General features: G+C 41.8%; 1 protein-coding gene across 1 annotated transcript; it reads left to right on the forward strand.

Annotated features, from left to right (window-relative positions):
* Positions 1-25,597: 25,597 nt before the first annotated feature.
* Positions 25,598-107,512, forward strand: tnn (tenascin N). Its single transcript, XM_034183224.1, has 18 exons — positions 25,598-25,793; positions 27,112-27,315; positions 30,256-30,630; positions 46,919-47,052; positions 47,146-47,275; positions 48,057-48,239; positions 49,486-49,575; positions 72,800-73,063; positions 75,946-76,209; positions 80,768-81,031; positions 95,364-95,627; positions 99,535-99,665; positions 100,285-100,423; positions 101,524-101,675; positions 102,466-102,562; positions 102,673-102,837; positions 104,592-104,755; positions 105,856-107,512. Exons 1-18 carry the CDS (start codon positions 25,598-25,600, stop codon positions 106,000-106,002), a joined length of 3,363 nt encoding a protein of 1,120 aa, XP_034039115.1. The 3' UTR covers positions 106,003-107,512.
* The last annotated feature ends 9,899 nt before the right edge of the window (positions 107,513-117,411 follow it).

The following is a 117,411-nucleotide window of genomic DNA, read 5'->3' on the forward strand; positions in this document are numbered from 1 at the left end:
GGGCTACGTCTGTCTGTCTGTCTGTCTGTCTGTCTATGAAAACTCCCAAACTATAATATGTAGCCCTAAAAACTATATATATTCTGAATCCTCATGATATGGGAAACAAACTGGTAACATTTTTTTTTTTGAAGTTGAACTGAAAATTACCCCCAAAATAGCCATTTATGTAAGACCATACAGTGTTGTACCATGTGCTTTTCATGCTGCCACTTCTGTCTGTCTTTCTGTCTGTCCATGGATAAACTCCCAATCTATAATATGTAGCCCTAAAAATTATATATATATATATATATATATATATATATATATATATATATACATATATATATATATATATATATTCTGAATCCTCATGACATGGGGAACAAACTGGTACCATTTTAAAAAAATTTGAACTGAAAATTACCCCAAAAAATTACCCCGGCTGTGGGTATGACCAGGCAGATTCAAATTTCCAGCCCTGTATATGTGTTGGCCATCTCTGTTTATTTAATCCCTTCCTTCAGCTACTTTATGTTCTCAACTGTTAAGCCACGTTCACACCGCACGCGACGCGAGTGACGGCGGCGACAGGTTGCCATGTAATCCCTATGGAAGGACGCGTTGTGGCACCACAAAAGTTCAAGCGATGCAATGCAATGGACACGAATGAAGAGATTTTGAGCGATTGGCATGTTTGTGGCACGATATCGTGTCGCATCGCCCTCCTCCCCAAATTGAAAAATCTGAACGTTTTCATCTTGTCGCGCCACGATGACCAATCAGGGACTAGATATGTAGTGACGTGAAGATGTCAGTTTATACTGGATGTAGACATGTCCTGTGTCTGGCAGCCAGCCTGTGAGCAGGACATATGACAGAGTTTGAGGGGAAGGCAAGCAGCACCGCAGCAGCAGCAGCTAGTTTTTTTTCCAAATGTGCTCGCAAACGAATCGTCCATGAAGATCATTTTATTAACTACACAGCTGTATGATAAAACAAATGGTGACTGGTTTATAACACAATGACGAGAGTTTGAGGGGAGAGAGAGTGAGGAACTGCAGGGGCAGCCAGTTTTTTTTTCTTTGTTTGCATGTACGCGGCGCTGAAAGAATTGTCTGTGAAGATCGTTTTATTCACTACATAGATGTATGATAAAACAAATGGTGACTGGTTTATAACACAATGATGACAGAGTTTGAGAGCGAGGAACCGCAGCAGCAGCCAGTTTTTTTTTTCTTTGTTTGTATGTGCGCGTGCGAACGGGACAGGAGATCCTCAAACTAGGTCCTGGAGAGGCAGAAGTACTGCTGAAAGCGGCCGTCATCCAGATGCAGCTCCTGCAGCAAATGATGAAAGTCCCTGAATTGGGAACGTCTCATGAGGATATTGTGAACCCAGCAACAGCACCACTGGGACGTTTGTCAGCTTTCCACAACAAATACAGCACAGCAACTCGCTCCGTGTGATCAAGTTCCACCATGTTGACTTGATGGCGAGCGGAATGGAAGCTCCTCCTATTTGATGACACAGGCGAATTTTTGCAGCGAAAGTTTCCGCCCAAGCAGATGGACACACCGGGTGATGGTGGCGTGTCCATCGGCAGGCGAAGGAAACAAATTTGTGTCGTCGTGTCGCATGCGGTGTGAACGTGGCTTTAAGCATCTGACTGTCCTGTACAACCCAGTTTGCCTTCCTGTCTGAATACATTCATTTTATGTTTGTAAAATTGCAATATAAAAACAGTAAAATACCCCTCTACCTCAATTTTGATTCATTGATATTTACATTTACTGTTACCTACCTTTTGTGTGTAATTTTGTTATAAATTTGATTTCAAAACAAAGTCTACATGAAGGACTTCAAATGTGTTTGTCTTTTAACCAGTGGTGTCAAAAGTACACACATTTGTTACTTAAGTAGAAGTATAGATACTGCAGTTTAAAAACACTCTGGTAAAAGTTGAAGTATCAACTTGACCTCTTTACTCAAGTAAAAGTGAAAAAGTATGTGCTCCAAAACCTACTTAAAGTATAAAAGTATAAAGTAACCTTTAAAAAAAAAAAAAAAAAAGGTAGATGCCACTATATGAATTGAAAGCTTAATTTAAAAACTGATTCGTTCTACATGTGGCCCAAGACCCAAAACCCAAAATTACCCCCCAACACCACCTGCATGAAAATGTTTCAATTCTAGAAGCTCTGAAATGCAATCTGGGACTATTCCAGACAATAAACTGCAGTGAGTGCAGCATCCATTTAGTGAGAAAAAAAACCAACTTTCCTTATTCAGATTCATTCCAGTAGTATTCTGCTCTTACTAGGATGCAGCAGTTTTCTAGTTTGTCAGATAGTTCTGGAGGAAATCACTGAAGAAATTAACACATTGAAAATATGGTTTGACCGAAACAAACTGTCATTAAACTTAAATAAAACAGGGATGAAATGGAGGTGGAAGAGTCACTAGGTGTTCACAGGAAACATTTATTTATTTCTGTATGTATGTATGTTCACTGTTTGTTGCTTTTACATTTTATTTTCTGTTATGTTTCTATTCAGGTTCTTTTTGTCTCTTTCTCTGAAATTGTATATAATAATCATTAGATTATTAATATATAAACAAAAATTAATTTAAGAAATATTCCAATTTGAAAACAAATGCACCCGAACGTGAAGACAGCTGGAACTGCTTCATGCTTTTAACATTGAAAATGCCATAGACATGCTAACGCGTTAGCGTCGCTCCCGTTTTTAAGTTATAAAATCTATCAATCTATCAACTGTTTCAGAAGACCATAACAGGTCGGTTTAACATAGAAAAGGTAAATAATACTCACAGAAGTATGCTCTTTAGGGTTTTAGCGGGGGAAAATTAAGCGAAAGAAAGAAAGAATAAACTAAACAATAGGTCGAAGCATTGCTTCAATCTGCGAACCACTGCTTCGATCGGTTCAAAATCCATTCCTTTATCTTCATTGATCCATGTTTCTGATATAGCAATTATGTTAAAAAAAAATTTTAAATTGACTTAAATATTCTTTAATGTTGTTAAAGTTTGCATACAGACTTCTGCTGTTGAAATGGATTATTGATAATTTGTTATCCGTTTTAATGATACGATTAAACTGTTCATCTGTATAATAGCAACAACTGTCATTAATATTTGAGAAGAAATTATTGTCCGGGTCTATATCGTGCTCCAAGTCCAGTACATTGTGGTCTGTGTATTTAAATGTTCTCAGTTCTAGTTTTCCATGATCAGCAATCCTTTGAGTTATATCCTTCTTGTCTCCAGATGTAGATGATGTAGTAGATGAATAGGTTCCTCTGGTCTGTGTCATGGTGTTGTGATGTGTTTGTGTCCTCATACCTTATTGGTCGTATTTGTCCAGATCCTCGATGTTCCTGATTACCATAACCTTCGCTTGTTCTGGTGTTCCATTCAGTTTGATGAATGTTTTGCAGTTGGATGTCCATGTCTGTTGAATTTTTCCCTGCTTTTTTAAGAGACGAGCTTTCCTGGCGATGTCTGCGTTTCTTTTGGTCAGATGTTCATTGATGAATACGTTTGTTCCTTTGAGTTTCCGTCCCTGTTTTAACAGTGCCATTTTATGTTTTCTGTTGACAAACCTCATTATAACTGCTCGCTTGTCTCCATCCTCTCTCCTGGGCAGGGGGTGGCACGCTTCAATGTTATTACAGTCCATTTGAATACCTTTAGATTGCAGGAAGTCAGCCACCTGTTGTTCCACTGAGCTGGCCTCCTGCTCACTGGCCTCCCCTCTGCTGTCTTCTGACACCGCCCGTGCATAGGATCGAGGTTTAATATGAATTCCTGTAATAATAACGTCGTTCATCCTTGTGTACTGTTCCAACTCCGCAACACGGTTCTCCAGGTACACCAGACGCCGGTCTTTCTCGGCATTCTGGATCCGGAGAGCCTTCACTTCTTCCACCAGCTCCATAATGGATTTCTGCTGCATTTTAACAACAGAGATTTCCTCAGACAAAAAGTCCATGGACTTCTTGATATCATCTCCCTCCTCCGCCGTCAGTGCCTTCTTCGGACCCATGGTCAGATAACTCCGCGCTGGCACCTCGGTAAAGCCGTGCCAGTGGAACAGCGCTGGCGCCTCAGGCTTCAGGTGGAGCCGCGCCGGTGGATGTGCGCTGCGCTGCACTGCGCACATCCACCGGCGCTGAAGCCAAGAGTAACGAGGCTGTTTGTTTTAAAAATGTAAGGAATAGAAAGTACAGATACTTGTGTGAAAATGTAATAAGTAGAAGTCAGAAGTAGGCAGAAAAATAAGTAATGGAGTAAAGTATAGATACCTAAAAAGTGTACTTAAGTACAGTAACGAAGTATTTGTACTTCGTTACTTGACACCTCTGCTTTTAACCAAGTATTTCCACTTAGTTTGGGGAGTCCACCTCTTATAGTTCTGCTGGACAAACTTTAGTCCATTAACTATTATATTTATAAGACACCAGCATTACAAAAACAAATGTTGGGCAATTGTTTTGATTAAAATGATTGGCATTTGGCTTATGTCTAAAACAGGTTAGTCCGGGCAGCGCCGGGTACCCCAGCTAGTCTTAAATAAAGCTTATGATGCTATGAAGCCATTTTTACCCGAGGCCACAATATGGCCATCGGGTATTGCAAGGACTTTTGCGTCCGTCCGTCCATCTGTCTGTCTGTCTGTCTGTGTTCAGCATAACTCCATTCCTATTACTACCAGGGTCTTCAAATTCACAGGTAGCATTCTTGGTACACAGACCCGAGACAAGTTCAAAGATGGCTAACCTTGACCTATTCCAAGGGGTTAAAAGCTCACATTCTTTGTACACAGGCAGTATAACTCCATTCCTACTACTGCCAGGGTCTTCAAATTTCCAGGGCACATTCTTGGGACACAAACCTTAGACAAGTTCAAAGTTGGCTAACATTGACCTATGCTAAGGGGTCAAAAGCTCACATTCTTTCTACACACTCTTTCACTGATTACATGCTCATACAGCCGAGGGCATTTTAGCATTGTGTTAGTTTTTGTTGTACTGTTGTTTGTCTGTCAGCAGATAAATCATTCCCATTCAACTAAATGGAAAAGTGTGTCTAAACATTTGGTTGGTACTGTATATAAGTACCCGAAAATGTGACTGAAGAATATCTGTAATACAGTGAATCAGGGTTAATGAAACACTGAATGGAAGTTTGAGTTTTCCAAGTCCCTTAATTGAGTTTGAAATCCAAAAGATAAACACTGGCTTCTGTTTCAGTATAATATGTTAGATATCCGATACAGCTAATCTTTTTCAATCATAAAACACGGTTGAGTTTACCCTCTGCTTAATGAAGTCATTGAAGTCATACATCATCAGACTGACAGAAGCCTGATGAGTGCTTCACAGTTACAAAAAAGAAAAGGGAGAAAAAAAAAAACAATCAACATGATTAAAAGAATTCCATCTTAACCATATCCGTCTTTGCAGTCACTTTATTCCCTTTGCAATCCAGTTGAAAGTGTCCTTGTTGCACATTTGGGAATTAATAAGGTGGGTAAAATTAATGAATAAATATGGGCTCCTCTGCAGAGTCCTATTTGAAGATGAAAATTAAACATAGATGTTTGAAGTTTACATTTAAAAAAAATCCTGAGGAATTTAAAAAAAAAAAAGCTGTAATGACTGTCATTATGAAGCTTCTGGGGATTTATTTTTTTCAGCTCTGCATCTTCAATTTGCTGCTGTAAAGTGACACCCAGTCCTGTCTCGCTAATACATATACACCACTAAGTAATCAGGTGTTAATTCAACTTACACTGTGTTAAAGTTAACACTGTTCCTGAGTTATAATTTTTACTGGTTGAAGTTCCGACTTTGGTTGTAAAGAGATTAGAGGTGGATCTGCATGTTGATTTGGCACAAACTTTACACCGGGTGCCCTTCCTGACACAACTCAACATTGATCTCCTCCAGGCGGTTGGAGATGATGTTGTCCTGGCATTGCAAACAATTTTTGTTTAAATCTGCGAGATGGGTATCATCCCTACAGATTGGAAGAAAGGATTTCTGCTCCCAATCTGGAAAGGAAAGGGTGATTGTATGGATTGTAACAACTACAGGAGTATCACACTGCTGTCTGTGCCAGGGAAGGTACTTGCAAGGATCATTCTTAATAGGAATCAGTTTCAGCTACTTGCTGCTCAGTGACTGGAACATTCTGGCTTCACATCCAGTAAGTCAGCTATTAACTGCATCATTGCCCTGCGGGTACTCATACAACCCCAGCTCCAATTAAGTTGGGACATTGTGTGAAATGTAAATAAAAACAGAATACAATGACTTGCAAATCTTCTTCAACCTATATTCAATTGAATACACCACAAAGACAAGACATTTAATGTTCAAACTGATAAACTTTATTGTTTTTCTGCAAATGTTTGCTCATTTTTAAATGGATGCCTGCAACACGTTTCAAAAAAGCTGGGACAGTGGTATGTTTACCGCTGTGTTACATCGCCTTTCCTTCTAACAACACTCAATAACCATTTGGGAACTGAGTACACTAATTGTGAGTGTCATGATTGGGTATAAAAGGAATCTCCCCAAAAGGCTCAGCCATTCACAAGCAAAGATGGGGCGAGGTTCAAAACTTTGAGAACAACTGCATGAAAAAAATAGTCCAACAGTTTAAGAACAATGTTTCTCAATGTTCAGTTGCAAGGAATTTAGGGATTCCATCATCTACAGTCCATAATATAATCAAAAGATTCAGAGAATCTGGAGAACTTTCTACACGTAAGTGGCAAGGCCGAAAGCCAACACTGAATGCCCGTGACCTTCGATCCCTCAGACAGCATTGGATTAAAAACCGACATCATTGTGTAAAGGATCTTACTGCGTGGGCTCAGGAACACTTTAGAAAACCATTGTCAGTTAACATAGTTCATCGCTACATCTACAAGTGCAAGCAAAAAACATGCAAAGCGAAAGCCATACACTAACAACATCCAGAAATGCCGCTGCCTTCTCTGGGTCAGAGCTCATTTGAAATGGACAAATGCAAAGTGGAAAAGTGTGCTGTGTGCCTATTATTATCCAAAGCTTCTATTGCCTTCAAAAATATTGTTGTATTATCAACAACCTGAAATAGACTCTTTAACAAGCCTTTCACATTGGAACAGCCACGTGAAAATTGAGAAAAATGACGTGTTAAGGTATGTCAGTCAGTCTTAAGTGTAAATATCTACCTAATTTACCCGTAAATGTATTCAATGATATTCTATGCCATCAAAATTCTGCTGCATATAATTTGGGTTTTCATCAAAACCAACATATTAAAACCTGTTTCACATTGTTAGTATGTTTACCCAGGAGAGCCTGCATTTTACCTGGATTAGTGGACTAACACTCTAACCACTGAGCTATCCTGACTTCTACTGACAAACTGTCTTACTGACATTCAAAGGTGATGATGTGTCAAAGACTGGAGTATGCAATCTTATGAACCAATAAAGTTGGCAACCATCTTTAATTCTCATGTTACCTCTGGATCCTTTGGGAAAAGTGCTTGGATCCTGCAAAATCTGAAATCAGCATACTTCAAAGATTCGGTATGCAAATTTACATACTTTCTGCCGGATGTGAACATCTCTGGCAATTTTTGCTAAATATCAGCTCCACTAACTGCAGATAGATTGTTATTTATAGATGTGGGTATGGACCAGTTGTCTGCCTGGGAGGTTGTGATCTAGGACCCAAGACGGTTCTGTGGTGTTGTGGATGCAGCAAAGTGCAGTACCACCACATGTCCGGGATGTGACATGATGTGACTTAATGCTTTGATTATTTATGAGAAACAACTCCAACACTGTGCCACATCCAAAATCAAAACTTTTTGTGCACATTTTTATTTATTTATTTTATTTCAAGAACTTAGTAAGGTGGACAGAAAATCCATTTCTCAGCATTAATAATAAGCGCAGTAAAAACATGCACTTTCATTTGAACTATTCAAATGTTTCTGTTCCTTGTAAGAAGTGCCGCCTCAAATATGGGTGATTCTTTAACTACGGGCACTATTGGCCTTGTAAATGTAATTTCCACCACACCATTGCCTTACAATATAAAGCACCTTGGGGCAACTGTTTGTTGTGATTTGGCACTATATGCATGTGCTCTGATGTCACTGTTTATCTCCATAGAAACTACCCAAACAATCTTTCATACAAACTGTTTAGGGACATTACAGTGTTGTGGTGGAAATTATGGCAATAGTGTGGGACAACTACATTTTGTTTAAAAAAAAAATCACAACAGTTGCATGACACTGAATACCCCAATTATGTTCTGATATTTTATTCAGAGATATTTTAAAACATTAGAAAAAACGTTTCTTTACCATTCATTTTTATCATTGAAGATCAAAAGTCTGGGTGTGGGACAAGCACAAAACGGCAATATTTGCATATAATGATGCTGACAAAAGGTGAAAAAGTCATCATAGACTACTAGAACAAATTTCTTAACACACTTTCGTTGCAAAGATAACTATAAAAGTGTGAAATTTCCCCTTTTTTCTGTTTTTCATACAGTATGATCAAAGGACATAATAAGTGCCCATAGTCTAAGAATCACCCATATATACTTTTTTGATGAACATATTTGACTTTCCATAATTTGGACTTGTGTGGTATTCACTTGGTTAACACCACACTGACACAGGTTGTTCTCTCTTTTCTCTCTTTTTTTTATCTGACAAGAGACATTCTTGTTCCCAGTGGTTTTTCTGCCATCTTGAAACAGTTGTCTTGTTGTGGTCACATCTGCTTTTTGAGATTATCACGTAAAAGTTAAATTAAATCAAGACATTCTGGGTTTTTGTTGCTGCCAATCATTCAACCAACAATAAATAATCAAGAGCAATGATATGACTTTCATCATTACATTCAGAAGTCTTACACTGTACCCCATAAGGTTTTAATCAACAAAGTGTTCCTGTTCATGACTCCAGATTAGTATTTTTTAATGTCCTCCAAGAAGGCTGTGTTGCATTACCTTTAAAAAAAATAGTTATCATTGGGCAGCATGGTGGTTTAGTGGTTAGCACTGTTGCCTCACAGCAAGACAGTCATGGGATCGATTCCCAAAAGTGGCTTTCTGTGTGGAGTTTGCATGTTCTCCCTGTGTTTGAGTTCCCTTCGGGTGCTCCAGCTTCCTCCCACATCAGAAAATATGCAGGTTACATGAACTGGAAACGTTAAATTGTCCATAGGTGTGCGTGTGGATGTGAATGTGTTTGTTTGTCTGTCTATATGTGGCCCTGCAACAGACTGGCGTACTGTCCAAAGTGTACCTCACACCCTATGAGTGCTGGGATAGCCTCCAACACCCCCCGTGACCCTTAATTGGAGTAAGAGGGTATAGAAATTGGATAGACTTGTTTGTTTGCAAGCAACTTCTCCATAAAAACCACAATAATTTATTGATGATAAATAATGTTATTAAACACTTGTGTCAAGTTATTTATCTTGACAAAAGTGTTGGATCTGGCTGTGCTACCATACGTTTTTATTCATGAACACAACATAGCAAAAGCATTTGTCCTGTGCATCTGGAAAGTATTCACAGCACTTCACTTTTTCCACATTTTGTTATGTTGCAGCCTTTTTCCAACATGAATGAAATTAATTTTTCCCCTCAAAATTCTATTCACAGCACCCAATTATGACAACATGAAAAAAGTTTTTTGTTTTGCTAATTTACTAAAGGTAAAAAACTAAGAAATTACATGTATATAAGTATTCACACCCTTTGCACAATACTTCATTGATGCACCTTTGGCAGAAATTACAGCCTCAAGTCTTCTTGAATATGATGCCACAAGTTTGGTGCACCTATCTTTGGGCAGTTTTGCCCATTCCTCTGCAGCATCTCTTAAGCTCCATCAGGTTGGATGTGGAGCATCGGTGTACAGCTGTTTTCAGATCTCCAGAGATGTTCAATCAGATTCAGGTCTGAGCTCTGGCTGGGCCACTCATGGACATTCACAGAGTTGTCCTGAAGCCACTCCTTTGATATCTTGGCTGTGTGCTTAGGGTCATTGTCCTGCTGGAAGATGAATTGTCACCCCAGTCTGAAGTCAAAAGTGCTCTGGAGCAGGTTTTCATCCAGGTTGTTTCCATCAGAGATGCTTGTCCTTCTGAAAGGTTCTCCTCTCTCCACAGAGGAACGCTCGATCTCTGACAGAGTGACCATTGGGTTATCCGTCACCTCCCTGACTAAGGCCCTTCTCCCCCTATCGCTCAGTTTGGACGGGTTACCAGGTCTATGAAGAGTCCTGGTGGAACTGAACTTCTTCCATTTATGGATGGTGGAGGCCACTGTGCTTGTTGGGACCTTCAAAGCAGCAGAAATGTTTCTGTACCCTTCCTCAGCTTTGTGCCTCCAGATAATCCTGTCTCAGAGGTCTACAGACAATTCTTTTGACTTCATGCTTGGTTTGTGCTCTGACATGCACTGTCAACTGTGGGACCTTATATGTAGACAGGTGTGTGCTTTTCCAAATCATGTCCAATCAACACCGCAGGTAGACTCCAATTAAGTTGAAGGAACATCTCAAGGATGATCAGTGGAAACAGGATGCACCTGAGCTGTGAATACTTACATACAATTAATTTCTTAGTTTGTTATTTTTAATAAATTTGCAAAAATCTCTAAAGAACTTTTTTCACGTTATCATTATGAGATATTGTGTGGAGAATTTTGAGGAAAACAATTAATTTCATCCATTTTAAGAATTAGGTTATAACATAACAAAATGTGGAAAAAGTGAAGCGCTGTGAATACTTTCTGGATGCACCGTACCGTTGAGATGTCTTTTGGCCCTAGAATGGCATGCTGGGAAACTTGGTGTCCCTGCATGTCATGATGTCCTGCCTGCATTTTAATCCACTTGGGTCAAAATCTTGCATTCTTTCCAGAAAATTGGAATTTTAAGTACACTGGCAATAAAGTAATGAGAAACTTTTATGACTTAAAATGCTATTAAAAGCAACCACAGTGACAAAACCTTTAAATGGGAGGCAAGAATCTTTAAAAGTTGTTTTTTTTTCAATGCTTTTTTGTTACTTAACAATGTGGATGGTGTAGTTTTTGTTCTTGACAGATGAATGAAAGTTGAGCAATATCCTTCCTTCCTATTCATTCATAGGAGGTTTCCTCTAAGAGGTCATGTGTTAACACATGAAGTTTTGATTTTTTTTTTTGATTTTTTTTTTTTTTGAGTCAAAATTATTGCTGCAGTTTTTCTATCTGTTCTCACCTGGCTGCAGGTTTTTCTTGGCGTAGGTCTCACATAGCCCCTTTAAATCCACTCTGTATTCAGTTACTGTGAATTCTGCTTTAGAAATTAATTCCCACATTACTGCTGAGATAACTGAACATTTACGTAAAGGAATACAATGCTATCAAAAAAAATTTAAAAGGTGAAACAGGAAGAAAGGTGAGGTTGAGAAAGGGAAAAAAGTATATATGTGGATGAAGAAAAGAAAGAAAAAACATGCTCATTACCACTCTTTTTTGTCTTTGTACTTTGCTGTCGAATCACTTGAGGAAAGGAGATGAAACTAACTGCAGAGAGAGAGAGAGAGAGAGAGAGAGAGAGAGAGAGAGAGGGGGCGGTGTGGTGTGTCAACAGGTGGAAGGAGAGAGTGACATTCAGTCCTTCAGAGGAATGACTGAAAGTAAGAAGAGGAATTCAGAGACATCCTTCAAAGGTAACGTAACTTTTTAAAAGTTAGAAAAATTTTTGATAAAATGTCTGACATTAATTTAATAGTAGGTGATGAGATAATCAGAAATTCTTCAAACATTTGGAAATGTATATATTTTAGGCTTCATTGATACTTTGTTTGTTTTGTAATTGAGGGTGATTTTTTTAAATATATAATTTCTTTGTGGCTCCCATTCCTTTGGATATATCCAAGGGAATGGGAGCCAAAAAATAGAAGAAATAGAAGTAGTTGAGAAAGAATCAAAAGTATACTTTTGATTCTTTCTCAACTACTTCTGTTTTTTTTCCACCCATCAAACTCACAACCATCAGTTACGCCTTACTTAACTTTTTATTAATTACTTTTTTCTATCTCTCCGGTACTCTAAATGTGACTGTCAGTACTGTGACAGTTTAATAATTGGACACCTGGAGTTCAGTGTGTGTTCCAGACTCGAAAAGCTGTCATTATTTAATTTGTTTTTCCGGGCTAACCTTTAAAAAAAGAAAGTGATCTTTGTGATGTCAAATCTGTAAGAATAGTGAATTAGTCAAGAGGTTTGATCCAATAAATTAAGCTGGTTTAGCTATGGCATGTTATTCTTAATTTTTTGTATGATCCTGTTATACATTGGTCTTTATTAATTAGAGATGAATGACAGTTTTATTTTCATAAAACTAAAGCAGGCACAGTATGCTCTGATACTTCAAAACAGAAGAACTGTCTACATCTTTAAAGAATCTTTTTTATTTTTTTCTGTACAATCATGAAATTTAGCAATGTGTCTGATTTTCATGATCCCCCCCCCCCCCCCCCCCCTTTTTTCATAGAATTTCTGTAATTAGTTTACACATCCTTAACACTAACTTTCACTATGGTTAGCATATGCTGTCATGCAGACAGCATACTGAGTGATAACCACATAGACCTGTCATTAGTCTATGGATTGATTGATATAATAATGCCTTGGAAAAAAAAAATTGATTTACCTGAAACTGAGGAACCTGGCTATGTACGGTGCATCCGGAAAGTATTCACAGCACATCAGCAAAGTATTGAGCAAAGGGTGTGAATATTTATGTATGTGTGATGTCATATTTTTTATTTTTAATAAATTTGCAAAAATTTCAAGAAGAAAACTTTTTTCATAACAAAATGTGGAAAATGTGAAGCACTGTGAATACTTTCTGGATGCACTGTATTGGATATAAACAACTTCCCTGCTGCGCAATAAAGCATAAGTTGTTTATAGTGTTTTGTTGTAATAGACTAAAAAAAAAAAAACTTTTAAAAGTGTTTTTCTAGTTAAAAATAATTAGTGTGCAGCTGCCTAATTTTTAAGTTCAGTGAGCTTGAAAAGATAAGTTAAGGTAACTTACTCAACTAAAAGGACAGTTACTACCATAAAAAATTGATGCGAAAAAGCAAAATTTCCAGTCTGAGAAACTCACTCAAGTAAAATTAATAAAAGTACCTTGTACCTATCTACTGGGGTATGGAATGGTCACCTAAGATGATGGTGCGGAGGAAGATGCTCCCCGCCCCCCTTTATTGCCACCTGTGACTAAAGTGTGTCCCACCATGATGAATTGAGCAAAAGGATTAGTTACGTATTTAAATATTTTGTCTGTTGGCAAATTTGTTTGTCTGCCATGGATTTGGGCCTCTGATGGACAGGTAACATCACATTTCCACGGACAGACAGACAGTTGCATTTAGCAGTTTGATTTTCCCAGCTTAAAGACATATAGGCACACTGTTGGAAGCTGGATTTGTGCGAGGTTTGCTGTGAGCTGAAAACATGACATCATATTTCCTCACCATCACCACTGTCCTCACAGCGAGGACATCAAACAACTCTGTGGTGCTTCCTGGTCAAGAGAATCTACCTGGCACTCTGAGGATCAAATGTCTTTTTCTACAGTCTGACCTGGGACAGCTGCGTTGGGTCCTCTCTCTCCACTCATGCAGAATTCACACCCCATGCTGGAGCTTTTGCCGATCAGAAGCCCAGAATGATCCATCGGACAGCCACAGGATATAATCTCATGAGTATCGTAAAAGCTACACTGCATTACACTTCTTGGACTAGAGGTCACAATATCTTTGTTTGTAAAGCAGATAACTGACAGTCTAAATGCAACTCTACAACAATAAAAGTTGGTGCCAGCAGTCATTTTCCTGTAAGTCCATACAATGCATTTAAATTTAAATACTTTAAATATCCTCTACTACATATTCACTGCAGGCACTCGATCCAGTAGATTTACCTTTAGTGCTACTGTGCTGGCTCGGGGAAAACACAGCAGGCCTTTGGAAATGAAGTACAGATGTAGGCACTCAGCCATCCAAAATGATAGAAATTGGGTGATAGAAACTCCCAAGCCTGAGTGGGTGGCTTATAAAAAGTCTTCAGATTACATTATGTGTCTGCCTCATGAAAAACTCCATCTGTGAAGTTTTTCTTTTTTTCCTTTTTTCGTTTACTGAATGAGACACATGACACCAAGTCAAAGCACATATTTATTATTTTTAATAAAAAACTGCTGACTCAAAATGAGGCACTTTTATAAATGTAAGGGTGCGATCATTTTATTTCATTTTAACGGCCTTCATATGACAGAGTGGCTGAGGGTAAGGGATCCACGGCAGCTCTGGTGAAGCAGGTATTTTCGAGGCATGCACGGCAGTAGAAGGCAGACAGATTAAGGAAACGACTATACGACCTTTGCTAAAAGTAAAAGTACAAAAGTATAAAAGTACAACATGCACGCTAAAATGCCTCGATCTACCCCCTGCTTGTTTTTTTTGGCGGCGTCGGCGGTGCATTTATGTTGAGCTGCAATCTGGTGAAACAGTTGGCTTTTTGTTTTGACACTTAACGGCTCTCTGGACAGGCGACTCAGACAAATTCTGAATCTTGAACCTCTACGTCTTTTAGTTCTAGACCTCTTCATCCCTCACAATATTTAGCACAGTCACACATTTCTCTTCCAGCCTGCCGTGAAGTCTCCGGAGAAAAGCGTGCCGACTGTGTCGTCTCTTGGCAATTAAATTGTTGTTATTACCTCAAGAGGCATCCGGCCCCTGTTGCTCTTGTAGGCAGTAAATGATGAGTCCGGCTCATACCGTATGAATACAAGCTCGCTCATGGCGTCGTAAAAGAGTGAATGCATATCACAGGCAGGCACCAAATGTTTGATACGTCTGTGGACGAAGCACTGCTTTGATATAAAAAAGTTATTCTGTTTCATAGACATGTTGAATTTTACTTGAGACTGTGTGTAAGCCAGCATAAAATACTGTCTGAACACTCCATGTGCAGGGAGATGGAGTCAACTGGATGGACGTTGCCGTTTCTTGATTTAAGGAACCGTCTCTTGCACATTCAGCTACAATTACAAATAATCTAAAGCCTTATTGAGTGTGGAATGTGATGCTAAACCAACGGTTCAGCATCAGTTGATCTCCTATGTGTTTATTATACTAAAACCTGTAAAAACAGATATATGTATACCATAATGTTACTGCCGTACACCAGGGTGATATTTGAACTTCGTAAGTTTGTCTGTCTGTACAGAGCCAGGTGTCAGCAAATACTCAATGCATTTGCTTTCACATTTACTGTACACTAAAAAAACTGGTGCATTGGATGAACTCAATTCAATTATGAGCAGGATTTCCATCTAATAAATATATGTAGCCCCAACTCAAACGAAGCACATCCATGCAAGATAATTTAATTTCATTTAGTTGGGACTACATATATTTATTAGATGGAATTCCTGCCCATAATTGAATTGAGTTCATCCAATGAGTCATTTGTTTGTGTGATATACTCAAAAAACTGACTCATTGGATTGGATTTCCATCTAATAAATATATGTAGTCTCAACTAAATTAAATTACATTATCTTGCATGAATGTGCTTTATTTGAGTTGAGGCTACATTTATTTTTTAGATGGAAATCCTGCACATAATTGAATTGAGTTCATCCAATGACCCATTTTTTGACTGTAAAATGGTAAAAGGACTGCTCAAAGTGCTTACAATGATGCCTCCTATTAACCCATACACACACACGGCTCTCGACTGCACAAAAATCAGTCAATTTTCTAGTCCTTCTCATCACCCGTTCAGTAGATTTCCTTTATAATTGGTATGGTGGTAGCATATATTGCTGCTGTTGTGTGCATTATAGTATGTATTTGTTAAAAGTGTGCACACTGTTGGTTTATAGATGAAATTCTTCACATTTTACACTTTAACTTTGGATGTTGACATTTACCAGCCTCTAGCGACTGCATGACAGCCATTAGATTTAACGGCCCTCACTGCTTGTTTCAGGCTCTCAGCAAGGATATTTATTACATTTAAAACCTCCAATAAGCACAGACTTTTTTAAATAAAAAACTTTGCTAAGGTATTTGGTATTTGTTTGTCTGTTGGCAGTTTTTACTTATAATTGGCCTCATGCAAGAACCATTTACGGTGCATCCAGAAAGTATTCACAGCGCTTCACTTTTTCCACAGTTTGTTATGTTACAACCTTATTCCAAAATGAAGTAAATTCATTTTTTCATCAAAATTCTACACACAATACCCCATAATGACAATGTGAAAAAACATTTTTTGAGATTTTTGCCAGTTTATTAAAAATAAAAAAAAAAACAACTAAGAAATCACATGCACATAGTAACTATTCACAGTCTTTGCCATGAAGCAGAATTGAGCTCTGGTGCATCCTGTTTCCACTGATCATCCTTGAGAAGTTTCTGCAGCTTAACTGGAGTCCACCTGGGGCAAATTCAGTTGATTGGACATGATTTGGAAAGGCACACACCTGTCTACATATAAGGTCCCACAGTTGACAGTGCATGTCAGCACACAAACCAACCATGATGTCAAAGGAACTGTTTGTAGACCTCAGAGAGAGGATTGTCTTGAGGCACAAATCTGGGGAAGGGTACAGAAACATTTCTGCTGCTTTCACGGCCCAATGAGCAAAGTGGCCTCCTTCATCCATAAATGGAAGAAGTACAGATCCACCAGGACTCTTCCTAGAGCTAGCTGCCCATTTAAACTGAGCAACTAAGGCCCTTCTCCCCAAAGGGCCTTAGTCAGGGAGATGACCAAGAATCTGTTGGTCACTGTTAGAGCTCCAGCATTCCTCTGTGCAGAGAGAAGAACCTTCCAGAAGGACAATAATCTCTGCATCAATCTACCAATCAGGCCTGTATGGTAGAGGGACAAGATGGAAGACACTTCTTAGTAGAAGGCACATGGCAATTCCCCTGGAGTTTGCCAAAAGGCACCTGAAGGACTCTCAGACCATGAGAAACAAAATTCTCTGGTCTGATGAGACAAAAATTTAACTCTGGCATGAATGCCAGGTGTCATGTTTGGAGAAATCCAGGCGCCATCCCTACAGTGAAGCATGGTGGTGGCAGCATGCTTTAGAGATGGTTTTCAATGGCAGGAAATGGGAGACTAGTTGGGACTGAGGGAAAGATGAATGCAGCAATGTATAGAGACATCCAAGATGAAAATCCACGCCAGAGCACTCTTGACAGTTCTGACAATTCTGTCAAAGAAAGTATTGAGCAAAGGGTGTGAATACTTACGTGCATGTGATTTTTTCATTTTTTATTTTTAATAAATTTGCAAATATTTCAAAAACTTTCTTCACATTGTCACTATGGGGTATTGTGTGTAGAATTTTGAGGAAAAATTAATTTATTCATTAAATTAAATTAATTATTAATTAAATTATTCCATTTGGAATAAGGCTGTAACATAACAAAATGTGAAGTGCTATGAATACTTTCTGGATGTACTGTATACCAATAAACCCATTCATAAACAGTGCAAGAGTGATTTAAGACAACCTCCCACATTCACTAATTTTCTCAGATTTTGAATTGATGAAAAGTTAGCAGGCTCCCATTCAAATCTGTGTTAAATTATCCAACATTAGAGCAGAAATAAACACATTTACAGCGTGGTATAACAACCGGTTATAGTCTTTCTAGTTTCCTTCTCCATCATAACTGTACAGGGGGTGTATTTTTTCGTACTTTTTAGTTTAAGACATTTTTATGTTATAAAGTTATGCATAATTAGGGATGTGATTGCACTGAGTGACAACTGCTGAGTCGAGCGCCTCAAACTTTCATAGCATCAGTAGCTCAGATCTATTGCAGGGCTCCAAATAGTTCAGCCCCTTTGTATTTCACGCATTTTAATTTGTTTATGCCATTTCAAGTAGAAAAAGTAAATCAGGCTTCTCAATATAAAAGTTTCTAAAATTATCTTCCATAGACTCAAACTGAAAGTAAATCTATACAACTTGATATAAATTAATTAAAAATATAAAAGCCAAGATGATGGGTTGCATAAGTAACCAGCCCCTTTGGGTTCTTTCACCAAAACATTAAATCTGGGCTTGCATCTCAGATGTACCTTCTGGCAAATTGTAGCTGAACTTTCAGGTCTTCTTTTTAATAAAACCCTCTTCTACTCCACTTAATCAGGAAGCTGGATAATTAAAAGTTAAAAAATAAAGATAAATTTAAAGTTCAAGACAGATTCAGTGACTTGGAAATATTCATGTATCCCTCCCTGACTTGTCTGAAGAAAACTGCCAATTAAACTGATTGTTTCCAGGTATTATACTAAAGGGGCTGATTACTTGTGCAACCCATCATCTTGGCTTTTATATTTTTAATTAATTTATATCAAGTTGTAGAGATTTACTTTCAGTTTGAGTTTAAGGAAGATAATTTTAGGAATTGTTATATTGAGAAGACAGATTTACATTTTGTATTTGAAATGCCATAAACAAATTAAAATGTGTGAAATACAAATGGGACCAATAAATAAATTTTGCAAGCTACTGTAAACAAATTCACACCTACAGCCTACTTTAGAGTCACCAATTCACATAACCTGCATGTCTTTGGAAGTGGGAGGAAGGCAGAGCACACGAAGGGAACTCGTATGAGAACACGGGGAGAACATCCAATGTCCACACAGAAAGGATAAGATGGGAAGCGATGCCATGACCTTCTTGCTGTGAGAGAGCAGTGCTACCCGCTAAGCCACCCTGCCGTCTTTGCACAAGCTGACTGGGATGAATTAACCCCCTCACCCACATATCTGCAGTGTTTCCCTGTTACCACCACAGGGAATATCCACTTTCAACATTCAATTAGTCATTTTGCTGAATCTCAAACTACTGCAGACATGCCAAAAAAACAAACAAACAAACAAAAAAACAGAAAAGCTGCTCTTTTTGTATGTGTTCCATGAAATTATTAACTTTGATTGAAACATAAGTGAAAATCTCACTTTGACGTCTATTCATTCATCCATAGCTCGTTTCCTTTCTGCACAAATCCCCCAGTCTGTGTCTTTCCCACAAATGGGTATTCTTTGCAGTTGGTAGCGACTTTCTGCTGTGCTTAGAAGGTCAAAGTGATATGTCTTCTCAATGAAATCCTGCCCCCTTCCCAAAAAAGAGAAAAAAAGTTGAGCTGAAAATGACAAGCATTAAATAAAACCTTTGCAAGAGCTATAAACATACTTGTTAACCATCTCTGTGCTCCGCCACATTGCCGTCATCTTTGCTCACTCATTCACCCACTCCCACTATTTGATTTCTCGCCATGTTTCATCTCCATCCAGCTGCCTCACTTTACTCATCAATTTGACTTCGTCTCTGGTTTGCCCTAACCTTGGCCTTCGACAAAACACCTCAAGTCCAAGGTTCGTCCACCACATGGGGCCAAAATGATGTCACTGCCCATAATTCTGAAGCAGACGCCACTCTCCGACCTCAAAGCAGACAGCAAAAATAAGCAAAATAAGATGACATATTGAGTTTGGGTCAACTCTATAATCCTCTCCCAAAACAAATGAATGAGATGCTTTTGTGAATTGCTGAGCTGCCTGAGTTCAGTTCTGCAAAAACCATCACAGGGAAACTTCGTAAGGCGACGTTTATTTTACAAGCAACAACTAGCTTTCTGTGTTAGTAATTCACACATATATTAGGCCAGGTGTTCTCACTTAATGATCCCTGCTGAGAAACCCTGCTAATCTGATCATGGTGTCATTATACTGACTGGGGGATTGGCAGGATTTTAAACCCACTTCACACTTTAGCTTTCTGGTTGATGCTCACACTCAGTCCACAGGGAGTTTTTCAAATCTGATTTTCTTGAGATTTTTTTTGTTGTCCATCTGTTTTAGCGTTTAATGCTCAAAAACAAAAGTTTTGTTTCCAGCTTTTTCTAACTAATTCATTTCACTGCTAAAATATAGTATGCAGTTACAGACAACCCATATTTGGCCATATCTAGATGATCTATAGCACATGTTATAAAGTACATAATCCACATGAATTTAGGGGCATGTCCAACTGCACTTTGCTATGGCACAAACTGGTTGGCTTTAATCTGTGACTTAATTGAAATTAATCCTTGGTTAATTTTGATCTTGCCATTGGGACGCTTTAAGTTGTATTTTGTATTTTGGTAATGAATAAATTTATTGAAATTGAATAGATTTTTGGGCATAGCATAAATTACATCAATCAGATTATCATTCTGTTTAAGACTTATGTGTGCTTGAACCTGGTGCAGATGACAGATTCAATAGGTGACAGAAGTGAGAGGTTTTCTGTCAATGTATCACCATGCAAATTCTGAACATGAAAAATACAAATGCAAAAAAAAAAAGCAAGAAAAAGTAAAAAGTATAACCTCTGTTCTTTGTACAAAAGTAAGAATTGCATGAGGAAGAGTTCATCTTGCAATAACCTTCTGATCTATGTAAATCTGGAATTATTGCTGTCATTGCATTGTTTTACTGATCATTGATGTGTAGCATTGTAACAAGTCCAGCCAAGTCTGACAAGTTTTTTGTACTCCTGTCATGAAATGATTCAATATTTTGTGACTTTTTTTTTTTATCATTTCATTTCATTTATTTAAAAGGGACAACACAGACTGATGAACACATGAAATGTAAACATGTCAGATTATAGCCGTGGGCTAATTTCCATCTGTAGTCCCTCACAGACTGTAAAAATTAACAAACAGTTTACAGTAACAAACACACAAATGTTACAGGAGCTTACAACACAACAGCAGACTACATTACATAGAGGTCACTAACTACTACAACAACAACAAGACACAGACTGGACAAGAGACAGGAAACAAGAGGACACCAGCGTGATCTGAGCATGAACGGTTATGAACGGTTATCTTACACAAAATCATTCAAAGGAGGGCACAGAGTTAAAAAAAAAAACACTACAGAACTACTACATTTACAGTTCAATTGGAATAAGTTAATTCAAATTGCAAAAAAATTATTTACTATTATTATTATTATTACTAACCTTACCCTACCCCCAACCCTAACCTTAACCAAAACCTAACCCTACTCCTTCCCCTAAACCTAACTGTAACCCCCAGCAACTCCCCCCACATCACTTTTAATTTTATGCAGCCGTCATGGAATGTATTAGAATAAATTTATGCTGCCATTATAAAAATTGTACACTTTTCGTGACAATATCGTGAACCAATAGATTAATGTATATTTCGTGCTGCTGAGTCATGACATGTGACATGAGACTGGGTTGAACACGTCATGCTAAATAATTTTGCACCATTTTCAGTTAAATAAATAAATAAATAGTAATAATAAACTTGATTGTTTTTTACCTTTTAAAATATTTAGTATTTTCTTTACAGCAGAGGGAAGCTTCTTGCATTTTTTTAAATAAGAAAACTGGGTTGCATTTAATCAGGGTTTAATACTATTTTCCTATTTTGTTACTGTTTGATCACTGACAAATGTATTTGATGCTTGTGTTGACATACAGTAACAGTTCAAATGAAAGGGAAAGTATGTCCAAACATTTGACTGGTACTGTATTTCTTTAAAAAGTGGTGGCTAGTACCTACTCTTACTGAGAGCCCTCCCAAAAAAGTGTGTGTGTGTGTATATATATATATATATATATATATATATATATATATATATATATATATATATATATATATATATATATGATTAGATTAGAACATTTGATTTTTTTGATGACCCACTGATTAAAAAGAAAAATAATCATCAAATTGCACATTTTTAGTCAAATTTCTATTTGCCTAAAACCTTTGCACCACAGTGTATTTTCATTGTAGAAAAATTGCTGTGTAATTTTTCAGCTGTCGGACCATCACAGCAGGGGCCTCAAACAGTTTTTAGCCACTCCATTAGAGGTTTTGGCTTTTCGCAGACCACACAAGCTCAACAAACAGCAACCAAAAATTCTTTGTGCTTCTGTTCAAACTTTGATGCCAAAAAGTCAGACACTGTAAAATAGGCCTGCTGAAGGTTAAAAATAGGCTTAAGGTTTTGAAACCATGTAATCTTGAGGCCACAGTGTGGATTTTGGTTCACATGACATCACTGTTATTAGATGGAGTGACATCATCACTGAGAAGAAAGTTGTGTGCTCCTTGAAGTTCGGAAACAGCTGACTGAGCACAATTAAAGGTTTGGAACAAAAGCACCTCTGGGAAAGCGTTTGCTGCCTGCTTTCTGTGGAACGGGAGCATTTACATAAAACTAATCGTTCAGGCTTCCTCCTCAGAATAAATGGAGACTGTGAACCAAGTGCATTGCCCATACGCTATCTTCAGACTTACGCTATGCACAATATTGATTGGACTTTAAAAAAAAAATGCTCGTATCTGTTCTGACAACAACAGTGTTACCACAGTAACTTTGAAAAGTTACTTTATACAGTTACTTCATTAGCAGCTGCGGACAACTTGTCGGCAGCTGCTGAATGTAACTAATAATGCAACTCGTAATCTAACTTGGTTATCTTTAAGATTGAGTACTCAGAAAAGTAACTATTAGTTACTTTGCTGATTCTTAAGAGTAACCCAGTTAGATTAATAGTGAACTTATTAGTTACATTACTTATTAGTTACAAGTTGTCGAAGCTCCTAATAAACTAACTGCATAAAGCTATTAATGAAGTAACAAAAAAGTAACTAATAAAGGAACTTTTCAAAGTAACTGTGGCAACACTGGACACCAAACTGTCGCTGTTTTTATACCTTTTTAAATTCTGGTTCTATGCTGTATTTTATGCCCGGTCACACAGCACATGGCAAAAGCTGGACAAAGGATAAAAAGCCAAAAAGTCAAAGATCCTGCACTTTTCCCATCACTGAATGGCCTGCGAATCAAGCAAACTCAAACAGAACTTAAAACAAAAAGAAAAATGAAGCGAAAGTTGACTGTGGCACTTTAAATGAAATCAAAATGAAACATTCACAATGATGTGACTGCGAGCGGGTATAAAACCGCAGACACAGGCACACGCAGGCCATACACAACTGGTTGAAACGTGTAACTACTTAAAGTAGTTGATAAAATATTCTTAATGTTATTGTTTCTGTATGAAGACGTATGAAAATGTTGCTTTTTTGTTCCAAACGACTCATTGGCAATACAAGGGTGTTTCGTTCAGCTTGTTGAAGCTTTAGTTATTGATTCATTCAGATATCGTCAACCTTCGTTCAAGACGTCGGACGTGGGAGGTTGAACGAAGTTGGATGACAGTCACACGAAACGCTAACATTATGAAAACTAAGCAAACGATAAAGAAACCGTCAAGAACAAAAGCAAAACAAAATACAGAGGAAGTTGAGGCTGCCGTCGGTATTCGTTCAAAATTTTCAGCACTTTAAAAATTCTGATGAAGCGGCAGCTGCAGGAACAACGCTGAGCAACGGTTAAACGATACCTCCGAAAGTCAACGAAAGTCCAGATTTCTTGTTTCATTTGGGCTACGTTGCCCTTCATTTGTGCTGTGTGACCAGGGCTTTACACTCTCAATATAAAGTTTTGACTTTGGTTATTATTTTGGCCTTAAAATAAATAAATTTTTCACTGACGATGTGCAGTATTCAGTGTTCATAAAAACTAGTGTTACCCATTCCAAAAAGTAGTTGTTAATGTCTATTTCTTTCTTTGTAAAAGATTGAGCCATACAGTATTGTTCAGAATAATAGTAGTGCTATGTGACTAAAAAGATTAATCCAGGTTTTGAGTATATTTCTTATTGTTACATGGGAAACAAGGTACCAGTAGATTCAGTAGATTTTCACAAATCCAACAAGACCAAGCATTCATGATATGCACACTCTTAAGGCTATGAAATTGGGCTATTAGTAAAAAAAAGTAGAAAAGGGGGTGTTCACAATAATAGTAGCATCTGCTGTTGATGCTACAAACTCAAAACTATTATGTTCAAAGTGCTTTTTTTAGCAATCCTGTGAGTCACTAAACTAGTATTTAGTTGTATAACCACAGTTTTTCCATGATTTCTTCACATCTGCGAGGCATTAATTTTGCTGGTTTGGAACCAAGATTTTGCTCATTTACTAGTGTGCTTGGGGTCATTGTCTTGTTGAAACACCCATTTCAAGGGCATGTCCTCTTCAGCATAAGGCAACATGACCTCTTCAAGTATTTTGACATATCCAAACTGATCCATGATACCTGGTATGCGATATATAGACCCAACACCATAGTAGAAGAAACATTCCCATATCATGATGCTTGCACCACCATGCTTCACTGTTTTCACTGTAAACTGTGGCTTGAATTCAGAGTTTGGGGGTCATCTCACAAACTGTCTGCGGCCCTTTGACCCAAAAAGAGCAATTTTACTCTCATCAGTCCACAAAATATTCCTCCATTACTCTTTAGGCCAGTTGATGTGTTCTTTGGCAAATTATAACCTCTTCTGCACATGTCTTTTATTTAACAGAGGGACTTTGCGGGGGTTTCTTGCAAATAAATGAGCTTCACACAGGTGTCTTCTAACTGTCACAGCACTTACAGGTAACTCCAGACTGTCTTTGATCATCCTGGAGCTGATCAATGGGTCAGCCTGTGCCATTCTGGTTATTCTTCTATCCATTTTGATGGTTGTTTTCCGTTTTCTTCCACGCATCTCTGTTTTTTTTTGTTTTTGTTTTTTTTGTCCATTTTAAAGCACTGGAGATCATTGTAGATGAAAGCCTATAATTTTTTGCAACTACGCTGTTCTTCTGAACAATGTCTTGAACGTCCCATTTTCCTCAGGCTTTCAAAGAGAAAAGCATGTTCAACAGGTGCTGGCTTCATCCTTAAATAGGGGACACCTGATTCACACCAGTTTGTGCCACAAAATTGACGAACTCACTGACTGAATGCCACACTACTATTATTTTGAACACCCCCTTTTCTACTTTTTTTTTTTTTTTTACTAATAGCCCAATTTCATAGCCTTAAGAGTGTGCATATCATGAATGCTTGGTCTTGTTGGATTTGTGAGAATCTACTGAATCTACTGGTACCTTGTTTCCCATGTAACAATAAGAAATATACTCAAAACCTGGATTAATCTTTTTAGTCACATAGCACTACTATTATTCTGAACACTACTGTACCTGTGTGTTATCACAGTTTTAACAACATGCTCACAAACTGAAAACAATATTTCAGAATGAGTACAACTATAAATGGCTGAAAATACCGTGCCATACTCGGAAATGTCATTGAGATTATTGCTGGACAAGGGCTGACTCTACAACTACAATTATTTATTTGCTGTGCTGACCATGAGCAAAATTTAGTAAGTGCAGCCATATGAGCATTGACATCCCTACCTATGGCTTACCATCCATTAATGTCTGCTGTTCCATGAATTCTTATCAGAGACATGAACAATTAATCTATGCTTATCTCATTTTGTAGCCATGACTACTGAACTCTCATGGACGACTCTGCGTCTGCTGGTATTGCTCTTCGTTGCCGTATGCTTCAGTGCCACAGACAAACACCCAAACCCCTCGACCCAAGAGCAAGGAGTCACCTTCAGCCACGTCTATAAAATTGACATCAATGGAAGTTCTGGCTGTAATCAGGAACGCTTGACGAGCCAGGATGAATCAGGTCATAACAAAAATATTAAAGAGGGAGAATATAACACACACACACACACACACATATATATATATATATATATATATATATATATATATATATATATATATATATATATATATATATATATATATATATATATATATAAGAAATATTAAAAGCGCAATCAGGTAATTTTCAACCTGGAGTCAATTTTTAGATATTTTGGGGTTCATCTTTTCACCAAGTACAAAAACCATTTTAATTGACATAGCAATTATTTAGAGCACAAACACTGTCACAGGCTAACTGGCTATCTAATGTAATGGCATGGGGCAAGCTTTTTTGTTGTAATCACTGAAAAGGCAAAAATGTCATTAGAAGTATCTGGTAGTATTGAAAGGAGTCCTTTGGAGGTAAATGTACACATTTCCCTCAGTAAATTAAAAAAAAAAATGATTATGCAGTTAGCCACTTACCTTAGCCTTGCAGTTGTCTAGTGGCACCATTCGCCCCCAAGTCATTACAAGTCACTTGCTGATGAAGCACTCGGTCTTGTAGAATGAGCCTCTCATTTACCCTGATTAAATATTTAAGTCAAATTAAATCACTTTCAAGTGAAGTTCAGCACTTTCATCACATACAGATGCAGTTCTGATGGCTGAATTCAGGAAGTCATTAAAATATCTTGTTCTTGTGCTTGAACCAGGACAATCACAAATCCAGACACTCCAATTCCTCACTCGGCTTCTGAAGTGATGCAATCAGGGTATCCACCAATACTACAAAGATCACAGTCAAAGTCAGTACATTTTCTTCACCAACACAATCACTTAAGTCGCTGTTTTCCACAACCCTACGTCCGGCTGATCAACTGAATCAAAAAGTTTGTGAAAATCAACACAGCCTGTGAAGAAGCATTGTCAACATTAAAACTGCTCAAGTGAAAAGATGAACTCAAAAATATCTAAAAAATAGAGCCCAGATTGAAAAAACACTGGAGTTTTACATGAGAAAGTGCACAGCCGCCACTCTAAATACTGTGTATATGCACACAGGAAGCTACTTGGCCAGATTAAAAAAAAAAAAAAAAAACACACACTGGGGATGAATGGATGGTTTATTCTGAGAAACATTTGGCTCCATTCATTAATTTTATCCCATGTGTAGTATGTCAGCTGCATTCACAATTCATACCCGTTTCATTTAAGCACTGTTTTTCATACTCATTAATGCTTTTATTACTCCACCAGAAATTAACAACAGAAACTGCATCATTCTGGTGTTATTTGTATAACCCTTTATAGTGTATTTGGCAAAGAGAGAGATGAACTGTGATATTTTGCAGGTGTGCATGCAGGCAAACAGAGCAGTGCAAATGGGGAAAATGACATTGTCTTCAAACACAACATCAAACTGAAAATGCCTAAATGTGACTGTGAGGACTCTGAGAGCTTCAGGTCTCTCCTGTACAGAGTGAATGGTCTGGAAGAAGAGGTCACCTACCTGAAGATGCACTGTGCTCAGGGATGCTGTGGGCAAGGAGCTGCAGGTGGGCTGTGTTTAAGAAGTTATTATAATTGAGCACAAGAAAAATAATCTACACAGAAATAAAAACCTCACATTTCTTCTTATATACAATTGTGGTTGGAAAAGGCAGCCAAGGCAACAGGCTTTCAATAATACCTGATTTTTTTCTGTTTCTTGGTGCACAAGTTTAGAATTATATTGGATTTTCGAAATCAACACAGGAGCAAAATTATACATACAGGGTTCAAAATATACATTCAGTACATCTAATATTTGGTTGATTGGGATAGGCTCTGTGGCATCGGAGTTGGATGACCAATATATAGACTGCGTTTGATTCAGTGTGTGCACTTCAGGTTACCTGTGGACAAAACACTTCATCTGCATTGTCCCCCTTCACTGATCCTTGAATTGGTACCAGCTTTGGTTGGAGAATTAACCTGCAATGGAATGGTGTCCCAGACAGGAGGAGTCATAGACTCACATCTCCATCATGCTATGTAGTCCGAGGAGAAAGATTAGCCCAGTGGTCCTGCCAGGCCTTACTACTTCTTAGATCCCTAAGCAAATTTCACCATGACCAGACACTTGAGGTAGTCATCAACATGCCGTTTGGATATCTTATAATTAGGTCCGCCAAAGACGTAATAAAATCATCAGTGTTTATTTATTTATTTTTTTTGTCTGTCTGTCTGCCTGTTAGTAGGAAAACTAATCCGATCCAAATCCGGATCTAGATCTGGATTCTGGATCAAGTTTCCCTTCATATAGGCTTTGAAGGATTACATCAAAACTATTTCATAGATTTTTCACTAAATTTGCACCACATATATAGATATTAGGGCATGGAAGACTCCACTTAATTTTGGAAATGATCCGGATCTGGATCAAGATTTCACTTTAGGGATTACGTCAAAATTACTTCACAGATTCTCACCAAATTTGCACCACTGATATTATTATCAGGATATTAGGGCATGGAAGACTCCACTGACTTTTGGAGGTGAACTGGATCCAGATTTTTGGATGTCAGAAATCTCTGATTGCTCTTGTTTTTCTTGAGCTACAATGCATTATCTATCTATCTATCTATCTATCTATCTATCTATCTATCTATCTATCTATCTATCTATCTATCTATCTATCTATCTATCTATGAGGTCTGTCAATAAAGTATAGGTCCTTTTTATTTTTTTCAAAAACTATATGGATTTCATTCATATGTTTTTACGTCAGACATTCTTGAACCCTCGTGCGTATGCGTGAGTTTTTCCACGCCTGTCGGTGACGTCATTCGCCTGTGAGCACTCCTTGTGGGAGGAGTCGTCCAGCCCCTCGTCGGAATTCCTTTGTCTGAGAAGTTGCTGAGAGACTGGCGCTTTGTTTGATCAAAATTTTTTCTAAACCTGTGAGACACATTGAAGTGGACACGGTTCGAAAAATTAAGCTGGTTTTCGGTGAAAATTTTAACGGCTGATGAGAGATTTTGAGGTGATACTGTCGCTTTAAGGACTTCCCACGGAGCGAGACGTCGTGCAGCACTCCCAGGCGCCATCGTCAGCCTGTTTCAAGCTGAAAACCTCCACATTTCAGGCTCTATTGATCCAGGACGTCGTGAGAGAACAGAGAAGTTTCAGAAGAAGTCGGTTTCAGCATTTTATCCAGATATTCCACTGTTAAAGGAGATTTTTTTAATGAAAGACGTGCGGGCGGATTGCAGCGTTGGCTCGCAGCTGCCGCGATGCTCCGCCACAGGAAAAACACCTCCGTTGGAAGCCTTAAGGACAAGTTGGAACATGTCCAGCTGTTAAACAATTTCTCATATACTCACTCCACTGAAAGCCATCAAAAGCCAACTGGATTTTACAAATGGTTATCAACACGGAGGTGTTTTTCCTGTGCCACCGCACTGCGCCGGCTGCGTCTCTTTCTATGGTCAGGGCTTTTGGGAAGGCCAGTCCATAATGTTACAATTCTTTATCTTTTCCACAATCAGCTTTAATGTGTGTTTGGGATCATTACCGTCATTGCAGAACCCAGTTGTGTCCCAGTTTCAACCAGCGAGCTGATGATTTGAGGTATTGCTGAACAACATGGAAGTAGTCCTCCTTCATTATTTCACTGACTTTGTGCAATGCACCATTTCTTCTTCTGGCAGTAAAATGGCTCCAGAGCATGACCCTGACACCATCACATTTAACATTTTATGCAGTGTTCTTGGGGATGAACCTTTACTACTCCAACATACCGCTGATCATTGTACCCAAACAACTCAATGTTAGGTCTCCTCTAGCTATAAAACATTCCAACTAAAGTTTTCTTTTCTTTGTCCACTGTATGTGGTCAGCTGCAAACTTTATTCAAGCTTGAAGGTATCCCTTTCAGAGACAGGTTTTCTTCCTTGGAGCTCAGCATGTCAGTGCCACTGAACAAATAATCTGTTTGGGTGTATGCATAATTTTGGCCCTGTGCTGATTTCAGAAAACTCAAAATAAATTAAAACTTTTGCACCAAATTCTTTCTTGTTGTCTAGTGAAGATGTATCTTTGCACCACAAACAGAACAGCTCAAAGAAATCATTGGTAGCCCAATATTGCGATGACATTCATGTTTGCGATGAGTGTACGTAAACCTATGATCACAACTGTGAGCCTACAGTCTCCTGGTCTCACCCAGTGTTTTCTTAGCATAAGGATTAACCCATTCTTGAAATCTGTGGTCTTTATTTCTGAGATGCCTCTGTTTTACAACCTCAACACAAGTCCCAACTTATCTTAAGGGTAGCATAAGTCTAGGTTAAGGATAGCATGTGGTCGGGTCTATGTAGTATCTTCTATGATTCAATATCTAGTGTTGTGAGACCACTTTTGAGCTTCAACAGCTATGCTGAGGTGCAACTTCATAGAATCATGTACACTGTAATAACGCAAATTACAAAAGAAAATTCACTTTTATTCCCTAGGAATTGATACAAGCTGCAGTGGGCGAGGCACATACCAACACGAAATGTGCAGCTGCCTCTGTTACCCTGGATGGGAAGGGTCAGACTGCTCAGTGTCCATCTGTCCCGACGACTGCAATGACAATGGTCGTTGTGTTGATGGCAAGTGCGTGTGCCACCAGGGTTACACGGGACATAACTGCAGCCAGCAAATGTGTCCAGACAACTGCAATGACAAGGGACACTGCGTGGATGGAAAATGTATTTGTTTCCAGCACTTCACCGGTGAGACCTGCAGTGTCCAGAAGTGCCCCAGCGGCTGCTCTGGTAACGGCCGGTGTGTGGACGGACAATGCGTCTGCAATAAAGGATTTCACGGGCAAGACTGTTCACTGGGTAAGACATTCACAATGCTTTATAAACTAATATTTATGCTTAAGACCGTGTGATAGTAATGTGGATGGTAGATGCCAGACCAAGCACATAGATATATTTTGTAGAATAATTAACCCTGTTGTGTCTGATGATTTGCGGATGTTAATGCTGGATTTTACGGTCACAAATTGAGTTTCACCGGTGATGAGTTTTTCCATCATTTGCACGTTTATTTTTCTGTAAGTCATTCGGTAAAACGGATATTTGCGACCGTAAAATCCAGCATGAATGTCCACAAATCATCAGAGACAACAGAGTTATTCCCATTCTAAGACAATTCCATCATTTGCATGGTTTATTTTTCTGTCGGCGACTCGTTGTGAAAGGGTGTGGTCGGCTCATCAAAGCTTACCATCGTGACAGTGTCTTCATGCCAAACTGGAAATTCTGAGAGCAGACCCACAGATTTCTCCATCTCGTCAGCTGCACTGAGTTAAAATCTACGGAAAATCCATCAATCAATCCAGTTAAATCCACGCATTTTGGCATCGTCGTCGCTGCGCTAGTTTCTGTCGCTCTCGGGTGACAGCTTCATTGTTGACACCTGTGCAGCAATGCGGTTGGAGGGCGGAGTAACACATCAAATGTGAAACGGTTTTAATATTTTGCCACCGCCCACGCGATATTTTATGGTCTGAAATCTCACACAATTCACGAATCAAATTTCGTGGAAAAAATGTAATTGAATGATCATAAAAGTTCTCATTTTTCTGATTCTCTCATTGTGCATAGAAAACGTAGATTTAGCATAACTACACCAACACATTTAGTTCATCTGCTGTTAGGTAATAACTATGTAAAATGCATGCAATTACATGGTAAATAAATCAATCAAAAATAAGTCTTTAGGATGATCTGTGATTAAAAACTTATCACAATTTAATGCAATTCTCAGCAAGATATTTTTCATTCTATTTCACTCATACACTTTTTGTCATTTTTACCCACATCTCACAGTAACGCCTCCTAATTTGATTTATTCTCATACATTCAACAAAAATATAAACGCAACACTTTTGGTTTTGCTCCCATTTTGTATGAGATGAACTCATAGATCTAAAACTTTTTCCACATACACAATATCACCATTTCCCTCAAATATTGTTCACAAAGCAGTCTAAATCTGTGATAGTGAGCACTTCTCCTTTGCTAAGATAATCCATCCCACCTCACAGGTGTGCCATATCAAGATGCTGATTAGACACCATGATTAGTGCACAGGTGTGCCTTAGACTGCCCACAATAAAAGGCCACTCTGAAAGGTGCAGTTTTGTTTTATTGGGGGGGGGGGGGGGGGATACCAGTCAGTATCTGGTGTGACCACCATTTGCCTCATGCAGTGCAACACATCTCCTTCGCATAGAGTTGATCAAGTTGTCAATTGTGGCCTGTGGAATGTTGGTCCACTCCTCTTCAATGGCTGTGCGAAGTTGCGACGACGAACTGGAGTCAGGTCGAGACCCCAATGAGGACGACGAGCATGCAGATGAGCTTCCCTGAGACGGTTTCTGACAGTTTGTGCAGAAATTCTTTGGTTATGCAAACCGATTGTTCCAGCAGCTGTCCGAGTGGCTGGTCTCAGACGATCTTGGAGGTGAACATGCTGGATGTGGAGGTCCTGGGCTGGTGTGGTTACACGTGGTCTGCGGTTGTGAGGCTGGTTGGATGTACTGCCAAATTCTCTGAAACGCCTTTGGAGACGGCTTATGGTAGAGAAATGAACATTCAATACACGAGCAACAGCTCTGGTTGACATTCCTGCTGTCAGCATGCCAATTGCACGCTCCCTCAAATCTTGCGACATCTGTGGCATTGTGCTGTGTGATAAAACTGCACCTTTCAGAGTGGCCTTTTATTGTGGGCAGTCTAAGGCACACCTGTGCACTAATCATGGTGTCTAATCAGCATCTTGATATGGCACACCTGTGAGGTGGGATGGATTATCTCAGCAAAGGAGAAGTGCTCACTATCACAGATTTAGACTGGTTTGTGAACAATATTTGAGGGAAATGGTGATATTGTGTATGTGGAAAAAGTTTTAGATCTTTGAGTTCATCTCATACAAAATGGGAGCAAAACCAAAAGTGTTGCGTTTATATTTTTGTTGAGTATAGGTAGTTAGACATATTCTACTGTGATAAACATAGGCTTCTATGCATCTTAATAACTTTTTTAAACATGACTCAAATAAAGGCTGATCAATGTATCGTTTGAGACTTAAATTGACATATTTCATTTATTTTCATTTATTTAATTTTTAATTGTCACTTCTTTTAAGTGTGCTTTGATTGAGCAGGAGTTATTAACATTTTGGAACATACATATGCTTCAGTTGCTGTGGGACCATTTTAAATACAAGGATTCAAGGATTTAAAAGGAGTTTTGTTGTGAAAGTGTAGGAACACGGACCCACAACAGGGGGCGGAAATGAACGGACAATGGAGGAAGTCAAATAACAACGCTTTACTGTTGTGAATAAGCACAACAAACATGGCAGATCACAATAGTAAGCAATGAAGTCAATTCACAAAAATGTGTCACGTGGGCAGGCTCGAAGATAAGAGACGTCTGTCCAAAGCAGAACCGGAACCACACGATTTCCTCCGCCACCGAACCCCGGGAATACTGGATCCGCCAAGTCCCGAACTCCCAGGTGGCCACTGCCTCCGCTTGTCGGATCTGGTACTGCTGGCGAGGAACAAAAAACAGTTAGATGTGGATGCGTTTGCACCCAGCAACACGTATGGTGGGAAAACCACCTCCACCTCTCATCAGAAACTGGTAAGTGCAGGAGTGTGAGTACTTATCAAAGAGGTAGGGAAAAAGTCCAACACAGTCTCCAGCTGTAAATATTCACTGTCTGCTATTAAACACACAAAGGAACAAAGTATTATTGTTGGGAAGACAACACAATCGGCTGAGCACTTTACCTCATAGGTAGAGCGATATCTCGGCAACGAGGTGGAGATGTCATCTTGCTGATATACTACTGAAGATCAGATGATTGGTGACAGCTGTCACTTATCACCTATGACAGCTGTCACCCCGGCTGCTCCTGTGAGGCGGCAGCGCCCTCTTGTGCCTGGAGCCCGCACTCCAGGCAGGGTGTCCTCTGGTGGTGGTGGGCCAGCAGTACCTCCTCTTCAGCGGCCCACACAACAGAGTTTATTGTCATATGCACATAGGAACATGTTCCCTGCACAATGAAATGTGTTTACTGCATTTTTACCCATCCTAATTGCCAGTTAGGAGCAGAGGTCGCCTTTTTTGGCACCCAGGGACCCAGCTCCAGATGTATATCCCTGCCCTAGGTCACGAGCAGGGCTGAGCAAACCTTGACCGGTCTCATGACACATTTAACAAACAACACACACACATAAGCCGGTCTGGTACATGAACACATATAAAAGCACACACAAGGAAAGAATTGGGAAAAGAAAAACCTCCATTGCTGCTGTGTTGAACTCACGCAGCACCACTGGAGAGCAAAAAAAAAAAAAAACCCATAGCACAGAAAAACAGTCATAACAAAAAACAAATCACAACAGACGACAGCCGACAGCCGAGACTTGGATGTGTCCAGTGTCCAGACAGACAGCCCGGAAGGCCGCACGTGAGGCGCCATCGACAGGCCTCATCTGTCCATCCTGGGGGGGGGATCCCAGTCCTGAATCAGTCCACCAGAGTCTCAAGGTCCCACAGTCAACATCTCAGGACTAGGAAGGGAGGGAGGGAGGGAGGGAGGGGAAAGATGAAGAGGTGGGGGAGACGAGGAGCAAGGCTATCAGGAGTGTTCCTCGGGGGGAGGATTTTATCCCAGCAGCCTTGAAGGACAGCTGGTGTTTGGAAACCAAATAGATATCCAGATTAACAGACGCCTGGCAGATTCCACAGTCTGAAACTTCAGAGTGGCTCCCAAATACATCTGAATAGAGGAGATGCGGTCTTGCTGATCAAAGTGGTTTTCCAGTGCAGCCATTCTCCCCGAGATGGATTCCAATGTGAGGTTGACACCCGCCGACTGAGCTGACACTGCCCTTCCAATCGAATCAATCATGTGGGAGAGCCTGGACGGGCCAATTAATGCTACCTCCACCTTCTTAATTTTTTGGTAAACCAGTGCTATGGCTGCCCCACACAGCAGAAACCCGGTCAACACAGCTCCAAATAAGTAAACATCTTCAACGTCCTCCACAGACAATGTGTACAGGCACATGACTTGCCACCTCCGCCAGCTGTCCATCACGTAACCCACCACATGTGTCCCGGCAGGACAGGTCGGGTCCTCCGCTCCCGAGTGTCTTGTGGAAAAAATAGTATCAATTGTGTTCAGAGACCACTTGATCAGATCCATTTTGCCATTTTCCAGAGGAGCAGGGCTGGCAGCCTCACAGACAAAACACGCTACAGTAGCGGGAAAGTTGGGGAGGGAGGAGGAGAGAAAAATGCGACCGTCCCGACCGAGAGCAAGAAGGCAAAAGGCCCAAATATCTAATTTATCTCCCTACAAATCCTTTCTTCTCTTTTGGCTGCTCCCGTTAGGTGTCACCACAGCAAATCAATCTTTTCCATCTCACCCTGTCCTCTGTAGCTTCCTCAGTCACACCAACCACCTGCATGTCCTCCCTCACCACATCCATAAACCTCCTCTTTGGCCTCCCTCTTCTCCTTCTGCCTGGTGGCTTCATCCTCAGCATCCTTCTCCCTATATACCCTGGGTCCCTCCTCTGCACATGTCCAAACCATCTCAATCTCACCTCTCTGATTTTGTCTCCAAACCGTCCCACCTGAGCCATCCCTCTGATATGTTCATTCCTAATCTTGTCCATTCTTGTCACTCCCAAAGAGAATCTCAACATCTTCAGCTCTGCCACCTCCAGCTCTGCCTCCTGTCTTTTTGTTAGTGCCACCGTCTCTAAGCCGTACAACATAGCTGGTCTCACTACTGTCTTGTAAACTTTCCCCTTCACTCTTGCTGATATTCGTCGGTCACAAATCACTCCTGCCACCTTTCTCCACCCACTCCACCCTACCTGCACTCTCTTCTTCACCTCTCTACCACACTCTCTATTACTTTAAATATTTGGGGTCATCTGTTCAAACATCTACTTTCACTACTTCTACTCCTTGTAACCACACCATTCCACTGGGCTCCCTCTCATTCACACACATGTACTCAGTGTTACTTGTACTGACTTTCATTCCCCTTCTCTCCAGAGCATCTCTCTGCCTCTCCAGGCGAGACAATGTCATCTGAAAACACCATAGTCCATGGAGACTCCTGTCTGATCTAATCAGTCAAGAAAGGACTCAAAGCTGATCATTGGTGTAATCCCGCCTCCACCTTGAATGAGTCTGTCATTCAGACTGCACATCTCACTGTTGTCTCACTATCCTTGTACATGTCCTGCACTGCATTCACATACTTCTCTGCCACTCCAGACTTCCTCATACAATGCCACAACTTTTCTCTTGGCACCCTGTCATAACCTTTTTCTAAAGCCACACACACACACACACACACACACACACACACACACACACACACACACACACACACACACACACACACACACACACACACACACACACACACACACACACACACACACACACACACACACACACACAATGTAACTGCTTCTGGCCTTTTCTATACTTCTCCATCAGTATTCTCAGAGCAAACACTGCAACTGCACTGTTTTTTTTCTCGGCGTGAAACTTCATGTTATGGCTAATCAACTTTATGCCTCTGTAGTTACTGCAGCTCTGCACATCACCCTTGTTCTTAAAAATAGGAACCAGTACACTTCATCTCCAGTCCTCAGGCATCCTCTCACTTTCCAAGATTTTATTAAATAAAGTGGATAGAAACTCCACTGCCATCTGTCCTAGACATTTCCATGCCTCCAGTGGAATGTCATCTGGACCAGCTGCCTTTCCTCTTCATAACCACCCTCACTTCATCCTTAATAATCTCTTGCACTTCCAGATTTACTCTCTCCACATCATTCATCATCCACATCCTTCCACATTCCTATCCTTGATACCATATCTACCCATTACTTTCTCATCACCTCTGTTCCTTTCACCAACATGCCCAATGAAGTCCACTCCTATTCATTCACACTTGGGCACACTCTCCATCACCTCATCTAACTCACTCCAAAAATCTTTTTTCTCCTTCATCTCACAACCTACCTGTGGGGCATATGCACTGATGATATTCATCATCACCCCTTCAATTTATTACTTCACACTCATCACCCTGCCAGACACTCACTTAACCTCCAACACATTTTTAACATTCTCTTCCTTTAAAATGAGCCCTCCACCTTTAAAATCCTCCAACTTTATTATCATATTATAATTAAAACTTTTGGGATCACCTCCTTAAATTGCTATACTGCATTGTGTTCAACTTTATTTCACATAGAGACAGTCTTGACACCTTTTCATGGCCTCTGACAGCAACTGTATTGTTGCTTCATCAATTTATTAGGCTAGACATATCAGGTCGAATCATGTCTGGGAGCAATGCCTTAGGACCTGGATGATATCCACTCAGGCAGATAATTGAGCCATCCCCATATTCCAAATGCAGACATCCATCTGTTCCAGCCATATGATACATGGGCATCCCATTGGCTTTTTCCAGTTGGTGGGGTCCTCAACACTGAGGCACCTGGGCACTGGCTCATACACAGAGATGTGTACCCCATGGCTGAAATGTCTATGCTGCCTCATAAAATAAGTCTCCCTAAGTAACCTTTCATTTGACACAGCATTATTCCAACACAACCCAAGGATCCTTCAATGAATCCTAGTACCAAAGACATCCAGTTGTTGCAATAGGTAACTGACTAGCATCAAAGTCTCACAACTATGCAGCAACACAGGAAGCATCAGGAACATGCAATGGTATTGTCATCACTAAACACCTCTCTCAAGGAATTTCAAACAGATACACTCCTGAAGGCCAGGTCCATGAACTCATTGAAAGCCTGGATCTTAGTCTTAATCCAGGGCAATAAAAAAACCCAGACACTTTGAGTCATCAGTCAACTTCTCAGCTGCTGGAATCCACTGATTGTTCAAATATCACAGCATAATTTGTTTAGACATGGTTACCATACAAAGGCACCTAACCTGCAGGACTCATCAACCACACCCAACACCAAATCCTTTCAAGCATTTAATAGTGTAAGTGTCACGGCACATCTCTGACAAACAATAGAATTCACTGAGAAGAAATTAGACTCTGCACAGCACTTGCAATGTCTCTGTATAGGTATGACATTCGGCACTTCATCTGCATCTCTCACTGCTCCTGACAAGAACTGATGAAGAGCAAAACATCTTCATGAAGCTAAACAATTTCAATTGATGTGCCTCAACCTATATGGATACATAACCATGATGAGAATCTCCACAGATGTCAAGCACTTTATTTGGGATCCCACAAATGATCAGGAACAGCCCGTACCACCAGATCAAAAGCTTTGTGAAGCTTAATAGACGCTGCAAAGAAGCACTGATGATATTCACACTTGAGGTCAGTGACTACCCACAGAGCCTGAATGCAGTTAATGAATATCATCTTCGATGTGAAGCCAAATTATTGTGGTCACTGAGCGGCAAGTAACTGGAACTAAATCTTGTTAAGAATTACCTTTGCAAGTACCTTTCAAGTACCACAGAGAGCAGTGTAATACCCTGTAGTCTTGTAGTCCAACTCCAAGGGATCACTGTTTCCTTTCCAATGAGTTACAGCATGTCTTTTCTTTCCATCAGTAGGGATGATACATGTCTCCTAGTTTGAAACAAAGATTGACAACAATGCCAGGAAAACCGCATCTTCATTCACATAGAGCAGTTCAGTTCCAATACCACAAATCCCTGGACCTTTCTCCAACCTCAGCTCTTTCACTGCCTTTGTGACATCACTAATATTTGGTGGATCATACCTAACTGGCTGATCAGCCAACAGAACCTTTGTACTTTTATTAGTAGAGTCTGTAAGCAGGTTTTAATCAAAGCACAGTGTTCCTCCAAACCTACCCCTTGTCCATTGATACAGTCTTTGCAGAAGACTGTGCTGTAATATCCCCCTCGTCCGGTTACTTTGACCAGTTGTGTAAGGGCATTAGGTGGATGGGACAACAAAAATACACCAACCCCTCTCAGGATTTTTGTACTGTGTGTAACTTTAGCTTTGAGGAATAATCAGTATGTTTCCAGCTGAGTGTATTTCACTGCAATTGCCAGTTTTTCAGCCTCAGGTGATGCTAGAGTCATCTAATCAGGAAGCCCGGGTACAGAGTGGAGTACAGGATCCAAGGTATCACAGTCAGAAATAGGACAGTTAGTTAATTTAGTCAAAGATTAAATGCATGCTCCACTGCTTGATTCAGATCCTGTCTTTGATGCCTGATCTCAAATCAGGGCAGCAGGATCAAAAGGCAAATCTTGAACTTTGGGCTTGATGTGGACAGAATGGTGGCTTAGTGGTTAACACTGTTGCTTTACAGCAAGAAACTCCCAGGTTTGCATCCAACTTGATCCTTGCATGTTCTACCTGTGTTTGTGTGGGTTCCCCCCAGGTGCTCTGGCTTCCTCCCACTTCCAAAGACATGTAAGTTAGATGAATTGGTGTCTCTAAAATTGACCATAGGTGTGAATGTGTTTGCCTGTCTCTAGGTGTTGGCACTGCAATACAGTGGCAGTCTGTCCAGGCTGTACCCCACCTCTTGGCCAATGACTACTGGGATATGATCCAGTCACCCCAACCCTTAAATGGAATAATAGGGTTTTGAAAGTGGATGGATGGTCCTGATTTGTGATCTAATCAGCAATCTTTGTTGCAGGATCAAAGGAATCATGATCAAAGAGAGGATCAGCTTACCTCTCCACCAAACTTCATTGCAATGTGTCAGCACCATTATGAGATATCCTGGTGAAAAACAAACTAGCAGAAAACAATAATCACCTTGGCAGAACTCATTAAGTCCTCATTAAGTTCAGTGCAAAATTCATTAACCTTCATTAAAATTCCAAACACAACAGGTTAACAATGATGTGTTCTGGTTGGTGTATTGTCATATGGATAGTCTTTCATTTTCTTCTGCACTGTGTGACATGCTTCCAGAATCCATGCAAAAAAAAAAAAAAAACTGCATCAAATATGTGCATGTTTGATGGTTTGTCAAAAATAAATAGAGAAAGAGATCCAACTTTTCAAAGTTGTGATTTTAAGTGAAATCCTCAAAAAAGTCAGCATCTAAGTTTCATCTTTATATTCGGCTCTCTAAACCAATCCCATACTGTCATTTTCAAAAATTTCTTTATGTGGAGCTAGAATTTGTTTCCAGTCTCTAATTAAAGCATAAGAAACTCAAATATAGAGTAAAAACTTAAGATTTTAACCGATGAAGGTCAGATATAGTTCTTCTCACCGTGTTTACTTGGCAAAGGTGGCGAAAGGTTAGATACAGATCTACAGCTGTGTGTAGGTGGTGCTGAAAGAAATCCAACATCAACAGGAGCATCGTGTCAAGGGAGAACAGGAGAGTGGGAGGAAGGAAAACAAAAACACAATTTATTGATTTTAGGTGTCAGCCATAATAATAGTAATAAGCTCTGGGAGCTGAAGAGCACAAAAGCAACACCATCCAGATGATCTCTGTTTTATATGGCTAACCTCCATTTCCACATCTGGTTGATTGATGCCAGTCTACTTCCCAAGAGAAGAGAACATGATTCCAGAAGGGATACATTTAGACACATGGCAAAAGGCATCAGTGTCATGGCTTTAATTTCTTCTTTGACCGGCACATGGGAAAAAAATGCTGTGAAATCACCACAGGTGATTATATTTTCATAAGTGTGGCAGATAATGTTTGGTGTCAAGGCTGACCAGATGGCACTGGGAAGCGGTGATACAGTATCTCCACAGTAAAACCTACTAGATTTTAGTTGGTCCAGTTGAAGGGTGGCACGATGACTTAGTGGTTAGCACTGTTGCCTCACAGCAAGAAGGCTCTGAGATCGCTTCCCATCTGGTCCTTTCTGTACGGAGTTTACATGTTGTTCACGTTTGTGTGAGTTCATACAGGATGCTCCGGCTTCCTCCTATTCCCAAAGATTTGCAGGTTAGTTAAAATGGAAACATTAAATTGATCATAGGTGTGTGTGAATGTGTTTGTCTGGCTCTATGATGGACTAGTAGCCCATTTAGGGTGTACCCAGCCTCTTCCTCAGTGACTGCTAGGATGTGCTCCATTGGATTGGCATAGGTGGATATAGAAACTGAATGATAAGACTAATAAACACTGGGCGTATATTAATTATGATGCATCATCATGGCATTTTTACAGCCTCACAGGCAGTGTTGCCACAGTTACTTTAAAAAGTTACTTTATTAGTTACTTTGCAGCTTTATGCAGTTACTTTATTAGCAGTTGCAGACAACTTGTAACTAATAATTCTGCATTTAATCATTAGTGATTGATCTCTGCTCTCTTCCACAGCATGTCTTTTTCCTGATTCTCTCCCCTCAGCTCCAACCAGTCCCAGCAGAAGACTGCCCCTCCCTGAGCCTGGTTCTGCTGGAGGTTTCTTCCTGTTAAAAGGGAGTTTTCCTTCCGACTGTCGCCAAGTGCTTGCTCATAGGGGGTCGTTTTGACCGTTGGGGTTTTTCTGTAATTATTGTATGGCTTTGCCTTACAATATAAAGCGCCTTGGGGCAATTGTTTGTTGTGATTTGGCGCTATATAAATAAAATTGATTTGATTTGATTTAATAAGGTAACTAGTAATCTAACTTGGTTACTGTTAAGACTGAGTAATCAGCAAAATAACTAATAGTTACTTTTTTGAGTACTCAGTCTTGAAATTGACCAAGTTAGAGTACTAGTTACTTTATTAGTTATATTCAGCAGCTGCCAACAAGTTGTCCGCATCTGCGAATGAAGTAACCTTATCAAGTATTATTTCGACTGTGCATTATTATTTATTTTGTTGTGAGGAGAAAATTCCGTTCGATTCATCTCAAAGTTCTGTGCTTTGTTGCTTTTGATATGGAGTTTTGTGTGCTGAATAAATCATTCATTCATTCATTCATTCATTCATTCAAGTAACTATAAAATATACCTGTAAAAAGTAAATAATAAAGTAATTTTTTTAAGTAGCTGTGGCAGCACTACTCACAGGGGTATAGAGTGCTGATTTGTGATGTCATGCTGGTTCTACCTACCCTGTGTTTTCAATATGACCATTTTTCATTTTTGTTTTGGAGAACAATCTGAGTACAATGTGTGGACTTCTTTCATTGTCATGTACAGCAGTGATATAGTCATCAAATAAGGTGGGTTATTCAATCTTCAGTTTGGTGATGGAACAATAGAATTTCAACTTGGTTTGTGCCCAGAGTGCTAGCAAACTCTACTTTTTATTTCCTGCATTGGGTTTAGTCTGGCTTTATATTGGGGTTATGCTGGTTTTATGGCAGAGCTATGGCACGATTATGCCACTACATGGGAGTTCAAAACAGAGATGTATTACTTGTATTTACCACATATTCCCCTTCACATGTACCCCAGTGCTAACAACATGCCCCAAAGACCTAGACCTTCAAGTCCCCTAGCTACATAGAAAAAAATGGGCATCCTACTTGCAAAACTGAGGAGAAGAACATATAAGACAAGAACATTCAACACTATGTAGTCCTTTCATGTTCTCCCTGTGTTTATGTGGGTTCCCCCCAGGTGCTCTGGCTTCCTCCCACTTCCAAAGACATGTAAGTTAGATGAATTGGTGTCTCTAAAATTGACCATAGGTGTGAAAGTGTTTGCCTGTCTCTATGTGTTGGCCCTGCAATAGAGTGGCAGTCAGTCCAGGCTGTACCCCACCTCTTGGCCAATGACTACTGGGATATGATCCAGTCACCCCGGCCCTTAATTGGAATAATAGGGTTTTGAAAGTGGATGGATGGTCCTGATATGTGATCTAATCAGCAATCTTTATTGCAGGATCAAATGAATCGTGATCAAAGAGAGGATCAGCTTACCTCTCCACCAAACTTCATTGCAATGTGTCAGCACCATTATAACATATCCTGGTGAAAAATAAACTAGCAGAAAAGCATAATCACCTTGGCAGAGCTCATTAAGTCCTCATTAAGTCCAGTGCAAAATTCATTAAACTTCATTAAAATTCCAAACACAACAGGTTAACAATGATGTGTTCTGGTTGATGTATTGTCATATGGATAGTCTTTCATTTTCCTTTGCACTGTGTGACATGCTTCCAGAATCCATGCAAAAAAAAAAAAAAACTGCATCAAATATGGACATGTTTGATAGTTTGTCAAAAATAGAGAAAGAGATCCAACTTTTCAAAGTCATGATTTTAAGTGAAATACTCAAAAAAAGTCAGCATCTACAGTAGTGTTCAGAATAATAGTAGTGCTATGTGACTAAAAAGATTAATCCAAGTTTTGAGTATATTTCTTATTGTTATATGGGAAACAAGGTACCAGTAGATTCAGTAGATTCTCACAAATCCAACAAGACCAAGCATTCATGATATGCACACTCTTAAGGCCATGAAATTGGGCTATTAGTAAAAAAAAAAGTAGAAAAGGGGGTGTTCACAATAATAGTAGTGTGGCATTCAGTCAGTGATTTCGTCAATTTTGTGGAACAAACAGGTGTGAATCAGGTGTCCCCTATTTAAGGATGAAGCCAGCACCTGTTGAACATGCTTTTCTCTTTGAAAGCCTGAGGAAAATGGGACGTTCAAGACATTGTTCAGAAGAACAGCGTAGTTTGATTAAAAAAGTTGATTGGAGAGGGGAAAACCTATACGCAGGTGCAAAAAGTATAGGCTGTTCATCTGCAATGATCTCCAATGCTTTAAAATGGACAAAAAAAAAACAAAAAAAAAAACAGATGCGTGGAAAACGGAAAACAACCATCAAAATGGATAGAAGAATAACCAGAATGGCAAAGGCTCACCCATTGATCAGCTCCAGGATGATCAAAGACAGTCTGGAGTTACCTGTAAGTGCTGTGACAGTTAGAAGACGCCTGTGTGAAGCTAATTTATTTGCGAGAATCCCCCGCAAAGTCCCTCTGTTAAATAAAAGACGTGCAGAAGAGGTTACAATTTGCCAAAGAACACATCAACTGGCCTAAAGAGAAATGGAGGAATATTTTGTGGGCTGATGAGAGTAAAATTGTTCTTTTTGGGTCCAAGGGCCGCAGACAGTTTGTGAGACGACCCCCAAACTCTGAATTCAAGCCACAGTTCACAGTGAAGACAGTGAAGCATGGTGGTGTAAGCATCATGATATGGGCATGTTTCTCCTACTATGGTGTTGGGCCTATATATCGCATACCAGGTATCATGGATCACTTTGGATATGTCAAAATACTTGAAGAGATCATGTTGCCTTATGCTGAAGAGGACATGCCCTTGAAATGGGTGTTTCAACAAGACAATGACGCCAAGCACACTAGTAAACAAGTTAAATCTTGGTTCCAAACCAACAAAGTTAATGCCTCGCAGATGTGAAGAAATCATGAAAAACTGTGGTAATACAACTAAATGCTAGTTTAGTGATTTACAGAATTGTTAAAAAAGCAGTTTGAACATAATAGTTTTGAGTTTGTAGCATTAACAGCAGATGCTACTATTATTGTGAACACCCCCTTTTCTACTTTTTTTTACTAATAGCCCAATTTCATAGCCTTAAGAGTGTGCATATCATGAATGCTTGATCTTGTTGGATTTGTGAGAATCTACTGAATCTACTGGTACCTTGTTTCCCATGTAACAATAAGAAATATACTCAAAACCTAGATTAATCTTGTTAGTCACATAGCACTACTATTATTCTGAACACTATTGTATATAGGTATATCATTTCTAAGCTTTGGAAAAGCCTAGGTATGCATCTTCTACTGCATAAATACATGAATGAATGGACAAATGAATGAGTCCATCCCCTCCAGTTTAATTAGTATGATAACAAAAAAATAACAAATACAATTATATTTTCACCTTTTCACATCTGTTGGACTTCGATGCATCAGATAAATTGGAAATACAACTTTGTTTTGGTATCTAATATCCCATAGATGTGTCTGGCACCTTCTTGATAGCTATTGGATGCTGGATCGATGAAGGATGTGTTGCGGGTGTGCTCATCAGTCAGAGACAGACAGACCATTCCTGCACAGAAATGTACTACAGCAGCAGTAGTCTTGTTGACCATGTGACCTATAGGGTTTGGAACTGAAAGTAACTGACAATCAAGCTAATTTCAAAAAGAATGTCAGTTTAAAACCACACATATGTTGAGAGCAGAGGTGCCCAAATTCTTTCCTTTGAAGGGGTATAAATTAATCTGGATGAGGGGCCTGGGCCAAAAGAAATGTTGATATTGTGTGAATTACATACATTTCATGCAACTGTAATCTAACTGCAACAGTCAATGACTTCATTTGTCCAGAACTGGTACATTCACAAACGCCAGGTTTACCTTCTCATTAACAAGTTCAAACATTTCTTCATATTTGATTTCATTAATTTCAACCACTGATGACACAAATCTTATTTTCTATTAAATGTTTCCATCTTAATATGTTGATTTATTCCCCACAGCTGTTCTGACGTATTAATTGAGGCTAATGTATGATGAAAGTCATGCCTGGACAGGGATATTAAGTGCTATTTGAGGGGAAAAAGACCTGTTCATTTTAGAAAAAACAAGCTTTTTGATGTTGATTTTTGGGAACACAGTCTAAACCTAATGTAAATGGTGGTTATGTTGGAGGCCCATGCTACCTTTTTCAAATTTTCCCTTGCGTATGTTTCTCTTCATATATTACACTATGTGTCTTTATGTCTACCACCACATACACACGGAGATCACTTGTGTGTGGAAAGTCAGCAGTGCTGACTCATCTTCTGTCTTTTGGCTCTGGATTTGTACTGGTACTCCACAGTACCATCTGAGTCACACCCAATCATATGTCTTCCCATTTGAAGAACCTTGTCTTTTTCTTCACCATTGGAATGGCTGTTCTTTGACATGTGGATGTGGAGCCACTGAGCACTTTTGATTATTATTTATTCATTTATTTATTTGGTTTTATTTCAACTAAACTTTCTTTTTAATTCTTCAGTGTCTGGAATTTAGAATTCATTTTCTTTCTTTCTTTCTTTCTTTCTTTCTTTCTTTCTTTCTTTCTTTCTTTCTTTCTTTCAGTTTCATTTATTGATTTGGGCTACACACAAGTAAGATAGTGGTCAGAAAAAAAACTCCCTCAGGCATTTGAAATATAGGAAGAAATCTCAAGCAGACCAGACTCAGTGGGGTGATATCTGCTTTGACCATACTACCAATCAATTAAATGTATGTATATAGCACCAAATTGCAATATAAGTCACCCCAACGCGCTTCACAAGGGTAAGGCCTAACCTACAGTGACAACAGAAATAACACAAGTACAAAAACAAAATGAAGCAAGGAATTGTTAATTAAAAGCCCAAAATTACCATGACATTGATGCTCATGATGAGTGTATGTAAACGTTTCACCACAAGTGTATGTATGCCAGATATAAAAAGTAGACAGAATAACAGAGAGGTGTAACAAAACTGACCATAAAGAAACTGTTGGGGTTCGGTCTTGTGGCCTGCCTCGGTCCGTTTCTGTGTGTGTATGCCCCTCGTGTGCCCCTTCCGGGTCCTGTGGATGTGTGAGTTCAGCTTTTATGCTATATCCGTGTCACCTACCCTGGGTTCATGTATGTGTGTGTGGATGATGTGAGCATGTGAGTCTGCTTCCCTGTCTTGTGTAGATGAGTGTGTGTGTGTGTGTGTGTGTGTGTGTGTGTGTGTGTGTGTGTGTGTGTGTGTGTGTGTGTGTGTGTGTGTGTGTGTGTGTGTGTGTGTGTGTGTGTGTGTGTGTGTGTGTGTGTGTGTGTGTGTGTGTGAGAGAGAGTCTGGTCTCTGGGGGTGCACTCTGCACTTGCTGTGGGGACATGCCTCTCTTGGTCCTGTCTGTGTCAGCTTCAGCCTTTGTGTTTGTGTTCATGGTTGTCTCCCAGGGTGTGTGTGTATGGGTGCTTGTATGCATTCCCTTAGGGTGGTATGCAGGGGCTCTGTGAATATATATATATATATATATATATATATATGTTATATAACCTCTATTATGCTTTTGTGTCTGTCTGTCTCAGTGTTCAGCCCTCAGGGTCTGAATCTGGTCGAAGTAACTGACATCACTGCGCTGGTAGAATGGGAGTCAGTGCCTGGGGCAGAGTACTACATTTTGAAATATCACCCAAAATTGAACGCAAGTGCTCTGAAGCAGGTGAGTTTTCAATCTGAAAATAGCTCTCACGTAATGTCTGTGATGTAGCATAAAAGTAACCTTTGTCTCAATGTATTGTGTCCTAAAAACTAGGTGCAAATTCCCAACACAGATAACAACTACTTCATCACGGGACTGTCACCTGGGGTGACATATGTTGTTCAGGCCCATACTGTCATCAAAGAACTCCAGAGTGATGCAGAAACAATCGAAGCTGCGACAGGTAGAAGATTCAGCTACGGCATTCAATAAATTTGTTCCCCTGTTTCCATTTATGTATATTTCACATGATGTTGTCATGGATCATGATGTAGACCTGCATTCAGTTTTGTGTAAGTTAACTCCAAATATCTAATATTACAAATATCGTATTTTCTGTTAATATTGTTTTATTATTTTATCTAAAATACACAAAACAAAGAACCTGATATCAGATAGACAATCAGAGATATTGGCTGTCAGACACAATGAAGCTGAATTTGCTAAGATCCAGCTAGATCATCAAGTGCATTATCTACACCTCAATGAATTATGATAATAATAATAATTATTTTTTAAAGTTTGTATTTTCACATTATACCAGCTTTTGTAAAATGTGTCTTTAGTTTTGTACAGTGTGTGCACCTTGTTGTAAATTCTATGTATTCAACAACCTAATGAATTTAATGTTTGTGAATTTCAGTAAAACAATAATCTAAATCAAAAACCACTGAACAAGTGGAGTCAAATGTTTACTTTTTAAATTCTGTATTTGAAATCATAGTGGCATAATTTTTGAAACACACTGAAAGTTCTATAACTATATATTTTATTTTAATTTTTCTACATCCATCCCAGGTGTAAATATATGATTTTTAGCAATTTGTGAAACATTGCATTTTTTAAAACATTTACAAAATATATTTTAACCTGTAATTATTGACAGCAGTTTGAAGTCTGACTTCTATTCATATCAATTATCAATGATCTACTATTGTTTTAAACTACTGGAATTTTAATTTTAGATTTGTCAGCCGTCGGTGGTATTCGTGTTCTCGGCCAGACTGAAGTCTCTATCAAAGTGGACTGGATGAATCCAGCAGCAGTGGTGGAACACTTCAAGCTCACACACACTGACCCAGCAGGAGTGGAGGAGGAAGAGCAAGTAATGAGCAGCCAAGAGGCACGCACTAAACATACGATTGTCGGTAGGTTGTACAAGACATGAAATACTGCTGTACATTCTGGATATAAAAGTCAATGCCGACTTGGCGATCCTCCTGTCCTGTGCGACAATAGCATTTGTTGTATATTCGTCCGTGAATTGTTCTGTGAATTGTTCTGTAATTTATGTTTGTAGCATGGCCAAGCAGAAGGTCACCCCTTTGAGTCTGGTCTGCTTGAGGTTTCTTCCTCAGAGGGAGTTTTTCCTTACCACTGTTGCTCTGGGGCTTGGTATGGTTAGATCTTACCTGTGTGAAGCGCTTTGATGCAACTCTGTTGTGATTTGGCGCTATATAAATGAAAATAAATTGAAATTGAATGCCTCATCACGTCACCATATTGTGTTTCATTACACTGTATCCCTCTTTCAATTCAATTAAATTCAGTTCAGTTCAGTTTATTTATTTAAATAGTGCCAAATCACAACAAAGCTGCCTCAAGGTGCTTCACATGGGTAATGTTTAACCTTACCAATCTCCCTGAGTAAGCACATAGACACCCAGTGGTAAGTTAAAACACCCTCTGGTGTTTCTGAGGAAGAAACCTCAAGCAGACCAGACTCAGAGGAGTGACCCACTGCTTAGGCCATTCTACCAGATTACAGAATTGCAATAAAAAGTAAAAGTATGTAATAGTGCTAAGTCTATCTCAAAGCCAAGCCCACTGAGTCCAACATTTTGATTTGGCTGGGATGTTTCTGAAGTCATCACCAGATTTTCAGCATGTATCATCAGTCTCGCCGGTCTTGCATCCCTGCCTCCTTTAGCGGCACTTCTGGGTATTGCTGTGATTCTGTGTTGTTTTCGTTAGTTGTCATCCACGTGATGCAGATCACACTCCATTCATTTGCTCCACATGTGACTCTTGAACTCCCCAGTCTCAGCAGCAATACCTCAGAGAGTGAGAAAAGGAGCCAAATCAATCAGGCAGAACTAACAGCACCTAAGGCATTAGTTTTGATGGCAATAAATCAGTAGAAAAGCAGAGAGGGTAGAAATGTGCTCGCAGGCAGCTAGACCCTCCCTATGCATCAACTAACAGAACCAGAATTTAGATATAATGAGGCTGAGACCTGTTCCATTGTTAATAACACAATCCCTCTCGTATATTCTATATTCAAGTGAAATAACACATAATGGTGGTTTTATTCCACTCTATTCTATTGCATTTAATAAATTACATGCCATTTCAGGTTTTATAAAAATGTGTCTATTATGTTATGTTATGTAGGTCTAAATCCAGGGACAGAGTACCTGATCTCAGTACAGGCCATCCAGGGATCCACTGAGGGAAAAGCTTCCTCTGTCACTGGTGCTACAGGTCAGTCATGGCACATCATGGTTCCTAAGATGAAAAAACTTTGAGCTGCTATGAATTGGGTGCATTACCTCCTTCTTAGGACACATAATTATGACATGTTGGGGTTAAAAATAAATTGGGATGAGACCAAGTTTAAATGTGTAAAGTCACAGGAAGGAGGGCCGTGGTGTAATTATGACATTTACTGTTTTTCACTTTAACTTTAGAGTATGTTGCACTACTATTCAGGCAGGATGAGGATTCTGACAAGGGAAACTAACTACTGGAGTCAATAACAAGCAAGAAGGTTGAAGTCTGTCAAATTTTCATGTCTGACAGATTTAAGAATTGTTTTTAAGCATTCATGGTAAAGCCATGGTTGAGGGGTTTTGATTCCACTGTGTTGTCTCCAACAACTTGTAAACTGGTGTCGCCCATTGTTTCCCCTGCATTTAAGGAAGATTATTTGCACCTTTGGGTTAAAATATCATTGTTATTCAGATGATCTGCAGTTGTGGAATGTTGTTAGGAAATATGTCTTATATTGCTATTGTAGTAAGATTAAGGGCCTCTTCACACACAACACGAATGAAGCCGACTAGCACATTAAGGAGGAATTGCATGCCATTCGTGAAAAAAATCTGAGCTGCCTCAAACGCCTCGTACACCTGTCACCACAACAATTCACGCACACAAGTGGCCAAAAAATAGCAAAGGCCCTGCGTGTGTTCATTCGATCCCTCAGCAGGTGTCAGCCAAATTCCAGGTGTCACACACAAACATCTAACACTGCTCGCTGGTCAGAAAAGGCGGGGCTATTCACCCACCTGGTACAATATTAGAGAACAGGCGACCAGATTCGACCTGTCTGTGAAAAGTGTCTAAGTGCCACATGAAAGTGGCGTAACCTAGCAACACACATGGGTGTGACTGTGCCAACCCCCCCCCCCCCCCCCCACACACACACACAATGGCTTGTGGAGTGTATCGTCGTCGTCCCTGCCCCACCAACACACGCACATCATGAATCCAACATTGTCAGCTGTGGCTGAAGGTCCCGGAGTCCAGTGCTAGACCAGCTGACTGTTGTGTCCTGCCACTCAGCTGGAGAACACGCAGTGCACGTGTGTGCTGGCACTCACGCCCTCATGAGGATTGGCCAGCATCTGAGCACGTGGCACAGTGTGAAGCTGCCCAGTTGGCTGATGTCACTTCCACTACGTAAATTGCAGTTTACATGACAAACAAAAAGAGTGGAAATTAAATCAAATAAATAAGGGTGACGGCATGAAATCATTCTTGTGTGATCGCTTTGCTGTGGACACACAGCGCCTATCAGCTGACCGCAGACTGACTGACAGCCTGGACATAACTGTGCACGCAAGGTTCATTGCATTACATATCAGACAGATGCAGGACAACCACAGAATACATACTGTACATGAAATTAAAATCACAGCAACAGAAAGTGAGCCTTTTTTTTTTCTGTGAGGTCTGCCGAGGTCCCATGACAGAGGTGGGCGTGTTCCCCTGCGACCTGCAGCTGTTCAAATATCTGTGCTCGCAAGTCACAGCTCAGGAACACCTGTAGTGGCTTTTAGGATATGAAGTCGCATAACTACAGTGTGAAGCGCGGATGTCGGCATGCTGTCCTCACATAGAAATAAATTAAAACATATTGCTTCAGCTAACCGTCGCGTCAGCGCACCACAAAGCTGCTGAATATTGTGCCATGCAGGAAATCACCCCAGGGGACACCCCCGAGAGGCATGTGTCACTGCGGATTTTCCCACATTGTAAAAATTAAAACACATATCCCATTTCCAGCAAATCATATGATGTGTTCATGATGCCCGGCTGTTCTTGAGACGAGCGCATCAGGTAATTCATGTAAAACATGAAAGAGAGAACAGTATTCCACATCATTTCATTACTTTCTGGTGTACGTCTAGGCGGAGGCTAAATCTGGTCTTTACAACAGGAATTAAGTATTATAAATTGTGGTGTTTTTAATTTTTTTTTCCCTCCGCTGCTGTGTGTGCCACTTTCCACGTGCTTGCACTGTGTTCACGCAAACACGAGCATGCACAAAACTGTCACAGTGGTTTTGTGCACGCCTGTCCAACCGTGCGTTCCTCCCGACAGCAGGTGGAATGTTTCGTGGTTCGCCGCTTTGTTTTTGGTTGGCGGATTGTCTTACGGTTTCTGCGTCTTTCATGTTATGTGTGAAGGGGCCCTAAGCACTGACTGGTGTGTATCTGTAGTCTGTCTGTCTCTCTCTCTCTCTCTCTCTCTCTCTCTCTCTCTCTCTCTCTCTCTCTCTCTCTCTCTCTCTCCACATACTAGAAAGGTGATAAGGGGTGCACTTTTTCAAACACAAAACATTCCAAACACTAGATAATTTCTGTATGTGGGTAATGAGTCAGGTGTGGATTCCTGCTGCATAAACACATTAAAAGTCTGCAGATGATACAGAATGCTGCTTGTTGAATTTTGACTGGAGTACAAAAATTTTATCATACAATCCAAGTGTTGGCTTCTTTCTATTGGATGCCTGTTCAAATAAAAGAAGATTAAGTTTTGTGACTGAACTTCAAGACTTCACATGATTGTGCGTTGTCTTATATGGCCAAGTTAGTTCGGTCACATGTGGTGGTGCACACCCTGGCATCACAGAGGGCTGAGATTAGGCAGTCGAGTTATTACAACATTTTGAAAGCAAGATGAAAGACACATTTGTTCCTGGAAATTATTATTGCTGGTGTTTTTTTTCTATTTGTATACTTGTTGTTAATTTCATTAGCTATTGTCTGTTTTAAAATTGGTATTATTGGTTTTAAAGTGCAATATCAATAAAAGCATCAACTCTATTAACACCACCCATAATTCACTAGTGACCAGTAGTTAATATGAAAATATATTATGTCACAAATTTTGACATATTATATAATCCAAACTGATATTCGGTTTCATGCATATTCAATGAGAATAACAAAATTAGTATAGACAGGAAGGGGAATGATTCTGGCTTTGTAATGGAGGACTGGTCTTTGGACAGGTTATAATGACTGTGGTGAGTCTGATCATTGAGAGGTAACATGATCTAAACTGTGTAATCACTCTGAGATGCTTCCTTGTGGTTGACATCAGAGGATCCATCTGGTAATGTTATATTTTAGTGATGTGGTACAGAGTTCTCCTAATTGGGTCTGTGCTTTGGACCGGTTTGAGGACATGATGACAAATTTATTCAAGCTATGGTCTGGATACTCAATTGCTTTACAGTTATCATTCGGCAGACAGATGAACTGCACGCTGTCACTCATTATCAGCAGTTCTTCAGTATTCTGCTCATTTATTCTTTGTAACGCTTAAGCTGTCTGCTTCTCATTTGACTTCTTTTAGTTTTCTCCTCAGTGTCTACTTTAGTTCAAAGGTTGATGGGTTTTCCTTTTTGAGGAAGTCCATTTTATGGTTTTTACTCATCAGTGCAACATAGATACTTTCCAGACTCACCTCTGTTCTTTTAAAGTCAGTTGTCCTTTGCTGTACCCCCCTTACTGTATATGTCTGAGTTTGCTACTTATGATTACATGTGTGGGACTGACTGTTCTAATCTACACCATGCAGAAAGTTGCTTGTCTGCACTCCAGCAGCTATAATCCTTCATTTTAGGTGCTGCGTGGAAAGGCTTAGTGGACTGAGGGGCTCGTTGTCAGCGCCACTCGACTGAATTTGTTGGCGTTATAGTGACTGAGAAAACGCACCAGAGACCAGTTACCTGTTATCTCAGACAGCATGCTGCATCCCTTTGGGTCAGTGTTATAATATATGGTGAACATTAAGATGAACCTTTGCAAAAAATATAAAAAGCTGTGCAAAATGTGCAATTTGTAAAAGCAAAAAAAAAAAAAAGAAAAGGGGGGAGATATTATGTATAACAAGCACTCATCACTCACTCATCTTGAACCGCTTTTTTGGGGGCAACAGCTCCAGTAGGGGACTCCAGACTTCCCTTTCCCGTGCTACATTGACCACCTCTGACTGGCGGATCCCGAGCCGTTCCCAGGCCAGTGTGGAGATATAATCTCTCCACCTAGTCCTGGGTCTTCCTCAGGGTCTCCTCCCAGATGGACGTGCCTGGAACACCTCCCTTGGGAGGCGCCCAGGAGGCATCCTTACTAGATGCCCGAACCACCTCAGCTGGCTCCTTTCAACATGAAGGAGCAGCGACTCTACTCCGAGGTCCCCACAGATGACCGAATGTCCCACCCTGTCTCTAAGGGAGACACCAGCCACCCTCCTGAGGAAGCCCATTTCGGTCGCTTGTACCCACAATCTAGTTCTTTTGGTCATGACCCACCACTCATGACCATAGGTGAGAGTAGGAACAAAGATTGACCAGTAGATCGAGAGCATTGCCTTTTGGGTTAGCTCCCTTTTCGTCATAACAGTACAGTAGAGCAAATGCAATACCGCCCCTGCTGCACCGATTCTCCAGCCAATCTCACGCTCCATCATCCCCTCACTGGTGAACAAGGCACCGAGGTACTTGAACTCCTTCTCTTGTGGCAAGACCATATTCCCTAGCTGGAGTAGGCAATCCATGATGATAACAAGCAATGATGAAGCAGACAGTACAGCCACATTACACCCATTTTGGCATCCCTTCACTGGCTTCATGTCCCAGTGAGATCAGATTTTAAGGTTCTGCTACTAACCTATAAAATTATACATGGACTGGCACCTCCCTACCTAGCTGACCAAATTAAACCTTACGTACCGGCCCGGGCTTTACGTTCTCAGCGTGCAGGACTACTTTGTGTCCCTAAGGTGAATAAGAAGTCTGTGGGTCACAGAGCTTTCTCTTATCGTGCCCCTGTTCTGTGGAATGATCTCCCTGCGTCAATAAAACAGTCAGAGTCTGTGGAGATTTTCAAGTCCAGACTTAAGACGCACTTATTTTCCCTTTCATATGGCTAGCATACTGGTACAGTTTTGTTTTATGCTTTTTACTCTTTTAATTCATTTATTAGTATTTGGAGCGGGCTGCGGCCTCAACTTTACCTAAATTCTGGGTCTTTTATTGAAGTTTAGGGCTAGTGGCCGGTGATCACCTTAGTATTTCTCTGTTTTTCATGTTGTTTAATGCTGGCAAATTATACAGTGTTTTTTGTCTTTCTGATGCCTGATTCTGTTTTTTCTCTGTTTAAGGTGCAGCTCCATCCAGAGATGGGAGTTGTATTCGTGTTGGCAATCCGCCTGTCCTGTGCGGCAATAGCATTTCTTGTATATTCGTCCGTGAATTGTTCTGTAATTTATGTTTGTAGCATGGCCCAAGCAGAGGGTCACCCTTTGAGTCTGGTCTGCTTGAGATTTCTTCCTCAGAGGGGGTTTTTCCTTACCACTTTTGCTCTGGGGGTTGGTAAGGTTAGACCTTACCTGTGTGAAGCGCTTCGAGGCAACTCTGTTGTGATTTGGCGCTATATAAATTAAAATAAATTGAAATTGAAATTGAAAATGGTGAAAATGAGTGTGTGTGAGTGTGTGTGTGTGTGTGTGGGGGGGGGGGGGGGGGGGTGCCACCATAGTAACAAAGAAAAACAGATTTTTCTCCAAGGGGGAAAAAAATGTGAAATATCAAAGGAATGAATGAATGAGAATTGGTGGTACCATCAGTTAGGATAGGATTAAAATTAAGGACCATCATTTAGGGTGTGGTTAAAATTAGGGTTTGGGTTAACACTGTTTGTGTTGTGTTGGAGTTAGGGTTGGGTTCGGGCAAAGTAATGTTGCTCCTGCAGGGCACCTGCCCAACATGTTTTTCACTCTCCCTGCTCCACCCACAGCTAATTAAATCTGACACGTGTGTTCAGCCAATGAGGTGCTGGGAAATGCCAGATTTAAATAAACAGGTGTGCAGATAGACATGAAAACATGCCGTGCAAGTGCTCTCCGGGCTCAGATTTGGCCAGTCCTGAGTTAGGGTTGGTTTGGATTTGGGTTGGTTTAGTTGTAGGTTTGAGTTAGGGTTAGTGTTTAAATAGGATTAAATCCTGTTGTCCTCACCTTGGAAAAAATTAAAAGGCTTAGGGTCCATGTTGAACTAGGATAATCTTTCATTGTGGCTTGGTCCTGTTTTAAAAGTGGCAGAATTTTGAACATGTTGAAAAGTTAACTTTTCCATCATGTCCTTTGAAATGCTATTGTAATCTCTTGCATAATACAGTATACAGTAAAACTTGCCTAAACTGTCATCATATACACTGGTTATTTGCATTCACCAGACAAAAGCAAAAGTCCCATTGTTTTTGTATGGTTTTCCATGTAATAAACAATGTATATACCAGATTTTGTATAATGGATTTCCACTCACATCGATAAAAAGTGTCCTGCCCCATCGCAATGAATCCCACTAAAAACCCCTTGCATGTACCAGACAGAGCAGTCTGGGTGTGCCCAATCGCAGCAGAGGTACGAAATGAAGTTCAGGACTGACACTAGTTGATATGAGTAAAGTGGATATTGTATTTCCTTGATTAAAAGCTCGGGAATTTATTTTTTTCAAACTGTGCTCAGACCGACACCTAAATGAGGCAGGGCATAATTCAAGGCCAGCAATTACCAAAATGCTGCTTGCTGCCACACGTCCCTGGGTGCAGCGAAGCAAAGATAACCGTTTTAACTCAGAGCCCTCTGCATGGCTGAAAACCCTCCCTGTAGCCCAACATGTATCTGCTAAATGACGGAGACCGCAAGGGCTGAGATTGGTCACTTTTACATTTTCACTCTTTCCTCTTCCATCATATTTAAATAGTTTTTACAGTGTGCACGCTGATGCGTATTGTATTTCATCATCAAAGAGTTATGTTTGTTAGAAAAGTCCACAAATATGACTAACTTTACAACAGAGTCAAAAAAAAAAAAATATGCTCAAATGACCTGCAATTCATGGAGGAAAATTGCACGTACCATCCTGTTGGTTTGGAAGTTGATGATTGTATAAAGAAGTGGAGCTCATTGAGGGACAAATTAATCCAGAAAAAGCCACTGTTTCTACTGCAAATTGCATGAGGATGCAACGGAGAACTTTAGAAGGGTCATGCGCATGTCAACGTCATAGTGTGGCCACGGAGTTACGGAGCTGGAAAAGCATAAATCAGGGTTTGGGACTTTAACGTACCTCTCCACAATGGATTTAGCAAAAAAAAAAAAAAAACAGTGACTCGACTAAATGTAATCTTTTTAATGCACATAATGCCCGGCACTTATTTAAGGCAGGCAAACTTTTGACCCGACCATTAAATGAGCCAGGTCCCGATTCAAGGTCAGGTGTTTTAACTTATATGAACTAATACTGATTACTAAAATAAAGGTGCTTATTCAGCCATTTTACTCATGTAATTTTGATGCCAGGCAGCTGGAATGCTTTGAGGCTGTTAGCTGGACTTTGCAAATGGGAAATTCCAACCCCTCACCTCATCTTAAATGCAGCTGAATAGACTGTGACATAAGGACCACAATCTACATAAAGTTCAAATGCGTTACTGAGAAAGTTGATCGACTGGGATACTGTGTCATACCTGATATGCTGATCTCACTGGACAAATGGCAGCATGCTGACATATATCTGTTCTTGCCTCTTTCCACAGACATGTAGTGTGGCTGTACGTCTGTACAGTGAGGCTGTAAATGGTGAAATACTGCCTGTTACTGTGTTCTTTGCGGTCTCTGCTGAACATGACGCCCATAATGGGTAATCTGTTTTCCAAATGGCCAAAGCCACCATTTGTGTTCTGTAGCCCGGTAGGCGGTGTTGCTATGCAGCTAGTGGTTAGAACGTCTGGAGTAACACGATCTATCACACTCCACAGCAAATGAAGCGCACACTTTGAAAGGAAGATTTGGAACAAAGGGCTGAATAATATATAGAATATGTAAGGCAGCCAGTACAGCAACTATACATCCTAGAACTTTAAAACCCACTGCACCGGGAGGAAGCTAGTTTTCCAAAAGTAACCATGTTTGAACATTTACTCAGTATGTTGCCAATGTATTTATGATAATTTGTACTAAGTGGGGAAAAAGCAAATGTTCCATTTCAAACTGTCAGACATCCTGTTTAACTTCCCTGATTCTGTTGGACGGTTCAAGTGCTACAAACTGATTCAGAGCCTTTTCATTTGACTTGATCTCATTAAACTGACAACAGCTAATGCCAATTTGGGTTGTGTAAAACAAATAAAAAATTAAAACAAAGGATAAAAACATGATGATGTTCATCCTGTTCAGAAATAAATGCGCTGAAAAGTCAAAATAAAAAGGATTCAAGGGCTGTTCTCTTCCTCTCCACGATTCATAACACGACAGACAGCACTGATAAAAGTGCACATTTTCAGGAATGCCTGCGAGCACTGGTAGTACTGTAGTCCACAGGCTGACCTTTTCTCTCACAACTGAATACAGCAAAAATGGAGAGTTGGTAAGTTGTACCTTTGTAATAATCGACCGTCTTACCTCTGAACACTGCATGAGTGATTTATGGACCTGAACTAGTGCCTTCTGTGGCACCAGCTACCAATTCAGATCAGAGAGACAGACACCCTCTCTACTTTTAAGATTAGGCTTAAAACTTTCCTTTTTGCTAAAGCTTATAGTTAGGGCTGGATCAGGTGACCCTGAACCATCCCTTAGTTATGCTGCTATAGACTTAGACTGCTGGGGGGTTCCCATGATGCACTGAGTGTTTCTTTCTCTTTTTGCTCTGTATGCACCACTCTGCATTTAATCATTAGTGATTGATCTCTGCTCTCCTCCACAGCATGTCTTTTCCTGATTCTCTCCCCTCAGCCCCAACCAGTCCCAGCAGAAGACTGCCCCTCCTTGAGCCTGGTTCTGCTGGAGGTTTCTTCCTGTTAAAAGGGAGTTTTTCCTTCCCACTGTCGCCAAGTGCTTGTTCACAGGGGGTTGTTTTGACCGTTGGGGTTTTTCCGTAATTATTGTATGGCCTTGCCTTACAATATAAAGCGCCTTGGGGCAACTGTTTGTTGTGATTTGGCGCTATATAAATAAAACTGATTTGATTTGATTTGATTCTGTGAATTATGGTGGTCAAACAATAAGATTATTCAATGCTTGTATGGATTGAATGTTAGATAAGGTTATGGAATCCAGCAGCTTCCTTCGACAGTAAGGAAAGATTCACTGACATTGACTTTGCAGATGATCCTATAGGATCATTATGGGATCAATGATTGCAGCACTTCAAAAGCTAAGTGAGGTTTTTCGTGTTTCTGGGTTTGTGATTGTCCTGGACCAAGTCTAGGATGTACGTTTTCAGTGACTTCTTGAACTCAGCAATCAGAAGTATATCTGTACATAGTAAAAGTATCAGATTTACGTATCTTGACAGTGATATTCATGAGATATGTCTGGGAAGAGCTCACGGAGACATGAGGTTGCTGGACAGAAGTGTTGGGTGATGACAAGATCTTTGCAGGAAAACAAAGGTACACTCATAAGCTGGCTGAACACAATTACAGTCAGCTGGTCACTTTGTCGGATGGCACAAATATGTGGTGGATCGCCACAGCAGATCAATTGTTTCCATCTCACCCTGTCATCTGTACCTTTCTCTGTCAACCCAACCACCTGCATGTCCTCCTTCAACACATCCATAAACCTCCTCTTTGGCCTCCCTCTTCTCCTCCTGCCTAGTGGCTCCATCCTCAGCATCAGTCTCCCTATATATCCTGGGTCCCTCCTCTGCACATGTACAAACCATCTAAATCTCACTGCTGAATCTGATTTTCTGATATGTTCATTTCTAATCCTGTCCATTCCACTGTGAATGAGTCTGTCATTCCTACTGCTCATCTCACCACTGTCACACTACCCTTGTACATGTCCTGCACTACCCTCATATTTTTCTGCCATTCCAGACTTCCTCATACAATACCACAACTCTTCTCTTGGCATCCTGTCGTAAGCTTTCTTTATATCCACAAACACACAATGTAACTCCTTCTGGCCTTCTCTGTAGTTCTGCATTAGTGTTCTCAGAGCAAACAATGCATTTGTAGTAGGTATGTGAATCTCATCACTGACAACAATTCGATACGCATCTCAATATACTACCAACAATACAATACATATTGCAATGCATGACGATACAGACAATACGATGCAATACAATTCACCCCTGTCCCTGATTCAGTGCAATTTGATGTGTCTTTGATAGCGATTTAATTCCTCACAATGCGATATGATGTGATTTGGTGCGATTAATGATGGGTATTGCTAAGATTTTATCGATATTGATCCCATTATCGATTCCGCTTATCAATCCAATTCTTTATTGATTCCTTTATCAATACCTTTTGTGAATTTTCTGTGCACTAACAGTAGGCTTTACAGGTTTTCTATGTCAGCAACATTTTATTGAGTCTTAAAGTAAATGAATATGAAATTGCTCACTGGATCCTTAATATCTGGACATAAATAAAAATCAATAAAATCTGTACGTGGTCACTGGATCCTTGATGTACATGGTGGATCCTTAATCTCTGGACATAAATAGAAATAAAATCTGTAGTTCTTGTCAAACGCATTTCCTTTCAGATATTAATGGCACAAATGTAACTCCATAGCCTCAGAACTGAGCTCTTCAGCCGACTGCGCTGCACGTCAGGATGTAATTCATAAAAAACGCAGCACCTCATTGTGGGGTGGGGGGAACCCTGGTTTTGGTTGGTTCGGTTGTAGTTTATTGATTGTATTATAACATTTGAAAAGAAGTGTCATTTGATTTAAAATGGCGATTTGCTCTGAAGTTATTAATTCAGACCGAAATCTGCACGGCTCTTTGAAACTGCACACTTAGTCCCACAAAACAGAGGATATTGTTGTTGTTGTCATTATTATTAGTATTTACTTTAACGGATGGACAACTTCAGTTTACACACTGGCTGGTGCTTACGCCAGTGGACTTGCTGCTTCTGAAAACCAGCAAAGCAGAGAACCAGCAAAAAGCGGGTCGAAGCGCTGCTTCGTTGTTTCAAGCAGACCCGCTGCTGTCTGCAATCAACGTAGAGAAATAATAATTTTCTCGATAAACACCCTCAAAAACAACGGCTGCTAAAGTGTCAATGTGCCTCGAAAAAAGTTGATGCAGCAGGCAGCAAGTGATCTAACACGATTCAACCATCAATTGAATCGATGCACACTGACTGAATTGATGCACTCGCATTGCACACGTTTGCATCTAGATACCGATTTGCTTAATCTCCACATACCTAGTTTGTAGTGCTCTTTCTTCACATGAAACCATATTGCTGCTCACAGATCCTCACCTGTTTTCTCAGCATTGTTGTGTGGGCCGCCAGAAGAGGAGGTACTGCTGGCCCACCACCAAAGGGCGCCCTGCCTGAAGTGCGGGCTTCAGGCACGAGAGGGCGCTGCCGCCACGGACACAGCCAGGAGTGACAGCTGTCACTCATTCTTCATCATCGCACTCCATAAAACCCAGACGTCATCTCCACCTCATCGCCGAGATATCGTACTTCTTTGGAGGTAATATCCTCAGCCATTTGTTTTACAATATATCTGTATATTGTGAGTGTTTGCAGGAGTACCGGTCCTTCTTTCTGTGGAAGCTGAGTGAGTGCTGGATGGCACTCTTTTTCCCTGAGGAATCACTGCGGTACTCTGCTACATATTGAGTGAGAGGTGGAGGTGGCATTCCCACCGTTGTTGTTACTGGGTGTGCACACACCTACACTTGACTGTCTTTGTTCTCGCCAGCAGTACCAGATCCGACAGTCGGGGATGGTGATCACCTGGAAATTCGGGACTTGGCGGCTCCAGTATTCACCAGGTTCAGTGGCGGCGGAAATCGTGTGGTTCCGGCTCTTCTCAGGACAGACGTCTTCTATCCTCGAGCCTGCCCACACGTCACCTTTGTGATTTGACTGTAATTATATTCTGAGATTGTCTGTATTTCGTTGTGCACATTTCACAACATTAAATTGTTACTTTTTGGCTCATCTATTGACCGTTCATTTGCGCCCCCTGTTGTGGGTCCGTGTCACTACACTTTCACAACAGGATATCTCGGCCAGCGTCATGGACTCCGAGGGGCGTCACCCGGCTGTTGAACGACCAATGGGAGAGCAGGGAGCGCAGGCGTCTGCAGGAGGCGTGATTGGTGAGCTGCAACACATTCTCACCGCCTTTACGGCTCGGTTGGATCAAATGACCAAGCAAAACATCCTCCTGAACCGCAGGGTGGAGGCTCTCTCCGCGCAGATGGAGGCGAGCGCTCAGGGCGCTGCTGCAGCTCCTCCTCCTGCCAACCCTGTGCAGGATATGAACGTTCCAGTGGTGGTTCAACAACCCCTCCCACCATCCCCTGAAACATACATAAGCCCTCCTGAGCCATACGGAGGTTGTGTGGAGACGTGCGCGGACTTTCTCATGCAGTGTTCGCTCGTCTTCGCACAACGTCCCCTCATGTACGCGTCAGATGCTAGTAAAATAGCTTATGTGATTGCTCTGCTTCGGGGTAAGGCACGCGCCTGGGCTACGGCGCTCTGGGAACAGAACTCACGGTTGTTATCAGCATACACTGGGTTTGTGGGGGAGTTCAGAACAGTGTTTGATCACCCTAACAGAGGAGAGACCGCTTCAACAATGCTGCTGTCAATGCGACGGGCGACGGTGTGCAGCCGAATATGCAGTCGACTTCCGCATCGCGGCTGCGAGGTCCGGCTGGAATGACGTTGCGCTCCGCGCCGCCTTCATAAACGGACTGTCGTTAGTCCTGAAGGAGCATCTGGTAGCTAAGGAGGAACCGCGGGATTTAGATGGGCTTATCGATCTCGTTATACGGTTAGACAATTGGTTGGAGGAACGCCGTCGGGAGCGAGGCGAAGGACGTGGCCAGATACGCGCCGCCCCTCTCCCTTCCGGTTTCAAAAAGGGGCCGCCCTCCCCACGCTCCACAGCCGCAGCGCTCTGTGGGGCAACAGCTCCCCCTGCTGACATTGTTAGGGAAACGCACAGGGCCAAAATGAGGAGGCTGATCCGCGGGGAGTGTTTTCTCTGCAGCTCAAAAGAGCACACACAGAAAAACTGCCCCAAATGGCCACAACAACAACCGCCCTCAGAGACTGGGCTAAGGGGGGGTCATAACATTCACGTGAGACACACACAGATTGCCACACGACTCCCAGTTACAATCCTGAGCGGGGATTTAACCCTTCAAGCCCCAGCACTGGTGGACACGGGGTCAGAAGGGAATTTGCTAGACAGCAGATGGGCAAGGGAGGTAGGGCTCCCTCTGGTGGCGCTTCCTTCGCCATTGCAGGTTTGGGCACTAGATGGCACCCTCCTCCCTTTAATCACACACAAGACACAACCAGTAACTCTGGTGGTGTCTGGAAACCATCGGGAGGAGATTGAGTTTTTTGTAACTCCTTCTACCTCCCGTGTGATTTTGGGCTTCCCATGGATGTTGAAGCACAATCCCTGGATTGATTGGCCGTCTGGGGTGGTGGTTCAGTGGAGCGAAACCTGCCATCGGCTGTGTTTAGGATCCTCGGTTCCTCCCGGTTTACAGGCTAAGGAGAAGGTCAAAGTCCCTCCCAATCTGACGGCAGTGCCGGTTGAGTACCACGATCTTGCTGACGTCTTCAGCAAGGATCTGGCACTCACCCTTCCCCCGCACCGTCCGTACGATTGTGCCATTGATTTGGTTCCAGGCGCTGAGTTCCCGTCCAGCAGGCTGTACAACCTCTCACGACCTGAGCGCGAATCAATGGAGACCTACATCCGGGACTCATTAGCTGCCGGGCTAATCCAGAACTCCACCTCCCCGATGGGGGCAGGTTTCTTTTTTGTGGGCAAGAAAGATGGCGGACCCCGTCCATGCATTGATTACGGGGGGCTGAATGAGATTACGGTTCGCAATCGATACCCGTTGCCATTGTTGGATTCCGTGTTCACCCCCCTGCATGGAGCCAAAATCTTTACTAAGCTGGATCTTAGAAATGCGTATCACCTGGTTCGGATCCGGAAGGGAGACAAATGGAAGACGGCATTTAACACCCCGTTAGGTCACTTTGAGTACCTGGTCATGCCGTTCGGCCTCACCAATGCCCCCGCGACGTTCCAAGCCTTGGTTAACGACGTCTTGCGGGACTTCCTGCACCGATTCGTCTTCGTATATCTGGACGATATTCTCATCTTTTCTCCGGATCCTGAGACCCATGTCCAGCATGTACATCAGGTCCTGCAGCGGTTATTAGAGAACCGACTATTTGTGAAGGGCGAGAAGTGCGAGTTTCACCGCACGTCTTTATCCTTCCTGGGGTTTATCATCTCCTCTAACTCCGTCGCCCCTGATCCGGCCAAGGTTGCGGCGGTGAGAGATTGGCCCCAAACCAACAAGCCGTAGGAAGCTGCAACAGTTCCTCGGCTTCGCTAATTTCTATAGGAGGTTCATTAAGGGCTACAGTCAGGTAGTTAGCCCCCTGACAGCCCTGACCTCTCCAAAAGTCCCCTTCACCTGGTCGGATCGGTGCGAAGCCGCGTTCAAGGAGTTGAAACGACGGTTCTCTACTGCGCCAGTTTTGGTGCAGCCCGACCCTAGCCGCCAGTTCATGGTTGAAGTGGACGCCTCTGACTCAGGGATAGGAGCCGTGCTATCCCAGCGGAGAGACCGATAAGGTTCTTCACCCATGTGCCTACTTTTCACGCAGGTTGACCCCGGCTGAACGGAACTATGACGTCGGCAATCGAAAACTCCTTGCGGTGAAAGAGGCTCTTGAGGAGTGGAGACACCTGTTGGAGGGAGCGTCTGTGCCGTTCACGGTTTTCACTGACCATCGGAACCTGGAGTATATCAGGACCGCCAAGCGGCTGAACCCCAGGCAAGCCCGCTGGTCACTGTTCTTCGGGCGTTTTGACTTCCGGATCACCTATCGCCCCGGGACCAAGAACCAGAGGTCGGGTGCCTTGTCCCGGGTACACGAAGAGGAGGTCAAGACTGCACTGTTGGATCCACCGGAGCCCATCCTGCCTGAGTCCACTATCGTGGCCACCCTCACCTGGGACGTGGAGAAGATCGTCCGGGAGGCCCTGGCACGGAGCCCGGACCCAGGAACAGGTCCGAAGAACCAGTTGTACGTCCCACCAGAGGCCAGAGCTGCAGTCTTGGACTTCTGTCATGGTTCCAAGCTCTCCTGTCATCCAGGGGTGCGAAGGACCGTGGCAGTTGTCCGGCAGCGCTTCTGGTGGGTGTCTATGGAGGCCGACGTCCGGGAGTACATCCAGGCCTGCACCACCTGTGCCAGGGGCAAGGCAGACCACAAGAGGTCCCAAGGGCTTCTCCAGCCACTTCCTGTGCCTCATCGCCCCTGGTCCCATATCGGCCTGGATTTCGTCACGGGCCTCCCGCCGTCCCAGGGCAACACCACCATCTTCACGATAGTGGACCGATTCTCCAAGGCGGCCCACTTCGTGGCCCTCCCGAAGCTCCCAACAGCCCAGGAGACAGCAGACCTCTTAGTCCACCACGTCGTCCGTCTGCATGGGATACCCACCGACATCGTCTCTGATCGTGGTCCCCAGTTCTCCTCACATGTCTGGAGGAGCTTCTGCCGGGAACTGGGGGGCACTGTGAGCCTCTCGTCCGGGTATCACCCGCAGACCAATGGACAGGCAGAACGGGCCAATCAGGAATTGGAGCAAGCCCTGCGCTGCGTAACATCCGCACACCCGACGGCCTGGAGTGAACATCTGGCCTGGATCGAGTATGCGCATAACAGCCAGGTGTCCTCTGCCACCGGCCTCTCCCCGTTTGAGGTGTGCTTGGGGTATCAGCCCCCATTGTTTCCCGTGGTGGAGGGAGAGGTCGGTGTGCCCTCGGTCCAGGCCCACCTGCGGAAGTGCCGTCGGGTGTGGCGCTCCGCCCGTTCTGCCTTGTTGAAGGCCCGGACAAGGGCGAAGACCCATGCGGACCGCCGGCGATCCCCGGCCCCTGCTTACCAGCCCGGGCAGGAGGTGTGGCTGTCCACGAAGGACATCCCCCTCCAAGTGGACTCCCCCAAGTTGAAGGACCGTTACATTGGACCTTTCAAGATCCTCAAAATCCTCAGTCCTGAAAAACCGGGTGGATCCGCAGTGAAGCTGGGAGTCGGAGCTTCACTGCGGATCCACCCGGTTTTTCATGTGTCCAGACTCAAGCCACACCACACCTCACCCCTCTGTGCTCCCGGTCCGGCGCCGCCTCCTGCCCGGATCATTGACGGGGAGCCGGCTTGGACAGTGCGCCGGCTCCTGGACGTCCGTCGAATGGGCCGGGGGTTCCAGTATTTGGTGGACTGGGAGGGGTATGGACCCGAAGAACGCTCCTGGGTGAAGAGGAGCTTCATCCTGGACCCAGCCCTCCTGGCCGATTTCTACCGAAGACACCCGGACAAGCCTGGTTGGGCGCCAGGAGGCGCCCGTTGAGGGGGGGGTCCTGTTGTGTGGGCCGCCAGAAGAGGAGGTACTGCTGGCCCACCACCAAAGGGCGCCCTGCCTGAAGTGCGGGCTTCAGGCATGAGAGGGCGCTGCCGCCACGGACACAGCCGGGAGTGACAGCTGTCACTCATTAATTCCTGACATCTGTCACTCATTCTTCATCATCGCACTCCATAAAACCCAGACGTCATCTCCACCTCATCGCCGAGATATCGTACTTCTTTGGAGGTAATATCCTCAGCCATTTGTTTTACAATATATCTGTATATTGTGAGTGTTTGCAGGAGTACCGGTCCTTCTTTCTGTGGAAGCTGAGTGAGTGCTGGACAGCACTCTTTTTCCCTGAGGAATCACTGCGGTACTCTGCTACATATTGAGTGAGAGGTGGAGGTGGCATTCCCACCGTTGTTGTTACTGGGTGCGCACACACCTACACTTGACTGTCTTTGTTCTCGCCAGCAGTACCAGATCCGACAGTCGGGGATGGTGATCACCTGGGAATTCGGGACTTGGCGGCTCCAGTATTCACCAGGTTCAGTGGCGGCGGAAATCGTGTGGTTCCGGCTCTTCTCAGGACAGACGTCTTCTATCCTCGAGCCTGCCCACACGTCACCTTTGTGATTTGACTGTAATTATATTCTGAGATTGTCTGTATTTCGTTGTGCACATTTCACAACATTAAATTGTTACTTTTTGGCTCATCTATTGACCGTTCATTTGCGCCCCCTGTTGTGGGTCCGTGTCACTACACTTTCACAACAAGCATAGTGTCTACTATTCTTTCCTATAACTTCATGCTTTGGCTGATCAGCTTAATGCCTCTGTAGTAGTGCAAATCTGCACATCACCCTGGTTCTTAAAAATTGGAACCAGCAGACTGTCTCCACTCCTCAGGCATCCTCTCACTTCCCAAGATTTTATTAAACAATCTGGGTAGAAACTTCACTGCCATCTAGAAGGAGAGAGCATATCTCACCCATATTGGCCTCTCTTCATTGGCTTCCTGTTAATTCTAGAATAGAATTTAAAATTCTTCTTCTTACTTATAAGGTTTTGAATAATCAGGTCCCATCTTATCTTAGGGACCTCGTAGTACCATATCACCCCAATAGAGCGCTTCGCTCTCAGACTGCAGGCTTACTTGTAGTTCCTAGGGTTTGTAAGAGTAGAATGGGAGGCAGAGCCTTCAGCTTTCAGGCTCCTCTCCTGTGGAACCAGCTCCCAATTCAGATCAGGGAGACAGACACCCTCTCTATTTTTAAGATTAGGCTTAAAACTTTCCTTTTTGCTAAAGCTTATAATTAGGGCTGGATCAGGTGACCCTGAACCATCCCTTAGTTATGCTGCTATAGACGTAGACTGCTGGGGGGTTCCCATGATGCACTGTTTCTTTCTCTTTTTGCTCTGTATGCACCACTCTGCATTTAATCATTAGTGATCGATCTCTGTTCCCCTCCACAGCATGTCTTTTTCCTGGTTCTCTCCCTCAGCCCCAACCAGTCCCAGCAGAAGACTGCCCCTCCCTGAGCCTGGTTCTGCTGGAGGTTTCTTCCTGTTAAAAGGGAGTTTTTCCTTCCCACTGTAGCCAAGTGCTTGCTCACAGGGGGTTGTTTTGACCGTTGGGGTTTTACATAATTATTGTATGGCCTTGCCTTACAATATAAAGCGCCTTGGGGCAACTGTTTGTTGTGATTTGGCGCTATATAAAAAAATTGATTGATTGATTGATTGATCTCTCCTAGACATTTCCATGCCTCCACTGGAATGTCATCTGGGCCAACTGCCTTTTCGCTCTTCATCCTCTTCATAGTTACCCTCACTTCATCCTCGCTAATCTTTTGTACTTCCTTATTTACTCTCTCCACATCATCCTGCCTTTTCTCTCTCTCTTTTCCTTCATTCAACAGCTCCTCAAAATATTCCCTACACCTTCTCAACACACTCTCCTCGCTTGTAAGCACATTCGCATTGGCATCATTTACCACCCTAACCTGCTGTACATCCTTTCCAACTTTGTCCCATTGTCTGGCCAATCGGTACAACTCCTTTTCTCCTTCCTATTCAGCTTCTTGTACAGCTCGCAATATGCCTTTTCCTTAGCTTGTGCCACTTCTCTTTTTACCTTACGCTGCATCTCCTTGTACTCCTGTCCACTTTCTTCAACTTTTCAACTATCACAAAATGTTTTTGCCAACCTGTTTCTCCTTATGCTTTCCTGTACATCTTTTTTCCACCACCAAGTCTCCTTGTCTCCCTTCCACTGTCCAGATGCCACACCCAGTACCTTCCTAGCTCACCACATCTGCAGTACTTTTTCCAGTTGTCCAAAATTGCTTCCCCTCCATCCAGTGCTTCTCTCACCTGCTCACTGAATTTCACACAACAGTCTCCCTCTTTCACCTTCCACCATCTGTTCCTTTGTTGAGCTCTCACTCTCTTCTTCTTCACCTCTAAAGTCATCCTGCAAACAACCATCCTATGCTGTCTAGCTGCACTCTCTCCTGCCACCACCTTACAGTCTCCAATTTCCTTTAACTTGCATCTTCTACAAAGTGTGTAGTCCACCTGTGTGCACCTTCCTCCACTCTTATGTCACCCTGTGCTCTTCTCTTTTCTTATAGTATGTTTTCACTACAGCCATTTCCATGCTTTTTGCAAAATCAATAACCAACTGTCCTACCCATTACTTCCTCAGCACCTCTGTTCCATTCACCAACATACCTATTGACATCTCCTCCTATTACCACTCTTTCATACTTGGGCACACTCTCCACCACCTCATCTAACTCACTCCAAAAATCTTCTTTCTCCTTCATCTCGCAGCCTACCTGTTGGGCATATGCACTGATGATATTCATCATCACCCCTTCAATTTCCATCTTCACACTCATCACCCTGTCAGACACTCACTTAACCTCCAACACACGCAACATTCTCTTCCTTTAAAATGACCCCAACACCATTTCTCTTCCTATCCTCACCATGATACAACAACTTGAACTCATCGCCTGTACTCCCGCTCTTACTTTACTTCCACTGGATTTCTTGCACACACAACATGTCGACCTTTCTCCTCCCCATCATATCAGCCAGCTCTCTCCCTTTAACAGTCATACTGCCAACATTCAAAGTCCCGACTCTCACTTGCACCCTTCTAGTTTTCCTCTTCTCCCGCTGTCTGTGGACACATTGTCTTCCTCCTTTACTCACTAAAGCCAGGATTGTCCACCTCTGATCATGAGGCATATGAGAAGGTGTTATATAGATGTTATATGCAGGCACAGTGGCACCCACCTGGTTGCAATTTCATTGATATCTGACAATACGGTCATATTTGAACATATAATTGTGTAGTTTATGGCCGACTAATAAGGTTGTGAGACTTGGCATCTAACCAGCAAACAAAGGTAACAACTACATGTTTTTGGTCCTAAGTGTTTCCAGAACAAATCATGTTTTCGGTACAGCTTGCATTGTGATGGAATGTCAGCTCTGGAAGAGGCTGAGGGTTTGGACTTTTATCACCTGAGTGAGTCAGATCAATGGCCACTTTTGAGAGGTGTGCATGCACTGGTGGTCTGCTTGTATGGTTGCCAGTGAGAACCTAGAGCAGTTCTGCAGTGTGGTGGGTGAATGTGCGGCACCATTCCAAGCTCTCAGACCTGACCTTAGCTGGTGCCTTCAAACTGAGCTTATTACCAGTAGCTGTGACCATGAAAACCACTTCCTGCCGAGTTACAAAGCTGCTCACAGCCTGCTTGCTGGCACATCTGTGTGCCAGGTGTCATTAATGGTTCTTTCTGGTGAAAAATGTGGACTTAGTAGATATAATGGGAAAAATTCATGTGTGCATACTGCAGGCAACAAAACAGATTAAAAATAGGTTGAGATGAATAAAACAGTTCATGTAATTGTTGAAACACATTGCTACTGACATACTTCGTATGTGACACAAAGTGATTTTGACTTATTAAATTTATATCTGATTTTTAAATTTGATTATTTATTTATTTTTTGTATAATTTTCATTCACAGGAAAGTGCACAAGCTACACATAAACAGGCCGTTGCTGCTGTGCAATTTGGATCAGAAATGGACATATTAAAAAAAAAAAAAAAATTATCTTCTTTGGTTTTCCTTTGGAGGGAAAGTGCTTTATAATGATGTCTCAGTGAGAGCAACTTGGGGATTAAGGACTTGCACAGGTGCAACTTTAGTGGTTGAAATATGGGTGAGGCAGCTGGTGTTATTCCCCTTCCCCTAGCCATTTTTTTCAGTGAAGTCATGGCCATAAATCACAAATCAACGCCAGAAAAATCATTTTGTGAATGATTATCATACAACTTCCCTTATCAGCTCCTTAGCTGGTTTGTTACCATTGTACTAATAAACCCAAGGTCCTGACTAATACCTGCATGTGTTATGTTTTAAAGAGGAACTATGCAACATCTTTACCTTAATTTTACAGTATTGGACAAATTGTAATTGCTAAATTACTTATTTTGGGGAGTTGGGGGGGGGGGGCTCCCCCACCAAGCATTTTTGTTGTGGAAAACCAGCCTTGCAATTTTTGGGATAGGGACCCAATGTCCACTGAACAATAGTTGTGGGTTTTGTGAGAAACATGAACTGCTTTACGGCACTTCAACAATGCACTGGTGAGATAACCGCTTTAAGAACAAGCCAACCAAGACTTTATTACTTACTTGTTAATCATCATGGCAGAACTGCTGAAAAATAAATCACTGCCAGAGGTAGAGAGGAAGAGAAAAAAAAAAGTGTGTGACTGAGTGAGGACTCACACGGGCCAGTCTCTGACTTTCTTGTAATAGCGAGAGCTGCAACATAAAAAAACGTGTACTCTGTTCTCCACGTATTTCTGTGTGTTGTCACTTAGTTGACACGGCTCCATGGATTGCAATATTGGCGATTCGGTTGAAAACAAATGCACATGGACAGTGGGGGAAGAGGGCAGAGAGGAGGGCCGGCAGTTTTTATGACAGTTTTGTGACTTATATACTACTGAGCTGTAGGGGGAGCTTCATAGAGAAGAATCCAACCAAATAATAATAATAATAATAATAACCAAACAAACAGCGAAAAAATTACCAGCGTTGCCATGTTCAACTTTAAATTCTAAATTGCATCCAAAATGGCTACAAAAAAAGGAAACAATACAATTCTGAGTAACAGAAAGTCATATTTTGTTGGTCATTTTGGGCACCATCTTGATTTTTTTGGTTTGAGGTTTTTTTATATATATTTATGGAAACACTGATGTGCTTTTATGCAAGGAACCAATAAAAGATAGTTTGGTTCAGGAAAGATGGTGGGGGGGGGGGGGGGGGGTGCAAAGGTGACGGTCCCAGCTTCCCTACTGTTAAAGTGCTTGTGGGATCAGGGTTGGGTAGGATTACTTTGAAATGTAATCCAAAAGTAATCAGATTACAAGTAATCCAAATGTATGTACATACATACATACATGTAATCCACATGTATTCTTTCAAAGTAATCCTACCCAACCTTATGTGGGACACACAGATGTCTGTCAAGTGTGTTTAACTAATTGGGATATTGAACACAGAGACTGCTGCAAGGACAGAAAAAAAACATATAAGAACTATATTGAGAGTTATGCAGTTTCTTTCTTCTAAAGGGTGAGTCATCGGTCAGTTTCATGAAGCGGTGGGAGCAGCTGACATGAGGCTAATCTTGACTGAGCCGCGCTCTCACAGGAGTAATCCTTAATGATGACTGCTTTTACGATTTCCTTCATTTCTCCCCCTGTCTCTCTTGCTAGAGTACTTTCACGTTTCATGTCCTGAGAACATATAATGACCAATTGCTTTCATCTTTAGTTGTTAGTAAGAAGGGGTCAGTGCCCCCCACCCCCCCCCACCCCAAAAAAAAAAAACTGAAAAGGTGAAATTAGTTAGCAGACAAGGTAACAATGAAGCAAAACTGAACTGAAGGAGGAACTGACTTAATTCGAGTGAAATTAACTGTCTATGCAGCAAGATGATTTTAGTCACCAAGAGATCTTCAGATAACTTGGTTCCAGTCTAAGAAATAAGTAGGCTGTGATACGTGTTCAGGGTTTTGAAATAAGTAGAAAATATTTGTTTAATTCGTTTTTGTTTTTTTTTAGGTCAGTTTACATGAGATCAAGTCTTGATTCTAAGTTTAGCACACTTACAAATGGAATATATATGTGTGTAAGTAAGTCCCTTCGGCTACTCCCTTGTTTGCACTCGGGGTCGCCACAGCAAATCCAAATTTGCTTTGTGACCAAGGCCACAAAGGTCCTGCGGTCACAATCTGGCATCATAAACAGGATGTGGATAGTCACAGAACATGCTGAAATGCACCTGTGACTTCGGGACAAAGTCAAAAATGGTGGGGAGATGTGTAGCGGGATGAAGGTCCCGGGTCCTGATTGTAAAGACGTTCCCGCTAGCTTGGCTAACGGGGAATTCCCTTTTGGCTGACCTGGTAGAGGAATGGTCTTAAATGTGAGCCATCTGGGTTCGATCCCACTGCTGTCCCGGCCACAATGTTCCTGCGGTCACACTATGATATGCCTCCACCTTTGCTTGCTTTTCTTTGACTTCAAAAATTCATCAACATTTTTTGATTTCTTTTTTTTTTTTTTTTTTGACATGTCTTGAGATGAATGCTTTCTTTGAATTTTATTTGTATATCTTTTTTCTTTTTTTTTTAGACATTGATGCTCCTAGAAACCTTGCCGCCGTTAATGTAACAGAAGACACCGCTACAGTTTCATGGGACCAAGTTCAAGCAGAAACGGAAGGCTATATTGTAAGCTACACCTCTGATGAAGATTCCGGTACAACGATCCTTCTAGAATCTGACAGGACCTCATACAAGCTGACTGGCCTACGGCCTGGAGTTCTCTACACTGCCGACATCTGGGCTATTAAGGGGGACAGAAAGAGCAGCAAGAGTTCAACAGTAGCCCAAACAGGTAAATGTTGACCTGGTCTCTATAGAGGATTGTTTGATATGTCTGAAAATATGTTTGACTGTTAAAGGCTGGTTTTTACTTCTGTGTAACTGTGTGTCAGCATTATCTCAACCAACATTCATAAATGGATAAAGCGGCTGTTTTGCCTTTATTGCTCTAGTCACCACAAATAGCAGTAATTAGCATAGCATAGCTGGGCCCGGTTTCATAAAGCAATCTAATCTTTCAATCTACTACACTTACTTAGTCGACTACAGTTAGTCGCCAAACATTAGCTGTCTCATCACCATTTCACATCAATGGTTAAACTTATACTTGTCGATGGTTTTCATGGGCAAAACAGCCTTGCATGTGCCGTTGCCAAGAAACGGCTCCATGCACAACAGTTTTGTTTACTTCCGGTCTTTGTCATGAACTATCCAGCCTTTGTTTTGTTAGCTGGCTTTATTAGCATTTGCGGACACATACGAACAGCAGAATGACACGCTTAACTCTTAGCCTAGCAGTTTCACTCTTCAGTTTCTTCTGCACTTCTGTCAAGCTTTTTTGTGCACACAACGCTGCTCAGCAAAACAGCAGCACCCGGTAGCTAATGTGAGAACTGTCACAAACACATCATGACAGTCATCTGCTGCCAAAAGTGGAGGAAGCTCTCCTTTTGGAGGAATACGAGTGACGTAGGGGTACTCTTGAGTGTTCCATCAAGTGGTGGTACATGATAGCCACTGTTTTTTGAGGTAAGACACTGACGTTTTGTTGACTAAAATAAGATTAGCCTCTTCTGTACCAGGCTAAAAACTTTCGTTGGGTAACGCAAAACTTTAGCCGACTATAAGCACATTGTGCAACGACTAACGTCAAAAAATTAGTCAACTAAGTGAGTTTATTTGATTAATCTATTATATAATAGATTGTATAGTCTATAATTTATTATGAAAGAATGCAAGTATTTGCTTGTGTACTGAAATTCCTTTCTTTTTAACTGCAGTGCACTATTATAGTCCAAGCATGCTAACCTTTCTTAGCCTAACTGCCAAGAACAAAGAAGTGAAATGGTATTCATCACCTCATGTAAAGACATTTGAGCCTGGGCTACACGTCTCACAGTTCAGTGAACCACTAAAGCAGCTCTCACACCTTTCCAATTTCGGCGCTGAGCTTGACTGAGTAGCGTCTCGGCATGAATCATATGTGTCTCGGGGGATGTTTGGCTGGATTCTGACACCTTGACCACCTTGCACTCAGCTTGATGCAGACTTCACACACCTTGACTTCCAATTTTCATGCCGAGAACAGGAAAAAAAGAAAAAACAACAAAAACAACAACATGCCAGTATATCAAGAGTGTAATCATTGAGTGTAGGCAGGGACATGGTGGCTGCAAGTGCACCAAGCTCCAGCAAAAAAACCAAAAAAAAAACCTTTTGCCGATGTTTACGGAATGGTCTGTGTGTTCAGGAGGACTTCACACCGATCATGGCCAGATGTAAGAGCAACTTAACTACTTTGTCTGTCCTGTTAAATCAAGAATTACTACAAATTAGAGACAAACTGATTTCTCAGTTAGCCAATAATGTCGGCTTATACAGCCTAACATATCAGTATCTGTGTTATTTTTGCTGATAAAAAAACACTTTGGCTGGCGGAAATTGTGTTACTGCATAGATCCAGCAGAAAGCAAGCAGCAAACCTTTGTTTTTACTATGCTGTCAAGCGTGACTGGAACCCCCATCACCTTTTGGTCACATGAGCTACAAGAGACAGAGGCAAAGCGACTAGCTGCCATTCATCTTTAATGAGAGTGGATGTTTTACAGCAAGTGGTTACGTTGCCTGCAAAATCTGTTTTATGCAAATACTGAGTGATGCTGCATGCTGTCTTCCAATATAAGTGAAGGCAGTTTGATGACAACGTGACATACATTGACTGGTTGCTCCAATATGTATGACATTTGACATTTTTTCCTCTTACATTTAGTAAAAATTAGTGAAATTTTTATACTGGCAGATATATCGGTATTCTAAATTTTTTTAACTCCCAAATATTGGTATTAGTATTGGCACCTCAAAAATCCATATCGGTTGGGCTCTACTACAAGTGGCAAGTGTCAGTTTTAAATTCACAGCGAAAATGAGGTTTCAGAACAGGTTTCATACACCCCAAAAAGGGAAGACGCCAATTACTGCTGTGACAGCACTAAAAAACATAATTTGACAAGTCAGACACAAAACCCAAGAACAGTGGCAAATGTAATCTGCATAGTGAAATCCAGTTTTTATCTTTAACCTTTCCTGATGGCCCTGCTGCAGGTGCTGCATATAGGACTTGATGTGTGCACGAGTCACGACGGCCTTCCATCATGTTTAGCCAAACGTGGAGTCTCTATAACAGCATTTAGCTGCTATGTGTGTTTAATATATTCAGATGTCAGATTTCTCCTGACGAGAGAAGCAGACATGTTCTCTCCAATAACCCAACTCATACATCATGCATTTAGACTGCACACGGGTGCATTTGAAATAGGTTCGAAGTCTCTTAGCTAGCTGGTGATATAACTGTGAGCTCAGTGCAGTAACATGAAAGATGTGGGAAGGAGCAGCCACTGAGAGATGAAGATATAGAAATAAACCACACTCAAGAGTTGGAAAGAGAAATTACTCAATGATCTGAAATTAGATTTTATATTAAAATTAATTGTTTATGTATTATTAATGGGTGCATCTGTCATGTGTAGTATGGAAAACTATGCCCTAATATATCACAGCAACAGCAGCCTCCATGTGGATCATTATTTTGTCAGAGTGGGTTTTTGATCCTGATTGTTACCTAATAGTATGTTGTTTATGCTTTAGATTTCTAACCATCTACTACTAACCTTGTAGAATTGGATGCTCCAAATAATGTCTTGGCCCAAGATGAAACAGAGTCCAGCTTCACCGTGTCATGGGATCACACCCAGGCAGAAATTGAGGGCTACATCCTCACCTACAGTTCATCTGAAGGCTCTAGTGAGGAAATCCCAGTAGGACCAGACATCACTTCTTACAGGCTTACTGGTCTGAGGCCAGGAACTCTCTACTCAGTCTACATCTGGGCCATCAAAGGGGACAAAGTCAGCCGGAAGATCTCAACACAAGCAGAGACAGGTTTGTTCAAATCAAAAATAATTTGCAGTAACTAACTATCAGGCTATTGGACCAGTTGGATTCAGGGTTTCCTTAGTTGGTCAGGGACCTATTGGGTTTTTTTTTTTTTTTGTACAAGCAAATATTGCATTCTGCTAATATGTGTCATTTACATTATATCAGGTTGTTACAGTTACTACATTTATTAAACACTTTTAACCTTTTAGTTGCAATGGTTCTGTGAAGGCTCTCAGTTGTCCAGGTGGTTTCCATAGTAGAGAAGCTTGAATCTTTTACTGGACTGGGTTGCTTGACGCGAAGACGTTTCGCTTCAAATCGCAGAAGCTTCCTCAGCTAAAATTCTTGCTCTGGTAGTCTGACTTCTGTCTTGACCCTTGTAGAGAAGAACAAACAGAAGCCACAAAAGCTGGAGTTTTAAACTTAACCAGACTCCTCCTACCAAGAGGCAGACTGCTACAGGCTAGTGACTAAACAATTGCTTTAATTAGCACCTATTGTGCTCTAGTTAGCACCCTCCTAATGACAGGGTAGCTGTCCCTCCTAACGATGGGACTGACGCCTCTCCTGATGGCTCCCCTGATGATGTGAATGACTCACTACCATGAACAAAAGACTGAAACTGCTTTGACCTGAGTACCCCATTGTAAACAGGGGACAAAGCGTGTCTCATTTATGATTAGTTCCACATTATCAAAACTAGAAGCACTCGGAGGGCGCAAACCTCCGCCAAGGCCATAGTGTCACTGACGTCACATGGAATACCCTTTGGCAAAGAGACTTATTCCACATCATTTCACGCATCTACGTCATGTTTCAGATTCAGCGATTAAACCTTTAGATCAGGGGTGGCCAAGTTCGGTCCTCGAGAGCCACCTTCATTACACTCTTAGTTGTCTCCCTGCTCCAACACACCTGAATCCAATGAAAGGCTCATTAAAAGTCTGCTAACGAGTCTTTCATTGGATTCAGGTGTGTTGGAGTAGGGAGACAACTAAGTCAAGAAGGTGGCTCTCAAGGACCGAACTCGGCCACCCCTGCTTTAGATCTTCAGCAAATGTATTTATAAAGAGAAACTGCATGAACTACACAAGTTTTTATTTTCTAATAGGTTTATTCATTGAGGAAAAACAAATGCTAAATTATTGTTGTGTCGTAACTTAGTTTTTGTTCAGCCTTTGTGACCCGTCTTCCTGAAGGTAGATGCAAAAATGTTGAAATTGGCCCTATCCTGCAATGATAAAGAATCCTTAAAAAACTACTGGATCCAGATCATTACCAAAATGTAATGACTTCTAAGTTAGGCCAAGATACACCCCTGGTAAAAATTTCATTGAAATCCGTTGAGGATTTTTTTTGAGTAATCCTGCTAACAAATGAACCAACAAACAAACAAACGGATGTGACCGAAAACATAATCTCCTTGGCGGAGATAACAATAATTATGGCACCAAGGTTTAATCCGCTCCTATTTCAACATATGGGTGATTCTTAGACTACAGGCACTTATTATGTCCTTTGATCATATTGTATGAAAAACAGAAAAAAGGGGAAATTTAACACTTTTATAGTTATCTTTACAATGAAAGTGTGTTAAGAAATTTGTTCTAGTAGTCTATGATGACTTTTTCACCTTTTTTCAGCATCATTATATGCAAATATTGCCGTTTTGTGCTTGTCCCACACCCAGACTTTTGATCTTCAGTGATAAAAATGAATGGTAAAGAAACGTTTTTTCTAATGTTTTAAAATATCTCTGAATAAAATATCAGTAAAATAATCAAAACATAATTGGGGTATTCAATGTCATACAACTGTTGTGATTTTTTTTTCAACAAAATGTAGTTGTCCCACACTATTGCCGTAATTTCCACCACAACACTGTAATGTCCCTAAACAGTTTGTATGAAAGATTGTTTGGGTAGTTTCTATGGAGATAAACAGTGACATCAGAGCACATGTATATAGCGCCAAATCACAACAAACAGTTGCACCAAGGCGCTTTATATTGTAAGGCAATGGTGTGGTGGAAATTACATTTACAAGGCCAATAGTGCCCGTAGTTAAAGAATCACCCATATACCCATGGCTCCTTTCGTATGATATTGTAAGGTGGGTTCCCCGATTTTCCGGGGTTAATGTGTATTTTGTGGGGAGCGAACTCAGAAGACTCTCAAAAACTGACAGGAAACGAAGTTCTATTTTAGATGTTGTATTGAAAGATGCTTTCACTAAACAGAAAGTTGCTACAGCTTGCAAGATGATCGCACAGCGCTCTGCCTGCCTCTTCCACCTGCCCTCAGCTATGCACCCAGATGGGCGGCCGTTGCCCTCAGCGTGGATCAGTAAAGTTATGTGATTGGTTGAAATATGTTGCATTTGACATTTATGTGTGGTGACTGCCCACATTGTATGTAAACAATATGTAAGTAAGTAAACTTTATTTATATAGCACTTTTCACAGACCAGGGTCACAAAGTGCTTCACATGATAAAATCAATAAATACAAAATAACACATACAAACATTTAAAAGAAAATCAAGCTAAAATGCAATTTTAAAAAGGTGAGTCTTAAGTTGCTTTTTAAAAACATCGACAGAGTCTATCGAGCGAAGGGAGCAGGGAAGCTCATTCCAAAGGCGCGGCGCCACGGCTTTAAAAGATCTGTCCCCTCGAGTTTTAAAACAGGTACGGGGAACCATCAGCAGGTTCAGGTTGGAGGACCTCAGGCCCCTGGTGGACACATACGGTTGGATCAGTTCCTTGATGTATTCCGGAGCCTGCCCATGCAGAGCTCTAAATGTAAGCACCAGGATTTTATAATTTGTCCTAAACGAGACAGGGAGCCAATGCAGGGACTTGAGTATTGGGCTAATATGGGCTCTCCTGTGGGTGCAGGTCAGAAGCCGTGCAGTTTTGCACAACCTGCAACCGAGCCAGTTCTTTCTTATTAAGACACGTGAACAGGCTGTTACAGTAATCCAGTCGCAAAGATATAAAAGCATGTACAATCATCTTTAACTCTTCAAAAGACACCATTTTTCGAAGTTTAGAGATATTCCGGATCTGGAAAAAACAATTCCTAACTAACTGTTTCGTATGATGTTCCAGAGACATCCCTTTATCCAAGATAATGCCAAGATTGCGCAGGCTGCCCTTAACTGAACTATTCAGTTCACCAAGGTGCAGCCTAATAGCAGGCATGGCACTCTCCGGAGCAACAATCAATGTTTCAGTCTTATCAGAGTTCAGCTGCAAGCTGTTTTCACTGAGCCATTCCTTAACTTTGGTGAGACAATTGGTTAAAGAATTGAGTTTCTGGGTCTCAGTTGTTTTAAAGGAGCAGTACAGCTGCAGGTCATCAGCATAGAGATGATAGGATACGTCACAAAACTGCTGGATCAACTTGCCGAGAGGGATGATATACAAAAGAAATAAAATAGGTCCCAGAACCGAGCCCTGCGGCACACCCCAAAAAAGGTCAGCAGACTCAGACATCACATTATCAACAGACACACTAAAAGTTCTACCAACCAGTCAAAGTGTCAAAGTAAAACTGTGGCTTGTCTGTGCAGTGTGGTAAGCAAAAGAACAGTATGCATCATGGTGTTCCAGAGGAGATATGAAGTTATCAAATAGACCGAGAACATGCCCATGAGACATACTGCCCAACAATATCATACAAAAGGTTAAGCACAATATTTCATGTATTTTCCTATGAAATTCCAAGTGTATGTGCAACTCGTGCTCCATATTTAAAATTTAAAATTGTGCATTAATGGTCAAGGTTAAAATTTTTCATTCTTTGTTTTTGGTTTTGTGTGTGTGTGTGTGTGTGGGGGGGGGGGTCCACTGTGTTGTTTTTGGTGACATCATCATGGCTTGTCAACACGTGGGATATGTACAATTATTTCTGCACTAATTTTTAATGTATGTAACGTCACGTGCCTATTTTAGTAGACAGAGTGATAAGACTTAAAGTAGTGCATGACAATTTTAAATTTCAGCAGTATATGAACAGGAGTATTGAAGATACGTGTATGTCATAATGTTATCAACAGTAAAGTAGTTCAGTACTCCAGATCATGAAATTCCATCATGAATATTGGTGAAAATGAGAAGAAAGCAGGAGAAAAGACAATGCTTCCAGATTTACATGATGCTGATAAATCCTAATTTAGTATATATAAAAAAAAAGGTTAAATACATATGTTACAGTAATTTTTAGGTGTATCCTGCTAACTCTATGTATGCGTATTAAGCCACGTGTGTTTCAGGAATATATTTCACATTATCATCCACATATATACAACTCATACATGCATTGTTAAATACTACAAACATAAATTACTTTCATGATTTTAACAATCTAATGAATAGGGTGATTGGTAGTATTTAGGCATATATTCTTTAGAGAACATTCGAGCACCTACAGTGTTAAAGATTCCTGTTGATATCTTCAGCTCAGTCTTTTTTTGGTATTGTAGATGTTAGGAATTCATCAAATGTCACATTCCCATGCTGTGTAATTAATCAGTGATGACCACAACCTCTTTTGTAGAACTGGATGCCCCTGCTAACCTGATGGCTGAAGATGAAACAGAATCCAGCTTCAAAGTGTCATGGGATCGAGTCCAGGCAGCGGTTGACGGATACATCCTCACCCATACTTCTTCTGAGGGCTCCAGTGAAGAAATTCCAGTTGGACCACAGAACACATCTTATAGGCTAACTGGTCTGAAGCCTGGAACGCGCTACTCTGTCTCTGGCTGGGCTATCAAGGGGAACAAAACAAGCAAGAAGATCTCAACAGAAGCTGATACAGGTGTCACATGCTTTACATATTAGTGAAAGTGTTGACCAAACAGTTTCACAGCTATGTATCTTAAAATATTAGAAGAGATTCGAGTAGATAGAACTTTATTGATCACCTTGGGAAGACTCGCTCAGGGAAACTGAGGTTCCAGCAGCATTGTATAGCAGCACACAGGGTAAAAATCATACAACAGTAGAGTATCAAAAGTGAAAGTAAAAAAGAAAAACAGTTTGCAAATATAAATACACAATTTAAATACCAGACATACTGATCAATACTGGTTTACTGGCTACTACTGATCCCCTCATTCCTGACCTCTGTCTTCCTGTATTTAGCCAAGACAACTTGCTAGTGAGTCCAAGAGCTAAGAAAAATGTCCATATGGTAGGATAATCAGAGTGAATATGTTTGCGGCTTTAAAATGCATGCATCGGCCTCATCATTCACTCCTGTATTTTCCAATTGTTTATTTGGATGAGGGTAAGCTCCACATCTCAGACATTGATTTCCCCCTCCGGCATTTTCTGTCAACTCTGAGTCGGGTCTTGACTGTTAGCTGGATGGCTATGGCGAGTCTTGATATCTACATGCTCTCATTCCATCATATGTAGAGCAAATGAAGATGCAGTTCAGAACATTCTTTCCAGCTGGTCAAAAACTTCTTCATGTGGCTACTGCAGGAAAAGCAACAGTTCCATCCAGAGTTCCTTTCAAATCTCAGGTGTTTCCCCAGAATATCTTTCATGCTTTCTGTTTGCCTCGGGAGGTGTCCACTACCAGGTTCTTGGCTCACCAAGCTCAACGCAATTCCGTTGTCTCATCACAGCTCTTTGTGTCTGTTTCCATGGAAGACATTTTCAACAGAGACTTCTATGATTTTCCTGAATTTAAGAAAATCGAACAGTTGGAGTTAAGGGATGAAATCCCTCTGGGCAGATCTTCCCAGCACACCATCACCACATGCTTCCATTAATTTTTATCATGAACATGAAATCTCCTCATAGGATTCTGGAATAATTAAGTTCCTTAATTGGAATAAGTGGATATAGAAAATGAATCAATAAGTTGATCATTTCTTTTTTATTTTTGTACACAACCTGCCCCGACCCCTTGTAGTTGCTCTGATGCAAATCACATGAATTGGGCAGCACAGTGGCTTAGTGGTTAGCACTGTTGCATCACAGTAAGAAGGTCATGGATTTGATTCCCACCTGTGGCCTTTCTGTGTGGAGTTTGCATGTTCTCCCCGTGTTTGCGTGGGTTTCCTCTGAGTGCTCCGGTTTCCTCACACATTTAAAAACACGCCGGTTAGGTGAACTGGAAACCTTATAATTGTCCAGGTCTCCCTTGCAACAGAGGTCTCTATCTCAATGGGACTAACCTGGTTAAATAAAGGCTAAATTAAATAATGAATAAAAGCTGCTCTGATGGTGGAGTAGTTATGAAGAACTGAGGCTACCTCAAGAATTTGTTATGGAGTCTGACCAGATACCATTATATCAACCTTGGACCCCATAAGAAAAATTATTATAGTGCCCACAGTATTTTATCAAAGTCGTTCAACATAAGCAAAATTGAAGATAAGTATATACATGACAATGACATGAAATATCAGCTCAATAAGTATAACGGTGCATGATGGATTAGTGGTTATCACTGATGTCTCACAGCAGGAAGGTTGTGAGATTGCTTCCCACCCGTTATATGTGGAATTTGCATGGTGTCTGAGTGAATTTCCTCCCATTTAGGTTCGGCTTCTTTCTCTGTTCCTGACTAAGGCAGCATCTCTACTTCTGGAGTTGGTCCTCTGGTACTGGACTGTGGCTCCCCACTGCTCCTAGTGGTTGCATTGTGCACTGAAAAAATAACTAATTTAAAAAAGCCTTACAATTGGTAAGCTCAAGTTTGTCAACTGACAAATTTAAGTTCAAACAACTTAATTCATTCAGGTTTTACAATTGTAAAGCTTTTTCAAGTTGGTTCAACTATCCTCTTTTTTCAGTATGTCTAACTGCAATTCGGATGGGTTAAATGCAGAGGACAAATTTTGTTGTATGTATGTACATTGACAATAAAGGCCTCTCGTCTTCTAAAATATATCAATAAATATACCCCTGGAGTACCCCAGGTGTACTAGAGTTATAAAACATAAGTGCTTGTCGTGCATCTTCTCAAGAGCAATCACAAATTTTCACACAACTCTGTAAAACTAAAATACACTGAGTGCTTTATTACCTGGTACTGTCTTTTACAGCCTGTTTGCCTGGCTAGCAATATTTGTTGAAACTGCAAAGGAGCAAAATAAGCACAATGGCATATATCAATTTAACAGCATTTTCATGACTAAATCGTTCAAGCTAATGTTTCTTTGGTTTCATAGTGCTGTTATTACACAGACATTTATGCATATATTCTTTTTGTCTCTTCCTTCACCCGCAGCTCTCTACTCTGGGAATTATTTGATTTGAAGACAGACTGATGTGTGGTATTGGGGTGCTGTAAATTCCAACGGTAATGTAATCTCAGTCTGTAGAAGAAAAGTATGTAGGACAGCTTCAGTTCATTTTGTTGCTGTTGTAAAAGTAATATTGCAGTTTAACTGCCAGAAGCAAGAATTTCATAAGTAATACACAACATTTGTTCTAATATGCCAAATGAATAATCTTGTTGTACACAAAGTGTGTGTCATCACTGAAAGAAGGACTAGAGTGTAAATAATCTACTGATTATTAATTTGAGTCATGACACCCTATTTTGATCACACTTCCTGTAAATCAAGGGTATTCAATTAAGTTTCAAAAAGGTCCAGTTCATTTCAGTTTGGTGGGCTCAGGGTCTCATCACTGCTTTTTGCAGATGATGTGGTCCTGTTGGCTTCATCGGCTGGTGACCTCCAAGACTCACTGCATCGCTTCACAGCCGAGTGTGAAGCGGCTGGGATGAGGATCAGCACCTCTATATTTGAGGCCATGGTTCTCAGCAGGAACTGATGGCAAATGGTAAATGGACTGCATTTATATAGCGCTTTTCCATCTGTATCAGATGCTCAAAGCGCTTTACAATTATGCCTCACAAGGCGCTTGCTACACACGGGGAGCAATAGGGGATTAAAGGCCTTGCTCAAGGGCCCTTAGTGATTTTCCAGTCAGGCGGGGATTTGAACCCATGATCTTCTGGACTCAAGCCCAACACCTTAACCACTAGACCCCCATGGATTGCCATGGATGCCATGGCCTTTATTGTCAATGTACGTACATACATACAAGAAAATTTGTCATCTGCATCTAACCCATCCGAATTACAGTTAGACATACTGAAAAAAGAGGATAGTTGAACCAACTTAATGGATTGTCTACTCCACGTAGGGAATACGGCCTTGCCCCAAGTGAAGGAGTTCAAGTACCTTGGGGTCTTGTTCACGAGTGAGGAGACAATGGAGCGTGAGATTGGCCGGAGAATTGGCGCAGCAGGGGCGGTATTGCATTCGCTCTACCGTACTGTTGTGACGATAATGGAGCTGAGCCAAAAGGCGAAGCTCTCGATCTACTAGTCAGTGTTGTGTGGGCCGCCAGAAGAGGAGGTACTGCTGGCCCACCACCAGAGGGCGCCCTGCCTGAAGTGCGGGCTTCAGGCACGAGAGGGCGCTGCCGCCACGGACACAGCCGGGAGTGACAGCTGTTACTCATTACTTCCTGACAGCTGTCACTCATTCTTCATCATCTCACTCCATAAAACCCAGACGTCATCTCCACCTCATCGCCGAGATATCGTACTTCTTTGGAGGTAATATCCTCAGCCATTTGTGTTTACAATATAATCTGTATATTGTGAGTGTTTGCAGGAGTACCGGTCCCTCTGTCTGTGGAAGCTGAGTGAGTGCTGGACGGCACTCTTTTCCCCTGAGGAATCACTGCGGTACTCTGCAGAATATTGTGATAGAGGTGGAGGTGGCATTCCCACCGCTGTTGTTACAGGGTGTACACACACCCACACTTGACTGTCTTTGTTCTCGCCAGCAGTACCAGATCCGACAGTTGGGGACGGTGATCACCTGGGAATTCGGGACTTGGCGGCTCCAGTATTCACCAGGTTCAGTGGCGGCGGAAATCGTGTGGTTCCGGCTCATCTCAGGACAGACGTCTTCTATCCTCGAGCCTGCCCACACGTCACCTTTGTAATTTGACTGTAATTATATTCTGAGATTGTCTGTATTTCGTTGTGCACATTTCACAACATTAAATTGTTACTTTTTGGCTCATCTACTGACCGTTCATTTGCGCCCCCTGTTGTGGGTCCGTGTCACTACACTTTCACAACAGGATATCTCGGCCAGCATCATGGACTCTGAGGGGCGTCACCCGGCTGTTGAACGACCAGTGGGAGAGCAGGGAGCGCAGGCGTCTGCAGGAGGCGTGATTGGTGAGCTGCAGCACATTCTCACCGCCTTTACGGCTCGGTTGGATCAAATGACCGAGCAAAACATCCTCCTGAACCGCAGGGTGGAGGCTCTCTCAGCGCAGATGGCGGCGAGCGCTCAGGGCGCTGCTGCAGCTCCTCCTCCTGCCGACCCTGTGCAGGATATGAACGTTCCAGTGGTGGTTCAACAACCCCTCCCACCATCCCCTGAAGCATACATAAGCCCTCCTGAGCCCAACGGAGGTTGTGTGGAGACATGCGTGGACTTTCTCATGCAGTGTTCGCTCGTCTTCACACAACGTCCCGTCATGTACGCGTCAGATGCTAGTAAAATAGCTTATGTGATTGCTCTGCTTCGGGGTAAGGCACGCGCCTGGGCTACGGCGCTCTGGGAACAGAACTCACAGTTGTTATCAGCATACACTGGGTTTGTGGGGGAGTTCAGAACAGTGTTTGATCACCCTAACAGAGGAGAGACCGCTTCCACAATGCTGCTGTCAATGCGACAGGGGCGCCGGTGTGCAGCCGAATATGCAGTCGACTTCCGCATGGCGGCTGCGAGGTCCGGCTGGAATGACGTTGCGCTCTGCGCCACCTTCATAAACGGACTGTCGTTAGTCCTGAAGGGGCATCTGGTAGCTAAGGAGGAACCGCGGGATTTAGATGGGCTTATCGATCTCGTTATACGGTTAGACAATTGGTTGGAGGAACGCCGTCGGGAGTGAGGCGAAGGACGTGGCCGGGCACGCGCCGCCCCTCTCCCTTCCGGTTTCGAAAAGGGGCCGCCCTCCCCACGCTCCACAGCCGCAGCGCTCTGTGGGGCAACAGCTCCCCCTGCTGACGTTGTTAGGGAAACGCACAGGGCCAAAATGAGGAGGCTGATTTGCGGGGAGTGTTTTCTCTGCAGCTCAAAAGAGCACACACAGAAAAACTGCCCCAAACGGCCACAACAACAACCGCCCTCAGAGACTGGGCTAAGGGGGGGTCAAAACATTCACATGAGACACACACAGATTGCCACACGACTCCCAGTTACAATCCTGAGCGGGGATTTAACCCTTCAAGCCCCAGCACTGGTGGACACGGGGTCAGAAGGGAATTTGCTAGACAGCAGATGGGCAAGGGAGGTAGGGCTCCCTCTGGTGGTGCTTCCTTCACCATTGCAGGTTCGGGCACTAGATGGCACCCCCCTGCATGGAGCTAAAATCTTTACTAAGCTGGATCTTAGAAATGCGTATCACCTGGTTCGGATCCGGAAGGGAGACGAATGGAAGACGGCATTTAACACCCCGTTAGGTCACTTTGAGTACCTGGTCATGCCGTTCGGCCTCACCAACGCCCCCACGACGTTCCAAGCCTTGGTTAACGACGTCTTGCGGGACTTCCTGCACCGATTCGTCTTCGTATATCTGGACGATATTCTCATCTTTTCTCCGGATCCTGAGACCCATGTCCAGCATGTACGTCAGGTCCTGCAGCGGTTGTTAGAGAACCAACTGTTTGTGAAGGGCGAGAAGTGCGAGTTTCACCGCACATCTTTGTCCTTCCTGGGGTTTATCATCTCCTCTAACTCCGTCGCCCCTGATCCGGCCAAGGTTGCGGCGGTGAGAGATTGGCCCCAACCAACAAGCCGTAGGAAGCTGCAACAGTTCCTCGGCTTCGCTAATTTCTATAGGAGGTTCATTAAGGACTACAGTCAGGTAGTTAGCCCCTGACAGCCCTGACCTCTCCAAAAGTCCCCTTCACCTGGTCGGATCGGTGCAAAGCCGCGTTCAAGGAGTTGAAACAACGGTTCTCTACTGCGCCAGTTTTGGTGCAGCCCGACCCTAGCCGCCAGTTCGTGGTTGAAGTGGACGCCTCTGACTCAGGGATAGGAGCCGTGCTGTCCCAGAGCGGAGAGACCGATAAGGTTCTTCACCTGTGTGCCTACTTTTCACGCAGTTTGACCCCGGCTGAACGGAACTATGACGTCGGCAATCGAGAACTCCTTGCGGTGAAAGAGGCTCTTGAGGAGTGGAGACACCTGTTGGAGGGAGCGTCTGTGCCGTTCACGGTTGTCACTGACCATCGGAACCTGGAGTATATCAGGACCGCCAAGCGGCTGAACCCCAGGCAAGCCCGCTGGTCACTGTTCTTCGGGCGTTTTGACTTCCGGATCACCTATCACCCCGGGACCAAGAACCAGAGGTCGGATGCCTTGTCCCGGGTACATGAAGAGGAGGTCAAAACTGCACTGTCGGATCCACTGGAGCCCATCCTGCCGGAGTCCACTATCGTGGTCACCCTCACCTGGGACGTGGAGAAGATTGTCCGGGAGGCCCTGGCACGGAGCCCGGACCCAGGAACAGGTCCGAAGAACCGTTTGTATGTCCCACCAGAGGCCAGAGCTGCAGTCTTGGACTTCTGTCACGGTTCCAAGCTCTCCTGTCATCCAGGGGTGCGAAGGACCGTGGCAGTTGTCCGGCAGCGCTTCTGGTAGGCGTCTATGGAGGCCGACGTCCGGGAGTACATCCAGGCCTGCACCACCTGTGCCAGGGGCAAGGCAGACCATAAAAGGTCCCAAGGACTTCTCCAGCCGTTACCTGTGCCTCATTGCCCCTGGTCCCACATCGGCCTGGATTTCGTCACGGGCCTCCCGCCGTCCCAGGGCAACACCACCATCTTCACGATAGTGGACCGATTCTCCAAGGCGGCCCACTTCGTGGCCCTCCCAAAGCTCCCAACAGCCCAGGAGACAGCAGACCTCCTGGTCCACCACGTCGTCCGTCTGCATGGGATACCCACCGACATCGTCTCTGATCGTGGTCCCCAGTTCTCCTCACACGTCTGGAGGAGCTTCTGCAGGGAACTGGGGGCCACCGTGAGCCTCTCGTCCGGGTACCATCCACAAACGAACGGACAGGCAGAGCGGGCCAACCAGGAGCTGGAACAGACCCTCCGCTGTGTAACATCCGCGCACCCGACGGCCTGGAGTAACCATCTGGCCTGGATCGAGTATGCGCATAACAGCCAGGTGTCTTCTGCCACCGGCCTCTCCCCATTTGAGGTGTGTTTGGGGTACCAGCCCCCATTATTTCCCGTGGTGGAGGGAGAGGTCGGTGTGCCCTCGGTCCGGGCCCACCTTCGGAGGTGCCGTCGGGTGTGGCGCACCGCCCGTTCTGCCTTGTTGAAAGCCCGGACGAGGGCCAAGACCCATGCAGACCGCCGGCGGTCCCCGGCCCCTGCATACCAGCCCGGGCAGGAGGTGTGGTTGTCGACGAAGGACATCCCCCTACAAGTACAGTCACCTAAACTAATGGACAGGTTCCTTGGCCCATTTCGCATCCTCAAGGTCCTCAGCCCTGCCGCAGTGAAGCTCCAGCTCCCAGCTTCACTGCGGATCCACCCGGTGTTCCACGTCTCCAAACTCAAACCGTACCACACCTCACCCCTCTGTGCTCCCGGTCCGGCGCCGCCTCCTGCCCGGATCATTGACGGGGAGCCAGCTTGGACAGTGCGCCGGCTCCTGGACGTCCGTTGAATGGGCCGAGGGTTCCAATATCTGGTGGACTGGGAGGGGTATGGACCCGAAGAACGCTCCTGGGTGAAGAGGAGCTTCATCCTGGATCCGGCCCTCCTGGCCGATTTCTACCGCCGACACCCCGATAAACCTGGTCGGGCGCCAGGAGGCACCCGTTGAGGGGGGGGGGGGGTCCTGTTGTGTGGGCCGCTAGAAGAGGAGGTACTGCTGGCCCACCACCAGAGGGCGCCCTGCCTGAAGTGCGGGCTTCAGGCACGAGAGGGCGCTGCCGCCATGGACACAGCCGGGAGTGACAGCTGTTACTCATTACTTCCTGACAGCTGTCACTCATTCTTCATCATCTCACTCCATAAAACCCAGACGTCATCTCCACCTCATCGCCGAGATATCGTACTTCTTTGGAGGTAATATCCTCAGCCATTTGTGTTTACAATATAATCTGTATATTGTGAGTGTTTGCAGGAGTACCGGTCCCTCTGTCTGTGGAAGCTGAGTGAGTGCTGGACGGCACTCTTTTCCCCTGAGGAATCACTGCGGTACTCTGCAGAATATTGTGTTAGAGGTGGAGGTGGCATTCCCACCGCTGTTGTTACAGGGTGTACACACACCCACACTTGACTGTCTTTGTTCTCGCCAGCAGTACCAGATCCGACAGTTGGGGACGGTGATCACCTGGGAATTCGGGACTTGGCGGCTCCAGGATTCACCAGGTTCAGTGGTGGCGGAAATCATGTGGTTCCGGCTCATCTCAGGACAGACGTCTTCTATCCTCGAGCCTGCCCACACGTCACCTTTGTAATTTGACTGTAATTATATTCTGAGATTGTCTGTATTTCGTTGTGCACATTTCACAACATTAAATTGTTACTTTTTGGCTCATCTATTGACCGTTCATTTGCGCCCCCTGTTGTGGGTCCGTGTCACTACACTTTCACAACAGTCAGTCTTCGTTCCTACTCTCATCTATGGTCATGAGCGTTGGGTCATGACCAAAAGAACTAGATTGCAGGTACAAGCTGCCGAAATGGGCTTCCTCAGGAGGGTGGCTGGTGTCTCCCTTAGAGATAGGGTGAGAAGTTTTGTCATCCGTGGGAGGCTCGGAGTAGAGTCGTTGCTCCTTCGTGTTGAAAGGAGCCACCTGAGGTGGTTTGGGCATCTTGTAAGGATGCCCCCTGGGCGCCTCCCAAGGGAGGTGTTCTAGGCATGTCCATCTGGGAAGAGACCCTGGGGAAGACCCAGGACTAGGTGGAGAGATTATATCTCCACACTGGCCTGGGAACACCTTGGGATCCCCCAGTCAGAGATGGTCAATGTGGCATGGGAAAGGGAAGTCTGGGGTCCCCTGCTGGAGCTGTTTCCCCTGCGACCCAAATCTGGAAAAGCAGTTGAAGATGAGTGATGAGTCCAGTTCGAGGAAATTTCCTCAAGCAAAGGTTCAGAACATCATAATGTCTACGTTTCAATGCCAAGTAGCCTCATAGTTGTATCAGTGTCTGTAATCAATAAGTGATTGTCAAATAAAATAAAGAAAGTACCATTAATAGTATTTAAGCAATGTTTGTTACCTCCGCCAAGGAGGTTATGTTTTCGGTCGAGTTTGTTTGTTTGTTTGTTTGTCTGTTTGTCAGCAGGGTAACTCAAAAAGTTTTGAATGGATTTTGATGAAAGTTTGTGGAGTGGTTGGAAATGACAAGAGGAACAAGTGATTAAAATTTAGTGGTGATCCGGATCACGATCCGGATCCAGGAATTTTTTAAAGGATTCTTCACCATTGCGGGATAGGGGGAATTTTGACATTCTAGTTTCTAACTCCACAAAAACAAGGCAGAAAGGCTTGAAAAAAATTAGGGTGTAACATAGTCAAATGTTCTATCAAACAACAAAGTTTGGTGATGATCGGATCCAGATTCCGGATCTGGTGATCCAGAATATGCAAAAATATAGGGAAAATAGAAAATGTGTCAGTGTGAGGTGACAAATGAAGCTAGAGATGCACAACTAACACCAAATTGTAGCTGAATCTGTCCTGATTCAGTAAGATGTCATCAGATTTGATGTAGCTTCAAATGTTATGGAGCTAGATCCAGAAGAAAACCGCCATTACCGAAAAATTGTTTTTATACAATAACGTTTGAACTAATAAAGACATAAAAGTGATTCCAAGTTCTAGTGGTATGTTTTTGTGGTCAAGGATGTCAAATATAAAGGAAAGAAAAGTGTATGTATCATAGTTTTGGTTGTAACACTGAATTGTTGAATAGATCACTGTGCCAAGGAGGGAACCTCTTTAGGGTCAGTGACCCTATGGCCTTGTGTAGCACATGCAACACTTAAAAAATAGTTCTATTTCAGAATTTACTGTTATTTATTTAGAGAAGTGTTTCATAAATGTTAAAAAAAATTCATATATTTGCAGTTTAGTTGAATAATAAATTGAATTTTGTCTCATTTGTTTTTGTCTATAAGCACATGCAATATCAATATCAGTGCTCAGATGACACGTAGCTTCTGGGAAAGGTGCAGGTTGCAATAAACTGTGATGCCAAGCGCTAAGGATACATGCTATCCAGTCACAGCAGATGAAACTTTTTTTTACTACAAACATCATTGTTAGACTTTTTTAGGTTCACTGATTCCACGGTGTGTAGATGTTATGGCGTCAGTGACCCCATGGCCTTGGCGGAGGTTTGCACTCTCCGAGTGCTTCTGTTGTATGGCTGGGGGTGCCTGGCTGTCTTCTGTTTCTGTCTTTTGTTTTTCCTTCCAGGTGGCACGCATTTAGGACTGAGTGGCTGTGTGGCTGAGTTATCAGGACCTCACCCTGACCACCTGAGGCTGATCATGTGCAGCTCGTCAGGACTCACAGCTGTGGTGCATCTATATGGATTGGAGCATGGTGGCATTTAAGTCTGGAGTACACAGTGTGTATTTGCCAGAGATTCGACCTTGTGACCAGACGGGTGAGATCGTCGTCTTGAGAGCCATCTCATCATCATGGATGCAGAGACCGTCCAGGTTTGATGCCATGGTCTGTGAAAGAGGAGGGGGTGAGGTCTCACGCTCGTCAGCACACTTCCTGAGGTACGTTAGGTTTTGTGACTAACATTAGCACAGTCAGTAAATGTGGTGTCCCTCACACCTTATTATATTGAGCTGTTATGTTAGTCGTTTAATCAGCTTCCACTGCAGTTGAGAATGTGAACTGGGTGTTCCATGCCTGCAGGGTGGGAAGCTGATTAGTGATTAAGCCAGGAAGTGTTTGCTGTTTATGTACACCTTTGAGTGGTCTCTCTGTGTGTGGATTGTGGACTCACATGATGGTTTCTTCTTTCACAGACTCGGTTTGTCGCAGCCACCTGGGGGGTGTCGGCGGGGTCCTTGGGTCCGAATTGTTTCTGGCTCCGGACCGTTTGTGCTGCCTGGAGCGCACCGTATTACCACCTCACCAGACCGCGCACTCATTTGTTTGTATTTATCACATCACTGTTATGTTATTAAATTCAGTTATCCTTTGTACCGTGCTCTGCTTATTTCATACTGGGTCCTTCAAACGCTGGTCGGTTCTCCGTCCTGCGTCCGACACATAACAGCTTCTAGTTCTTAATGTTCACATTAAACTCGAGGGTACCCTAACAATAAATGTTCGTTTTGTATTTTAAGTAAATAAGGTTTGCATTTAAAAATAAAATGAACTTTTGAAAAAGGCTTCTTAATATAATGTGCTTTAATTTAAAATAAATAAATAAAAAGTGAAGGTTGATTTACTTGCGAAGTGAATGATTGTGTCAGGATTCTGGTTGACTGATCATAGTGGGGTCTTATAGCTACAGTCTTTAGAGTATATGAGACAAACTGGTTTTGAACTCCCTGTGGGAAGTATGGACATATACGATTCTGTCCATTTTGCTTTAAAAGCTCTGATCTATTTTTCCTCATTTTAGAGTGTCTGTTTCCTTTCCCTTCCTAGCGTGTCTGTTTGCCATTGCAGGAGAATGAAGGCTGAAGCCTTTTGGGTCCCGGTGCTTCCTGAGTTGGTGTATAGTTGTGAGACTTGAATGCTAATGAGTGACCTAAAGTGATGACGACATGTTTTTGGTATCAAGTCTCTTTGGAGGATTCTTCAGAGCCACTGGAATAGCGTTGTGCTGGATAAACATTTACTTGGGTAGATTCAGATGAGTATCAGCTGCACTGTGAGAAAGTGTCAGCTATGACATTATGGCCACGTGGCACATTCCTGTCGATGATCCAACACACAGGTGCCGTACGGTGCCCTGACACTTACACAACTTTTATCCACGCACTTGCACACACTCTGCCATGCAGGAGAGTAAACTTGCTGCAAACCATTGTAAACCATTGTAAACTGTGTGTGGCTTTGTGCAAGTGTGCAAAGAAAATTTTGAAATGTTCAAAATTGCCATCACACATTAATTACATGAACTTCACGTGAACATTGTGCAAACAATTAAAAACACTGCGTGTGAATGCGAGTGATTGTGTCAATGCACCGCATTAGAGCGCAGCTCATCTGATTGATTATAATGAGATGCTAAATCGATCATAAACATACTTTACAGCTATCATAAGAAGAAATGAACATGCAACTGTTTTACCAAGCCATTACAATATCAATATTACTAATAATTACCTTTTAGATGGTTCCAAATGTGTTCTCCACCTCATGAAGCACAGGAAAAAAGAGAAAGAAAAGCTGTAGGTGATTCTGAAGGCGATTAGAGGTGTTTAACAGCCAACCTCTGAGAGAAAATGAATAATCCGCTATGAAATAATTATTTTATATAAGCAGCGTCTAGCGCACATGCCGTGCTTTGTTCCGCCGCCTGCCACATGCTCTATGCTGGATGCAGCACATATGAAATAATTATTTTGTAGCAGATTAATCATTTTCTCTGCAAGTTGTCTGTTGAAAACGGCTCTAATCGCTTCCTGAATCCCAGAGAACCACTCCAGCAGTGCTGATCGCACGCACGCACTGAATGAGCTGGAGAAAGCATTTGGAGCCATCTAAAAAGGTAATTATTTGTCATGTTTACATTGTCATGGCTTGATAAAACAGTTAAATTTTCTTTCTGTCTTGTGTGCAGCTGTAAAAGTATGTTTATGATAGATTTAACATCTCGTTATAATCCTTCAGACGAGCTGTGCTCTGATGCGATCCGCTGATGCAACCACTTGCTCTGTTCACTTTTTCTTTACTCCACTTGAAAGCTACACATTGTGTTGGCAAACAGATCGTGCCACGTAGCATGACATTTATGAGTGAAGGATTTTTTTGAACATTTCAAAATTCTGCTTGTGGAATTGCATGTGCCAGCGCCCCCTCACGTTCAGTCTGCACCTGTTAAAGATGAGTTTACTCTCCTGCGTGACACAGGTTGTGCAAGTGCGTGAATCAAAGTCATGCACATGTCAATGCACCTTTAGACTCTTTAAACCTGACCTTATCCCCGCTCTTGAAAGCCTCCTCCTTCTCCATCCTCAGCTGTCTCAGATTAGGACTGAACCAGGGTTTGTCATTGTTGTACCTCACCGTGGTTTGTGATGCAATGCAGCAGTCCTCACAGAAGCTGATACATGAAGTCACAGCATCTGTGTACTCATCCAGACTGTTGGTGGCAGTGTTGAACACATCCCAGTCCGTTTTTTCTAAACATGCCTGTAGATCCTCCACAGCTTCATTGCTCCACAGTTTAGATGTCTTCACTGCAGGTTTGCAGAGCTTTAATTTCTGCCTGTAGATAGGAATCACTTTTTTTTCTGTCAAATACCACCACTGAGTGTCAATCCCTCTGTGTTTATATGTTCCTGTCCATTGCCCATCGAACAGCACACCTGACAATACTCTCCTTGTCGGTGGTGAGGCGACATCATGGTGTTTCTTCAGGCTAAGGCTGACAGAGGTCTATGGAATTAGGTCCACCCACCAGACAGACAACTGCAAGTTATAACCCCCCCCCCCCCCTTCCCCCACACCCATGGTGGTCTATGGTGAAATCCCTTTCTGATGCCTTATGATGGCAATGTACCAACCTGGTGCCTGACTCCACCTCATTTTACGACCAATATGCCAATGGTTGTATAGATGAAAACAACAGTATGAGTGCTTAACTTGAAAATGACAACTATGTGAGTCAGAAACTAACACCGGCACTTGCGCTTCGTCATTCACTGTTTTGCACCATTTATTTATCTAATACATTTTCTGCTGCACTAAATTAAGGTAAATATCATTTCCTAGTCAGTCAAGAGCATATTCGCTCACATTTCTGCAACTGTAGGTAAATTATTTAATTTTCAGATTTATCTGTTAAACTGTAGCGCTGTTGCTCTTGTGCTCTGCCTCAGTCATATATTAATATCCTCCACTGACATTTTCTCCAGAACTTGATGCTCCCACTAACCTCCTTACCCAAGATGAAACAGAATCCGGCTTCAGTGTATCATGGGATCATGTCCAGTCAGAAATTGATGGATATATCCTCGCATACACCTCTGCTGAAGGATCGAGTGAGGAAATTCCACTGGGACCTGACAACACCTCTTACAGTCTGAGTAGTTTAAGGCCTGGAGTCCTCTACAATGTTTACATCTGGGCCATCAAAGATGACAAAGACAGCAAGAAGACCTCTACACAAGCTGAAACAGGTTATTATACTGATTCCCAAGAACGTTCCCTGTGAATTTGAAGACTCTGGCAGTAATAGGACTGGACTTATGCTGAGCACAGACAGACAGATGGGCGGACAAATGCAAAGTCTTTGCAATACCCGATGATCATATTTGATGGTCCCGGGTAAAAGTGGCTCAAGAGGCTATAAAAGTAGCAAGACGTCAACTAATACTGAATAAATATCACTGAATTTATAACCTCACAAAACATTTTTCAGATAGATTTACATGAAAATTAGGACATGTTGCAACAACATCCAGCAAAAATATTAACTTAGTCAAATGAATATATATTACCCATTGTTCAACTTATTTAATTTTGAGTAAAAACTTTAGTTTTTATTTTAGCCAGAAACACTTCCCTGAGGCCATGTCTTATATGTTAGTTTGTGGTGAAAATAGCTGCACCAAGAGATGCGTGGTGATTCCAACACTGGCATCTTTGTGTGAAACAGATGATGTGTAACATCATCTGGGAGCACTAAAAGAAGTCCGGATCGGCTTAATTAGGCAGCAAAAGGCCTGATCCTTTTGTAAACTTCAGACCGGCGTCTTGCTGCAGTCCAATGGGCATATGTACCACGTCAAAAGGAATCATCAGGGGTGTGTAAAAGCAGTTGTTATTACTTTTGAGGTTTTATTGCTGCTCTTGATATGCATCATTAATATGTCGCTTAAAACCTTGTAGAAGAAACTAGTGAATTTGCCTTGCTTTTGTTTTTAATAGTTTGTCACGATTCACACTCATGTTCTGATTTAACAGGGGGTTAAAGGAGTTTAATTATTTTCACCTGCCATGAAACTGATGATTAGATCAAAAAGGTGCTGCTATCATATAAACTGGTGGATTTTCCGTTTCTCTTCTTTACGACAGGAACACTGAAAGCGTGACTCTTGATTTCACTGAATAATTTAAGATGACTCTAATCTCTTCTCTAATTGCTTCAGCCAGGTGGTGGAGTTAATGTGACAGCATGTGACTTTATGTCTGTTAAAATTTTCAGTGTGTTACCTTCATCATCCAAATGTAAATGAGCGAGAGGACAGAACTTGTTTTATCTGTGGTGGCACATGGTTCCTCTTCAGGTGTTTAAAAAAAAAAAAAAAAAATCATCAACAGTTTCTCCAGGAATGCTGTCAAATGTAATGTAATGTGATGTAAGATGAGGAAGACAAATGGGAATAATTTAGTTTCAAATTAATTTACTTATATAATCCTCCCCACCTCAAGCACATTGGTTAAAAACTCACTTGGACATTTTCAAGGAAGAACCTTTAAGCAGACCTGACTCAGAGGGCTGACCGTCTGCTTTGGCCATACTACCAGCACCTTAAATTTGTGGTTGACCCATGTTTAGTTATGCTGTTGGCCTTTGAGATCAGGAGATGCCTGGAAAGAGCTTATGGAGTCATGCAGACACTCTACACATATGGCCAATATCTCTGGAGTGGAACGAAGGTCCTTGTGCTTTCTGTCTTACCATGCAAGTCTTACAAAAAATAGAGTAACAGGTGACAATTAGATGTCAAGCACATGCTCCCATAGTTGTTGTGTTTGAAATATTCTGATCCTGATAAAACATAAAAATAAAAGCAGAACTATCATACATCTGAGTTACTGATCACACATGAGCTGTGTTGTGACAATCCATTGCTCCAAGTCCACAGCCCATGGCACAAGTCTATTTGGGACTTATCGAACCATTGCTATTGCTATGTAAGCTAAAAACAGTTTACCTTGACAAATCAAAAAAGCTTTTGCTACAACGTACACTCTGTTTGAAAGTTTGTTATATGTTTTGTCACAATGCACAGGTTTTGTCCCACAACTTAATGACACATTTTCTAATGCTGGGTTGAAAAAGACTGAAAATTTTCATTTTAACTTTTTTATTTTTTAATTGCAAGACTCATCTCATCATCTACTGGCCAGAAAATGGGAGTGTTCATGGCAGTATGATCAGCATTTGCCACCACACATTTGCTAAAAGTGCTGAATTCACTTAAACTGAATTTTAAGTTTTCAAATCGCCTTTTTTTAACAAATGAAAAAAAGACATATTTACAGATTTATTTGTAAAGCCCACCACACATTTCAATAAGTTTTGTGCTATACCGACCAACCAATCACTTGTGTCAGGAAAATAATTTACCCGTAATGCATTATGGCATGTGTGTCTCAACGCTAAAACTTTCAAAATTAGTGCATTACTTTAAAACTAAAACATATAGCTGATATTTTCACTTTGTAAAATGACAGACGTGAGATTATTTTCAGTAACTTCTCCGGTATTAGTTTGTTTAAAATTTTAACCATAAGTCAAAACAGTCTGCCAGTGCATGACTTGTGTGATATGCTGGCGAGTCTGCACGGTGTGAAGAATTTTTTTCCCCCTCCCTCTTCTTTTCGCTCTTCTTTTTCCTTTCCTTATGGTCACCAGGTCTCTTTTGCTGAAAGAAGGCTGATCTGAGACAGAAGCGATGGCTTATTGTTGTGTCAGTAGCTCCTAGTGTACTGAAGTCAATACTGAAAGTTATCGGTTTAGCTTTTATCTGTAACTTCCGCTAAATTGTTTAGGGGTTTATTGGTTTAGCTTTAGAAAAGTTCACTTTTCAGTTAGTGGATTAATGGTTATCGAAGCAAACTTGTGTTAGCTGTGCCCACCACTGGTCTGTGTGTGTCAGCAAGAAAAGAGAATCGTCCGCCATTTAATTCACACATTTTTTTTCGTTCTTCATAATGTTCATAATGTTCCATTTCTGTGGGACAGTGCAGGAATGTTCTCTGGTGTGGACTGTAAGAGAATTTTTCCCCATAGCTGTGTTCTCCTGCTGCAGCAGTGTGCTGCGCAGCGATTGCTGCAGGCGTGAGTTTTGTATGGGAGACTGGGACCATTCTCCCTCTGAAATTTTTTTAATTTTTAGTTCTCTGAAACACTATTGCCTGGATTTTGATGGCCAAATTTTGTGAAGTAGTATTAATATGCTGCATAACTAGACAATCAGGTAACAGCTCAAAAACGGTTTTAATAACACAAACCCAAATTGATATCAGATTGAAATCATCAATTCTAAATGTTAAGAATCGGAATCAAATTGATTCTTTAAATTTGAATTGATACCCAGCCCGAACACTTTCAGAAGGCCACATTTTCATTTCAAAACATGTTTAAAGTCCAGACCCTCTGTGAATAACCATGATCCACCACAGCTCCCTGAGGTGAAGTATTTAAGTACCTCCTTCCTGTAATAGGACCTTTTCTTTCTCTGTCAACCAATCTCTTGTCATGGTGCTGTCCGCCAGCGATCATCTGAAGGAAGAAAACCAACATAAAAATATGGTATTAACCACAGTTATTGAAATATTGTTTTGTCATTGCATTTACTTTCATTTCACTATTATTTTTTGTTGTTATTTGAGTTTTGTAGTGGCATATGTATGAGCAGAGAATATGTGTATTGTGAACCTGCCTATGTGAGGCTCTATGAATACTACAACTTGTAAATAGTAGGTAAAAACTCTGCACTTGACATTGGACTAGGTTTGTGTTTGCGTATGGTGCAATTGCTTTCTGCGGCCACATGGTAGCAGTGCATGGGCATTGCGTCTGACTACACCTCATTTTTATACCAACACATCCACAGGCATACAAAGGGCCACAAACATATTGTGCCGATTGTACGCTGCCACTTAAGGCGCAGTGTGTACGATGCATAGCAGTGATTTGCACAAGGTTGTAATATTCCTGTATTGGTAATCTGGGTTTCCCCACTTTTGCTAAATGTTGTCACAATCAAAACCTGTTGTTGAAGCTATTGCTGAATTACTAATATGTATTACTGTGTTGCATTAACCCATTCTGATTCACATTCTAACCTGCAGAGATTGATGCCCCTAAAGAGCTGAAAGCTTCAGATGTGACACCGGAGTCTGCTTCCTTGTCCTGGCTTCCTTCAGTGGCTGAAATTGATGGCTACATCCTCAGCTACAGAGACGAGGATGGCAACACAGAGGTAACGAGCCAACACACAAAGACAAAACAACAAAAAGACTCTCCTGCACTTTTAAATTCCAATTAAAGTACTTTTATGTGTTGCATTGCTGTGTGACAAGTGTAAATATAGAAAAATATGCTCTAGCCACAATTATGGCAACATTTTCTAAAAGGGCAGTGTAAGAGTGCTACTAATGAGGTGTCAAAATTCCAGTCACACTGTTTGAAACAATAATAAACAGTTTATTATTGAACTTTATTGGCATTTATTGCCACATAATTGTTGTATAGCAGATCTAAAATACACCCTTATTAGGAGTCTCACAACAACCTTTATTTTGCATCGTGCTAATTGACCTCCAGCTGCTTCTGCCCAATTGTGCATTTTGGTCTCCCTGCTATACAAATGCAACTTTGCAAGTAAACCTTTTTAAGATCGACTGACATGAGACACATGGTAAATTTAAGTTCTGTGAAATGCTGACATCTTGTGGGCATAAATATTTCATTAAGAAATTATGTTTGATGCACACAGATTTTAAGATGATGCAAAAACACGAGGATGAATACAAACGTTACCAACAGTTGCATCATGTTAAATGAATGTTTAAACATTTAATTTTGTATGTTTTGGTCAGATGGTTGAACAGCAGCTCACGGCCAGAGAGAGACACTTTGCTGCGTCTGGTCTCGACATGGCAAAGAATTACATCGTGTCTCTCGTAGCCTATAGGGGAAACAAGAAGAGTAAGGTGATAGAAACCACCTTCAAAACAGGTGTGTACATCTCAGAATGGAGTTCATTCAGTCAGAGTTGAACCCTATAGAAGTGTCAACTATTTCCTAATGCGGTCTGTTTGTTGTGTCAGATTGCTGTTGATCTACTATTTAATGTGATTGTGAGCTGTGCTGTGAAATATATAATTTCAAGTAATCATACTATAATTTGAGAAATATTTGCTTGTTTGTATGTTTGTTCCAAGGTGCGTCGACTAATTTCCACCAACCATTCTGCGTGCATGTAGGTTGACCCCAGAATTGCTCGTAAAGGATTTGTTTTGGCAAATGTTAAGATCATTTGGGTGAAAGGTCAAACTTTTGGTTTATCAGTCTGTTTGGCCCCCGACTCCTCTTGGGTTCTTTGGCTGATTTCCACCAAACTTGATATGTGGATGACAGTCAATCTCAAAATTTCCCTTTGAGGGTTTGTTTTGGTAAAGGTCACTGGGGTTAAAGGTCAAAAAGTGTTGTTCAGCCCAACTCCACTGTCCACTGAACTTGGCGCACACAGATGGGTGCTTGAACTGCCCATATCAAATTTGACAAAGTTGGGGTGAAGTCACTGTAGTCGATTTTTCACCAGACATGGTACACATATGTGAGCAGATTCTGGAATTGTCCAAGCATATTTCAATTGCAAAAGCAAGGTCAGATCTGCAAAAGGTCATCATTGGGGTCTGAGGTCAGACTTGAAGTTCATCACTTGAATTTGCATGGGTTGTACAATTTCCCAGCCATGTCAAATTGCCAAAGGTTAATCATTGAAGTCAAGCTCATGTCTGCCTGTTTGTTTGTTGACCTTCCTCAGGTCCATTTGCTGATTTCTACTAAATATGGTATGTCTTTATATAAAGAAGGCTCAACATTACAGTTAAAATTAATTTTGGCAAAGGTTGATTTTCAACCTTATTTGAACCAAATGTGGCATACACTTCCAGAATTGCCCTTGCAAGGACAGGCAGAAGGCAATCATTTGGGTGAAGGGTAAGGACACTGGGGTCAAATGTCATTTTGTCTTACCCATTACTGTCTTCATGTCCATGTGTACTATCACCTAGTGGTAGTTAAAAAGCATTACATTACATATCCTCCTACAGTTGGCCTGCTGTACCCTTTCCCCATGGACTGTGTTCAGCTCATGAAGAATGGCAACAAGAAGAGCGGCATCTACACAATTTATGTTAACAATAACCGCTCAAGACCAATGGAGGTCTACTGTGACATGGACACGGATGAAGGCGGTTGGCTGGTAGGAATTATCAATAAGATGAACAAAACAAAATGTTCCCCTTTCCGCAAATTTAGATGAATGAGTATATTTAAAATGCTTTGTTTTCATTTATTAGCAACAACTACATCCTCGAGGTAGGTAATTCATGAAATTGATAATGTTGGGTGAAACAACTGGAAGGAGTCTAGAAGTAGTTGTTTACTTCTGTCTAGGCAGCAAAAGAACATCTGGTTTAAGCCAGTGAGTGGAGGTAGTAGAACAACGGTTTGCATGGGCTGAGGTACAAAACGAGACAAAATGCATGAATTTGAAAGAGACTCTTGTCAGATCCATTTCTCAACGGCAATATGAAATTTTGTATTTTTTAAATGACTGTTTACTTTTTTGTACATGCACTGTGAACCCACTTATGTGAGACACATCTGAATACTGTAGCTTATAAATGGCTGGCAGCTCTGCTTTTGACTTTACCCAAGGTTTTTGGTGGTCTATGGTGTAACTGCTTTCTGATGCAACACGATAGCAATGCTCCAACTATGTGCCTGACATCATTTATATCATCATACTCATAGGTACCAAATGAGCATAACTGTACTTGCTATTGACATGACGTGGACACTGGGTGTGCAAATAATAATTGTGTTTCTTGGAGACTAACTGGTATACTTGAATTGTGCTGTGTAGTTTTACACTGGGTGTAAGGTAGAGTCATTAGTATTTTCTAATGAGCAACAGTAACAAGTAAAAGCACTTTTGTGGAGCATTTTTGTAGCAGGTTTCTATGACAATCTGCTGTTGATGTTTGTAGGTGCTGCAGCGTCGCAACACTGGTAAACTGGATTTTATGAAACGCTGGAGACAGTATGTTGCAGGTTTTGGCAACATGACTGAGGAGTTCTGGCACGGTGAGAACTTTAGTGCTCCCCCCTACCCCCCGTCAGTTAAATGTGGGTGTTTATTCCATTGAGAAGACCATTGCAGTATTTATTCCCTCTTTCATTCCTCTTCTGTGCAGGTCTGGATAAGATATATGACCTCACCAACACACCGATCCAGTATGAGCTCAGGTTCGACTTAGGCTTGGGTTCAGAAAGGGTCTACGCTGTGTACGATGACTTTAAGGTTGCCCCAGCCAAGCAGAAGTTTAAACTCACTGTTGGCAAATACAGTGGGACAGCAGGTGAGCGATTAACGGTTGACTTTTCTGTGACGTTTAACTGCGAGGGAAAGTCTGGAGCAAAGGCGACAATGAAACCCAGATGTGGAAATAACAGGGGTTTTAAGTAAGGAAACTGACCTCACCTCATTATGACTCCGTAGGGGAGGCAGTAACTGAATAAGTTGGGGATTTTGTGCATTTATTTGAGAAACTTGAAATCTTACAATGCATTATACAGTTGTGCTCAAAGGTTTACATACCCTGTCTGAATTTGTGATTATATGAATAATAACAAAAACTTTTTTTTCCACTCATGGTTAGAAGGGTTGGTGAAGCCATTTAAAGAGCAAACAACTGTGTTTACACTTTTTAAATCACAGTGACAACAGAAACTACTCAAATGACCCTGATCAAAAGTTTACATACCTCTGTTCTTATACCATTATTGCCCTCTTTAACATCAATGACAAGCTTGGAGTCTTTTGTGGTAGCTGTGACGAGGCTCTCTGATGGTTAAATTGCCACTGAATATCTTGGACTTTAGTTACAATCAATTACAAAGAAATACAACAGTACGGCACTCTATGGTAAATCTGCATTGAGTAGACAGTTCTCAAAACTGAGTGACTGTGCAGAAGGAGAAGGTGAGGAAAGCACCAAGACACCCAGACAACCCAGGAGAAGCTAGGCTTATGTGACAGTGACTGGGAGAAACTGTGTGCAGGCAAGCTAAAACAATTATTTTCTGTGATCAGTCCACACAAATACACGAGCAACTTCTACGCTGTAAAACTCTGTGAGTTAGTTGACTCAAAACCATTTGAGGAAACCAATTACCTTAAACCATTTGAGTTTGCCAACTTAAATAAAATAATTTTCAAAAATGTAATTGTTAAAGTTTTGGTAACTTAATTTATAGTTAATTAAACTTATGTAAATAAACAAAATCTAAAAGAACTACAACAAAATGAAAACAATAAACTCAATTAAAATGAATGAATGGAATGCACTGGAAATACATCACCAACACTTAAATGCCCCAAAACTTTACATGCACTTAAAGGAACTGAGTTGTTATGACAACAATTGAGTTTTGAGTTAGTTTAATTAATGGAAATGAGTGACTATAACTTTTTCAAAGTTTGAGTTACATTAACTTAATTATTGTATTAAAATGGAGTTTTCGGTTTAACAGTGTATCACTCAGTGTCGCTCCGAATTTAGTTAGTTCTTTTCATCCCTAACTTAGATATGTGAACTAATCAAATGTTGGAACTAATTAATCACGTTTTGTGAACAATGTTTTTGTGCACACACAGGAGCATTTTGAGTGCTCTAGATAGGAAAAAGTGACTTCATTATATATATTGTTCTCACTGTGTCGCTCCAGAGCACCCATGGACCAAGGATGAGACCAAATCTACGGCGTCATGCTCCCCTCCCCACTTCCGTCACTATACAGAGCAGATTATGAGGGCCAACCCCAAACAATGCTGTTATTCTGTTATTCCTCTGCAATATGTTTCTGTCTTACATCTATATGCTATATGCTTATGATATGGATCCATTGCATCATGTAATAGTTATTAACACTGCATGTGCCAGTTTGTAGGGGTTGATTATTCTCTCCTATCTAGCCGAGGATTGAATAGAAAAAAGGTATTTTCAGTATATGTAAAATGCAACAACACAAAACAAATTACAGTGCAAGTTTTTTCACATTTATCAGAAAAAAAACAAAAAACAAATTATCATCTTTTGCTCATTGTCCCAAGGTGACGCAATGACGTACCACCAAGGCCGGCCTTGGACTACTGTGGACTCAGATAATGACATCGCCCTGGGTAACTGTGCTCTGACCCACCGTGGTGCCTGGTGGTACAAAAACTGTCACCTGGCCAACCTCAATGGAAAGTGGGGTGACAACAGGCACAGTATGGTGAGTGCATGAGCCTGGAGTATGTTTCCCAGTCAGTGTCTGCTAGTTTGGTTTACATGCAGATGGAGACTCTCTAGAAAATGTTAAGAATCCACGAATATAGGTGCACAATATATAAATGATTTCTCTTGATTATGTGCATAAATTACAAACAGCACTTCTTAAATGGCAACTATATACAGTGGCAGGCTAAACAGATTCTTGAATCTTTAAGAGAAAGCAGGCAAATATTATGCTCTCCTTCAATTCAAAACCTCCAGATACTGTTCAAGGATGCATAGTCTCAAATTTTATGCAAAACTTTCTGCTTAAATTAGCTTTTATAAGCAAGAAACTGTTGTCCAAAAATGACTCACAACTCAGTGCACTGAATAATGATGATGGTGGATTATAAAATCTGTTTTTTCCCCTGCATATATAATACCAGTGCTAACTTCTAATAGAGCTCCAGCTATTTTACATAATAATCACACAAAATGCAAATCCTACAGCCATGTGTTCCTGTTAATGCTATGTGCAATGGAAGAGGACTTATTTCCATAATTATTTGGAATCCTTTCTCTAAAATAAATAAATAAGAAAATAAAAACAATAACTCGAGGCTATTCCTTGGCCAGCAATCAAAGACAACTTCACTCTGGTCAACTTTCAAGTTGTTTTGTTTTTGGCTTGTTGAGGTGAAGCAGAAATAGCCTGAATCTATCAGTACTGATAAGAAAACACATTTCTCACAGCAGCTATAAAGCATAAGTGTTTTATACCAGGCCGATAGGGTAACGAGAACAGTTATTATGGCAAAGGGAGACTGATACTGAAGGAAATGCAATTGGATTTCTCTGCTCTTGTCAAGATTTCATCCATAATGTTAGTGATGCAGTGTCCCCCACAATCATTGTCAGCAAAACACAATAACCGTCCAAACAAGTTTGCACTGGGTTGAAATGATGCTGGAGGCTGGTATTTATTAGTGTTTGTGATTCTGATTGTTTCTTCAACTCCATCTCTTGCCCTTCCTTCCCACTTTGCTTTGTTTAACTTTGTTTCAACCTTTTCTCTCTATCTCAAACTTTTTCGCCCACTGCCTGGTGTCTTGCTGTCAGGGACTGAACTGGGAACCATGGAAGGGCCACAAGAAATCGCTTGACTTCACAGAAATGAAGATTCGGCCCGTGGGAGCGTTGTCCAGCAGGAAGAGGCGATCGCTGGCCGTCAAAGAGAAGAGCAGAACAAGAAACATACAGAAGTAGTAGAAGAAGGCCTTCTGCTAAAATCAAAGCACTTGTTATCCCTAACAAACATGCCATTATGTAAAATTTAAGCATTTTTCTCCATTTTAATTAAAGGAGTTCAAGATGATGACTTCCCAATGATCTGCATGCCTCTCTGGTCACTTGACAAAATGGGCATCACACGCCAAAACTAAGTAACTGAGTACATTTCTCCACCAAGGTCCAACCATTATTTGTATGAGGTACTTTAACTGAAGGTGGCCTGCCTGTTTCAATGAAGTACAAATAACAACAGTAGAAGACGTCCATACTATATTCCCATTCATTCATTCTTTTTCTATACCTGCTTACTCCAATTAAGGGTCACAAGGGGGCTGGAGCCTATCCCAGCAGACGTAGGGCGTGAGGCGGGGTACACCCTGGACAGGATGCCAGTCTGTCGCAGAGCGTAATGTCTACATATCCACCAAAATTGGGGATTGGGAAATGGATCAGTATCTCCACCAAATGGAGATACTGATCCATTCAAAAACCTTAGACACGAAAGTGACCACCTGTTGCTTAAAGTAGTAGATTACAAACAGGGGGTATGAGGTACTTTAACTGAAGGTGGACTACCGGTTTCAACGAAGTACAAATAACAGCAATAGAAGATGCCCATAACATATTTCCAGATGTACATTCATTCATTCATTCATTTTCTATACTGATTACTCCAATTAAGGGTAACAGGGATGCTGTAGTCTATTTCAGCAGCTACCAGTTTACATCCGTTTTAAAATGTAAACAACACTTCCTTGAATCTCGATCTACCTCTACACAAAATTTCAATAAAATCCATTTTCTTTTTAATTCGAGACATTAAAAACATTAATTTAAAGAAGAAGCTGGTTAAATTTTGAAGCAGATATGGATCTCGAATAACTTTAAACGTAGGTCTGCATTACTCACTCACTCACCTTCTACCGCTTACTCCAATTAAGGCAGGGTACCCCCCTGGACAGGAAGTCAGTCTGTTGCAGGGCCCTAGGTCTACATATCCACCAAAATTAATTCATATCTGTACACTAGAGCACTTGGCGAAAATCTGTTGTACCTGTATTAATGCCAAATGCCCACCAGGTGGAGATGCTGATCCATTTCAAGAACCTTGAGACATGAAAGTGACCAACCTGTTGCTTAAAGTAGTAGAAACAGGGGGCAAGACATTACCTTATTCGAGGTAATAAGTTTTATTACTTCATTAATGAATTGCTCAGTTTAATCTGATTTTGGAGAAAGCAGCCTGAGAGTTTGTGATTTTGGTGTTTGAACTGGTTTTTTATTTGTAGCTTAAACCCTGTACTCACTTTCACAGATGTACACCCTGGAAGGTCACAGTTTGAAACCTTGCTCATACCTTGAGGAACCTTAAAAGGTCCCAAATGGTGTTTGTTATGAACCAGGATATTTTGTCATTATGCTGTGATCTTGTTTTAATCATTGTGCAATTTTCATGATGTTAGGAAATAAACTTTTCTATCCCTATCTTTGCCATACTTTGTTAATCCCTTGCATTTTTGTGGACACCATTGTCGTACATGCCGTGACATTAACCGAGAGGTTATGACATTACCGTGAGTTATCCTAGGGGTGTGTTATGGTTAATTTCACACACATCACATGGTACAAGTCTAGTGTGTTACATCATCACACCATGTGCCACACTATGTGCTCGATCACATTCGTGGGAAACCACGATCTTCACATGGAGGTTTGTCACAGTTATGGATCATGACCATCTGGGTTTGCATAGTAAAAGAACGGCACAAGAACTGTAATTCTTTCCCAATTTTTTATTTATTCCATATAATAAAGTATTTGCAGTTCTGTTCTCATTCTGTGAAGTCCTTGAGGAGCAATGTTTGCTTTTTATTGTAATATAATGCTAGCATTAAAGGTGGTTTAAGATATTAAGGTAAATGTTGTCAATACCCTGATTTTATTGATTATGACACCATCTGGCTCTGCTAAATTAGGTTACAATGTGTCTCAAATCCTGTCACATCACATTAGGTTGGATAGGATTGCCTAAAGAATAACAATGACCGCTGCCATATTCATCCCGCTTTACATTTATGTGATGACACAGCGCATATCAATCAGTGTAATGAGCCCATATCAAATCCTAATAAGACTGAATTTTATCTTTGGGTTTTTTGGCTCATCTGCAGGGATTTGATAACCAAAGTCTTGTTTTCAATCTGGAAAGCTGGCAAAGGTTATTAATAGGGTTTTGACTTTGACGTCTTTACCTAATTGGAATTTTACACTTTTATTGCAAACTCTGTTGGTTGTATGTGACAAGGACAGAGCACATCAATCAACCCTCCTGTCACAATTGATTTATTGTCTCTGGGCTTCATAAATTTTCTTCAAGAAGAAAAGTTTCTCTACAGCCTTCAAGGCTCATGAGAATTAATACCTGTCACTTCTCAGTCAGGCCAGAGAAGTCACAATGTCAAGTGCTCATTTGCATCCAAGTCTCACAAGTCATTTTATTTTATTCAACTCAGAATATCTTGGGATTTCAAGGGTTATAGTTGAGCAAAATTACAAAGAAAGGAACTCCATCATTTTGCTTCACTGATTTTTTTTAATAGAGAACCAGAGATGATGTGGAGAGCTCACAGGAAGATTGTTACATTCAAATGTCATATATAATACAATCGAAAACACGACTGTTGTAATAGAAATTAAATGTGCAAAAGTCTTAAACACCCAACTAATTGTGATTACTGGCTTTACCTGTGCAATGCATCAACACAATTTGGCTTCTTTGATTTCTTTTTTCAGTTTCAGTTTCAATTTATTCCCATTGAAATAGCGCCAAATCACAACAAAGCTGCCTCGAGGTGCTTCACACAAGTAAAGTCTAACCTTACTAACGCCCAGAGCAAGCACACAGGCGGCAGTGGTAAGGAAAAACTGCCTCTTATGTTTTGAGGAAGAAACCTTAAGCAGACCAGACTCAAAGGGGCGACCCTCTGCTTGGGCCATGCTACCATGACAATTTACAAAATGAATATACACGAAATGTTGCTGGTGCACAGGACAGGAGGGTTGCAGAAACAGGCACCACACCCATCTCTGGATGGAGCTGTACCTCAGAGAGAAAAAAACAATCAGGCACCGGAAAGACAACAAATACAGTAATAAGTACTAATTAGTCAGCATTAAGCAGTAAGAAAAACAGAAGAAATAATAAGGTGATCGCCGGCCACTTGCCCTAAGCTTCACTAAAAGACTCAGCTTAGATAAAGTTGAGGCCGTGGCACGCTCCGTTTCCTAATAAAATGAAATAAAGAGTAAAAAGCATAGAAACATACTATGCCAGTATGCTAGCCATACAAAAAGGAAAATAAGTGGGTCTTAAGTCTGGACTTGAAAGTCTCTACAGAATCTGACTGTTTTATTGACGCGGGGAGATCATTCCACAGAACAGGGGCACAATAAGTGAAAGCTCTGTGACTTGCAGACTTTTTATTCACCCTAGGAACACAAAGTAGTCCTGTACCCTGAGAACGCAAAGCCTGGGCCGGTACGTAGGGTTTAATTAGGTCAGCTAGGTAGGGAGGTGCCAGGCCATGAATAATGTTATAGGTTAGTAGCAGAACCTTAAAATCTGAGCTCACAGGGACAGGAAGCCAGTGAAGGGACGCCAAAATTAGTGTAATGTGGTCGAACTTTCTGCTTTGTGTCAAAAGTCTGGGAGCAACATTTTGAACCAATTGGAGACCCCTAATGCTGGACTGTGGTAAACCAGAAATTAGAACACTGCAGTAGTCCAATCTAGAAGAGAAAAACACATGAATCAAGGTCTCAGCATCAGCAATAGACAGGACGGGATGAATCTTTGATATATTTCGCAGGTGGAAGAAAGCAGTCCTCGTAAAATCTCTAATGTGGAGGTCAAAGGACAACGTAGGATCAAAAATTACCCCAAGGTTCCTCACTTTGTCAGTGTGATGTATGACACCCAAGCCTAGGCTAAGCGTTAGCTGGCCAAATTGATGCTGATATGTCACTGGACCAATCATTTCAGTCTTATCAGAGTTTAAAAGTTAGAAGTTGCTAGACATCCAGCTTCTCACTGATGCTAGGCAATCTTCTAAGGATTTTATGTGGATGAGATTATCAGCTGTTATCGGCATATATAACTGAGTATCATCAGCATAGCAATAAAAGGAATCCCAAAACACAGCAATATGTGCCCAAGGTGTGCTATATACAGGGAGGAAAGCGGGGGGCGTAATGAATCATTTGGAGGACTCACCTCAATCTCCTGCTTCCACCTTTGCACAAACCGCTGTTATACACTTCCACTAACTTTATGCAGCAATGAAGAAGAAGAATACAACGTATGTATTACACATTGACACATGAAATAACACAAAATGTTTCAAACATCATTACAGAACACGGGGAATGCCACAAAAGGCCAAACACAGAAAATATGAGCTCATTTGTTCATCAAAATGAAATGAATGTACAAAAAGGCTGAGGCAGCTCCCAACCCCCCCCACCCCCCCCCCCCCCCCCCCCAAAAAAAAAAAAAATTGGCTGCAAATATTTGTAGCCAATTTGAATTTCAACTTTGAAAATGAAATGTCTCACAAAAGCTTGCTGATGTGAAAGGACCTTTTCAGGCAGAGTGATTGCAAATTACTTGAAGGAGATTGGTTCCTGCCATTGCTCTGCAAGGCAAGTGGTTTGCACAATGCTCCTATAAATACAGCAAGAACACACACACACACACACACACACACACACACACACACATTTGCCTGCCTATGTCACTTGGACGGGCACTTATGTGTTCGGTTCAATGTGATGTATTTTTTTCCATGAGCAAACTTTGTAATGTAGCAACAAGGGAGAGTTTGTTTTCAGGAGGCAGGAGTGTGAGTGTGGCTCATGGAATAAACAGGAGAAGGAAGCACAGCAGAAAAGAAGAGCAGGACAGACTGAAGACTGTGAGTTGTAGTCAGTAAATTGAAGTGTAATCTATCTGACATTAATTCCCTGAAGGTTGCCAGAGACCACAGGGGGTTCTCCGATTTGACTTCGCTGCGCACAAGAAAAAAAAAAAAAGGAAAGATAAACAGGATAATGTGCAGGTCTGATTCCCCCGTGCACTCGCTCTCGCTTTCTGCTTAACATGCGTGTCATGTGTCATGCTATTATATGCTTTTCTAATGCGAGGATGTTAAAAATGTCAAGTCTGGGAGCATCCACACCACAGAAATGGTCCAAGTCTTGGATAGCAACCACTGAAGCATACAACAGATCCATCCCATTTCATGAACTTCAGTGCTGCTTTAAATCTTCACGGCATACCTTCAACAAGGTTTTGGAAACATTCCTCAGAGATGTTGGTTCATACTGACATGATAGCATCACACAGTCACCCATTCAACCAGTCTGCCCTGTTATGTGTCGGACGCAGCTCGGAGAACCGACCAGCGTTTGAAGGACCCAGTATGAAATAAGCAGAGCACGGTACAAAGGCTAACTGAATTTAATACATAACAGTGATAATATAACTAAGATAATATAACAAAAAGGTGCGGCCTGGCGTGGTGCGCTCCCAGCAGCGCTAACGGTCCGGAGCCAGAAGCTGTTTCGGACCCAGGGACCCCGCCGACACCCCCCAGGTGGCCGCAACAACCGAGTCTGTGAAAGAAGGAACCATTATGTGAGTCCACACTCTACACACAGAACACTTAAAGGTGTACAAACAGCAAACACTTCCTGGCTTGATTGCTGATCAGCTTCCAACCTGCAGGCATGGAACATCCCGTTCACAAAACTCCACTGCAGTGGAAGCTGATACATGACTAACATACAGCTCAATACAATAAGGTGTGAGGGACACCACATTTACTGACTGTATAACTGTTAGTCACAAAATCCAACGTACCTCAGGAAGTGTGCTGACGAGCGTGAGACCTCACCCCCTCCTCTTTCACAGACCGTGCATCAAACCTGGACGTTTCTCAGCATCCGCTGCTGATGAGATGGCTCCCGAGACGACGATCTCACCCGTCTGGTCACAAGGTCGAGTCTCTGGCAAATACACACTGTGCACTCCAGTCTTAAATGCCAACATGCTCCAATCCATCCAGATGCACCTCAGCTGTGAGTCCGGACGAGTCGCAGGTGATCAGGGTGAGGTCCTGACAGCCTCAGCAACACAGCCACTCAGTCCCAAATGCACGCCACCTGGGAGGAAACAAAAAGACAAACAAACCGGCAGCCAGGCCCCCCCCAGCCATATAACATGCCCGTTCTCCTCTGACATCAGTAAGGCATTTTTGTCCACACAACTTGCCGCTCACTGGATATCTTCTCTTTTAGGACCATTCGTTGTAAACTCTAGAGATGGTTGTGTGAAAATTCCAGGATATCAACAGTTAGTGAAACACTCAGACCAGCCCGTCTGGTACCAACAATCATGCCACGTTCAAACTTCATCTCACCATGTCTAGATGCCTAAATGCACTGAGTTACTGCCATATGATTGGCTGATTAGCTATTTGTCTTAATAAGCATTTGAACAGGTGTACCTAATAAAGTGGCCAGTGAGTATATTTTTAAATCATGCAAGTCCAACTGACTTTTTCTTCAGTGTATCTGCTGCAGCCACGTGAAATGTTGGCATCCCCTTTGCTCTCTCTCTCTCTCTCTCTCTCTCTCTCTCTCTCTCTCTCTCCTCTCTCTCTCTCTCTCTCTCTCTCTCTCTCTCTCTCTCTCTCTCTCTCTCTCTCTCTCTCTCTCTCTCTCTCTCTCACTCTTTTTTTTTTTTTGGAACATTGATCAGCACAGTCAATATCCCATTTTGGGTAAAACATTAAGATCTGCGAAATGGAACAAATTTTCCAATGCTCGTTCTTCAGAAACATTAATATTGTCTCAGACATATTCTTTCTCAAGACAAAGTGATTTCTTGCATCAGAGCTTTCTCTACTTTGGCCATCACACTGATAATTAAAATTACACCTTCATAAAAACCACTCGAGGCAGATGTGTTGTTTTGTTTACAGCCTTTCAAAAGTGCTCTATGCTAAAAGCCTTCCCCACACACTTCTTTTTTTAGTGTTAATGTTAATTAATTTATTTGTTGATTGTTTTATGCCTTTTGTCCTTGTTTAAACACATTTATTTTGTTGCTGCATATTAATTTATGCAGCAAAAGCCACACAGCACACTTTGTGCTGTGCAGAATGTGAATGAACCATAAAAAATGTAGCTTTTTCCCCCTATATAATCAGTCTGTTAACATTTTCCAGAAGGGCACTGATTAGACTGCATGCCTTCACCAGTTATTTCCTTTGTTAACTGAATGTAGGGTGACACAAAACTTCCCTACGAGATCTTTGTGACATCATAGCTAAAGTATCAGGATTTCCCTCTGAGCCTGGTTTTGACCCTGATTGTTTTGCCAGTGTCATGTGTTGGTTTCTCCACCAGATGGCACCCTCAGTTTTGTTTCACACCTGGATGATGAGTGACTGATTATTGATGGACTATTTAACCCCTTAACGCCTGAATTTATATAGCTGTATATAAAAAAAATGTTTTATGTGTGTTTTTGCCTTTAAGTAGATGGTAACTAATGTTGAGATTATTAATTTCACTTTTGCACAAAAACTAAATAGTAATTTTGGTATTTTGGTAATGACTATGTTATAATGTTATAATAATAATAATGGTACGTTGCAAATTTGCGACAACAGGCATACTGGTCAATTTGGTATGTTGCATATTTGAGTCAAATATTGTAGCATATATGTGACGATAGGCGTTAAGGGGTTAAACCCTGACTTTCTGTTCATGTATTGTCAGATACTTGTTTGTCTGTTTGCCTTGCTTGCCTCGTTTTGCCTCACCAGCTTCCAAAGCCACCTTTGATAATCCAGGCTGTCTTCAAGAGGATCAACCCTGAATGCCACCCTATGACCTTGACTGCGTCTTTAAGCTGTACGCTTAAGACTTTGAAGTGTCCTGCAACTTAAACTCAGGTAACCTGGCCTCCCCTCTAATTCCCGTATTAGAGCGAGCTGTCTTTTCCTGATGTTCCAGACGATTTCGGTACAGCTCCCAAGCAGACCTGGATCCTGGCTCTGACTACCTGCACAGCAACTGCACTTTGGAACTCCTCTGCTCTTGGTGCAGAGCGCGTCTCGACTACACGCCAGTTAAGTTCCTATTCATCTCAGTGAGATCCTGTTCTCACTTGCCCCTGTTTGTGACTGTGTTATGATAAAGAACTATTCCAAGAACTCTTCCTAAGAACTGCATGAATTCTGCCATCAAACAATTGAGAACCCAGCTGTATCAAGTCCTGCTTAATTGGAACTGCATTACCACAAGCAGCACTTGACCTCTGACCTTTGGATACAATTTATGAACAATTCCTTTGTACTCTGTTCCGTGTCCAGCTACCTACGTTTAGGTCCATTGCCTACAATGGTTTGGTTCCATCCGAACATCTAACCACAACATAGAGAGTGCTAATGAAAAATATTAAAAAGGTACACAATCACTTTCTAGGTATTTCACATATTCATGAAATACACAGTTTAGAAATATAATGATATCTGCCAAGAAATTGTCCGGAAATAAATTTCCTTACTAATGTGAGAAGGTCAAAAAAATCTTCCACCAGTCAGATCAGTAACAACATAAATATAATGTATGCCATCTGGTGACAGTACTGCAGTAAGACACACAATGATGAAATGAACAAAGAAGAATCAATGCTTTTTGTCAAATTCAAACATTTATTTATTATTATTTGATTTTCCTGACTTTGACCTTTGCCCCATGACCTTGAAAACTGAAACAATTCATGCCTATCAGGATATAAATCTTCTGTAAAAATCTCATAATGATATATGAAATATTGTGGGTTACAGGCACAAACAGACACACAAACAAATGGGGTGAAAACTAGAGGTGGGCGGATGATCCTAATAGCGATACCATCAATACCAACGTTGGTATTGATATTGAATGAGCCTTGTGTAAAAAGATCAATACTGAAGCTTTTTTTCTCTCCTGCACACACTGACTGCTCCGCATGCAAATTCAAAGTCTACTCTGTGTTTGTAAGAGCAGCTCTGCGTTGTGTCACACAACATGGAGCAGCGGACCCTTGTATTGTGGTTTGTCAGCCCTCTACCTCAGGAGATTTTGTTTTAAGTTGTGTTGAATGATAATTTTCTAAACAAAAATGTTGATTGTGATAATAAAGTATTTTGTTGTCACATACAATGTTTGGCGAAATTCTATCCTGGTCGTTTGGATCCTTTGGATCTATGAAGCTTAAATATGAAAAAGTATCGTATCTGTATCGATATCGGCGATACTGGGCCTGTATTTACTTGGTATCGGATCAATACCAAAATTCCAGGTATCGCCCACCTCTAGTGAAAACATCACCTCTGCCCAACTTTGTTGGCAGAGGTAATAACCAAAACATAGATGAATGTTCCCTGATGATGTGGAAGTGAAGCAGATTTTTCCATGCAATTTCAAGAGAGAAATGATACTCCCCACCCATCACTAAATGACGCAACAGAGGGTTCATAACTCATCACATCGTGACGGAAAGGGGCACTTACCAACAGTAAAAATGTGATGAGTTTAGAGTGAGTAAACACACCCACACAACATGTGCACTCACACACCAACTCCTGACTGTGTAATCTTTGAATAAGGGGTGGAGAGGGACTTTGCAGGCATGGACTGCAAGCTGAGGCCTAGACCACTGGTACCTACCAAGACCTGATACTTCACACACAAGAAGTTAACTTTGGGTCAAATTCCATGTCTTCTGCAAACTTTATATTAATTTAGAAATACAAAGATGGTTTTCCACAAAGCTAGAAAAAGAGAGATTTTATTTTTCTCCATGTCATCTTCCAGTGAGCTCACTCCTTTATCATTGTATCTCTATATGTCAGAATAAATTATGCATGTGGATCTACCAACAAAGCCCAGCCAGGCGCATAATTAAAAACAGCATTTTTCAAGTGTGCAACAACAAATGGCCTCCTGAAAATTCAATATCATGCACAAACGTGCAGGTTCAAATAGTGGCACTATCAGAGGTAAAATTAAACAGGATGGCAGATTTGCTGTTTAAATAGATGGGAAATGTTTCACTTCTCGTCTTTGAGATCGCAGCCAAGTGACAGAGAAAAATAATCTCTTCTTCCTGATTTATGCAGCAGAATGGAATATCAGCAAGAAAGAAAATGGCATCGGAGAAAAGCTGCTTTTGCATTGTTGCATTATTTATAGTTACCCTTAACTTCCATGCACTTGGTCCACCTATACTCAACAAAAATATAAACGCAACACTTTTGATTTTGCTCCCATTTTGTATGAGATTAACTCAAAGATCTAAAACTTTTTCCACATACACAATATCACCATTTCCCTCAAATATTGTTCACAAACCAGTCTAAATCTGTGATAGTGAGCACTTCTCCTTTGCTGAGATAATCCATCCCACCTCACAGGTGTGCCATACCAAGATGCTGATTAGACACCATGATTAGTGCACAGGTGTGCCTTAGACTGTCCACAATAAAAGGCCACTCTGAAAGGTGCAGTTTTGTTTTATTGGGGGGGGGATACCAGTCAGTATCTGGTGTGACCACCATTTGCCTCATGCAGTGCAACACATCTCCTTCGCATCATCCGTGAAGAGAACACCTCTCCAACGTGCCAAACGGCAGCGAATGTGAGCATTTGCCCACTCAAGTCGGTTACGACGACGAACTGGAGTCAGGTCGAGACCCCGATGTGGACGACGAGCATGCAGATGAGCTTCCCTGAGACAGTTTCTGACAGTTTGTGCAGAAATTCTTTGGTTATGCAAACCGATTGTTCCAGGAGCTGTCCGAGTGGCTGGTCTCAGACGATCTTGGAGGTGAACATGCTGGATGTGGAGGTCCTGGGCTGGTGTGGTTACACGTGGTCTGCGGTTGTGAGGCTGGTTGGATGTACTGCCAAATTCTCTGAAACGCCTTTGGAGACAGCTTATGGTAGAGAAATGAACATTCAATACACGAGCAACAGCTCTGGTTGACATTCCTGCAGTCAGCATGCCAATTGCACACTCCCTCAAATCTTGCGACATCTGTGGCATTGTGCTGTGTGATAAAACTGCACCTTTCAGAGTGGCCTTTTATTGTGGACAGTCTAAGGCACACCTGTGCACTAATCATGGTGTCTAATCAGCATCTTGGTATGGCACACCTGTGAGGTGGGATGGATTATCTCAGCAAAGGAGAAGTGCTCACTATCACAGATTTAGACTGGTTTGTGAACAATATTTGAGGGAAATGGTGATATTGTGTATGTGGAAAAAGT

This window comes from Thalassophryne amazonica, chromosome 12 (genome assembly GCF_902500255.1).
Source record: "Thalassophryne amazonica chromosome 12, fThaAma1.1, whole genome shotgun sequence".
NCBI classification, from domain to species: Eukaryota; Metazoa; Chordata; class Actinopteri; order Batrachoidiformes; family Batrachoididae; genus Thalassophryne; species Thalassophryne amazonica.

Coding starts and splice junctions, on each gene's coding strand:
- tnn (XM_034183224.1), top strand. CDS start 25,598: ATGACTACTGAACTCTCATGGACGACTCTGCGTCTGCTGGTATTGCTC. Junction 81,032..95,363: donor CTCAACAGAAGCTGATACAG/GTGTCACATGCT, acceptor CATTTTCTCCAG/AACTTGATGCTCCCACTAAC. Junction 101,676..102,465: donor CGGATGAAGGCGGTTGGCTG/GTAGGAATTATC, acceptor TGATGTTTGTAG/GTGCTGCAGCGTCGCAACAC.